This window comes from Mycena indigotica (assembly GCF_014461135.1).
Source record: "Mycena indigotica strain 171206Taipei chromosome Unknown Mind.scaff0006, whole genome shotgun sequence".
Classification (NCBI taxonomy): Eukaryota; Fungi; Basidiomycota; class Agaricomycetes; order Agaricales; family Mycenaceae; genus Mycena; species Mycena indigotica.
Window position 1 is genome coordinate 123,659 of NW_023503005.1, and position 112,892 is coordinate 236,550.

Below are 112,892 nucleotides of genomic sequence, written 5' to 3' on the forward strand. Positions count from 1 at the left end.
CGCTTATGCCATAGAAACTGACATCTCTCCATTCCAGAGAATGTCAGTCAGCATTTCGCAGCCGCGATAACAACGCGGGCGGTGTTCGCTAAGCGAGCTCCACGGCCCGGTTGTGAGTATATAAGGCCACGGTCTTCCCATCATCGCGCACGTCTCTCTTCCTTTCCCCCATCCTCTCCCTTTACCACTTCCCGATTGGGTTGAAAGTCAACCTCACGTGCATCTTGCGTCTGCGGGCCAATGTGGGTGGCTAGAGTTGAATGGTATGGTTCGCTGCCTCTCTTCTTCTTCTCCCTTAGTACGTTGTTGGCTTCATTCTGATCACTGTCGCTGTTTACTTCATCTTTCATCCCCTCGCTCTTCACATACCCATCGTATATCATTACTTGGAGGTTGTTATACACGTAGATATAACAGTTCTCGCACTTACGCTTCTCCTCGCCTCGTGTTCTCTGCTGCTAACTCCCATTCCAGCTCATGACAAGCACGACCTGTAATCATGTGAGTACATCTTTGCTCCCCAGTCCTCCTCACTGACATTTCTTAGTTCACGACTTCCTCCGCGTCCGGCGTCTCCGCAGGTCGCTCGCGCTTACCATTCGCTAGAATGACTGGGCCCAACGGTTGCGACAAGTTGAAACAGAGCTGACCTTGCATCGGTTGGCGTTCTCGCTGTTGTTGACTAGTTTTGGGGCGATTCGCGGTCGAGTGTGGTGTTAAGTAATCTTGCGCGAGAGGTTTGTGCCGGTCGGCTCTGGTGTTAAGGATGCTAACTAAACTGCAGAGTCAGTGTCGGACTCGGCACCAAAGTCGACCTACTTGATGGAGGGCCTTCGGTGCGGGGGGAGACGGTGCTGTTGCCGCAAACAGCCCGGGCAGCAAGGTATGTTTCCCGTTGTCTTGCCATCTTTGACAACACTAAATCCTTGGTCAGTCTTACCGCTTGCAACGGGATTTGGGTTGGTCTTACGCTTCTCCTCGCCTCGCGTTCTCTGCCGCTAACTCCCATTCCAGCTCACGACAAGCATGCCCTGTAATCATGTGAGTATCTTTCTTTACTTCCCAATCCTCCTCACTGACCTTTGCTAGCTTCACGACTTCCTCCGAGTCCACATCCCGCTTCCCCGCCGTGACCTCTCTGAATTTGGTCAGTCCGTTGTCCCGGCTGCGTACGCTCGCGCTTACCTCTTGCTAGAATGACCACGCCCGGCGCAATCTGACATCACTTCGGTTGGCGCTGGCGCTATTGTTGCCCAGTTCGTCCTTGCTGACGCGTTTTAGGGCGATTGGCGGTCGAGTGTGGTGTTAGCACTTGCGCGAGCGGGCTGTCGCAGCAGACATTCGTGTCGGTGTGTATTCGTGTCGTCTTGCCGTGTTTGACACCAAATTCATGTCAGTCGCACCTTCCCGCGCGCGTTCGGCGGCTGTTGCAGAAGGCGGGAGCGGGAGCGGGAAACGTGGTTCGAGCAGCGCTGGCGGGAGTAGTCGGCATTGCAGCACCCTTTTTAGATAGACTGAGCTCGGCGCTGACAAGCTGGTGATTTGTAGGGTTGTTTGGCGGCAGGCAAAGGCGGCACGAGCGGGGGGAGGCGGCTTGGGGGTAGTTGTAGACAGCACCGGCTTGGTCTTGAGGAAGGACATGGTGGGCGAGCGGGAGAGGGTGAAGCGGGAGAATGACACGTGCCGTCGGGTCACGGACCCGACCGGCCGGGAGACCTCTGCGGTCATCGTAAGCTTCACATCCTTGCTGCTATGTCGAATGCTCACCGTGTTATAGTGCCGTTGTTGTTGTTCAACCGTTCTGGAGGAGAAGGTAAGTCCAATCTGTTCATTCAATGACACGCCTGCTTACTTGGCATAGCCCGTCTTTTCCACGCTTAAAATCGATGTCGCTCACAAACTTTCAAGGTAAGTCCTGACTCGTGCTTGTCCTTTGACGTGCATTGACTTGCCGACAGAGCTCCTTCCCAGCGGACTTGAATCCTCGTCTATGCCCTCTCCTGCAGGCTTCAATGTCGACCAAACGGAAACAGCGCTACTAACCTCGAAGATTGGTGTGTTCGGGTTTGGTCTTGCGGAGCTCGCGCTGGCGAATCCAGAAGTAGTTGTTGCAGTCTTGCGCAAGGTTCGTGGCGATTCGTGTCTGGTATTGGGGATACTAACCAGACAACAGAGTTAGCAGTGTCGATACCGCGGAACGACGACTTACTCGATCTTGTTGTCGTCACAAAGGTGTGTATTTGCGTTGTCTTGCCGCGCTTGACCCTGAATCCATGTCAGTCGCCGGCGGACACTCCCGCGCTCGTTCGACGACCCACCTCTCCCCTTCCCTCCACATTCGCCTAGCCCTGTGTCCCGTTACCGCTAGCGAGTGCGTGCTGCTCGTTCTTGAGATCAGCGCTGACAAACTTGCTGTTTGTAGTGTCCTTTTGGCACGAGTTGAAGGCGGCGGGGGTGGTTTGAGCAGCGTTGGCGGCCACTAGTGCGTGTTTTGCTCGTTCTCGAGATCGGCGCTGACAGCTTCGTTCTGTCTAGCTGCGATTTTGGCGGTCTTTGAAGGCGGAGGGGCCAGGAAACGAGGCTCGGGAGGTGTCGGAGCGGGCCAGCAAGCGGTTGGAGTCTGGGGCGGGGGTTGTTAGCGCCGTAAACAGGCGCGGGAGGTGTTGGAGCTGGTCGGCAAGCGGCTGGAATCTGGCGGGGGTAGTTAGCGCTGTAGACAGATTTGGGGCTTGCCGTTAGGTTGGTAGGCCCAACACCGTTCGCGGCGTCTTGAGGCGAGATGCGATCATGTGTCCCAGGGCAGCGAGCGAGCGGGTTGCCCGGTTAGTGAAGTGGGGCGGGAGTGAGCTGGTAAGCAACACGTGCCGTCGGGGAACGGACCCGAGAGGCCGGTCGTCGACCAGAGTCGTTGCCCGTTGTGTCATCGACGAGGAGGTCGCGCGGGCTAGGGTTAGGGTTGGCCTTTTGCTGTTGGCTATGTTGCTCATTGCGAAGTCAGTTCAGGCGTCGTTTCCAACGCAGGCGCGTGTCGTTACCGTCTCGTTCCAAGGGACTTTTTCGTCAAGCTATTGCCGACAGCCCACCGATGCTGTCGCTCTTCCGCTATAATGATCCGCACATCGAGAACCTTTTTATGCAATATGCGGGCTTTGCGTAAGTCTCAAAAAACTGCTGTTGCTTGTCTTTGGCTCAATACATACTACTCAGAGGCTGTTCGGGGAGCGGTAACGGACCAGCCATCATGGCCTGTCTTCGTGCAGCATCGACAAAAACGATCGCGACTGCGGGAAGCAAACTTTTGGCCAACTTGACGTCGGCTTTATTTCCCATCGGCCCAATCTTCGACGGTTCTTTCCTGCGCGAACGACCTGTCGAAGCATTTCAAAACGGCCACTTCGTCCGCGTCCCCGGAATCTTTGGGTGCGGGGTTGGCAAGCCCTTGTAAATACGACTCTGACTGTCTTCTTAGCTCCAACACCAACGAGGGTGATCATTGGTCCGCCGAACTGGACAATCCCCTCGCAAACACTTCGATGCCCAATGCGACACAAACGACGGTCTACAACTTCCTTGCCGGGCAATACCTCGACTTGTCCCGCTCGTCTTTTGACACAGCGGTCGCACAATTCTATCCCTTGACCGACTACAATGGCTCGTTCAGCCTCCAAGGACAGCAGATGTATGGCGAGATGCGCTACATATGCAGTGCCCTCTCTGTTGGCGGGGCCTTGAACGTGTCTGGTGTGCCCTCCTGGCAGTTCCAGTCAGCGACAGAGCCTGCTTCTATCGCTAATGACTGACATGCGTGCGTAGCTGGGACAACCCCACCCTCGGCTCTTCCCACGGCGACGAGCTCAACGCCTTCTTCGAAGACGACGCGGGCAACGATAACGCCAACGAAGCGGTAGTCGTCGCGATGCGCGAGTTCTGGAACTCGTTCGCCGTGTCAGGCTCCCCGCTTTCGCCGTCTGCCTCTGTTTTGTGGACGGCAAGTAATTCGTGGGACAGTTGCTGCAATGTCGGCTGAAGGCTACCCACAGGAAAACGGTGTCGATGGAGGCCCGCGAATACTGTTCCATCCCTCGCAGGTCGCTATGGAGCCGGTCGACCCAAAGTTGGCTGCGCGCTGTGCGTTTTGGCACTCGCTGAGCACAGAACTTGCAATCTGAATCACTCAATTTACGTCTTAAAGACTTGTATGTAACAAAGCGCAATGCGCGCAGATTGATTGATTAAATCTGCTTATATAACATGTTACCCCTCCCCGCACGGCTCGCTCCAACGCCAAGTCGCGCTCGCTCGCCAAGTCGCGCGAGCGAGAGCGTACTCTAATATACCTTTTTTTTCAGCGCACGGACCTCTAGAAAGTCATGTGCTTAAGGATTGCGGGGAGAAAAAATGGATTCTGAGGGCTATTTGGACGTGTCTAACGGCGGTCTCGGGCATGGTTTGGGCAGACAAGGCAGTGGGTCACTCTCGGGCTTTCCGGGCAGGGTTTGGTAGTGCAAAAACAATGGAATTCTATTTTAAGAGGTACATCCAGGCGCGCTACTTAAGACGCGTCGCGACGCGTTCGATGCCATCAAAACCAGCCCAAGTCCATCTCCGCATCCACATTGTGTAGACAACACACAGTCGCAAACTGTGCAAGTCCAGCGTTCGTTGGCTCGGACCTAGAAAAAAATGAGCTTGTTAAACCGCATAAGGGAAGCAAATACACACCCGCGATGTGAAGCGGCAGCGCGCTCCCAACGCAACTTTCAAGTCCACCCGTTCATTGGCCTCCGGCGGCCCGGACCTTCGAAAAAATAAGCCTTGTAGACCGAAAAATGGGGTCAAAAATGCACCATGAAATCGCGCGATGGCAACGGCAAGTCGGCGCAAAGAAGGAGGACGCGGGGGAGGCGCCGCCCGAGAAGAAGTCGGCGGGAGGGAAGCTGGACCGGCAGCGCTTCCGGAGCGCAAAGGGCAAGGGATGCGGGGAAGGCACCGCCCGGGAGAAGGAGGAAAGCCGGTCACAAGGCTTCCGAGGCAAAGTCAGTGATGATTGCGCAGGGATTGACAGAGAGTACTCACAAGCATGTCACAGGGGAGGCACCGCATGACCACAAGTCGGTCCGGCCCGGGGCAGGGACTGTGGCCGGTGACTCGGAGCAGGGATGGGAGAAAGACGATAACGCGGGGAAGGTGCCGCCCGAGAAGAAGTCGGTGACCAAGGACAAGGAGGAAAGAAAACCGGAACAACCGCACGTCCCGAGCGCAACTCAAGGCCTACATGACAAAGTCAGCTGCGATTCCATGAGTATTGGCTTCAAAACTTACCGACAACGGCAACCAAAGGCTGAGATGATATGACCAAGACTTGAAGGCCGAGTCGGCGGCCAAACTCGGACCCTCGATACCCGAATAGGACAGAACTGTGATATCCAGGGCGCGATGCAGGCCTCCGGCGGCCCAGACCTGCGAAAAAATGAGCTTTGAATCGTGTAAAAACAGAATGCTCACCAAAATACCTTCAAAATAGAAGTAAGAGGACGCGGGGGAAGCGCCGCCCGAACCCCGAGCACAAACATCAAGGGCGAGCAGGAAGACGAGGGGAAGGCGCCGCCTGATAAGAAGTCGGCCCCATGTACCCGTTGACCCGCAGGAAAATGGCAGCGCATTCCCTATATAACAAAGTCAGCTATGACTAGATGAGGATTGGCTTCAAAACTGACCCTAATGATAAGATGATATGAAGACAAGCCCATCGAGCCGATGGGCCATACAGCGTTGCTAGGCCACCCGTTACTCACGCCTCCGGCGGCCCGGACCTGTGAAAAAATGAGCTTTGAATCACGCAAAAGCAGCGCCAGAATGCTCACCAAAATACCATCAAAATGTGATGATGGCATCAGATGGCCGTATGCCGGTGGCGGCGCCGCGTCCGGCCGGCTGATGATGGATGATCCTGAGGCCGGCCAGGCCACAGTGGCAGGGCACTGTGGCAGACGAGTGCGGTTGAGAGTCCGGGCAGCTATTTTGTGCCTCCGGCGGCAAAAATCTGGGGAAAAATGAGCTTTTTTGCGTCAAAATGTCGGCCAAAATCGGCTTACGTAATCATCGTTTGCATGTCGAAATCAGCCAAGTATCGCCTCGAAATCCCGCGCTGAGGCAGCGAAATGGAGCCTTGGGATATAAGATCAATAACATGTGCCGCAGCAAAGCAAAATGAGAACATACCAGCATAGGTTCCCCCGCACCGGCAAAGGTTGCCCCTGCAGGCAAGCATCACAGGCAACAACAAATCTAAGCTTGGCGTCAGCACAATAGAATAGACAAGGAGAAGCAATGACTTACAAGCGCGAGCAGAGGTTCCCCCTCCGTGCAGTGTCACGCTCGACAACAGCTAAGCCAAACTTCAGTACTGCATCACATTCCGACGACAGAAACAACTTACAACAAGAAAAGCGGCGTGGATCAGTCCCGAGTTGTGAATAGTGGCAGAGCACTATGCCGGACGAAAGTGGTTGACAGTCCTGGCGGCTGTCTTGGCCTCCGGCCGCAAACGATCTGAAAAACATAAGCATTTTGTGCCTCAGAATGTCCGCCAAATCTGCTTACGTAAGCGTCGCTGACACATCAAAATCAATCGGTCGTGCGCGCGAGCAGAGGTTCCCCCTCCGTGCAGAATTGTCCGCGCACCATCACGCTCGACAACAGCTAAGCCAAACATCAGTACTGCATCACATCACAATGGCACAAAGAACTTACCAGAAAAATCCCGGTCCGAGCAGAGGTTCACCCTCTTATCAGGGTTCCGAGGTCAGAAGACAACAACAGCTGAAGGAGTAGGTTAATACTTTGTCGCATGCCATTGAGGGACGACATACCAGTAGTGCGCGAGCAGAGGTTCACCCTCTGACTTGCGAGAATGGAAGCGGCAACGAATCTAAATCCGTCATCAGCATCGACCATGAAGAAAGGTGACGACTCACTACTGCCCGCGCCGGGACAATGAAGATACCAAGGCTGAGCCGGACAGGACCTCCGAGCAGAGGTACACCCTCTGGGAAGAGTTCGCAAGCCGGCGTTGTTGTTGGTGGGGCTCGTCCACGAGCAAGGACAGTGACACACAAGGAGAGGTTGCTCCAATGTGCAAGGTTACGGTCCACAAAGAGAGCAGCGAAGCTATGTATGCGGTTAGCATCGTATCATATACCAACGAACAAAAATGACTTACAAGTAACAATGCCGCGTCCGAGCAGAGGTTCCCCCTCTCAGTCCGATGAAATCCACGAATCTGAGTTTGAAAATCAATGCGCTGTCAGATATGACCAAAAGAAACGGCATACCAGCAGTGGTTCCGCGTCGGGGCACAGGTTTGGCCGCTCTTGCAACATCAGGATGGGAGGAGACGGCGGGGGGGTGAACACAAGAAGTTTGGTGGCCAAACGGATAACAACAGCGTTGCCGCCAAGCCAATGGCTGGCGAGAGCATGTCGCCACACGGAAGGGAGTAGAAAGTTGATGGCGCGGGAAGTCGGGGGCCACCGTTGGGAAACTAAAGAAAGGGTAAGCGCAAGTCCAAGGCAACACAACAGCAGAAGCTTGCCTTCGACTAATGCAGTCGCGTTGAGGAGGGGCAGACCAAAAGCCGCGCGTTCAAAGTCTAAGCCAGAGTCAACGCAATGAGCTGCGCAACATGACAGTACACACCGGAGAGGAGAGGCTTCATTGTCGACAGCCCCAAATGACGTCCAATTTGAAGTCAGCATCGAGTGGTTTGGAAGGGGGGAAAGACTGAGGAGAGGAGTGAGTAAAAGGAGCAGGCATATGCAGAGCAACATACCGAGATAGACGACGGACGCGACGAGGGATGGTGGAGGAGTGAAGACAAGAAGGAAGGTGCGTGACCTTGTTGATGATTTGATGTTTTCACGGCAGTCAGTCGCGTGCATCACGTCAAGCCGGGGCCGATTGTCGGGGGCGGCGAACCGCCTTAGGTGATGATGGCCTGAGAATTTCTCAGGATGCCATAATGCCCGCCGACCATGATGGCGGGGAGCGCGTCAGTGGGCGCCGCATGCGACGCGTTGGGAATGTCGATAGCGCTGAAGGGCGCAAATACAAGCGGAGAATAGTAGTACTAGTTTAGTATAATGAGAATACTTACCGGGGGCCGCGGCCTAGACCGCGCGGCATCTCGCCTATGAGCGTCGGGGAAGGAAATGGAAGCGCGGGCAGTGTGCTCAGGGTCCAATGTCGTGAGCATCAGGGATGCCGGTATTATTACAGAAGCAGCCGACATTAGCCGAGGCCGCCCGAGGCCGACCTGATGTAACCCTGCCTGGGTCTCTCCTCTGTAGTCTCTTGCTCAGGTTGGCTTTGCTGCTGGCGCTTTTGGTCCTTTATTGGTTCCAAGGCTTTTATTTTCCTCCCTACTTGACACTGCCCTTTTTTTTCAGAACTCAACCATAAATACACGCGAAATCACGCGTTTCTCGCGTGCTAAACCCGCGATTTTTCTCGCCTTGAGTTGTCGCTGCGCGCTCGACTTTTTGGAGCCATCACCACTCACGCTGGAATCCAAATCCGGCAATTGTACCGGTCCGTCTCGGACTCGCGCCCATCCACACCTGCGCATCAACTTAATTGGAAGAAGTTTTAGGCCGGAGCCTACCGCATCTTCCGAGGAGCCCCCGAGGTCTATCGCGGTACGCGATGCTCTGGAATTCCAGGAAAAACAGAAAGCCCCATTTCGTGCAGTAAGTGGGTGGGAAATGGCCACGAGGCCAGATTAATTTGATAGAATGATACGAATAGATGCCCTTACCCTAACTCCGTTGCCCGAGACGCCCAGCATGGTCAGAATGGTACAATCTTTGCAGATCAATTCTGGTGCCCACACTGATTTCCGTTTAATGCAACCGCTGTTGCGCTGTAACCCTCCGCGGCATTACCACTTGACAGATGGGGCCTGTCGCTTAGTCTGGGCGCGGTTAGTTCCGTCTCATGGAGTTCAACTTGGGCAATTTTCGATGCACTTCATCCTCTTGGAATTTCATGGTTCAACCTATACACACAATGCATTAGGGCCAAAGTTGCCCTCAGATGTACTCGCACACACTCGCCGTCGCTTAAAATGGCTCGCTTATGCCATAGAAACTGACATCTCTCCATTCCAGAGAATGTCAGTCAGCATTTCGCAGCCGCGATAACAACGCGGGCGGTGTTCGCTAAGCGAGCTCCACGGCCCGGTTGCGAGTATATAAGGCCACGGTCTTCCCATCATCGCGCACGTCTCTCTTCCTTTCCCCCCATCCTCTCCCTTTACCACTTCCCGATTGGGTTGAAAGTCAACCTCACGTGCATCTTGCGTCTGCGGGCCAATGTGGGTGGCTAGAGTTGAATGGTATGGTTCGCTGCCTCTCTTCTTCTTCTCCCTTAGTACGTTGTTGGCTTCATTCTGATCACTGTCGCTGTTTACTTCATCTTTCATCCCCTCGCTCTTCACATACCCATCGTATATCATTACTTGGAGGTTGTTATACACGTAGATATAACAGTTCTCGCACTTACGCTTCTCCTCGCCTCGTGTTCTCTGCTGCTAACTCCCATTCCAGCTCATGACAAGCACGACCTGTAATCATGTGAGTACATCTTTGCTCCCCAGTCCTCCTCACTGACATTTCTTAGTTCACGACTTCCTCCGCGTCCGGCGTCTCCGCAGGTCGCTCGCGCTTACCATTCGCTAGAATGACTGGGCCCAACGGTTGCGACAAGTTGAAACAGAGCTGACCTTGCATCGGTTGGCGTTCTCGCTGTTGTTGACTAGTTTTGGGGCGATTCGCGGTCGAGTGTGGTGTTAAGTAATCTTGCGCGAGAGGTTTGTGCCGGTCGGCTCTGGTGTTAAGGATGCTAACTAAACTGCAGAGTCAGTGTCGGACTCGGCACCAAAGTCGACCTACTTGATGGAGGGCCTTCGGTGCGAGCGGGGAGACGGTGCTGTTGCCGCAAACAGCCCGGGCAGCAAGGTATGTTTCCCGTTGTCTTGCCATCTTTGACAACACTAAATCCTTGGTCAGTCTTACCGCTTGCAACGGGATTTGGGTTGGTCTTACGCTTCTCCTCGCCTCGCGTTCTCTGCCGCTAACTCCCATTCCAGCTCACGACAAGCATGCCCTGTAATCATGTGAGTATCTTTCTTTACTTCCCAATCCTCCTCACTGACCTTTGCTAGCTTCACGACTTCCTCCGAGTCCACATCCCGCTTCCCCGCCGTGACCTCTCTGAATTTGGTCAGTCCGTTGTCCCGGCTGCGTACGCTCGCGCTTACCTCTTGCTAGAATGACCACGCCCGGCGCAATCTGACATCACTTCGGTTGGCGCTGGCGCTATTGTTGCCCAGTTCGTCCTTGCTGACGCGTTTTAGGGCGATTGGCGGTCGAGTGTGGTGTTAGCACTTGCGCGAGCGGGCTGTCGCAGCAGACATTCGTGTCGGTGTGTATTCGTGTCGTCTTGCCGTGTTTGACACCAAATTCATGTCAGTCGCACCTTCCCGCGCGCGTTCGGCGGCTGTTGCAGAAGGCGGGAGCGGGAGCGGGAAACGTGGTTCGAGCAGCGCTGGCGGGAGTAGTCGGCATTGCAGCACCCTTTTTAGATAGACTGAGCTCGGCGCTGACAAGCTGGTGATTTGTAGGGTTGTTTGGCGGCAGGCAAAGGCGGCACGAGCGGGGGAGGCGGCTTGGGGGTAGTTGTAGACAGCACCGGCTTGGTCTTGAGGAAGGACATGGTGGGCGAGCGGGAGAGGGTGAAGCGGGAGAATGACACGTGCCGTCGGGTCACGGACCCGACCGGCCGGGAGACCTCTGCGGTCATCGTAAGCTTCACATCCTTGCTGCTATGTCGAATGCTCACCGTGTTATAGTGCCGTTGTTGTTGTTCAACCGTTCTGGAGGAGAAGGTAAGTCCAATCTGTTCATTCAATGACACGCCTGCTTACTTGGCATAGCCCATCTTTTCCACGCTTAAAATCGATGTCGCTCACAAACTTTCAAGGTAAGTCCTGACTCGTGCTTGTCCTTTGACGTGCATTGACTTGCCGACAGAGCTCCTTCCCAGCGGACTTGAATCCTCGTCTATGCCCTCTCCTGCAGGCTTCAATGTCGACCAAACGGAAACAGCGCTACTAACCTCGAAGATTGGTGTGTTCGGGTTTGGTCTTGCGGAGCTCGCGCTGGCGAATCCAGAAGTAGTTGTTGCAGTCTTGCGCAAGGTTCGTGGCGATTCGTGTCTGGTATTGGGGATACTAACCAGACAACAGAGTTAGCAGTGTCGATACCGCGGAACGACGACTTACTCGATCTTGTTGTCGTCACAAAGGTGTGTATTTGCGTTGTCTTGCCGCGCTTGACCCTGAATCCATGTCAGTCGCCGGCGGACACTCCCGCGCTCGTTCGACGACCCACCTCTCCCCTTCCCTCCACATTCGCCTAGCCCTGTGTCCCGTTACCGCTAGCGAGTGCGTGCTGCTCGTTCTTGAGATCAGCGCTGACAAACTTGCTGTTTGTAGTGTCCTTTTGGCACGAGTTGAAGGCGGCGGGGGTGGTTTGAGCAGCGTTGGCGGCCACTAGTGCGTGTTTTGCTCGTTCTCGAGATCGGCGCTGACAGCTTCGTTCTGTCTAGCTGCGATTTTGGCGGTCTTTGAAGGCGGAGGGGCCAGGAAACGAGGCTCGGGAGGTGTCGGAGCGGGCCAGCAAGCGGTTGGAGTCTGGGGCGGGGTTGTTAGCGCCGTAAACAGGCGCGGGAGGTGTTGGAGCTGGTCGGCAAGCGGCTGGAATCTGGCGGGGGTAGTTAGCGCTGTAGACAGATTTGGGGCTTGCCGTTAGGTTGGTAGGCCCAACACCGTTCGCGGCGTCTTGAGGCGAGATGCGATCATGTGTCCCAGGGCAGCGAGCGAGCGGGTTGCCCGGTTAGTGAAGTGGGGCGGGAGTGAGCTGGTAAGCAACACGTGCCGTCGGGGAACGGACCCGAGAGGCCGGTCGTCGACCAGAGTCGTTGCCCGTTGTGTCATCGACGAGGAGGTCGCGCGGGCTAGGGTTAGGGTTGGCCTTTTGCTGTTGGCTATGTTGCTCATTGCGAAGTCAGTTCAGGCGTCGTTTCCAACGCAGGCGCGTGTCGTTACCGTCTCGTTCCAAGGGACTTTTTCGTCAAGCTATTGCCGACAGCCCACCGATGCTGTCGCTCTTCCGCTATAATGATCCGCACATCGAGAACCTTTTTATGCAATATGCGGGCTTTGCGTAAGTCTCAAAAAACTGCTGTTGCTTGTCTTTGGCTCAATACATACTACTCAGAGGCTGTTCGGGGAGCGGTAACGGACCAGCCATCATGGCCTGTCTTCGTGCAGCATCGACAAAAACGATCGCGACTGCGGGAAGCAAACTTTTGGCCAACTTGACGTCGGCTTTATTTCCCATCGGCCCAATCTTCGACGGTTCTTTCCTGCGCGAAAGACCTGTCGAAGCATTTCAAAACGGCCACTTCGTCCGCGTCCCCGGAATCTTTGGGTGCGGGGTTGGCAAGCCCTTGCAAACTCGCCTCTGACTATGTATCTCTAGCTCCAACACTAACGAGGGTGATCATTGGTCCGCTGAACTGGACAATCCCCTCGCAAACACTTCGATGCCCAATGCGACACAAACGACGGTCTACAACTTCCTTGCCGGGCAATACCTCGACTTGTCCCGCTCGTCTTTTGACACAGCGGTCGCACAATTCTATCCCTTGACCGACTACAATGGCTCGTTCAGCCTCCAAGGACAGCAGATGTATGGCGAGATGCGCTACATATGCAGTGCCCTCTCTGTCGGCGGGGCCTTGAACGTGTCTGGTGTGCCCTCCTGGCAGTTCCAGTAAGCGACAGAACCTGCTTCTATCGCTAATGACTGACATGCGTGCGTAGCTGGGACAACCCCACCCTCGGCTCTTCCCACGGCGACGAGCTCAACGCCTTCTTCGAAGACGACGCGGGCAACGATAACGCCAACGAAGCGGTAGTCGTAGCGATACGCGAGTTCTGGAACTCGTTTGCCGTGTCAGGCTCCCCGCTTTCGCCGTCTGCCTCTGTTTTGTGGACGGCAAGTAATTCGCGGGACAGTTGCTGCAATGTCGGCTGAAGGCTATCCACAGGAAAACGGTCTCGAGGGAGGCCCGCGAATACTGTTCCATCCCTCGCAGGTCGCTATGGAGCCGGTCGACCCAAAGTTGGGTGCGCGATGTGCGTTTTGGCACTCGCTGAGCACAGAACTTGCAATCTGAACCATAAGGAGGAACTGAATTTACGTCTTAAAGACTTGTATGTAACAACTGTTTTGCTGCGATTTTAACAAGTCAGTGATTCAAGACCAATTCATGCGGCAGAGATAAATCGCCGCCCAGTGGTTGGGCGGCAGTGGGGCGGCGGTCTGGCGGCATACCAGGTCTGACCGCCGCGCTTGCTACGAGTTATATTGTGGTTATCTTGTTAAAACCAACATATCTGGGAAGGAGTCATACCCAAGTGAAATCCCCCACCCAGTGTACCGCGTACCAAGTCTCGTGTATTGTTGTCAGTAGATCAGCAAACGGACTAAAATTGATGGGCGGCATCTGGGCGTCACGCGGGCGGCAGCTGAGGCTCGAAAAATTTGGCTGGAACATACCTGTTGGTCTCTTGAAACTTTGGGGCGGCAGAGTGGTGGCGTCACAAAACTTGGGCGGCAGTCACACACTGTGGGCGGCACTGGGGGTGGCAATCCCAAACTTCTGGGCGGCACCTGCCCAATGCCAGCGGTCAAGTAGGTCGTCGTGGACAACTTCAAGTCCTGAATCATGTCTGCATCGTGAGGTGAGAGACACACAGCACTGAGGCAGTCATGACTTGGAGCACAATATGAGCAGCGGGTGACAATGAGCTCAAGGTGGTGTGGGAGCAGGCCGCCACACTTTAGTAGTTGGCGGTAGTGAGGCGGTAGTCGGCGGCAGTGGGGCGGTAGTCAGGCGGTAGTCAGGCGGTAGTCGGCGGCGGCAGGGCGGTAGTCGGCGGGCGGCAGTGGGCGGCGGGCGGCAGTATGAGTAAGCATCAGCTCTGAGACATGTCAACGACGATCCAAGTGACGCTCAACGTCGCTCTCATTATTGTGCTTCTCTGGACACAGCGTGCTTGGATGACAACACAACTGACTTTCTTCTGGTACTCCTGGCTGGTCGACAACAAACTGAATACTGTCTATGGGCTTATTCTGCGTACACACTTCGTGGGTCCCAACGGATATCAGCCAAGGATCTACACCCGTCGACTTCGATCCGATAGCTATCCTGCTCCTCCAATCCCACTAACCGTCAATATCACCCGCGAAGTTCCTGCTTCCGCCGAGCAAAACATCGAGCAGAGCCCTGAAGTTGCCGCCGAGCGACCAGACTCAGAGTTGCATGCAAGCAGCTTGAAGCGTGTTCGCACCCCATCGCCCGTGTCAGAGGACCTTGAAGCACCAGAGGAATTGGTGAGGAGGGTGTTGAAGCAACGCAAAGTCAAGGGGAAGCGTCATCGTGGGCAAAACTCAAGTCGAAAAAGTAGTCAATAAAGCTGTTACCTTAAGTAGTATGGATGGGCGGCGTACCTTGCTTTGGGCGGCAGTGTGGTGGAGCACTCAATACCTGAGGCGGCAGTCGATGAAATACTTGAGGCGGCAGTCGACGACACGCGGGCGGCAGCCTGTCACGCTTGGGCGGCTGTACCTGAGGGGCGGCGGCACTGGGGCGGCAGCCAGGCGGCGTGGGCGGCGATTTATCCCATACCCAATTCATGACTGTCCATGATGAGCTGATTCTTTCTGCGAATCGAAGCTGTCGCACTCATGTCGCACCAAATACAGCAACTTCATCGACTAACCTTCAATCCATCCGAACGAAAGCTCGGACTTATCAGTCACGGACTCATGGTACCTACTCCGAAAGAAAGCTATGGACTAAAGCGGTTGTACTCAGGGTCAGAGCATCCAGGAATGATGTGAAAGCAACGTGAACCAGGAAACTGACTGCATGGATTACTCTGTTCTACGAGATATTAGTTGCTGTCCTACACTATGCGCTCCGCAAAACAAATTTTCGGGCCGCAGCCCACATCTGTTGGATTCCCGAATACATCGGGGCACAGAATGCCCACAATCGGTCCGAGCGAGCGCTGCCGCTGCCGCTGACGCTCGGGGCAGACGAGTCGGGTGTGGTCTCGATGCACTTCTTGAAAACATCCAGCGCATGCTGGGGGTCTTCCCAGACCAACTAAGCGAGAGTTCAGAATCGAGACCATGGTCTATGGAGCGACTCACGAAGTGGTTGACGCCTGGGAGAAGCTCAAAGTTCAGTGCGAGGTCGGGGTGTTTGCTCGATTCTTCTTCCAACAGCCACGGTGCCTGGACGACATTCCAGGGCTCTGCCGTCCCGCTGATGACCCACAGTCCCCGCTTCTCGTACATCCTTTCCCATGCCTCTCGCACCGTAGTGCTCCATAAAGCCCGTTGTGTTTGATTGTGAAGGAGCTGACGGTACTGCGGTGCGCCAAAGATATCGTCGTAGCGTTTTCCGGGTGCGAAGTCGACCATGGTCATGAGCTCTCCTGGCTGGATGCGCGCCAAGGTCGGGGTCTTCTTGGGGTTGGCGGGTGCAGGGTAGACAAGTTCAGAGATGGCGCGCTTCGAAAGGTCGCCATGCTCGAAAAACGCGCTGACCCAGTTGGCGAATGCGGCGGCCTTGTCGGCCACAGCAATGGCTGGATCGGTGTGGGGCATTAAGAGGCCATCCGGAATCGGCATTCCTAAGGAGAGAGTAGGAGCTTCTGTACCAGCGCAGTCAGGATTGAGGAAGAAAGGGAGGAGGAAAACAACACACGAAAGATGATGGCGGTATGGACCCATTCGGAAAGCCTCTCCCTTGTCGGCTCGGGAAGAGCGTCGATACTCGCCAGCAAGCTGCAGAGAAATGATACTCCTAGTGACCAGCCACAAAGCGCAACCCCGCCCGCCTTGGGAAGGGAAAGAGTCTGGACGATGCCGTCGACACACAAAGCCAAGTCTCGGCCTTGTGCAGCAACAAGTTCGACCCTCTCTTGCTCACTGCCGGTCGTGAACACCGCAAGCTCGTCTTCACGATAGAGGCTGGACCCCCCGTACTCGCGTCGGTTGATACAAACAACGCGAAGGCCGTTGGCAGATGCGAGTGGGTGCAATCGTTGGAAAGTCCCTGAGAACGAAAAATGAATAGAAACAATGGCAGGCGAAATTGTCGCCGCGATAAGAGACTGACCGGCGTGGAAGGTATGCCCATGGATGATAACCAGAGTGGGGTAGTCGTCGCCATTGGTGACGGGCCCGCTGTCGGTGTAGGTGAAGGTGACGCCATTCTCGAGAGTGAAAGAAAGCATTGGGAGTTCTGGAATCATGTTGCGTGTAGATGGTGGTTTAAGAGAGAGTTTGAAGCGTTACGAGAGCGAGGCGCCCACAGCCCTGAGCCCACAGGCATCTCGCGCTTGCGCGAGAAGAGAATAGACAGGGCCGGAACGGCGGAATCAATCAGTGGAAACTGCACCTGATAGCCACGGTAGCAAAAAAAGCCGCCTTCTTTCGACATATATGGCAAGCTTACGAAAGGAACGCACGGACTTTCCCGCCAGTCATCGTATTGTCCGTGGACAGGCGGCAATTGGGTGGTCAGAAATAACACCCGTTCCCAGTGTCGGACGATTACTAGCGTAATGAGTTCATCGGCGCCGTAAGTGGAGGAGCCGTTGTTGAGAATCTTCTCGATAACTTCGTTTGAAACATCAGCGAACCTTCAGGGTTGTGCAACGGAAAGAGTAAGCAAAATGTCACTTTAGCTATGACGTGTTGCCCGACGGTACCGAATGGATCTGCGCGCGTGTGGCCCTGAAATCCCGTGATGGATGAGCCCGAGCTCTTTACGAGTACGGAATGGAGGCAGTCTTGCTTTGCAATTGGTTGCACAGACTGAGAAAGGTTGCAGAAAAGTGAGAGTTGTCGTGACTCGTCATCACAAATCGTGATGCAGCATCAGCAGCCAGCTGACACAGCCTCGAGTAGCATGGTCAGATATAATACTTATTATAAGAAGCTGGTTACAAAGCCCGGTGCAACTAAATAATAAAGTTGACACAGGTATCTCCAGAACGTGAGGTACTAGTATGATAAGAGTTAAGGAATATAGTAGTATGAGAGATCAGTTTGCAACAGGGAAGAGGAGCAGTAGCTTTGAGGGTCTTATCCTTTGAGTTTGCCTCCAGCTCAGTCATCTTGATCACATACTGATATGTAGCACCTTGCTGCAAAGAGCTTGAAACCCTACTTAGTATGGAGGCTTGCTTTTGAAGTAACATTAAGCTGATTCTAATGGATGAATTTTCTGTCAGCCAATTCTATTATATATCAAGATTTAAGTATATTATAGATAGATTACTATACTATTTTATTCAGTTTTTCACCCCAAGGTGCATGACATACACAATAAACCTAATCTTTTCTTTCCCATGAGGGAATTTCATGCCACAAATCACAAAAAATCCTTTTTGGACAGATTTCAGGCCCAAATTTTGGTGGGACAGTATGACTGACAAAAGATTTTTGTCAGGCCAAGGCCAGTATGACACATAACCGATGGACTGAATAAAATGATATAGTTAGTCTCGATTCCAGATGTTCATGAGCAGCGGGCGAGCGAAGCTTGCCGGAACAGACACTTGACGTTGCCAGGGTAGTTTTTGATGGGAGGATAGGATAGGATAGGATAGAATTACCGCAGTGGTCCCAAATCGGAAAGCGTAGCGGGGTCCGTCTACATACTTACAGGCGTCTTGTAGTATGCTACGTATGTAAATAATCTCCACTGTTGTGATCAGTTGACACTTATCTGTTTCTCCCTCTGGTCGTGATGTATTGGGTACCTCCCACGACGGGATGAGCAACGCCAACCTCAATGTAACGCAGTGAGGAGTCGGAAGATGGTTCTCCATTTTCCCACATAAATCGTTGACATCCAAAGGATCCACCGATAAGAGCAGACTGTCTCGCAGCTTCAATTTAGATACATGAATGCAACCGGGTTTTTAGATATTAGCCTCTCTCATGTCTGTATGTTTCTTACTACCATTTAATAGAGCAGTAGAAAGTACAGCAATGCTCCTCTACAATGCTTTTATTTGAACTACTATGAAGTTCATGATAAGATTGCATGTGTAGGAAGCATGAGAGTCTAATAATGTGTCGGTCCAACATGGTGCAATTTGTGTACAGGTCATTGTTTCAGTCTTCAAAGAATTCAGACATAGGTAAGACCATTTACTCCTCATGTTGAACTACCCACCCAGCTGTGATTTAAGGGCCTGCGGACAATACACACATAGGGACTAACAGGCGAGAATTATGTTGACAGAAGTTACAATCTCGCATCACATAATATCAACGGTTGAAAGTGTTGTGGTGACTGCAACAACTCTCTGCCGTTGAAGTATTGAGATAGTAGGCCCAAGGTGATGTCGTTGCAAGGAATTATGATGCCAAGGAATATAGCATAAGCAATGAGGTCATCACACTCATCGCGGAGATAGACTGAGACAAACAAGGGCATGCATACTGGTACTCTACTCGCGTTGGTGAGATGGTCATAGAGGGACACCGAGTATTACACTTCAGTTCCTTAGACTAAATTTGACAGCAACAGTTCATAACAGCAGTGAGAGCATCTGGTTTGTTGACTTGCAATCTACTACTTAAAAAGTGCCTCGCTGACCCAACATTTTGCTGAGTAGCAGTAGTCGAACCCTTTGCATGTGGCAGAGGACATGCACAGGAAGGGGACAGGGCATTGGTGTGTGCACCAACCACAACACAAGGTCCACTGTAACCACATCTTCGAATAGTGTGCACAACACATGTCTAATGATGACGCAATATATGCCAGGACCAGTCTTTCACATCACAACCACAGACTATAGTCTGTATATATCATCCCCGAGCTTTGCCGGGCACCTCATCTGCTACATTTGAGCTGGATGCAAGGAGATCATTGTGATGATGATGGTAGGAGGGAGACAGATGAGGGGTGATGGAAAAGGTTGCTCACAAACATCTGGTGCAAATTGATCAGAGATGTTGCGTGTGCTGATATCTGATGATGTACATTTACTAGTAGCCACCTTGGAATAGCTCAGTAGTGGCCCATAAGCCTCAGGGTGCCAATAATTTATAGTGTATACTCAAGGCAAGGGTCCTTCAAGCAGCCCTGCAAATTTTTAGCAGCCAATTCATATGTCATGAACCTTACATGGGCTAATGATGTCAAATAACATAGTTATGAAAAATCAGTCAAAGATGTTAAAGATACCATTTTTTCTTGGGGAAATAGGTGTAAGTATAGGTTGACTAAGTAAATCTGCCCTTAATGGGGTCAGTAAAGCCCCAACAGCAAGAAAACAAGGAATTTTGGTCAGTTTGATAAGCAACTGGTAAGCATGTGCAACCCACCTGGCTAAATTGCACCAGATCTTCAAGGGCTGATTTCTCTGGTATGATGGGTGATGGCACATCCCCGCATCATATCCGGCATGTCCCCACCGAGAACAATCTGGGACCGAGATTATAATATAGTATGTGATTGTAGTTGTCCCAAAATGGTAAGTTTTTGTGATGGAGGCAAGAAAACAGTTTATTCACTTTTGAGGTTTATGTCACAGATAAAACCCGGCCTGTTTGCTCCGCTACTGTGGGCCTGCAACATGCAGCACGTAATGACAGGGAATAGGCGCCTCAGTAGGAGGAACACATACGTGGGAAGCACGTGACCAAGAATGATGTGTCAAGCCATTGCCGAGCCCAACTCAACACTAGAGGACTGGGGAGGAGTACTAGGAGGTTAGGAGTAGCACCTGGCCCACAAGGGATGTACGATCGTCCCCTCTGCAGCCAGGAATGGGAGTGAGGGGGAGCAGGAGAGGCCAAGGGTGTCTGATCACCCTCAGTGGGCCCACATATATAAGGCCCAACAGTGTACACTGTACTTTATTGCTTAGATCGTCTATTGTACCACTTCTCTCTGTGCAAGGAGGTACTGCCAACTCATCGGGCCCGAAACAACCCAATTCGACCCCGACCCTGACTTCAATAAGGGACCGTGTTAACAGGCCCTTTTGGTTCGATTCTACTCAGCTCGCTTCACCTGTAGGCCCGATGATCCGTCTGTTCGGTTCCAGGCATGCAATCTTAGGAGAAGTCTTGCATGGCCTGACCCAAAGCTTGACAGTTTATTATAGCCCCAATGGGGATTTTAGTCTGATGGAACTACTGACATCTTGGCAAAGGGTTTATTCTGTCAGGGGAACCTCCCTTTCGGCCCGGATACGCACCCGATTCCGGTCCGATTCCGGTTCCGACTCCGGTCCGGCCCTCCATCTCGCCCGCACAATCACCGATCTGTCAATGCCCTCCCGACGGTCGCCCTGGGACCTCGCCTGCGACGCCGCCCAAGCCTTCTGTGCCCGACAGCGGCAGCTACGGACAAGGAGTATATAGTCAGCTACCTAGCAGGTGGACCCTCAGAGTTTCTTCTCTTTGGATCCTCCCCTGCTAGGTCAGCTTCATTTGTATTCGCTTACCAATGTTCACGCTTTGGATCCTCCCCTGCTAGGACCTTGATCTCAGGCCTCCGGGGTTGCCCTTACAGCAGAAGAAACTCTCTACGGGATCAACCGGACAAGATTGCCAGGTTCGGCGCTGACTCAGGCTCGGAGTACGAGTCCGTTCCGCCCTCGTCACCGCCCCTGCCACTTGTCCCCTCCTCCTCTACTCCTGTGGTCCCCGCACCCGTCATGCCGTCCGGAGTCACTCCTACCGCAGACGCCCGGCTGGACTCACTCGAGGCGAAAATTGATAGCCTAACTGAGGCCCTTGCTTTACTCACCAACCAGGCTTCCGCTGCCGCTGCCGCCGCTAATAATGCTGGCGGACCCCAAACACCTTCGCCGGAGACGTCGATTCCGACTCCGACTCCGGTCCAGGGCGACTCGAAGCCCTTTTTGGCGACATCAACCTCGCCTCAAAATTGGTCTTGCGACCAAACCCCCCGTTCACCTTCAACGGCGACCGGAAACGCGGCCGCCGTTCCTCACGCGGTCCGCACCTACGCCCGCCTTGCCCCTGAGGCCCTCGTGGTCAACGGAGAGGCGAGCGAGGAAAAGGCCCTCCGCTATGCCATGTCGTTCATGGCAGAAGGACCCGCTCAGCAATGGGCGGAGCGCCACGGAAGCAAAGCCCCGTTTCCGTTTCCGTCCTGGGGGCTCGTTCGTTCCGAGTTTCGACTCCGGTTCGTCGAGGAGAACAAGCAAGATCACGCTCTCTCCAAGCTGGAGACTTCCGCCTATCACATGGGCACAAAGGATGTCTACCAGTACACTGACGACTTCGAGGACCTGATGGACCTCGCCAGATTCGAAGACGCGTTGATAAGCCGCAGTCTGGGACAGACCAGGAAACGACTATTTTTGTCGATTTTGTTGCTCAGCGCACGTCTCAGAGTTGACATGAGTCCCGAATGGTCAACTAGGGAATTACCTGCACAAGAACCAGTCAAACTCCAGTCAAAATCTATCAAATCACTCTCAGTGATTCCAAAATCTTGACTAGGAAAAGTTCGCAGAGCCCGTTCCTCGCTAGAATCTATCCAATTCTATGCAAAATACCCAAAGGGAGTGTATTCTAAAAGGCATATTCGGTTTGGCGCTCAGTGGAGACTCGAGATCGACTTCTCCTAGATAAGGGACACCCCTATCTCTGTTGGTATCAACGACTGACATTATTGGAACGTGGTTTCGGATCATGCTGGAGGATCGAGAGTGCCAAGGGACGGTTAAACGGCGAAAACCTACTCAATTGATTGGGGCCTGGACCTGTGATCAACGGCGACTCTAAAACACTGTCGAGGAACTGATCGTCTGAACATTGGAAATGCGCCAGGAGAGTTGGGACAACCACCGCTGAGGCCATATGCACAAGATACGAGTTATGGGTATCAATCGAAAGCTGGGAAGCAGAGCTATCCACTTATCCTACTCAAGATCGAGGGATTCTTCACAAGACAAACTAGATGGTCGCGAACACGGAAGATTTACACAGGTCATTGACTCCAATACACGCGATACCAGTCATCTGGACCTGGATTTTCGACTCTGGGCCGTATGGCGAAACAATACCTATACAATTATGCACATGGACTACTTTTCTTACTCGAGATTTTCCCTGATTCTATCAATTTCTGTTTAGTATTTATATCTCTGTTTTGTATTTGGCAGGTCCACGGATTGCCCCGCTCTACTAGGTGCATCTGGGGATCTAGCTCGTCAATCTACTGTAGTATTTTACTCATTTCGAATGTCACGCGTCACACTGCCGCTATTATACGAATTTTTTTCGCATGTCACACGAATTTCAGCAAAATCACGTCCTAAAATGGTAATTATTGACATTTCCGGGCGCCTCCGGCGCCAAGAGTTGCCTAATTAGGCAGTTATACGAATTTAAATTTTCGTATGCGATGTCACACGTAAAATGTCATTCGAATCGAGTAAAATACTACAGTATCTTGCTAGCTCTTTCGAAATAGTATCATCGCGTCGGAAGGATTATTGGTTGAGGGTTTCGGTTGCTGAATACAAGAGTTCCGGTTGCTGTTTATTGGGTTTCGGTTGCTGGTCGAGAGTTTAAGGCAGTTAGTTCCTGACTCGAGACAACTCAGAGGGTTTAAGGCAGTTAGTCCTGATCCAACGAGTATAAACTCTCCGGGCATCGTATTGGCGCTTCTCTATTGCTGAGTTTCGTCAATAGTACGCTTTGGGGCACGACAAATCAACGTTTTTCGCAAGAAACTCGTATCTACCCTACAACCTTACACATCTGTGCCAAGGCTCTGTTCACAGGGGCCTGTACTCGCACAAGGAGTTGCGATTTTTTTGGGTTTTGTGACTTTTCCTACTCGACATTATACATCTTTCTCTCTACGAAAAGTGGAGTTTTGGTTGTTTTTGTTGGTTTGGTTAGTTAGAGAGCTCATTTGCTGTCCCCACTCCGCACTCATCAGCGTTGGTCAAGGTGACCAAGTTCCGCCATGGACTTGATCCCTTGATCATCAACAACGGAATCACGTCCTCGAACGACCTCCCGGACCTCCGGGACTACCTTAGCTGGCGTACCCGGTGGAAACCTGGTGGCCCAACCAGGAAACACTGAAGCAAACCAGACAATACAACAGAACCTTGCTGTATTTGAGGACTATGACAGGGTACAGAGGTGAGTGACTAAAGAACATGTGATCTACAGATGAGTATGTAAGCCAGGCTTACACCCTCCCCCAATTTAAAACACCAGACCATGCAGTAAAAAAAGGATGAAGTACCATAAAGTGCAACGAACGGCGGACACAACCAAGACAGCAAACAGGACACCAGGCCAGCCAGGCACAGAGCCCACGAGGACCAGATGCCAGGGAGCTTATCCCAATCGACGGGCGGAAGCGAAGCTGAACCCCTAACCCGGGAAGAGCCAGGCCGTGACCCAGGGCGGCGCGCAGCCGACGCGACCGGTCCTCGTCGCTCGCGGGACGTGGTTGACAGTGGGGGCGTGTGTGGCGAGGCCGATGGGGACGCTGGAGCCTCCAGCGAGAGAGTTGGCGAGTTTGGTGAGGTGGTGGGAGTGGACAAAAAAGCGTGGCGCCATGTCACTAACGGCGTTCCCACGTCGAACGGCTCGGTGGGTTCTTCGGTGATGTCGGCGACCGCGGGCTCGGCCGAGCGGACCCGTCAGCGACGCGGAGTTGGGAGCTCGGGAAGCAGCGCGCCCGGCGCTTGTGCGGCGAGTGAAGCGCGGAGTTGTGGGTGCTGATGCCATGAAGGAAGGGGGAAAAAATGAGGAATAGAGCTAGTGTGTTGTAAAAAAAGTGGAAACCTGGTGGCCCAACCAGGAAACACTGAAGCAAACCAGACAATACAACAGAACCTTGCTGTATTTGAGGACTATGACAGGGTACAGAGGTGAGTGACTAAAGAACATGTGATCTACAGATGAGTTTGTAAGCCAGGCTTACACCCGGGCCTTCCGTCAATACGAGGCCCTGGTCCGGGCCAACTGATCAAGTCAGCCGCCCCCAAGACGCCTGGCGGTTTGATTCGGACTCCGTTTCCGGTCAACCGCATCCCGGCTCCGGCCCCCTTCCGCCCGGTGGCTCCAGTCGTGCCACCCGCGGCCCACGCCCCCGCTCCGGCGCCTCCAGCTCCTGTCCCTATGGAGTTGGATCGCACCAGGGCTTGGGGTGCCCCTCGTCGCGCCTGCTTCAGGTGCGGCGACCCAAGCCATCCCGGGATTGCCCCCTCCCCGCCGATGTCCGCTCGATGGACATCCTCGATGAGGTGATCCAACAACTCAGTGACGAGATGTTAGCGGAGTTGATCGCCCGCTACACGGACACAGCTGCCCTGCCGGAAACGGCAGCGGAGTCGATGGCCGGAGAGGATTTTGTCCCCCGCGACGAGTGACTGGTGTGCCCTCGTTCGCGTCTATAAATCATTTTGCCTCTTTGTATGATGAATGCAGTTCCTTGCCCTACAATGAGCCCGAAACAAAAGACACACCCTCTCCTGCCCCCGCCTCGACTCCGTCTCCGACTCCGCCCGCGACTCCGGTCATCGTCCTTCGCTGCCTCACTGCCTGGGAAAAGAAACTGCCCAAGCAGTATACTGTTGCCGCTGCCCCTGGGGCGAACTCCCTCCACCTCCCGTTGGAGCTAGAGTCCACCACCAGCGCGCTGAAGCTCTCACTCTCTGGGCTTGTCGACTGTGGTGCCACCTCTGACTTCATTGACACGAACTATGTCGCTCGGAATGGCATTCCGGTCCGCACTCTTGATCAGCCGATTCCGGTCTTCAATGTCGACGGCACCCCTAATGACGCTGGCTCCATCAAACAGATCGCGGACTTGGTCCTGCGCTACAGAGGCCATGCCGAACGAGTCCAACTGGCCGTCACTCATCTTGGCAAGCAAGACCTCATCCTGGGGTACTCCTGGTTGCGGAAACACAACCCAGAGATCAATTGGGAAACCAAGAATGACACGGTGTCCCCGCAATTGCTCGACCTGCCGCGAGGAGGAGCGTGTCGAACGGACCGAGTTGCGGCGACTCCAGTCGCTCCAGAAACGTCTCCGCTCCGGCCCGTTCCCCTCGGTTTGCACTATGGACCTCTCCGGCCCTGAGGACGGAGACGATTCCGACTCCGGTCTCGATTCCGACCTGCCTGATCTGACACCGGACTCGGACTCGGATGACGAAGATGACCAGCTCGAAGATGGTGACCGCATCTTCTACACCTCGTTTCGTCCCTCGGAGGAGATACGCGCAGGTAGCACCGTCTCGCAGCGCCTGGCCGAAGCCTTTGCCAGGAACTCTGCCCCTCCGAGATCCCGGACTGGGCTAAGGAGTTCCAGGACGTCTTCAACAAGGAGTCCTTCGATACGCTACCGGAACGGAGAGCCTGGGACCACGCCATTGAACTTGTCCCGACGCTAAGCCCACCAACTGCAAGGTGTACCCCATCTCGCCCCTCGAGCAACGCGAGCTCGACGCGTTCATCGAGGAAGGGCTTTCGACGGGCCGGATTCGCCCCTCCAAGTCTCCGATGGCGTCTCCAGTCTTCTTCGTCAAGAAGAAGGACGGCGGACTCCGCTTCGTCCAGGACTACCGTGCTCTCAATGCGATGACTGTCAAAAACCGGTACCCCCTTCCGCTGATCAACGACCTCATCAACCGGCTCAAAGGCGCTTGTTACTTCACCAAACTCGACGTCCGTTGGGGCTTCAACAACGTCCGGATCAAGGAAGGTGACGAGTGGAAAGCGGCTTTCCGGACTAACCGAGGCCTATTCGAGCCCTTGGTGATGTATTTCGGCCTGACAAACTCTCCCGCGACGTTCCAAACGATGATGAATGACATTTTCCAGGACCTCATCCTCTCCAGAGACGTCATGATCTACCTTGACGACATCCTGATTGCCCACTCCGACCTCCGGAAACACCGGCAGATCGTTCAGGAGGTCTTGCGGCGACTCTGAGAGCACAAGTTGTACCTCCGAGCGGAGAAGTGCGACTTTGAAAAATCGTCAATCGAGTACCTTGGAGTCATCATCTCCCACAACCATGTCGAAATGGATCCCGTCAAGGTCGCAGGCGTCTCCGCTTGGCCGACTCCGGAAAACAAGAAGGACATTCAGCAGTTCCTTGGGTTCGCTAACTTCTACCGCAGGTTCATTCGGGACTTCTCGACCCTTGCGCGCCCTCTGTTCGTGCTCACCAAGATGGACCAGCAGTGGACTTGGGGCGACGCGGAGGCCTCCGCGTTCCAAGCGATCAAGGACGCGGTCACCTCGGAACCGGTCCTGGCGATTCCGGACGACGCACGGCCTTTCCGACTCGAGGCGGACAGCTCTGATTATGCGACGGGGGCGGTTCTTTCACAATCTGCCCCGGACGGGAAGTGGCACCCTGTAGCATTCTATTCCAAAAGCTTAAATGATGTCCAGCGCAACTACGAAATCCACGACAAGGAGATGCTTGTGATCATCCGCGCACTCGAGGAGTATAGACACTTCCTCGAGGGCGCCGCGCACCCTGTCGAGATTTGGACTGACCATAAGAATTTGGAGTACTTCAGGAAGACGCAGCACCTCAACCGGAGACAGGCCCGGTGGTCCCTGTACCTCTCCCAGTTCGATTTCACGCTGCACCACAAGCCCGGCCGCGACATGGGTCGACCTGACGCCCTCTCCCGGAGACCCGACCACGGAGTCGATTCCGACAACTCTGATGTCGTCCTTCTGCGGCCTGAACTCTTCCACGTCCGCGCACTCAAGGGCATTTCCGTTTCCGGTCCCGGCTCTGAACTCCTCTGCGACATCCATGATGCCCTCTCCGGTGAGCCTGACCTGGAGGAGCCCGTCGCACTAGCGGCCCGGCAACTTCTTAAGGTTCAAGGTCAAGCTCGAGGCCCCCCCTCCTCACGGTCTGACGAGTGGGCCGTCTCCGGCGGTCTTCTCCATTTCCGAGGGAAGATCATTGTACCAAGGGACAGGGACCTCCGGAGACGCATCATCGAGCTCTGCCATGACACCCGAGTCGCCGGACATGCAGGTCGTTTCAAGACCCTGGAGTTGGTCTCCCAGAACTACTGGTGGCCTCAGATGTCTCGCCATATCGGCCGGTATGTTGCGACCTGTGACTTGTGCTGTCGCACCAAGGCACTCCGGAGACTGCCCCACGGAGAGCTGCACCCTACGGAGACGCCTCCGGAACGCTGGCATACCATCTCCGTCGACTTCATCGTAGAGCTTCCCGAAGCCCACGGGTACGACACGCGATCATGGTCGTCGTTGACACCCTCGGAAAGTGCGCCCACTTCTCGGAGTGTCATACGACGGTCGATGCAGTAGGGGCAGCCCGCCTCTACTACCGGAACGTCTGGCGGCACCATGGGACTCCGGAGAAGTACGTCTCCGACCGCGGCTCGCAGTTCATCGCAGACTTCACCCGAGAACTCTGGCGCCTAATCGGCATCAAGCCTGCCACGTCCACCGCGTACCACCCGCAGACAGACGGTCAGACAGAGCGCGTCAACCAGGAGTTGGAGCAATACTTGCGGATCTTCACCAACTATCAGCAGGACGACTGGGGACGAGCTGATTCCGGCCGCGGAGTTTGCCTACAACTTGCGGATCTTCACCAACTATCAGCAGGACGACTGGGGACGAGCTGATTCCGGCCGCGGAGTTTGCCTACAACAACCACGTTCACTCCTCCACGCAACAAGTCCCGTTCATGACGTACTCGGGCCAGCTCCCGCGCATGGGCTTTGAACCCGGAGTCTGCTCCGCTATGGAGTCTGTGAACGAGTTCCGCGACCGGATCGCCACTGGTGTTGCTGAAGCCAAGGTAATGCATATGGCGAATTATTTTTTTGATTTAATTGCCATTTAGCCATGGTTTTGCCATTTCGCCAGGTTTGATTGCCAGGTGGCAATAATCATGTGACTTGCAAATAAAAATATAATTTTTACATAAAAAGTTACAATAAATCAGCAACTTTCCAGCCTCCCTGACCTCCATGCCGCACTACGTTGACCTTTTGGACCTCTTCGCGAGGAATAACGCTATCCAACGCATCTTTGATCAAGTCAAAAGAATATACATCGCCTTCCATCAGTGACAGCGAGGCTGCGTGCTTCTTTTTCTTCTTTGCTGGCACCGGCAGTCGTTCAGGCAACTCGTCGTCCGAGTTCTCACCACTGCTATCCACAGTACCCACTCCATCCACTTCCTCCTCCTCCGCGAGTCTCTCCTCAAGATCCCTGTAAACAGCATCAACACCTGTCGTCCCATCCTCCGGTTCTGAATCCGCGTCATTCAAGGCATGCAGGGGTGCCTGCCATTTGTCAAGACTCGTGTCGCGCTCCAACGGTGTGGAGTTCTCCGCGGTTAAGCGTGTTGCTGGCTGCTGTGTGGCTTGGGCCGCTTGGGTGGAGGTGGTGGGCGGTGAGGCAGCGCTGGCCTCGGCTCCTGGTTTTTTTGACTTGACCGGCGGCGCACGCTGTCTGGCTTCTTCAACGAGAACACTGCGAATCTTGGCCAACTTGGAGAAGGTATCAACACCCAAACTGTTCCGTTTCGCAGATTGAATCCCATTGCACGCTGAAAACAACCGTTCAATCTCGGCAGAGTGTGGCACAAGGGATAGCAACGCCATCGCAAGTCCTTTGAGCGGGTGGGCCTTGATCGAGATGGCCAACCCCTTCCACCAAGCGCTAGCATCTCGTTGGCCTCCAATAAACGGCTCCTTGCAGGTGAAGTACCTGCCCATATCCTCGGTGAGTTGTCTTGCTTCGTTCTCCTCCCATCCCCACTGCTCAGCAATTTCAAGCGCTGTTTGTTTCAAATCGCGGAGGGTATAGCCGGGGGCATCGTCGATGACAGCAAGCTTGCGGCAGAGAGGATGGAGAAACAAGGCGAGACGATGGACGGGTGTCGCCATCTTTCGGAAGCGTTTATCGACTACGCCGCACGCATATGTTCTGAAGGCTTTGAACTCGGGGGTGGGGTCCTCTTTTTCGTCTACAAGCGACAGCTGACGGGCTGCACCTAGCAGATTTAGCATACAGTCCGCGAGGTTTACCGCCCTTCCTTCCGACGCCGCAATAGCATCAACGAATGGCCGGGCGAAACGGACGATACGAGTTGCCCAAGACCAGAAGTCGTCATCGTGATCTTGCACGATCCGTATGACATCCACGTTCACTGGTGAGTAGCCATCTGGGGGCCATCGCGCATCTGGATGTGCGACGAGAACGCTGAGTGGTGCACGATGTGCTAGGATGCTCATAACGAGCAGAATCAGCGCATACCAGCGGGATTCGCAATTTTTCTTCAGCCCGCGATTGACTTTTTGTGCTGATGCCGCTTCTTTCAGCTGTCCACCCCAGAAGTGTGAACTATTGAAGAAGGTGACTACGCGGTTGGCGCGTTGGACAGCTGACTTGACGGCTGGGTAGCGACACATTTCGCCAACCAGTGTATTCAATCCATGTGCCCAGCAAGCTAGCGGCTATTCACAAGTGAGTTTAGACTTTGAGATAGTTATTATTCACGCACAATTATCCACTTATAGCGCGTTTTGAAGAGTTTACGAAAGCATTGCATGACGGTTGGATTGTCGGTAACAAGTCCCAGTAAGCAGCTTGCGTTTTCGACGCCCATCTCAGTCAGCGCTGTTTCAGCAGCGTCAAGGATAGCGTGGGCATTTCCGCGTTTGCCCGTCAAATCTTCGAGGCCCAAGATAATCGTTGGCTCGCCAGCGACTGCAACCGCTGTACCATAGAGCGAGCGCCGAAGCTCGTCTTCCCAGCCGTCGATGATCAGGGTCCCGCTCCGCTGCATTGCGTGGAGTCGGTCCACGGTTGCCAAGTGGACTTCGCTGTGCTCGGCATCGAGCAATAGTGTTGACATAACATTGCGGGGACGCAACGTGGAAAGACGGTCGGATGGCATTGGTGAAATCGGCAAGGAAGATGTTGTCCGCATTAAGGAAAGCAGTGTTGGAATGGACGAAGTATCGCAACAATTTACGATTGGCCCCATCCTCTTGTCCCTGTGTCATGGGATAGTCAACGACGCCGAGTAGATTGCCTTGTGTTTTGGGTTTCTTCTTCGGCGGCTCACCAGTGACAGGATCGCGAACAACGCTTGCGTTGCTACCAGCGGAAGCCGCTGTCGCGATAGCAGGTGAACTTTCGTCGGGACTTTCGGGAACCTTCTTGTTTTTCATAACAATATGTGCTGCTGTCCGTGCATGAGCCGGGGCAGTGGGACATTTCTTCGCCGAGATGGTATGGTTTGCGAGACGGTTTTCGCGATGTTCAAGCTCTGCGGAGCAGTAGTTGCATGAGAAGACTTTTCGCTTGGAGCTGTTCTTGACAAGCCGTAGATAGGTAAAGTGTGCGACATAGAATGCGTTGAGCTCCCGACCAACCATGGTGTGTGTGTGTGTGCATAGATGTGTAGAATAAGCCTATATAAATAAGCTATGCGCATCAAAACTTCAAAGCAGCGGTGCTTTGTGCAACTGTTGCTTGGTCCAGCAATACAATTATGATTAAATGACCAGGTCTCGTGATTTTTTCCAAACCAAATCGCCACCTTGGAATTTCCCACCCCTCATTTTGCCAGGTTGTGCCACCCTGGCGATTGGTTGAATGGCGAATTAATTCGCCAAAGCCAGCAGCTTTAAGCCAAGGCCGCGCTCACTAAGGCCAAAGAGGAGTACAAGCGCTACTACAACCGGAGACGCACTCCGTCTCCCGGAATTTAAGGTTGGCGACCGTGTTTGGCTGGATGCCTCAGACATCAGGACGACTCGCCCCTCGGAAAAGTTCTCCCATCGCCGCCACGGACCGTTGATGAGTGCGGAGTGGGGACAAAGCAAATGAGCCTCTAACTAACCAAACTAACAAAAACAACCAAAACTCCACTTGAGATAGAGAGAAAGTTGTATAATGTCGAGTAGGGAAAGTCACAAAACCCCAAAATATCGTCGACTCCTTGTGCGAGAACAGACCCCTGTGAACAGAGCCTTGGCACAAATGTGTAAGGTTGTAGGGTTGATACGAGTTTCTTGCGAAAAACGTTGATTTGTTGTGCCCCAAAGCGTACTATCGACGAAACTCAGCAATAGAGAAGCGCCAATACGATGCCCGGAGAGTTTATACTTGTTGGATCAGGACTAACTGCCTTAAACCCTCTGAGTTGTCTCGAGTCAGGAACTAACTGCCTTAAACTCTCGACCAGCAACCGAAACCCAATAAACAGCAACCGGAACTCTCTTTTAAACGGCAACCGAAACCCTCAACCAATAATCCTTCGACGCGATGATACTATTTGAAAGAGCTAGCAAGATAAATTGACGAGCTAGATCCCCAGATGCACCTAGTAGAGCGGGGCAATCCGTGAACCTGCCAAATACAAAACAGAGGTATAAATACTAAACAGAAATTGATAGAATCAGGGAAAATCTCGAGTAAGAAAAGTCGTCCATGTGCATAATTGTATAGGTATCGTTTCGCCATACGACCCGGAGTCGAAAATCCAGGTCCAGATGACTGGTATCGCGTGTGTTGGAGTCAATGACCTGTGTAAATCTTCCGTGTTCGCGACCATCTAGTTTTGCTTGTGAAGAATCCCTCGATCTTGAGTAGGATAAGTGGATAGCTCTGCTTCCCAGCTTTCGATTGACACCCATAACTCGTATCTTGTGCGTATGGCCTCAGCGGTAGTTGTCCCAACTCTCCTGGCGCATTTCCAATGTTCAGACGATCAGTTCCTCGACAGTGTTTTAGAGTCGCCGTTGATCACAGGTCCAGGCCCCAATCAATTGAGTAGGTTTTTCACCGTTTAACCGTCCCTTGGCACTCCCGATCCTCCAGCATGATCCGAAACCACGTTCCAATGATGTCAGTCGTCGATACCAACAGAGATAGGGGTGGCCCTAGTCTAGGAGTTGTCGATTTCGAGTCTCCACTGAGCGCCAAACCGAATATGCCTTTTAGAATACACTCCCTTTGGGTATTTTGCATAGAATTGGATGGATTCTAGCGAGAAGCGGGCTCTGCGAACTTTTCCTAGTCAAGACTTTGGAATCACTATGAGCGATTTGATAGGATTTGACTGGATTTTGATATGTTCTTGTGCAGGTAACTCCCTAGTTGACCATTCGGGACTCATGTCAACTCTGAGACGTGCGCTGAGCAACAAAATCGACAAAAATAGTCGTTTCCTGGTCTGTCCCAGACTGCGGCTTATCACCGTTCAAGATAGTCATGGAGATCAGCAAAGGTGCCTACAAGCTCGACCTCCCTCCGCGCTACTCGAAGCTCCACCCGGTCTTCCCTGTCGTCAAGCTCGAGCTCGCCCAGGACGACCCCTTCGACGGACGCCCCGGCTATGACCAGCCCCCTCCGGACCTCGAGGACGGAGTCCCGGAGTGGGAAGTAGAGGAAATCTTGGACGCAAGGGTGAGGTATAAACGGCTGAACTACTTCGTCAGATGGAAAGGCTACGACGCATCGCACGACCAGTGGGTCTGCTTCGACCGTGTCTTCGCCCTGGAGAAAATTGCGGAGTTCTATCGTAAGTACCCTGGCAAGCCACGACACATCGCCTCCGCGACCTTCGACTCGATTCTGTTCCGGTCTATGCGTCGAGACGCCGCATTCAGGGGGGTGATGTCAGGGGAACCTCCCTTTCGGCCCGGAGACGCGCCCGATTCCGGTCCGATTCCGGTTCCGACTCTGGTCCGGCCCTCCATCTCGCCCGCATAATCACCGATCCGTCAACGTCCTCCCGACGGTCGCCCTGGGACCTCACCTGCGACGCCGCCCAAGCCTTCTGTGCCCGACAGCGGCAGCTACGGACAAGCAGTATATAGTCAGCTACCTAGCAGGTGGACCCTCAGAGTTTCTTCTCTTTGGATCCTCCCCTGCTAGGTCAGCTTCATTTGTATTCGCTTACCAATGTTCATGCTTTGGATCCTCCCCTGCTAGGACCTTGATCTCAGGCCTCCGGGGTTGCCCTTACATATTCATGCAAAAACTGTTAGTACATGATGATACACATATGACAAGTAACAAGTGAGCATATGGGGCAGTTATTGTCATATGATATGTATATATAGACAATATATAAAGGCCTGGTGGAGAATACATTCCCTACCAGTTGTACCCTATCTACGGTATCCTGCAGAATTGCTGGCGCCCTAGCAGGCAGATTCTTAGAGTTTCTTCTCTTTGGATCCCTTGCTAGGACTCTCATTGGAGCCTCTAGGGTTGCCCTCACAGTTTTAAACCAAACTGAACTTGGCTAACACTACTCTAGCCTCTACACAATTGTATATAACATACTGCCCAATGTACATCCAATCTGCACTGGGACCTAGTGCTCATCCAATCTCATTCCTAGAACCACTACTGCTATAAGACCTATACCTATACTGTAATAGTACTGTCCACAATTATATTATGCTAGAATATATTTTGAATATATTTGAATAAATATGATTATAATATGCCTCCTACATATTCACTGCAAAAATTATTGATATGGAAAAATTTGAATATGATTATATTATACTAAGGTCATATTCATTATATATTCACAGATATATAGTATCACCCATTCAAAACCTTGTTTATTAGAAACATACTCTAAAAGCTCTGTTTCACAGTGTTGTTGATCAGGGGGTTAATAAGGGTACCCTCACAAGCTAAGGGGTTAATAACAGAATGGGGGTTATTAAGGGATGTGAAATTAAGGGTCTTAATAAGGGTATTTCCTTTTTGAGAAGTAGTTGATATGAGTGTTTTAAGTGCTATATAACAGTATTAAACCAATGCTAGGGCTATATAATCCTCTTATCATAAGACCTATAAGCATTGGTGAGTATTTCCCCTATGATTGTATATCTATCTCAGGCTGGAAGTTAATCATAACCCCTATTGCTAGGACAGGAGCAATTGTCAGTTCTCTAATAGGAGTAATTGTCAGTTCTCTAATAGGACTAAAAATATCAATAAGATAAGTATAGTAGAAATTTAATAAATCTTCTAATCAAAGGCAGCTATCTTTAGAGATGATCGATAATTTTGATGGCATCATTAAGGTTATTAAGGGTCTTATCATCATTCACCTTCATAATAAGGGCTTATCATTATCATATTGCAAAGGGTTAATATCAATAACCCTTAACACTTATCAACAATACTGCTGTTTCAAGACTAGTTGCATGATAATTGTATATGGATATATGACTTTCCCCTTACAAACCAATGGCCCTTCATTTCAGACAGTTCACTAACTACTGTCCTATTTCGATCAGGTGTCCAGCACTTTTTTCAAAATTTGGGAGGAAAAAAATTTTCTTTTGATTTAAGCTGATTTTTGGCGAGGACTTTTTTGGTCAATGTTACGCGTAACACGAACACTTGATCAAAATGGGTGGCTTTCCATAAGAATAAAAACATTGTTTTCGAATAGAATCTATATTTTGCTGCGATGCTGGGCCTTCCATCAGGACCCCGAATCGGAGATCTCTCGCTTAAGCCTTGTAGAGGCCTCGAATAGACTGGAATCTGAACGAGGGCTAACCCCCCCCTCGTTCAGATTCCCCATCACACGAATAGACCGTTTCGGGCGAGATTTGGTCACTGTGACGGCGTTACATGTCAGCCGCATTCACTCACCCACTCTGCTCGCTCACGACGGCCACGGCCCTGCCACGCCCAAACCCAAGTCCCGTAGTCACCAGCAATATGTGGTGACCTTGATGGTCGCTCACTGTGCTCCTGATGGTCAGCCTACGCGAAGCCTTGAAACTGGCATCGACAAATTCAAGTCGCGTCGGTGGCCAATTGGGCTTATTTTATGGCTATCGGGAGCATGCCTTCCACATGGGATCGATGCTGTTCGTTTCAAAGGAGGATTTGTGGTGTTTCAGAGGAGGATTTTGGCCATTTTAGGTGAGCTGTTCCATGCTATTCCATCGCGTATCAACAACGCAGAGTTTAGGAGCCTCAAAACGAAAATTTCAGCTCTTCAGCATACTTGGCACTGCTCCGACAGGTCGCGGAGGAAAGGATGGGGGAGGGCATATATAAGGTGCTCAGATAACATGGTGCGTTGTCTATTTCCGCTGTATCTCCTCGTCTCAAAATGTCTAGTACACTGGCAGACCTTTTCGAGTTCACGAAAGTGAATGACACGGTATACTATCGTCAGAAAGGCAGTGATGCGTGGAAAGAGTATCCGACTGGCTATCCACCGCCACCTGTGCGTCTTATCTATTACATTCTTCAATTTACATCTGACATCCATTGTAGAATGTTATTACTTCGACAACCCTTGGGGGAATCCAAAAACAAAATCAAGATTATGCTCGTCATTACCCAGGTGGACCACAAGGACCAATCGAACCCGAATTTCAGGTATATTCATGTTCTCGTCCAGCCGGCGATGCTAATCTCAACTTGAGTTTGAACTCCGCCCTGTCAATCCAAATCCAGATGATATTCCAATCGACCCAGTGCTTCTCGAGCCCCAACATCGTCTTGCTGGCAACAATCCTATCCATTCCTCCCCTCGTCGCCCTCTTGACCCTGCCACTATAACAGCACTCAGCGGCCGACCGAAAACGGAGAAAGTCGGAGGTCGACGTGTTGTGGACAAAGGGAAAAAACGTGCGCGTTCCCCAGGCTCTGATGTAGAGGATGGTTGTCGTGCTCCGGACAAAGGTAAAAAACGCGCCCGTTCGCCAGGCTCTGATGGAGCGGATGCTCCAAAAACGAAGCGTGGGCGCAAAACCGGGTCGACAAACTTCAGCACTCGTGAAACCACCAAACTACTGTCAATATTGGAGGAGGTGCTGCCTGTAGGCGGAAAAGGTTGGCAGAAGGTTACGGTGACATATAACAGTTGGGCAAAGCCAAAGGGCTTTTTCGGAGCGTGATCAACGCTCGCTCGAGACCAAGTTCAAGGGGGTATGTTGTAATTCTCATTACCTACCTTATCTAATGCCGAGCAGATCCTCAAAACCAAACAGCCAACTGGCAATGCCACTCGCTCGCCCATCGTTACCAAGGCTCTCGGAATCGAAGACCTTATTAATCAGAAGGTCGGCGCTCGTGATCTCAGCGATGGCGAAGACGAAGACGACGATGTTATCGAAATCGAGTCTGACACCTCCATGTCTGATGTCGACAGTGACGATGCTCAGCTAACCGCTGTTGCACGTCGTGCTCCATCGCCATTGTTGCCCCCTCGCAAATCACGTACAAGCGCACCAGAGCTTGTGCATACTATTGCTCATGCTCTTGGCCCCACATCAACCCGGGCTCGCGAGGAGTCACGCAATCGGCGCTCGAATGAGAATGCGCATATCCTTTCCCTTACACAACAAGTCGGCCTTCTCCAAACCGAGAACAACAATCTCCGAACCCAAGTCTTTGAATTACAGCGTCAACTTGATCGTGCTGAGCTGCGCCTCGAGTTCCAGCAGTTTGCTCCAGCAGATAACAACCCTCGACATAAATCTTATCGGAAGTCTTATTCGGAGCGGCCTCATGGGGAAGACCTTAAGAAGTCTTACTATGGCTACCAACGTGTTCGGGGCCGTCTTCGGGTGGAGGAGAAGTACCGGGATGGAGGGAGAAGGACAACCTGGGTTACCGATGCGTCTTCGGATGCAACTGACTTTGACCTTCGTGATCTCAGTCGTCCGCCATCATCTCATCGACACCGCCGTAGCCCTTCCCCTGTTGCTGGCCCTTCCAACCTCTCACATGACGACAAGGCCGCACTGCCTACAGTTGATGGACAGGCAGCTGAGCTTGTCATTACCCCCCGTCGTGGCAAAGCAATGACATTCGTAGTCAGTCCTTCAAAACAGTAGATATATAGTATCTACTTACCTTAAGCCTAGTCTCTCTTCTATTCCTGTTCTTACTTCGTAGATAAAAGCATTTTAATTGTAGTAGCTACTTTCTTCCCATTTACAAAGTACTACTCGTAAACAGCAAAGTTGTGGAAGCGAGCTACTCTGTCATTACGACGCTGATCAGCAAATAACATTCTCTCAAAGTTACACCAGACTTCTTCGTCTTCCTTTGTTGTCTGCCAGATTGGTGCATAAACGGTACGGATTTGGTTATGGCCAACACGAACAGCACGAAGATTATGCAGTCGGATGCATATCTCGAGTAGATCGCCCCGACCTTGCTCATCGCTGATATCGAGTGGCATTCGGAGCCTTCCAAATGCACCCTGCAAGCTCCGCATTCCCCATTCTGCTGTCTGTCGGTAAGATAAAAGCTCCCGCCCAAATGCAATACGCTCTTCGATTTCTGTCCTTGTCCCAACGAGCTTCTGACCTGTCTTGATTGGCGCTTTAATTTTCCCTTCGATCTGGGAACCACGAGGAAAGGCAGTGTCAGCGCAAAGCCAGTAGCCATCTGGCGTCCGTGTACGGAGCTTCTCGTAAATGCCTTTGGCGACACGAGAGTCATGCCAGCTGCCTGGCGCATTGAGCCGTGCCGCAATGACAGTTCCTGGATATCTTAAGTTTGGAATGAAAAGAATCAAAGAGAGAAATATACCTTCAGGTGAGAAGCAAAGAACAGAGCTCACAAAATGCTCAGAGAGCCATCCATTGTAGGTTGCATTTTCAATTTCCATGTCAGCAGAGGTTTGGACAGGTAGATTGAGCCCGTCGATTGACGCAAATGCACCGACAAGGCGGGGATGACACTCGAGTATTAGCTGATTGTAGTGCTTGAATTGAGTGTGGGTTTTCGGCCAGCAAATCTGGGCTTCGGGAAGACGGAGAAGCAACGGTAGGAGGATTTTGAGACCAAATGTGATGTATCGTGAGACGGTGGATGGAATAAGAGCAAAAACTTGCTGGAGTGTGATTTCGCGCATCGTTGAGTTGAGAAAATGGAGTACAAGTCCAAGGGCACCTGCAGCATCGAGAGAACGACCTCCAGGACGAGGGTTTCCTGTTGCAGAGGTGTCGGTACGAGGGATGGCCGTGGAGTCCCATGCATGAGCAAAGCCAGAGTCTAAGATGTAGTCAAATGTTGCAACGTCAAAACCCATCGTAGTGATGAATGCACGGTCATTTTTGCTGTTGTACAAGACAATCCAAGGTGTCCCAGACCGAGGCTGTGGCAGAAGTTGAGGTCTGCACAGGTATAGCCTACTCTTTCTCCTCCTCTCCACTCGCAAACGCCCGTGCCTCCAATGCACCACCCAAAACCAACGCCCCAGCCACTCGAATAAGCTCTAATTCCTCGTCTTCAAGTTCCTCCTCCTCCTCCTCCATGAAATGCAGCATGAGCTGTGTGGTGAGGTCCATTAGGAATGACGCAAGAGGCAGAAACGGTCGTTTATCTCAGCGGCTGATGGATGCCTAATCGGATCACGAGACCATTTCGTCGCATCTCAAAATATCACTACGGAAGGTCCGCACTAAGAATTTCTCTCAATTTCCCATTTAGCCGACATCACTGGCACCCTCTAAGCGCTGTAGAAATATTTTATTCTTTGCGGAAAGTCATCCAATAGGACAGTAATGTCCCATTTCAAGTCACATGATGATACAATGAGTTAACCTGTTTTGACATATTCTGGCACCACAAAATCCTACTAAAAACATTTCTCAAGTCAAAAGAATGTAATAGCTAGTCTCAACAGTACTTCTGGAAACACTCTGATAGTTTGACCATATATTCTGAATATAATTGGCTATATATTCAAGATTAGTATGAATACAATTACATGCTGTCTGTAGTATGACTATATTATGTGAAATATATATTCATAATTATGACTAGACACATTTTTTTTTTTGTCTTTGAACAACATATCAGTCCATAAGAGAACATAAGGCGCATTTTAAACAATATCTCAAGTTATTTGTTCATGTTCATACCCACGAGTAATCTGAAAACTTGAACAGCTTTTTCAATGAAGCATGCGAGGTCTCCACCTGAGAGCTTACAATTCTCATCTACTTACACAACACAGAAATACAGTACCCACAATAACCCAGTGTGAAAAAAAGTCCGTTTGAACCATGAAATACGTCGGATAACTTATCTCACCAACCACCGGTAGTTTTCGCGACGCCTCATTGCGCATAGTTTCCCCGGCCATGATGTTGGCTGATAGGGTCTTCGACGCGCTCGACAACCTTGGTCATATGGACGCCATATTCCAAGTCCCGTGGTCGTTGCTCGAACGTGAGAGTAGGCTGGGGAGAGAAGATCAGCAACGCTGGCGAGCGCTACACAGATGGTACTCACTCCTGGTGCTGTGTCGATGAAACTCTCCTTGGCCAGCCGTGAGTACGGAGGCAGACCCATTAACAGAGACATACCTGCTTGCCGTTCGAGCCACTGCGGATGGGCGACATGACAAAGTTGCGCTGGTGCTGGTAGGTTGATGCGTGTGATGCGCTGTTGAGCTTGTGTCTTGCGTTGAGGGTCGAGAGCAGGCAGTTGGTGTACCTGTATACTGGCTCAGTTACCACCATGACTTGAAAGGAAAGACTGACAGTTTCGATAGCGCGAGATCCCAGACGAAGTTGCTGTAGAAGTATATCAGCTTGGAGTATGGCAACGAGGGTGGACAAGACCCACATCGCGTAATGAGGGAAGACCATGAAGCAAATAACATCCATGATACTGAATACGGCGCTGCAAAGAAGTCAGCTTCAAAGCACCGGAAGCGAAAGAATATTAACGTGATCAAGCCAGTCTGGATGGTTGCTGTGGTGGAATGTCAGCCCTACCAGGGATCGCGAGCGAAAAGCGGACAGACCTCGGATGATTTTATCGACTACGGAATCAGTTGCAGAGAAACCCGTCTTCTTCTTGGACTGCCAGCAGGTGATAAGAAGTTGAAGGTAATCAGAGAACCGGCTTACCAAGGTGAGAACGAGCGAAATAGTGATGAGCACATCCGCCACGCAGCTGGTAAGGAACCAGAGCAATGCCGGCGCATGTAGCAAGGGCTTCTTGGCGAACTTGCGGAGAACACGAATCATAACCTGGCGGGCAGTTGAGCATTGAAATTCCACGGGAACCGGAAAGCGGTAATCACGGTGGTCCAGACACCTCCCGCTACGAGGCGAATGTCAATCAGCGTTGGTCGACCGATAGGTAGAAAGACACGCACCGAAACTAGCTAAGCCTAAAAGTACGATCAGGATGGGAACCCAGACGCTCTTGGTGAGCTGGTAGATACGCCAGGCGAAGAAAAGTTGGATTGGCATTGACACCAGGACCTGCGATTGTCAGCTTCGACCTGCCTGAGGCGATTGGTTTTACTTACAATGATCAAGGGCTCTGGAGTCAAAAAGGTAATGAGACAACGATCTCGTCAGTCCCAGGTAAAAAGCCTACCGGTCATGAAAGCTACCGAGCGCCGTCAACGAAGAGCGGGAGATAGAACGATGCTAACCCACCATCGGGGAAGAAGACCGGTTTCTGTCCGTATTCCAAGATGAGCGGTTGGTACATCATGTACATGTCGAGCGCAGTGTTTGCCGTCTCCACGAAGAAAAGGAATCCAACCTGGCGACGGATTGAGTGGTTAGCAAGTACAAAGTTACTGTTGAGCCTGAGTACTGACAAAAACCCGCATCCATAACGCGTCCCTGTGAGGCCGGGTTCAGATGTTTAATTTGACCAAGAATAGACCCTAGCGTACGCTTTGTAGACGGTGTAATAAGTCAATATTTGGGTGAGAAGCACGCCGTAAAGGATCATATTGACGAAGACGCCAATGAGCATCGGCCCATATCTTTAGACTCTCAGTCAGTAAACTGACGGTCATGGAAAACGATGTCCACATACGAAAGGGTAACATTGGGCAGGGCGACAGGAGGGGCGGCCATTTTTATCGAAAGATGCTCCAACAATGGAAGATAGTGTCCTCAGCTCGTTGAAAGAGCGGCAAGTGGAGGGGGATGGATGGATGGCGTCAAAAGGCGAAAAGTCAGCAACGCAGTGTGAGCTTTTTAAAGCGTCGATGGCCTAGCTAGGGTCTTGCTACACATGGCACGCCAAGGACGGAGATGACGCGGAAGTTAGCGAGAACAGCAGCCGAGAAAGCAGATGGATATTGGACGGGGAATCGACATCCCGTGTTCCCCCGCGCCCCGGTTGACCAAATGATCGAGCGGTCCCCCCCTAAGTAATCACACGATCGCCCGACATCTCGCGTGGTAACGCCGCAACTCTTCTGTGGGGTTTAAATTTGCTAAAGAGCAGCACAAAGTACAGTTTCTCCATGAACAATACTATCGCCCATATGCAGAGGTCGATAGCAACGCTATCTAGACAAAAAAGCATCAGAAAACGACTTGCAGTGGCGGCTTCGTGACTTACTGATTGTGCGGTCGGTGACCGTTACCACCAGTCAACGATTGAATGGTTTTGAATTGAAGAAGCAGCCCCTGTAAAAGATTGGAAGAGTTCAAGAAGAGCCAAATTTGACATCCGTGAACGACTGACGGAGTGTTAGACAACATGCGACAGGACAGAGCGAAAACTTAGAGAAGGCTTGTAAATGGCAGGGCCCTTGAATGATCCAGACAGTGCTTCATCTGTAGACAGACTGAATGCACAGTGTACGATGGAGGAAGTCAGCAAAACGAAACAGGCAAGAAGATGGCCAGGAGCCCGCGAAAAAGTCGGATGCGGTCTGCAATAAAACGCGTGCATTCGCTAGTCTGATGTTGTCGGCAAACGAAGATAGCCGTATGAGTCGCGGGAAGCCATAATACAATTTCGCCACTGGCAAAAGAGAAGGTAATTGAGGCAAACGGTTGAGAAGGACTTCCTTGCTAATGCGAATGATGTCGGCCAAGATGTGTCGGATGCTTCCACAATGCTTCATTGTTGCTCATTGCTGGCGGGTCCTCGAACGCAAATCGTATGCAGTCTCAAAGGAGTTGAGCGCTTGTGATGAACTTTAGGGACCTTCTTTCTTCTTCGCCGTTCAGCAGTCATTTGGCTCGGTATCATTCAAAGAGTTAGCAACCACCAACTCATGACATCGACCCAGTCCTGGCGGTTACTCGCCTCGGTTACTGTACTTGGTGGCGCAGAAGTCGCACCCTGCATTACTGGCTGTGACTGTTGCCTCTTGCGTCTCAAGCGCTGAACTGGCAGTCGTCAAAGCTCAATTCGCATTCGAGGTGAGGAAAAGCGGAGTATTACCGGTGGTCACACTGTCACACCAGATTGATCTCCGACCAGATTGGTCTCTCCCAAAACGCATTACAGACAAACAAACAAACGCGGATGATGCTCCATTGTCGATGAGGCTTGAGCAAACCAACGATAAGCAAGGCGATATCGAAGCCTTTCATCATGTTTTCATGATCAATAGGCTTGGTCTCACTCAAGTTTCAACGTGACTTCGACGTGGCTCAGAGAACGGGATGTCATTTGTCGCTGTGAGTAACCACCAGTGACAGAATCAAAGATTGCCCAGGACTTACATTGAATTGTCCTCATCAGCACGCTCATTATCATTTCACTGGAGCATCATCTCGGCCCGTATCGTAATATCAACTTTCTCGCTCAAACTTTCACCAATCCATGGCGGAAGCCGAACCCAAGTCAAGGAAACCCAGGACTAAACGCGCGTGCGATGTGTGTCGGGCAAAAAAGCGTACTCTTGCCGTTATGCACTGTGTTGTGGAGCTAACCGTTCGTAGGGGCCTGTAAGTGTTAACGCGGCGGGCTCGCTCAAATAATGTCTTTCGACTTCAGGCGATGGACTACGCGCACCATTCAAACGATGCAGTCATTGCGCGGTAGAGAATGGCGCCTGTGTTTTCAGTCCCGACGCGCCGAAGAATCGACCCAGGTAAGCAGACTAGATCCTTGTTTCAGTGCTGATTCCTACCACCAACTTGAATAGCTACCTTGGAGTGCTTGAACAACGACTAGAGCGGAACCGAAACTACCTGAAAACGGTTCAGCCTTCCCTCTCTTTCCCGCTAGTCAGGTTGACCTTCGTTGCAGATTGGTAGCAATGATGAACTGGCGCCATTCCACCTGCCAATGCAGCAAGCGTCAAGACTTCAAACACAGCCAACCTCCGCATCAGCAAGTACCGCAAGTGCACGGCGGTTGCCTGGCCCCGGCGTTGAACTCGCTGCATTAACCATTCGATCTATGAACACAAAAGCGCCATTACCTAGTCAAGAAGATTTGGGCCACGTCGATTTGATAGAGTACATGGACGGGCTTCCTCAGGGAACGGACTACAAGCAGCGGCTGCATGGAAAATCAAGCACCGTTCGGATTCTCAAAGTCGCCGCACAGCTTAGGCAAGAGTATGAGGAAAGAAAACTACCCTGGGCAGCCTGTCGAGAGCGATACTGGCGCCACAACCCTGTGGGTTTCTCCCGGTACTAGTCCTATGGGCCGTAACTTATACTCCAACTTCAGCTTGCGACCTGTCCTGGCCGTGTAGACCGTTTCACGTTCCCCCCACCCGATCTACTTGCAGAACTGATTGACCTCTATTTTCACCACAAAAATATTTACCTTCCTGTCTTACACCGCCCCACATTCGAGCGATCTGTCACCCTCGGCGCTCATCTCGTAGACGATGGCTTTGCGCCAGTCGTGCTGCTTGTCTGCGCTATTGCCGCTCGATATTCGACCGACCCACGAGTGTCTCCTCCTGGGTCAGAGTCGCTGGATTGTGGATATGAGTTCTTCCGCCAAGTGCCAATGACTACACAGCACATATTCGAAAAACCGAGACTGTACCACCTTCAGTCGTACTGCGTATGTGCCTACTCTTGTGTCATTAAACTTGAATCACCAAGTTCAAATAGCTTGCCGCCGTATTTTTGGAATGTTCGGCTCACAGTGTTTGGTCTCTGGTTGGCATGGGTATACGAATGGCGCAAGACGTAGGCGCCCATCGAAAGATAGACGTGAACTCCAAAAGCCGGCAGCCAAGGCTGACGGTGGAGTCGGAGCTTTGGAAGAGATGCTTCTGGGCTCTGATTTGTTTGGAGCGAGTGGTTTGCACTGGTCTTGGGAGGCCGGCAAGCACACAATTCGAAGCGTGCGTGCTCTCTCCATTCACGGGCTAAGCGAAATGAAGAAACCCAGATTCGATGCTGACATGCCCATTGAATGCGACGACGAATATTGGGAAAGCGAGAACCCGGCTCTGGCGTTCACGCAGCCCGCTGGTCGGCCTTCGCTCACCGCCTATTTCACGTCATATATCCTTCTCAGTAACATCTGGGGATTTGGACTCAATATGCTCGTGAGCGACACTTCTGGTCGATCAAATTCGCTCGCTAACAGATATCCAAGTATGCTCTGAAGAAGGGCAAAGTTTTATTATCCTATCGGGACTATGCATGGGAGCAAAAAATCCTGAGTGAGTTGGACTACGCTCTAGCGCGATGGGTCGCCTCAATTCCTGCTCATCGTAAGTCTTTCCTTACCCGTCATGCATTTTTTGAATCACGGCCAGTACGATGGAGCCCAAACATCCGAGACGAAAAGTTCTTCTACCAGTCCGCCACCTTACATGCGTATTACCATACGGTGCAAGTCACGATCCATCGGCCATTCATACCGACGTTTCTGAAAGACCCTGGCGCGAAGGTGTGCGACTACGGTTCTGTGCCTGTTGGACTCAAAACCGGTAGCTATCGAGCGATATTCCGTCCCTTGCCATTTGCACAAACGCCGGGCGCTCGTTCAGCCACGTTGCACAAGTAATAACCCAAAGACAAAACCCATCCCCAATGCCTTCACTTGTAGTGGGTGCCTCTTCTGCTCTATGAAGTACTTTACCGAGCGGAGCTTTTAGTCCCTCACTTTCATATGCGGGCTTGTTCTCGTCCTGAATGTCTGGAGCGGCAAGCGGACCGGTCTTCCGCCTTACATGAATACCACGACCGAAGAAGTCGCCAAATGCATGAAGCTTCTGCTTCACTGCGAAGAGAGGTGTGCCACCGTCCTTATCGCTTCGCATCGCCTCTCACCGGAGCTTAGATGGCAGTCCGCTGGCCTTTTTTGGTCTGTTCTGCCGACCCAGCGTTGTCTACCAAAGTTGACCCTGTTCAGGGATCTGCTGCACGAGCTGGTGGTACTTAGCGACTCTGTAGCTCCGCTCACACCCACGAAATCTTTCCCAGCCGAGTCGAGCAAGAAACGCAGCTATGTCGCTAAACGCGATCACGTGACCGACGCGCCTGGCCACATCGTATTCAGTCCTTTCGAGCGGAACGCTCAAAATTATGAGCCACAGGAGCTAACAGAGACATCGAATATACCAAGTCATGAGTCGACTGTTGGTAATACTAGCACATGGTCAACTCAAACCTCCCGACCGGGAGCTCCGGAATTCCAAGTTGGACGAACAGCGGATGTCGAAGAGATGAAAGAATACCCAAGAACCTCTCTACAAGATCTGGCTCAAGTATGGGCTGATACGCCAATGACTTTGGAGTGAGTGACACCGCCAGTAACCAAAGTGAAATGGCTAAAAAGAACAAAACAGAATGGGGGACTGGAGCGCTTATTTTAACACGATGACCCAGCGAGTGGGCTGAACGCAAAAGCATTTGATCGGTTCATTCGGAATGTGTGTGTGTGTGTGTGTTGATGAGTATTACTTGTGCCCAGAGTCCCAAAATAGAGCGGTATACTGCATTGTTTTGTCCCATCAACTCCCTCATGCCACTGTGAAGCTTGACGACGTGCCCGTGAAGGCGGATATCGAGCCGATGAACGGCTTAGAGTCGCCAAAGTACTTGAGGCGATAGGTACCAGCTACCTTTCCGTCAGTTTTGCGTTGCGGAAACAACAAGAACACTCACCCGGCGTCCCAGCCTCGATGGTCCAGTTGAGAGTAACGGTGCTGGTAGCGAGAATCGTGTTGATGCGAAGCCATTGGAAGGTCGTCGAGGGATGCGAGTCAGAACGGACCGCTTTCCAGCTACCGCCCGTCTGTTGCTCGACGCTCATGAAAGTCTCCTCCAAACGAAGGTTGTTTCGTGGGTTGGCACCGACGAACTGGGCAGAGACGGTTTGTCCAGCAGTGTAGGACCTGTTGGTTGCGACATCGACCAAAACCTGCCCGAAACTCTGTCCGATAGGGGCGGCATCGAAAACGACGCCGGTTTGGAGAGAGATGGCAGAGGATTGTAGTTCTGGTGGGGCAGCGTCCGAGGCAGGCTTCCCTGTCGGGGAGTCGGCAAGGAAAGGAACAAGGGAGGTATATTTGTCAATATATGCATCAAGAGTGTTTGGCCCATAGATCGTTGAGGCACCCTCGTAGCGTTGGATAGCATACTCTTCACGGGTTGTGATATAGTGTCCGTAAGTATTGGCAGGACCCGCAACGACAACATAAGCGCTGTTGTCGATAATCTTGTTGGAAATGAGGGCGGAGCGAACAGCGTTCCTCAGACGACGACCAGCCATAGTCGTAAGCTCACCTAAAAGACAATTAGCAAGTGCATTCAAAGGATTTCAACGACTTGCCAGGGACAATGACCATGACGAAGTTACCGACCTTCAGTAACTGGATATCCACGGTGCTGGGGGACCAAGTGTAAGGGAAAGTGGCGTAGCCCTGGAAGGTGAATAAGCACATTAATTGACGAAGCAGAACATGATTCCCTACAGTGTTGAGCAAGATTGGTTTTGGTGCATGGCATGCTCTCTGAGCAGCGTTAGGAAGCGGGGTGACAAAGCCCTTGACAATTTCCCATAAAGGATTTTGCGTTGTCGCGTTGTCGCCTTGAATGAAATCCAGAGCTCCAGGACCATCACTAGCTCTAGCATAAGCAATACTGCCCAAAATCGAAAAAAAGGTCCATACGTGGTTCCTCCTGCAAACGAGTAACCCATAGCGGGAGGGCAAGTTGAAGCTTTGCTGCCATTGGGAAGAGTGAACGTGTGATTGGCCATGTTAAGGTGAATGTGAACGCTGCGGACAGTCCCCGCAACAGACGAGAGTTGCTTGTTCATGATGACCTTGGCCGCGTCTGCTTGGGTCTGCGCAATCATCATGTTGGAGTGGAATCCATACGAGTCAAGATTAAATCCAGGACCACGGCCGTGACATTGCTCAGCGGTACCGCCACAAGTAGAAGAGTTGGCTTGACAAGGCTGGCCATCGTAAGGTTTACCAGGCGACTCGCAGAAAGCGCCGAGGCTAATATAAATCAGAGTCGGAAACGAAGAACAACATGAACGGACGTGTTTGGACTAGTGTCTCCAACATTAGCCTGAGCGAATCCAGCGACGAATGTTTGCTGTCCAGGCATTGCGTTCGGCTCGACAGAGGCTGAAACGAGAGTGAATGTAAGAAGATGGTAATGCTAGTGACTGACCTTCGTATAAATAAGCTGCCATGCCCTTGTTGTCTGTACTAACGAGCGTGTTGTTCTCGTAAATGCTGGTCCCATGTACTGGGAAGAAAGAGAGGAAGCCCCGGTCAGCTCCAAAGCTGAGCAGACTCATTGACGTGTCTTGGTCGCCGCCTTCGTTGACGTATGAGTCTCGTTCGGCCTGAGGGTTGGCCAGATATGCGGTCGGACTGCGGTTGCGATTTCCACCGACGACGGTCGTGTTCCCAACGCCCAGTGTGCCGGGCTTAAGGGAAGCATGGGCACGGTCAACAGCAAGCACAACACCCTGAACAATCGCGTCGTAGCTTTGCTTCACGAAGCCCAGAGCGGTAAGTTGGGGGAGTAAATTCTCGAGGTAACCCCCAACGCCACTGTGTTGATGTGTGCTCGAAAGCGCGAAGTTTGTGGCGGTATATAATGACCCATATTTGGAGGCAAGTTTGGCCAGTATAGCTCGTCGAATGCCCGTGTCACCCATCGCAATATCAGCATTAATGAACACCACTCGGTTAGTCGTGTTTCCGGTCTCTCCGATGATGAAAGCGCGAGCCCGTTGCCGCTGGTGAAGTCCGCTGTCGGTTTGAGGTAGACTAGCGTAGCCCATCTATAAGAGAAGAATGAGAACATAAGCGGAAAAACCAAGAGGATAGCGCACCATGTTCGTCTCCACAACTTTTTTCCGTTTCAATCAGTAAAGGGGTCGCCAGAAATAGACAGTAAACATACCAGGGCCCGTGATGTCAGCGATTCCCAACCCAAGAAGATACTGCGATTGAGCGACAGCATTGTGGACTGCGGCAGCGAGGACTAGGAAGGAGGGAAGGAGGCGGACCATGACGGAGGAGGAAAGGAATGGTACCGCGACTCACCTGCACTGACCTAAAATGAGACCAACTTTGATGGAAGGTAGCCGATCCCGTTGAGACACATGGTGACCTCAAGCAAGAGGTGTCAAATTCGGGCGTCCAGCCTATGCGAGATCAAACGTAAAGTTGATGGCGGCCGGGACCGGCAGGCTTGATTTGGGGCCACCGGAGGCGGTCCGGAGCTCAACCAGAAATGACATTGTTTGAATAACCTATTGGAGGAGACAAAAGCCCAGCACTAGTGGTTGAACAGTCAAAATGTCCATAATTTGGACTAACTCACATATTTTTGGTTGCTTCAATAGGTAACTGGTGTGGTGAGCCGGCGATGGATGGCGGTGCGCCGGAGCTGCCAATCAAATTTACGTTTGATCTCGCATAGGCTGGACGCCCGAATTTGACACCTCTTGACCTCAAGGGTGAGACGTACAACTGTATTACGGTTGTTCATGTGCTTTGCTGTTGGTCTACTCATTTACTTATCCAAGTCCAGGAAAAGAGATTCACCGTTGAGCGCGCATAGCGAAAGAGGTACACAAAACCCTGCCATTTCCCAGCCATTTCTATAAAAGACTGTAAGCTTAGTTCATGAGCAAAGGGTTCGGAGCAGCTTACGAGCCCGATAACACGTCATGGTGTCACATGAACAACGCGAATATGGCTCGTCTTGCATTCGACTTTATAATCGGGCTTGAAACACTGCAATTTTCCGGCATTGAGAGTTGTGAATCTCGAGGCACCGCCGAAAAAGTCGTGTAAGGTGGTGTATCGAACTCCAACCCTAACTTGAGACTGAAAATGTAAGGATAACACGCCAAGAAATATGGTAACCACACGATCTATTCCACATGGTGGGGTTGATGCGGGGCCCCAGATTCTCAATCCTCAGCGCGACACACTTGCTAGCTAGTATGTATCGTCAATGCGACTGGATTCCCGAGAAATAAAACAGGCCATTTCGCCACTTCTCGTCGCCAACACAGAGGACTGAAGACAAGAAGGGTGACGACTGATGATCACGTGAAGCGTGACTCACTTAGATTCCTACTTGACTCCTGCTTGACTCCTGCTTGACTCCTGCTGTTATTCGGCACCGTCACTTCTATAAAGGAGCACCTCTGCAGGGCTAGCGCTCTTACAATGGCGTCTTTCAAGCTTTCAGCCACCGAACATCGTAGGACTTATTCGTTCTTGCTGTCGACTCGCTCATCTCTTCCCAGCAATCAAAGCGGTGACAGTCTACAAATCGTCTCGAGCTGAAGTCGTGCGTGTATTCCCTCTCAAGCTCCAGGTAGCTATAGCTTTACTATGCATCATTGTTATTAAACATCAATACCATTTTCTTCTCTCCGTCACAAGTCCGGAAACACCAAAATCGACATTACTGAGTTGCCGAGTTGCATTGACACTCATTCTGTCCGAGTTTCCGGTCTTGGGGAAGCTAGGTTATTCGACGTCGTGTGTACGACGCGCAACAAAACACCAGGCACCAAACCCACAGAAGCTATTCAACAACTTCGCGTTCAGAAGACAGCGTTGCAGGGCGAGAAACGGGTCTACGACTACGAGTCAGATTTGCTCGTTTCCTACGCGAAAACCCTCAAGGGCGAGCATGTCTCTCCATCTCAGATGGGGGTATTCCTGCAAAGCTTTGTTGAGTCGGGCAAGCGGAATCTGGTGGCAGTTGCAGAGATCGACGAGAAGATTGCCGACATTGACCGTCAACTAGAGCAAGAGCTGGAGAAACAGGCGGTCAAAAAGGGGGATGCGACGGGTTTAGTGACCGTGGTGGTTGGGACTGATGTTCCTGTGAGTGTCGAGCTCAAGTTGACCTACAGTGCGTGTGCGTTTTCTGTCCTTGTCCCTCTACTAAATTCTGGTAGTCGTCAGCAGCGCATCCTGGTCCAGCACCTACGAACTTCACGCCTCCACCGACAACGGAAAACCTTCGTCAGCCGTCACGCTGCATTATCGCGCTCGAATTACCCAAAGCACCGGCGAAGATTGGAGCGATACCGCCCTGACATTGAGCACCGTCGATGCCTCCACCATGGTCCGCAACATCCCCTACCTCAGTCCAATCAAGATTCGCCCTCAGAATCGGGGGTTATTCTTCACCCAGAAGAACAACAACGCCGGCCCCATTTTCGGTGCTCCAAACCAACCACCTCAAGTCCCAGGCATCAGCAACGTCCATAAAACTCCCGCAGGTCTTATTCCTGCGGCCTTCAACGGAAATAGGGGCAGCAATGCTCTGTTTGGAACCCCTTCGCAAAGGTCCGCTGCAATCAATCCCACATTCCGCTATTGACACAAAACATCATAGTCTTTTTGGAAGCGGCACAAGTACTGCATCCGCTCAGCAAACCACTGGAGGGTCCTCTGATCAGGGACAAAGGTCAGTTTTTGCAGCGTCTATGCAACTCGTAAATGAAGAAGATCTTTTAGTTTTGGCATCACACAAACCACGCAGCCAGCAAGTGGGCTGTTTGGTAGCGCACCGACAGGTGGGCTTTTCGGAAGCACACAATCGGCCACGACTGGCGGTCTTTTCGGAAGCACACAATCGGCCACGACTGGCGGTCTTTTCGGCAGCACACAGCCGGCTACGACTGGCGGTCTGTTTGGAAGCACCCAACCAGCAAACGCTGGTGGTCTTTTTGGAGGGGCAGCCCCCGCTGCACCAGCAGTACTTGCATCACAACTCGCATCCACCAGTCTCCACGACTCCGAGATAACCGAGGAGTTTGAGGAAATCGCTATTCCTGGTGCTCAAGCGGGTCCAACGACGATCGTCACTGAAACTCCTCTCGCTGTTTCTTATGCTGTTGAAGGAACTACCACCGTTCCGAGCGATGGAACGGCCCATCAAGTCGCTGTTGCCGTCCTCCCATTCGAAGCCAAAATCAAGCACATTTGTACCCCCAGAATTGATGCTCGTGTCTATCTGCAATGCAACGTGAAAAATACGAGCGAGTATCGTCTGCTGCCTGGCCCAGTTACTGTGGTTCTCAATGATAGCTTCGTTTCCAAGACCTCCATCAATGTAGGCGAAAATATTTTGTCGGACATCATCCACTTACATTTCTTCGCAGGAAATCGCTACTGGAGACACCTTTGCATGCACGCTCGGGGACGATGCTGCCGCCAAAGTCACATATTCGCGCAGCTCCAAGACCAAAAAGCTCGATTCTGGCTCGTTCGCGGAATCGCTCAACAGCACGACGTATACTACGAAAATCACCATCCATAACAAGCACCCTTTCGCCCTGACCGATCTTGTCGTTCGGGATATCGTGCCTACCAGCGACGACACCAGAGCCAAGGTCTTGCTGCACAAGCCTGCTGGTCTGGCAGATGCGAAGGATGGGCAAGTTGTCAAGGTCGATAGTGCGAGCCTGAGTGGCTTGACGGTTCGCTGGGGGGCTGGCGCTGACGGGAAGCCAGGCGAGAAGGAGGGCCGTATTGAATGGGGCTGGAATGTCGAACCAGGCAACAAGGCGGTTTTGGAGGCGGAATGGGAGCTCAAGGCGCCAGCAGATGTCACCTGGGTTGAGTATATGCCGTTGTTCGGTGCTCAGTGGCAGTGAATTTGACATTCCAATGGCTTGTACTTACCTACCAGTAATCTGCGTGTAACAAATGACAATTGAAAGAGCCTCTGTCGATGTCTCACTTTTTCACAGTCAACGGAAACAATATGTCGTGCTAACAAGCTATCAGTAGGTGCAAACGCGTGCGGGACTTGATTAGTGGTAATGCTCCTCCTCTTCTACCTATCAGGAAGCCACGTAGTCGAAGCATTTTACATAAATTGGTGTCGAGCCAGATCATTTCTTCAAGCCAGTTTTACATTGGAATACCACGTATGTACATCTTTGAGCTCAATGCAGCTCAACTACAGCCTTCTTTTCTTCCAAGATACGCTCTACAAATCGCTGCTTTATGATTTTAACGTCTTCCGGATCTAGATCTTCACCCAACTCGATTTGAGAGCCTCCAAAACTACCAAGAATGTCGTCAAATGCTGCGCGAAAAGCCGATGTCCCTCGGTCATTCCCTCGCAACGGAACGACGGTCAGTCTATTCGACCAGCCTGAAACACCGCCGCCGCGCAACAAATAGGGCAGGTGGACCTGATGAAGCTGAAAAGACGTATTCGATGCTTCAGCACGCTCTGCACGACGGTTGAGATGTTCACATGCAGAAGAAGTCCACTCGTCGACCTGTGTGTTTTCCAAGCCGCGCTCTTTGACCGTCACTTCTACGCTGTCATCACTTCGAATAGAATTGAAATTAAAGTGCACAACGACTCGCGCCAGATTGATTCGTGGATTCTTCAGCATCAAGTCAAAGTACTTCTCGTAGATGATAGACTTGTGGTGCTGATATTCGCGGTCAAGCAGGTCTCGCATGTAGCAACGTTGACGGAAGCCATGTGTCGCTAGTGCTTGTCCGTGAGAAGCACATACATAAGTAGACTTCAAAGAAAATATACCAAGCCCAAGCGATCGTCCTCCACCGTGACGGCAAAGTTTCTTGTGCAGTTTCCAGTCTTCACGTTGGCAGTCGGTAGAGCAATACCAGGCGTCTTTGCATTCTTGACACCGTCTAAACTGCGTCCGATTAGCCACCAAATGACACTTTTTGACAGTCAGCTTCAAGGTCCAGATAACGAAAAGACAAGCACCAAAAGATTCCCGCATATCTTTGAGGTTGCCGATAGATCGAATAGTTGCATGGCAGACAACCGGTCCTCCGCGACGTCAAAAAACCTCTTCCACAGCTCGCTGTCATTACTCGCCAGCTCAGCTTCTGCGACAAGTTGCTTCGCGTGAGCCAGTTCTTCTGGCAGATGTTGGATGGCATAAACGTCAAGCAGCATGGGCAACATGAAAGTGCGAAGAATGCGGGCCACGGAGGCTTGCAGCTCGTCAATGTCGCTCAGATGGCGCGCACAAAGGGCTAGAATGCGAAGGAGACGAGACCCAAGAGTCTTTTGCGACGCCCCATAGAGCCCAGGACTAAGCATACTGACTCTAACGATTAACCAAAAAGCCCGAGATGTGATTTCAACGAGTCTTGGATGCTCTACGTGAGCCTCTGACTGTATCCCAGACGTGATGAAGAGGCAGAGAGTATCAACAACATGATCGATCAGCCCTTCTTGGACGGCGACGAGAGTGATAGAACTGGGAGAACTAATCATCGGTTTTGGCTCCAGTTCGCCGATGTTGTCTGTCCAGTCTAGAAACATCAGAAGGCTTTCGGTGTGTTGAGGGTGGATAGCTAGTTTATCGACGCTTGCGACAGTCTTCATATATTCGGAAAGCATTGACCCGAGGGAGTGAACTGTGCCCCCCGTGCCTTCTATTATTTCCTGCAAGGCGTTCGGCGCGGGGAAAGCGCTTTCCGAGAGGAAATGCACGAAAATGATACTGAACACGCGAGCCAACCGGCCCTTCTCGCCCTCATCGTCTCTTGGCGTTGGCCCGCCAGTTAACATGGTGTTACACCATGCTGCCGCGATAATCGTTCGAAAGCCTGGTGTCATTAGCATCAGACTGTGGCTCTCCAATGTGAGGCTCAGGTGAGAGCTGAAGATGATGAAGTTCTGGAGGAGGCTCGCTTTGAAAAAGGAACGACACTCAGGTCGAAGGTCGAATTGATCTTGGAAGAAACAGACCCATGGCCATACACAGACCCACAGTGCCGCGTAAAGGTCGTGGGAGTCTGGAAGCTCGGTCATTTCCACCAGGAAGCACACCGCGTAGAGAGCATGCCAAGCGTGTTCAATGCCGCTTATCCATTCAGCAGCCAGTTCGTCAACAGAGGGAATACGGATGGAGCGGAGAATGGTATAGAAGACGGGGATGAATGGCGCACGGTCGGCCTCGTTGATGTTTTTGAGGACATTGGCGGCCGCCTCGACACCTGCGGTTGTCCGCTCTGGAACAAGTGCCCTCTTTGCGTGGAGCTATCGACAACTCTGTCAGAAGCGGTAGACCGGTCTGTCACGCATACCCGGAGCCGGAAGGGCAGCTTTTCAACATTTTCAACACGGAGCAATGGGTGAAGCCGTGCCATGAGAAAAAAGACAACAAAACGATGATGACGATCGGCCTGAGAGTCTCGTCACGTGCTATGGTCACAAAAAAAGCCTGTCCGGGTCCTTGCTCTTCAGAAGTGTGCCGGTCCAGGAAGATCGTATCGTTTACCACTGGAAAATGATGGACCGGTACACTTCCTCACAAACCAGACTCGCATTGCCCTAGCCGAAGGACTCCGAGTACGACTGATGATTTCGATGTGACGGCGCCGTGACAGGGCCAGCTTCTGCCAGAAACTATGAGCATTTCTCCAGTTCCAGATCTTCTGCGCACCAATTCGATTCCATCCCCGGCTCAAATTGAGCTTATCAACGCCTTCATTTCCCTCTCAGAGCCGGAACTTGGAACATTGGAGACGGAGTTTATTCGCATCCAGACTTCGCTTGCGGCGGCCAAGACGCGACTTGAGAAACAAAAGCAGCTTGTGGAAGACCATCGGGTGCTCCTTTCGCCAATGCGGAGAGTCCCGGATGATGTCCTCCGCGCTATCTTCCTTGCGACGCTTCCCGCGCATCGAGATACTGCAATTGTGCCTGAGGAAGGGCCGCTTTTGCTTGCCCAAGTTTGTCGACTGTGGCGGGACATTGCTCTTACAACACCCCGTCTTTGGGCATCCATTCATCTTGCAATTCCGAGAGACGAGTCGCGGGCAGAGGACCTCGTTGGAATTCTGACTACTTGGCTTCAACGGTCCGCTGCTGCCCCACTATCACTCACAGTGACCTTGGCACACGCTTCCATGTCTCCGCCTCATCTGGGGCCTGGATGGAGGCATACGACACATGGGGATGAACTTCTTCGCGTCCTCAGTTCTGAGGCTCACCGCTGGGAATCCCTGCGCTTGTTAGACAAAATTGACCTCTCAAAAGTGCCCTTTATTTCGTCCCTCACGGCAGAGAGTGTGCCAAAGCTGCGCCATATTTCCTTCTCAGAGGGAAATCGCACCTGGTCGCACGTGGGAGATGTTGAGGCATCAACATCCAACCCTCTTCTGCTTCTCGGGACAGAAAGTCTTCTTACTCTCTCTTTGGATGGATATACGCACCTTCTACCCCCATTCATTCCTTGGGCCAAGCTCCGCCATGTGTCGCTTGATACCCCGTACACATATGGCATAGCGTCGTCTGTCACCTTTCCGCTGGCCATTCTCGAGATGTGCTCGGCGCTGGAGGCCTTTGCGTTTTCGTCCGGACATGCCGAAACGGTGATTTTGCCGCCAATCCCAACGACACTTTCCTTTCCTCGGCTGATAGCCCTCGCCATCGAAAGTTTCACCCCCGCGAATTGGACAGATCTCCTACAGCGTGCCCATTTCCCCCGCCTCCATGCGCTGGGAGTCTTGGGCCTTGCCAACGATCTCACCTGGCTCGAGCCTAGAGCTATAACCGCTCTTCACCTCACCGAGAACACACTGAAGACGGACGACCTGGTCAAGGCACTCGCAGCGCTTCCCACACTCGAGGAGCTGTCCATTGGGGGCGAGCCTTACGACGCAAACCAGAACCAAGAATCAGACGCAGACTTCATTGGGCCCAAGCGCGACGCAAAGTTCCTCCATCAGTTCATGCTGCCAATACCCCTCTGCCCGCGCCTCCAACGCTTCCGTCTCTACGTGATTTCCGCCTGCTCCGACCACACCCTCGTAGACTTCCTCCGCTATCGCTGCAACCCCACAGACAGCTCAATGACCGCGCTTGTCTGTGCCGACTTCACCATCGTACGAAGCAACATGTACAGCAAAGACTTCTCTGCGCAACTTGCAGCCGAGGTCGCCAACGGCTTGCGACTTTCGGTCACACTGATCCAGCGAAACATGCCCACTCCACAGTACAATCCCAAATCAGGGCTTCATAATGAAAGACCAGAGACAGGGTTTGTCTTCGAAAGAAATGGTACTGCTATCCACATCTGATCTCTGATACGACTTGAAAGGGTACATAGATTGTGTCCGATAAGGATATGACGTGTAGCTGGTGCGTAAAATAAACAACGAAACGGCGTCCAGGCCCGATTATAAAGAGTAAAAAAAGTTCGCGTTCCTCATTCCTCACCGACCCGACATCCCGCCCTTGGCGTTGGCTGAAGCTTGGCCTTGATGGCCGCATTTGACACTGAGCTCGATGGAGACAGTGGACTGGGCATCTCTGAAGAAAAAGAGGAAGACGGCGTTGTTGGAGGACTTGATTCAGGCTCAGTACTTGTCATGATATCCTCCGAAACTTGCGACATCCTTTTTGTCACAAACGAGAACGACGAAGACGCAGATGAAGAGCAAGAAACATTGTAGGCGGTGAACGCCATGACTGGGGCGCTTTCCATGACTGCAGTTTGGGTGGCGCGTGGAGTTGCTTGTTCGTCGACAGTGGTAGCTGACGGAAGTTCATCGTTGACCGAGAAGCGTGGTATTTCGTCCACTGAAGATCTCATTTGAGCAATTGTCGGCCTGCGTCTCGGGTCCTCTTCGAAACAGCGCTTGAGGAGTGCATTTGCTTCACGGGTGAGCTTCAATACTCGAAAGAGATGATTGTTGTTGCCACGGAACTTGGCGTAGTTTGGGTCCACCATTTGCGCGCAAGACCACGGATGGCGGCCAGAAATGAGGTTGGTGAAGATGACGCTGAGGGCCCACAAGTCGCTTGATCGTGCAGAATAACATCCTTTGGGGTTCGTGCGGTCCAACGACTCTGAAGAAGAAGATATTAAAGATGGAGAAACTTGTAACGCCAACAACGCACCAGGACTCATGTAAAACCTCGAGCCACACCCAAACTCATTCGAAAAGTCTATTTGTGTGGCGAGCCCGAAGTCGGCGAGTCGAATATTGAGTCCCGATTCGTCGCAGAGAATGTTTTCAGGCTTGAGGTCACGGTGGTAGATACTATTGCGGTGAAGGAAATCAACAGCATCGAGGATTTCGTGGAAGACTTGTTTGATGAGAAGAGGCTTGTAGCGGAAGATTTCGCGGTCGACAAGTGCAGTGAAAAAGTCGCCACCAGGAATATAGTCCAAAACGGCGAAGGTAAGCTCCTCGCTGGCGAAGACACGATGAAGGGCGATGACTTTTGCTCCGCTACTGGCCATCTTGTGCAGTCTCAGCTCGTTGCGCTGGATGCGGTCTGCCCGCGACTTGTGTTCGTGTCGACGCATACATTTGACGGCATAAAATCGAGGTTGGTCCGGTGGCGAGGAGGTATCGAGTGCTTTGTAGACCTGGCCATAAGCTCCAGTGCCCAGAATGGAGAGCATTTCGAGTGAGCCACTGTCGACGAGCTCGCCGGTGAGATCAGGAAGGGATTGCGAACGGTCCATGGGGAAGCTTGAGTTTGTGCGCAGCACGAAAAGGCGAATTGGAAGTGTTTAGGATGTGAAGTGAACTTTGAATTCAAGGACGATGGAAACTTCTGAGAAGGAAATGGGACATGTCACACTCTGACCGTGGTGACATGTCCTGATTTGTCGGTTCAACGACCCCGACGGTCCAAGATACAGGACGGCCTTGATACGACTGGTGGCATTACTGCTCGGGAAACAGAAGCCTTGTAGAACCCCAGTCCCCGGAAGCCTGACCAATTTCAGTGTTAGGTGGGTTTCAGGGTCTTCTTGGCGTTGTGCTAATCTCGCTAACTATCCCGACTCAGGCCGACTGTCATTCAAGGATCTTATCATTGAAATGAACAGCCAAGACGATTGCAGGACGAGCTGACCAGTCAACACTCTCGGTTGAAGCAGTCCTCCTCCTCTCACAACCTTGAATCGACTCGAATAAGCCATGATTTCCCATCTTGAAACGTTGATCAGGCCGGAGCACCATTGGAGCCTAGGCTTCAACTCGCCACAAGCCGAGGTCGATCCTAACCGTGACAGCGCCTCTATCATTGGCTCGATGTATGGTCCGATGAGGCGGGCACCGTTGGCCGGCAAGGGTGTTGGCGTCTTCGTATAAAAAAGGCACTACACCTCTAACCATTTTCCAGGCCCTTCAAGGATCTCTTCAGCATGCGTTCCTCTCTGACGATTCTCTTGACTCTCGCGGCGTTTGCCCTGGCTTCACCTTCTGGCCTCCATACCGATGGATTTGAGAAGCGCGCTGCTGACGACAACATCGTCTATGTTACTGACGCAAACTTGCATTGGTGCGTGAACTGGCAGTCATGCGCCATTCTCCCTCAACGCTATCACAGCATGATCATGCCTCGGGACCCCCACACCAACATTGGCGACAGTGAGCACCCTGGGGGCATGAAAACATATTGCTCTCCGGCGGGGAAGTACTCTTCCTTGCAAGGCACACTTCCCTCCAACTTCTGGAGCAATGTCGAATTCAAGACTGGATACGGAAGGAATGGTGGTCGCTTTGCACAGCGTGTGTTATACGATTTCATCCCGCCTTCCAAGAGGACTAATGGCTGGCTCAGTAACTGGATGTATCCGACCTGAAACTCTCGATCGTCTGAACCCTAACGATGGTGGAGGTCAATACGATTCTAGTGGAGGTGACGGTGGACAAGGAAACCCGCGAGGATCCGTCTGCCTAGGGTAATATCTCGCTCTTCCATATTTGCCCATTTCCTCACTCGAATGCGGCAGATATAAACATTACGTCGAGCTTGTTGAGCCTGATGTTCGACGAGCTTGCATTAAATGCTGCGACGACCCGTCTGAATGTCCACTCGACCGAGGTGACGAGAATACTTCCACGCAACGCTATCGCTCACAGTTCTTTTAGATCAATCCGGCTGCCCAGCAGTCATTCAAGGCAACTACTTTAACTGCAATTGAACTTGGACACATTAGCAAGGACTATCATGATTTTCGGACTTGGGTTAATGCCAAACATCTTATGCACCCTTACGTTTCCTTGCTGATACAAATGCTTAATGAACTGTTGTACAACTTACTGCTAATATCCAAGCTGCTATCGTACTGAAGCTTATTTGTTTGCAATACCAAGCATCTCTTGCACATCTGAATCTCCGCGTGCACGTGACAGTAAAAATCTCTCTCTTGCTTCTCTCCGGTTTAAAATTCTCAAGTCCTCAATCAACCAGCGTTATCTTTGGTCCAAAACCAAAAATACTCTCCCTGCGGAACCTCCGAAGGACTTCCTCCCAAACAACGAAGACCATGAATTGTGAGATATGATTGGTTACTCCGGTCGTCGCCTGAGGTCAAAGTCAACAGAGCGGGTCATGCGGAGATCCTTCTATGCTGTCATTGTGGCCTCGTGGACAACGACCGACTATTCATAAGAGCGGGGAGCGTGTCGTCACCAGAGATATCATGCTTCGCAGTTCATGGGGACTGTTGTTGGCGCTGCCGCCAGCTCTACATGCTGCTTTGACGACCGTCACACTCGATTGTGGGTCTCTTGTTCATATATCACCTTCTCGACTCTCATTATCCTTCCTAGACGGTATTTTCAACGGCCTTGCGGGCGATACTCAAGGAATTGTGTATTTCAGAGGCGTTCGTTATGCGGACCCACCTGTTGGAGAGTTACGTTGGAGGGCGCCTGTAACGCCACCCACAAGTCATATTGGCACAGTCGACGCGAGTCAAGTAGGTATTCTACTCCACTCCCAAGGTCAAGCGTTGACTGGGGCTAGTTTGGTAGCACGTGCATCGCAAACACACAGACCTCAACGACACCAACTACGTCGGAGGACTGTCTTTTTGCGAATGTGCGTAATCGTTATCTATCCAGGGTTTGCACTGAAACCGTTGTGTAGGTTTATATCCCCATCAACACCACTGAAAAGAGTGCTCTCCCCGTCCTTGTTTACTTCCACGGGGGCGGGTTTGAGGTAGGCAGCAGTCGGGACGCTCCACCAGAAAACATCATTCAAGGCTCTGCGACGCCGTTGATCTTTGTGACCTTCGAATATCGGCTGGGGCAGTTTGGATTCTTGGGTGGGGAGGCGGTGAAAATGAATGGTGACTTGAATGTGGGGTTGTTGGACCAGGTGAGCTTCTCGGCAGCATTGCTCGGAATGCGTGTCAATATTGCCAAGAAAGCCGGTCTCGAATGGCTTCAACGGTACATCCACAAGTTTGGTGGTGATCCAAAGTCCGTTTTATCTACCTGCCCCGCGTTACACTAAGCGTGCTATCAGACGGGTCACGATTTGGGGCGAATCGGTATGTTGCCCATTGTCTTTGAGGAGATACTTCAATATCTATGACTGCTTCTTAGGCAGGTGCGGGATCGACAATGTTCCAACTAATAGGAAATGGAGGCAAGAACGCCAACCTCTTCCGTGCCGCGATGGGAGACAGTCCTTCTCTGAACTTTGCTCCGGACTACAACTCGGATTTCGTCCAGGGACTTTTTTCGCAATTTGTTGGTTTTGCGTGGGCTCTGCGTTCTTCACTCCCACCCGCAGCTAACGACAACTAAGCGGATGCTCCGATTTGAATAGTGCACAAACCATGTCGTGCCTCCGAGCCCTGCCTGTCAACACAATTGCGCTGGCAGGAAGCAGAGTCAACGCTAACCGAACCGCAACTCTCTATCCCTTCGCCCCATATTTCGATGGTGTTTTCGTTCAGCAACGCCCAGTGGAGGCCTTCAAGAGTGGTCGCTTTGCGCGAGTGCCCATTCTCTTCGGGTGAGTTGAAGAAGCAGCATTCAAGTTGTTTTTTTACTAAAAGCATCGCAGCTCTAATACTAACGAGGGTGCCCATTGGTCTTCGGAACTTCCTGACCCGAACGCCAACACATCTAACCCGAACGCCAACCAAAAGACTGTCTTCAACTTTCTCAAAGGGCAATATACGACCTTGTCGGAGACCTCGTTTGAGAAAGCTCTTTCGCAATTCTACCCACTGTCGGACTATGGAGGCTCGTTCAGCTTGCAAGGACAACAGATGTATGGGGAAATGCGCTACATCTGTACCGCAGTCATGATTGCGGGGGCAGCGCATGATTTTGGACTTGAAGCTTACCAGTACCAGTATGTCGAATCTTTTGCTGTGGTTCTCAGTCTCATATTCGTTAGCTGGGATAATCCTACGTTGAGCTCAGACCACGGAGCGGACCTAAATGCATTTTTCAAAGGCACTCAAGTGTTTGACCCTGATGACCAGGCGCTTGTCATTGCCATGCGACAATGGTTTACTTCGTTTGCCGTCTTGCAGAAACCCGTAGCAAACGATGCCATCAAATGGGTTGTGAGTGGTCCAGCAGTACCTCTTCTATAATCTCACTGGCTATAGCGTGCCACTGACGCGACCGGGAGCCCGCGAATTCTTCTTCATCCTGGCGCTGTTGCGCTTGAAAACGTAACAAGCACATTACGTTCGCGTTGCGACTTCTGGCATAGCCTACACAAGGAGATTAGCACGTAGTTGGAAATAAATAAGGAATTTTGTAACTGTACCCGCCTTTCCCTCAATGGCGGTGTCACGTGCCACTGATCAAGATTTGAGGGTCTTGCCACCATCCTCGAGTTCTCCAATCTCTTCAACACCCATGGAGGACAACCCACGACCACATAAGCGCGTGAGGTTAACGCCTCCGGCAGAAGCAGAACAGCTTCGTAGTCCCCAACTCCTTCTGGCTCTTCCGTCCCTCCTACTTCATCCACCAACACATGCAAACCATAAGCACTCTCTATGGCTATCTCTTATGGCCCTCCGTCGATGTCTAGGCCTTCCAAATCCTGGCCAACAGATTGGAAGGGTCAAAAGGGTCCCTTGGGACATTTCGAGTACTCCCCTTGACGAATGTCGAGCCTGGTGTGCCCTTGCGGAAATCGGGGTCAATATACTTGAGGGTGGGTTTGGTGACGAGGACTGGACGGAAGGAATCGAGGGAGAGGTACAGAAGGCGCTAGGCAAAGCTGTGAGTAAGTTTCCACGCGACCATTCGCGTTCTTATCTCTTTATAGTTGGTCATCGCCCAAAAGCATCCAACACTAGCACTGTACCCTCATTATATCACACGGCTCTCCGCTCGAGCGACTCCGCAGCGCGCCAAGCAACTTTTGAAGCCACTCAACAGCAGCGGTCCAGCGGAGGGTACTCCTGCCTATTACTATGCTCATCTCGCATGGGCCGACCACCTTCTCAACGCGCTCTTATACCCCCATGCCTCTGCGAAGCCTACCGCCAGACTGAGCACGCCAATGTCGACTCCCGTGAAACCTGTCGCTCCCGACAAGAACCTGGCCCGAGAATTAACCACTTTACGGGCAGCGATGGGCCCTCTGTTCGGCGCAAAACATCCTAATGTGGTATTGCTGGCGCAAATAATTGAGTTGAGAGCGCTGGTTGCGCTGGGCCGTTGGACGGACGTTCCGGGTGCTTTACAACGTGCCGAGGCTGCTCTGAAGATCTCATTTCCGATCGTGAAACCTCCAGACAATGCCCCTCAGCCCTTGTATGCGACCTCACCCTTCCACGCTGCCGCCGTTGTTCACGTTCTGATTCTCGGTGTTGTTTGGTTTACCTACTCCGCTGCTCAAGCACCGGGTCCAGCAACCCCAGAAGGAGGGTCAACAAATATCAACACTACCCCCGCTGGCGCACGCCTGACACTCCTTTATACGGTTCTCGATGCTGGCGTTTATAACGGGAAATGCCGCGACAACTCTCCTGAAGTAGTGCTGGAAAGCGAAGGTGTCCTCCAGGTATTTACCTCAGAAATGGGCTTAGCAATCGATTTCTGATGAATATAGATTCCTCTTGACAACCAAAACTTACCGCTTTACATCCGAACAACACACCCCCGCGTGTTATATGCGCTTGGCTATCTTATTAGCGCAATTGCTCGACGGGACTTGGTTGGCCGCAAGCCCAAGCGGAAGACGTTCATTTTGGAGGGATTGGGGGTAGTAGAACGGGAGGCAGCGCGAGAATTGAAGATTCATAGATGGGCGAGTGCTGGCGATGTCCGAGCGATTGACCTTCAAATGGCGAAAATCCAGGCAGACCTCAAGTGCGAGCTGATTGCGGTACATATTATTAGCTCACTCTCATTTCGTTATTCTCACGCATCGACAGGTCAACATCATGCGAAGCGAATTCGGGGAAGCGGAGAGGAATCTTAATGAAGTTATTGCTCACGCGCGGACTTTCGGCTTGTTTGAAGGGACGCTTGCCCCGCGTATAACCCTTCTTCATGCACAACTAGCCCACGCTCGGGGTCAAGCTGCTCGTGCTCGCAATTGCTATCGAGTTGCAGGCCAACTAGCGAAGGCGGCAGGAGACGAAGGAGGTTGGGTATCCGCACGAGTGGGAGAGGTTGTTCTGTTGATTGGACTCCAAGCGAGGGCGAAGTTGGACCCCGCGATGCAATTTCCCATGGCGGAGGACGGTCTAGACATTGGAGAGAAAGAGTTGGAAAAGATGGGGCATGATGTTGCCGGCGCTTGTCGCGGGCTGGGCGGCGCCATGCGGGCAGTAGGAGAGGTTATCGAAGGCGTGTTGACGCCCGAAATTCTGACTGCCAAGTACGTCTCTTTTTCCCCTGCTGAAGATATTGGCTCATTGAGGAATAGGCAACACCTGAAGCACGCTTTGGCGTACGCAACGGAACACCAAGACAACCACCTCCGCGCACTCATTCTCGCGTTGATCTCAGCGCATTATCTACACACAGCAGGGGACCAGGCCGGCAAGATGTTGGCGACATGCGAGCAACTCGCGGCCGGACTTGGTGCCCCTCTGAAGAAGGAGGACAACCGGCTGGACACCGCTGGCAATGTGCCTTTGCGGCTCTGGGTGGGCGAGCGATTCTTGGAGCTGCATAAACGGACTGGGAACGCGGAACTTATTGAGAAGCGGCTTGAAGCAAACAACATCCTTCACCAAGCGGCTATCTCACTTTCTCGTCGTTGAAACGGGAATTTTCCTCGCGAACGACATTCTCCTCGTTCATTATCTGGAGTCGAGTCCAAATCGGCTGGGATAGCAACTTGAGTCTAGTTAGCCATCGAAAGCCAAATTCGAAGGAGGTGGATGGAAAACGCGGAGATGTCGCGCTGTGTGTTTTCGAGGAGTGAGAGATATGCTTGTCAATCTGTTAGAATAGGACGTTTGTGAGGATAAACGGTAGTTTTACCTATTTTACCTTGTTCGTAATAATCACGCTGCCAAGCCGCTATACGCAGCAACTATTGAAACACAGGGGACCCTCTTTTCTCTCTCCTCCACCTCTACTCTAACTGTCGCTTCGCCCTACAAAACGCGTTCAGAGATGACGCCAGCTCCCAGGGAAAGCCTGAATCTGAGCCTAGTTAGTTCTTTTCCCCTTTCCGATCAATGACGTTCTGAAGCTGACCTCCACTCGCAGCATAACCACAGGTGTGTGCAACGATTCTGCGACTCTTTAAAGTGAAAAATCCTTGTCCAGGGCGTCAGATAACCTCTCGACAATATCCACTTCCGCTGCTTCGACTGCCCATATGCTCGCCCAACCCCTTGAACCACCAAGACGGCCCTTTCTCGACTCTGGAGGGTCCAATTCAAGTCGGAGCAGCTCTCCGGGGGGTGCATTTGGCGGAAGCACGGTCTCGCTTCATGTAAACTACGTTCCAAGCAAGTTTGCTGCCCCCGCAGTCCGGAACAGGAGGAGCGGTATTTTCAAGCGTGGAGGGGGCATAGACGCGTTTCGAGCGGGCGAGTCGCGTATACCGGGAGCAAACGACGACAGCTATGACGGGGTCGAACTGGGCAGGAAGGGAAAGAAGGGCGCCAAGTGGAATCGGTTCAAGTGGGTGCTTGTGTTCTCCAACTCTGTGGTATGTGACTTCGCGACAACAACATGGGAGCTATCTGATACCCAAAAATAGTACACTTGCCTCGCTTTGGCGTCGCTAATCTTCATGATTACGGCCTGGCTGAATGTGTGGGACAACGCCGATGTTGTTCGCGTTGGAAACCGGCCAGAGCTTATCCTCACCACACTGGCTGCTGCTGTGGCGGTCCTCACCGCAGTCATTGGCTGGGCTGGCATCGTGCTGAACAACCGGGTCAGTCCGCTGTCTCTCTCACGCTCGTTTCGGTCTCACACAAGTTGAAGGGCTTTCTGGCGGTCTACACATTCATGCTGTGGATCGCTTTCGCATTCCTCGTCCTCCCCGGCTATCTCACGTTCAAAAAGCACACCTTCAACCTCGAGGGCAAGGTCAACAAGCAATGGTCAACGGGGCTCGGGGCCGTCGGTCGTCTGCGCATCCAAAACCAGCTAAAATGCTGTGGTTATTTCAGCCCCTACGTCGAAGCGACCCTCAGCCAGACGTGTTACTCCCGCAGCATTCTCCCTGGCTGCAAGAAGAAGTACTGGTTCTTTGAGAAAGACCTCCTCCATCGCTGGTTCGTCGTCATATTCTCATTCGTCCCAGTCAACATCGGCGCCATCCTCGCCGGCCTCCTTTGCTCTAACCACATCACGTACCGCTTCGGGAAAGGTACGCTTGTCCTTAGACTGTCTCTTGTTGTCGTGCTGAAGTTCTTTGTAGGGATGATGCCCAAGGCGTATCGACTGTCGGAAAGGAGTATGGCGGTGATAGCAGGAGCCTATGCACAGTAAGTCGTGTCCTTTACGCGTCTACTCTACTCTCTCAACCTTCTGTCAAGGCAACTCGCAGATCAGTACGGGCCAGACATGGCTGAAGAGGTCATGGCGCGCTCGTATACCAACTTGAATGTGTCGCCTTCCGGGTCAGACAACGGTAAATGAAGTAGAAACGCACTTGTACATTAGGTATCATAGACTTACCACGGACCAATTCATCTTCCATTTTCGCGATACGATTGACAAGCGATTTCAGGGTCTTTTTTGACTTTGCCTTTCCAGTGCGTGTCACTTACGGTTCGCGACAGTCATGCGTAACCAGAATAGCGCTCGAAGAAAGGTCCCGAGGCCCCATATCAGGCAATCATGGACGTACGTGAACGACCCTTAAATTCTAACCCCACCTTCATTCGCCTCTAGTATGTCCATCCGAGTTGTTGTCGACCTCTACTCGACCTATGGGCCTTGGTTCATCTCTCTCCTCCTCGAAACAGTGTGAGCACCACTGGCACTCTGAAGGCTGACCCGTGCCATTCAAGTTCACCAAGTTGCTCAATGCTGACCGTGACTACAGGCTCTATGGGATCGGGCTGCTGCAAACATGGCTGTACTTCCAGTGGTGGAACGACGGCTGGGAGATTCGCGGCGCTGTGCGTCCCTGCTGCCACTTTTCCTTTGTCGTTTGCCGCTAACACGGGTTTTGCAGGTGCTACTTGTGTTGTGCGTTCCACCGCTCCATTCGGGGCCCACAACGCTGAAGCAGCGCCGCCTACAGCTTTTTCGAGACTGTCCAGGTCATATTCTTCTGGGCGTCGAGCTTCGAGCGCTACGTGATGCGCTTTGGGCGGGTTCAACCGGATTTGATGTGGTGAGGCGCTTTCCCCCCATTTGTAGCCAACAGTGGATTGAGTTTGGGGTTCTCCAGGACGGATTCGGTGCGCAGACGTCCTCGTCTACCGTGACGGTCTACGACGCTGATCTGAACCGCGTGTCAGGTCCAACTGTTGGCGAACGTGAGCGACCATGCCGCGTCAGAGAGTATCAGCATCATCTGATCGGATTATTTTCGCAGTATCTCTCCGCCTTTACGGTCCAATTGTTCGTCCACTGGCATCCCTGTGGTATAAACCCTTGCTAACTGCTCATGCAGGTACTTCGCAAGTCGAATCTGGCATCGTTCGTCATCTTCCGGTGTCAACCCAGCAATTGAACTAAATGAACTTGACAGTTACACGTGACGGTGTTCGGTTTCATAGCGTTTCTCGGTGGGGAATCTACTTCATAGTGAGCCACATCGAATCACCCCCATCTTCACCTCATTCGTTGCCAGATATTCCTCGCTTTCACTCAAATGGGTATGGCTTACCTCCGATACAAGCCGTTTGCTGAACTCGGCAGCTGCCGGCACTGTGCAAACCGCCTGGACGTGAGCATCGCCGTCCACCCCCCACGCTCTCTGACCTCGCCGAAGCTACATCATCCGTCACTTCGCTGAACTCGACCGGACAAAAGTGCGCTCGCCGATTCAGCCTCCACTCTGACAACTGGGACTAACCCCACAGGCTACCACCACCCTGCAGACCGCCGCCTCCCTGGTGTGCGACATGTCCATCACGGTCTACCTGTGCATCTTCCTGCGCCGACATCAAAGCGGCATGCCTCGGTGACACCCGGATCACCCGCGCATCATAAATCCTTGATTGATCGTGTCTCTAGCACTCGCCGGCTCCTCAAGGCCGTCATGATCAACGCGGTCAATCGCGGGATGCTCACCTCCCTCACCTCTGCCGGCACGATGATTCTGGTAAGTCTCAGTTGAGCCATGCCTGATTCTATTCTAATTTCTGACACAGTTCGTTGCGTTCCCTAACACCTTCTGGTTCTTCTTGACGTTGGCCCCAAACAGCAAACGTACGTGGCTTCCGCGTCTACTTATCTTTCCAGACCTACGCTTCTCACTGCCGTCAGTCTATATGAATAGCATGCTCGCGACGTCAGTGCTACTATTATCATCATTGATTAGCTAACCGCCATCGTCTCATCAGCCTCAACATGCGTGACCACTTCCGCAAGAAGCTCTTTGGGCCGGCGGGGCATGACCCCGACACAGTCAACCTCCACGACTTCCCGTTTTCTCCTGGCAGTCGCCGCATCTCAGTGACTGTCTCTGCCGTCGAGTTTGTCCATCCACCTCCTGGTTGCGCCATCACTAGTACTGCAACCGTGAGAGCTCTTGCAACAGAGGCTCTTCCACTGACCTCGCAAGCAGGGGCCGACGCTATCAGTGCCGAACAAAACCCAGACGATGTCTTGCCATTCAAGCAGCTCTACGTCTGATAGTGCTATGGAAGTTGCTGTCTAATTGTGCATGTGTGTGTGGATTGATAAGTACGTGCTTGCCGCTGAATCTGTAGCTATAATACTAGTATGAGTACCTCTGAACCCCTGTAACAATACTGCTTGTCCTTCTTGTCCATGTTGGTTAGTCTAATTCAACTCTTGTCTATCCGAATTCGCTTAGTGTCCCGCTCTTCGTCTTCTATCGTCTCGAGTGGAATTCCGAACCCAAACAACAAACTGCCTGTTCCTATATGGATACTAGTGCTGGAATGCGACCGCTTGAGCTCTCTTGACCGACTAGGTGTGGACGGGACGTAATTCATCGGGACAGTAGTGAACTCGTTCGGAGTAAGCGACGCAAGGCTCGCCGTCCGCGAGCGAGGCAGCGAGTTTGATTTCTCTCGTGGGGGTGTCAACGGACCGACGGACTCCAGTGGCCGAGCCGAGACTGGCGGAGTTGCGGGGAGATCTTCCGGAATGGATTGCAAGACAGCACGATAACCCGCTTGAACAAACGCTAGATATCTGTCGATTCATTAGAGTAGTTCGTAAGAGGTTCCAATTCGTACTCGGGTCGTTTGGTGTAGACTGTGAGCTTGACTTCGGCAAATATGGGCGGCATCAGCATGGAGTAGTCGCACTTCTGTGCTGGAGCACATTCTACACCGAGTCAGCGTACAGATCAGCGGAACAAAGACGACTCGACTCTTTGGATGACGCTTGGAGTAGAACCTGACTGAGTCGAGCGGGTTATCCGTCTTCATTCCATAATGCATCACGCAATGATCCACAATGACCGTGTCAGGAGTGAGCAGAGACAAGTCGACGGGATCAGCTTCGCCCGCTTCAATCGCCACCTTAGCCAGCCTCCGTGCTTCCAACGCGACTCTCTCTTGGGTGATGTAGGCCTTGAAGAGCTCCCTTCGCTCCCATTCTACCACCCGCTGGTCGACAAATTTGTAAAGGTCGCGAAGTCGGATTCGACGAAAAATCTGTCGGGCCTCCTCGAGTTCCTGATGATGGCGGTCAGCGGAGAGCTGACCACCAGATATGAGCATTTACTGGGTCGTCGCTGGCCTCAATTCGCGTCATGATGTCGTCCGTCAAATATAAGAACTTTTGGGGGATCTCGATTTGCTCTGCAATCCTCAGAAACGGGTTGGCGGACTTGAGCGCGTCAACGATCATGAATTCGATTGCCCTGGCGGTCTTGTGCGTGTAGACTTGCTTGTGCAGCTTGAAGCGAGTGTGGCAGAGCTCAAAGAGCTCGTTCACGTCTTTGATGTCATAACAAATTTCGTTCTCGATGACCCGAGCGCTCTTGATGAGACGAGATGTGGATATTTTGGTCGGTTCACCAATCATGTAGGTGTCTCGAGCGATGTAGTCAAACCTGTGATCGTTAGAGAACTCTCTCTCACGGAAGACAAACGCACTTGTCAACGTCGAGGCCGTTGCGAGTGTTTGCGACGATGTCAAACAAGAATTGCTTCTCTCGGGGGCTGGTGGGAATGTCAGTGGACTGTGACTGAAGGAGAGTAGTCGCCCAAATACCTGCACTGGGAACGGTCGCCAACAATTAAGGCAAGAATGAATTCAATGTCTTCTCGAGGTAGCTGAATGCTGTTGTTTGCGACCAAAGCTTCAAACATCATCTTGCTCGCGTCTTCGTGCTTCCACGACTTGCCCGGCCTGGCGGAATATAAGCATAAAGCGCAAAATGGAGGAGGCCGGGACTCACAATACTGCCGGAATGAACAAATTGTCAAAGACGTGGCTCCAAGGACCATGGCCAAGATCGTGGCAGAGGCCCGCTATTTCCACGCAATTCACATCCCTCGTGTCGATTCCGAGTGACGACTGCTGTCTCTGGAGGTGTTCGACCATCGAACGCGCTAAATGAGCGACACCTTCAACAAAAGTCAATCTCTGAGCTGACTCGAAGCGCGTTGTTGCACACCCAAGCAGTGCTCAAATCTGTTGTGGGAGGCCCCAGACCAGACATAGTAGGACGTGCCCAGCTGCTTGACGTTTCGCAGCCGCTGGAATTCTGGGCTAGGGCGATGGTCAACGCTTGAAAAAGCTTCATGGTCGAGGCGTACGTGTCAATTATGGAACTGATTAATGGGGATATAGCAACTAGGCGATTGATTGAGAGGATTTGCGGTCAAGAACTCGACAGAACCCAACTATAGTCATGGATCTGATCCTTGATTTGGCGACCAGGCTCAGGCTCCTCTTCGTATTCCATGGCTGGCTGGAGGATCCTCGTGGTTTGAGATGAAAGGAGAGAAAGCGGTGCAGCGATTACATCAGCCGACCGATTAGATAGACCCAAACTGATTACCTACCAACGTTACTTTACAACTATATTACAACAGTGGCTACCATATACGATACTACCAGGCGATACAAGCCAACGACGACTTGGGGTGTTTCCTATTCCACCATTTGCGCGTTTCATCCAAGAACAGCAGCACAACGCCATATCTGCGTCAAATCAGCCAGCGCGTAGAAGAAGACAGGCAAAGGAGACGTACGCCATTGGCAGGAAGAAGTATTGGGCGGCGATGCCGCGAGTCAGAAACACTCTTTGGAACCAGGGAACATATGAGAAGAAACTAGACAGGTTACTGTCAGGCTTCGCGAGGGAAGAATGGACTCGAGTCACCAAGCTAGCAGGAGTGCGGCCAGCATGGCAGGAAAGAGGAGTAAGTTTCGAGTGGCGGGCGAGCCCATTGGGTTCTGTTGGAAAATCGACAAGCGACGCGTCCGGGTTGAAAGCAAATTGAACCACTGCATGATGACCAGGTTGAAAAAGTCTATAAATACTCATGAGAAGAGACAACTCTGGACATCAAAGTGTCCTTACACAAGGACTGCGCTTGAGCAGTTTGTTCGGAGATGAGGTCAGGGTCAACATTGTAGCCACCATACTTCCGAAACATCGCAGAGAATGGCACACCGTTCTGCTGGAAGCCGAAATAGAACGCACTGTCAAGCATTTTCAGTCGATGATCATCAAACAGTATGAACCACTGACGCGGTCATTGAAGTGAGTGATTCAAGAACCCCGATAAACAAGTACGCATGCAGAAGCAGCCTGAGAAAAGTTTAGGTGAAAGACATTTGACAAGGGTAGGAATAAACTTGATATCGGCCAAACGGTCCTTTTTTCGATCGCGAGGCTTACGAAGAAGAAGGTCCGCCTCAGGCTGCTCGTAAACCAGCGAAAGTGCGGGGAGAACGTCGGTGACAACGCAAATCTGTGCCAATATCAATCGTGTGCTCAGAGAAAATGACAAAGTATGGCGGTTACAATGATCATCTGGATGCTGCTCAGAGCCTGGGGCACTCCCGCGAGAACATTGAGCAACACAGGCATCAGTTCCGAGAAGCTTCCAGCCGGAAGAAGATATAGGATCGACTTGCGCAAGTTCTCAAAGCAAAGGCGGCCGTATTTGATTCCCGTCAACATTGTGGAGAAACTGTCGGACAATAGGATGAGATCGGCAGCTTCCTGGCCAATTTTTTATTATTAAGCACAGTTCAAAAACAGTTAATCTCGCTCACCATTGCAACTTCTGAGCCGGTGGCCATCGCCACACCAACATCAGCCTGTTTGAGAGCCGGGGCATCATTCACTAACGGAACGTCTGAGTAAAAGACACAAGACACTGGAGCAACGGTACCTCCATCTCCTGTGACAGCGACTGTACATCCTCCTGCCTGGAAAGTACGGACAATTTGGAGTTTCTGTTGCGGCGTCGTTCTCGCAAAGACAATCTCATCGAACTAAAAGGTCGTCAGTTCAGTGATATCGCTCTCAGGGAGAACCCCACCGTCAACACCTGTTTCCACTGTGATTCGGTCATTGTCATCATTTCTGCACCACTGAGAACGATGCTAGAGAGAACGGCATCTTCAGCCTTGTCATCATCAAAGTCGGGGATGGTGGCGAGCGGAACATCGCGATCAAGGTCTGAAAGCCCTTTGATGTCGGCTTCCGGAGTCGTAATAATGCCAACTTGACGTGCAATCGCAGCAGCAGTAAGAGAAAAGTCGCCTATTCTCGAGTTAATGCCATGAGGTATTACTGAACAATACATACCGGTGACCATAGCGAATCGAATACCAGCCCGTCTACAAACCCGGACGGTCTCGGCTGTGTCAGGCCGGGGAGGGTCCACTAACGCCACCAAGCCAACAATTGTTAAGTCGACATTGGCGGCCATCAGAAGGTTTTCGAGATCGCTGTTGCTCTCCTGCAACGTTTCGTAGGCCAACGACTTCTTGGCGAGCATGAGTACTCGTTGACCTTGAGCGGCAAATGATTCTTGAATAGTGGAAATCTTGGCGATAGCGTTGTCGTCCAAAGGGAAAGTAAGACCATCGGAATTGACATATGCATTGCAGCGACGGATGAGCACGTCAGGAGCCTATCATATCCTAGTCAGAAGAATGAGAGGGCAGCGAGAAAGAAAAACGCACTCCTTTGACTGCAAGCATATGATGACCAGGAAGAATTGACCGAAAGTGTGCATCTGGGGCTGCACTTCGAGAGAAGAGTTTCAAAGCAAACTTGTTCTCTGAAGTCGACTTAAGCCGACAGCCACGCAGAAGATTTTCAGTGACTCACTGGAATTAAACGCAATCTTTCCGACCTCTTTCCAGCTCGCACGCGAGTCCTCAGTTGAAGAAATACTCTCCGAGAAGCGTAATAATCCCGCGTCTGCCACAAGCACGGAGTCAGCCAAGTCGGATGGAATAAGTGAAAAACTAACCTGTGGCGTCACCGTTGACCTTACGATCCTGCAGGGCTTCTTCAATTTTTGATAGTGCGAAGACAGCATCATTACAGAGGCTCGCAAGAGCCACAAGTTCCCGCAAAGCCACCGCTGGCGCGTCGTCATTCGCTTCAGGGTGCGATAACTTGACTCTGACGTCCGCAACTTTATATGTTGCTTCGCCAACAGCGACATTAACCACTGTCATCCTATTCTGCGTAAGAGTGCCGGTTTTATCGGAGGCAATGAAGTTGACAGAGCCGAGAGACTCGACAGTGGCGAGGGATTTGCAAAGAATGGAGCTGGACCGCATAGCGCCAGCGCTGGATTTAAACAATTAGAAGACCGAAATCGCGAAAGGTCAAGACATACATGACAGTCAATGAAAGTGTAACGCAAACAGGAAGTCCCTCTGGAGACCAATAAGCATTTGTCAAGGAGTTCATAGAATCACTTGCCAGGAATAAACGCAACGGCTACGGAAACACAGTCGATAAGGAGAGTGGGCACATTGATGAAGCCAGGGTAATCACGACGGAGCCAGGCGGCCCATAAAACTAAGAGCGAACTTGCGTCAGCAGTAAAATATTGGGGTCGAGGGACCGCACTCACTAACAATAATGATAGCCACCGTCAATGCCAAAGACGCGATGATAAGAACAAAACGAATGATCTCCGCTTCGAGAGTCGTCCTAACAGGGCGTTCGCTTCCTGCTTGTTTGGTGATGCGACCGAAGACCGTATTGTCACCGAGAGCGACAGCAACACCTATTCCACTTCCACTAGTGCAGAGGGTACCTTGCAGCGCAATGTTACGAGACTCGAGGACTGATCCGACGTTTAGCGAAAGGGAAAGAACGGAGAACGAGAGCAACTGACAATTGTGATCGGTGCAGTCAACAGAGCCAGCGATTTCATTACTCTCGCCCGTGAGGATGGATCGATCAAAGCGAAGGTCAGGAGAGACTTGGACAAGGCGAAGGTCAGCAGGAACCTTGGAGCCGAGAGTAATCGTGACAATATCTCCAGAAACGAGGTCAGCCGCTGGTAACCTGAGTTGGTGTTATGTGGGGCAAAACATGAAGTAAACAGCACCAACTTGAATTTTTCTCCGTTACGCATAACCAGTATTTCAGTTGGTAGCAGTCCTGCGATTGAGGCCATCACATTGCTCGTAGACCAATCTGAAGGGAAAATATGGTTTAATCATGGAGTTCCCAACAAGAAGAAGATAGACACCTTGCCATGCATTAAAAACTGCCTGGATGACGATCACAATGAGTAGCACGACCGCAAGGGCCAAGTTTGGTGCAAAGGGGTGGGGATCTCCCAGTGGTCGCCTAACAGCAAGATGAGTTTGTGTTACGATTACTGCCAAGAAAACAAACCATGCGATGAAGCAGATGATGCTTGCAAGGAAAAGCAGACTACCGAAGCCTACACAAGTCGTGAGTACGTGGGTGAATGTCTATCTATGCACTTGCCTCCGAAAATGTAGAAGAAGATTTTGCGAGCAAGGTTTCTTGGTGGGCGCGATATGACATTCTTTCCGTTCGTAGCAAGTCGACGAGCAGCAATAGGTGCATCAAGGCCAACGGCAACCGAAACCCCAAGACGGTTGCAAACATCTTGGGTCGATAATGTGTGCCAGGTAACCTCAGCAAGCTCTAAAACAGGTGGGGGGATTGAGGAACTGTGGTGTCTAGAACAGCGAGAACACACCTTTTACCGCGCCTTGTCTGGCACCTTCTTTGGCTTCTTGGGTTTCCGTTACATGGATGCTGGGAGAAATTTGAGCAAGCTAAGTCGTCAGATTTGCTGCGTGTATTCACCTGAGAGTGCGGAAGTCAACAGGGATTCTCGTGCGGGGATCACCCGAGGTCGAGCCAAATGTTGGCGCTCGATGGAACTCGCGGGCAAGCGATAGGGCTGGGTCTGGCGTGTCGAGTGAGGGTGACACTGTCAACGCTGATATGGACGCCTCTATATCCTTGGGCTCCATGAGTTCTGGGTGGACGAAAAAAAGACAAGGAGACCGTACTTAAATTCAGCGCGTCATACCTGATCGTGCGGGATTTCTGCCGTCTGACTCTGGGTCAAGGAGGCGAGGAGATAACGCGGTTGGCTGGCAGAACTTGCTCAGTCTGCTGATGGAGATGGACAGAAAGCGAGTCGAGTGGTTACTCTCGTCAGATGCGGAAAGCAAGACGCGACAATTTCAGCTTGGGTCTCCAACTGGATGACTACAAGGAATAGTTTGAGGATGTTCTTTAACACGTTATTGGAAAGCCACACCTTGAAGATGAAAATTGCTGGTGTCCTCGATGTCCTGTACGCTTCATGGTCTTGGAAAAGACTGAAAAAGAATGATGATGTAGTGTCACAGCGTGACGGATGACATGAAACATCACTTGTCCCAAAAGTCCTTGACGCCAGCTCATTATAAAAGTAACAAGAGTGAGACGCCTATATGTGCGTTGTACCATTTTCCCTATAAGAATCCTACATAGCCAGAATATTCTTCCAAAAGACAAATCCTGCTTCCGGTTTCTCATTGTCAACACCTGATCTGGGATTATATTCTGAGGTTGGCATAGGTCTGCGTATACGTGTTAATGATAATTGCAGTCCGTTTTCCAGCTCTACCGCTAGTTCGGCAGAGAAGTCTATGCTCTCGTCCCGCACAATGGTGAAGTTGGCATGAACAAGAGCGGTCATCGAGCTGTCTTGTGCCGGGTTACACCGGTGACGAAGGAAATCCACGATGGTGCGATCGGGGCATGCAGAGATCGGATAGAAACGGAAGCGTTGAAGCTGTGGGCAGAGAGGTGTTGACAGCATAAAGTGGCGCAGGAACTCTCCATCGCGTCGTGGTCCGATGAAATCTGTTTGTGGGTTGTAACTTGCATCGTATGGCTCTCCACCAATGGATAGTTCTTCAAGGCTCGGAAGTGCTACAAGGCCTCGAACCAGATCATCTGACTTCATTGCATTCTCCTTAAGATGCAGGGCTGTGATTGTTCTAAGGTGAAGCCACGTGAGATCGGTGGTGTGACCCAAAACCCCGACAGCATAGAGCTGAGGGAAGTACTGTACTATTTAGACCTTAAGTTCAGCCGGTCTTACGCATTACGCGCTGAACTTACAGGGTTAGAAGTTCAGAGGGTCATCTTACACATTACGGATTTGCAGAAGTTCAGTTCAGTCCTCGGGCCAAGTTTGCCGAAGGTTGCGAGGGGGGGAACTAAGCATTTAATGGGGGTATTCTGGAGATTTTCACTACTAGCATCTTTGATTGCAGATCTAGTAGCCATACGCGAATCAATGAATAAAATTTTCTGCAGTCCCTACCTTGCCCCCACCTCCACGCCGACCATGTCTGACTTGTCTGACTCCGAAGGCGAATCCAGCCAGCATGACATCGAAACCTTTCGTGGATGTGGCAAGACCATGAAGGAAGTGCTGCGACGCGTCCGTCGCGCTGCCAAGGAAGCCTTCTCCATCCCCCTACCCACTGCCACCAATATACTTCCCGCACCTACTCTTCCCATTCCCGAATTCCCTACGGTTCCCACTCCCACTAATCACCCCCATCGCCACGGAAAAGAAGCCTACCGACTTCTTCAGCCAGTACGAGCCGGACACTTTGGACAGCGGCACACTCCTGCGAATGCGTCATCTGCCAGTGCCCAACGAGAAGCTAGCTCGGCAGATCTTGGAATACAGTCGAGAGGCGTGGCTCGATGGGAATCGTTCTATGGTTTATGCCCATTTGGACGGGACTGCAAAACGCTTTCCGATGTGGGTTATAACATTCTGGATAGAAGTCATTGAGGCGAGGAAGGTGCGGGCTCGTTGGCTAAAGTCGTCCGACTTTATCAAAAGCGAGCGAGAACGGGCAGAACGGAGTGCCCGTGCAGACAGATCTTCTCGAGTCGAGCTTCTCGAGGAGGCAAAACAGTTGATTTCGATGATTCCGTGGTCAGCTGCGAAGCCAGCAGGCTTGTCGGATACGGAGCCTTTTCACAAGCTCTCTCGTCTTGTGGGACCCGCTTGGCTGTCCGATTCGCAGATCAACGATCTGTTGGAGTTGCTGCGGCAGAAGATTGAGGATGAGGTCGACGGAGATGTTGGCGCTCGGTTTCGGGTGAAGAGTACGGCATTCATGGAGACGCTGTTGAGAGCGTACGAGAAGGGCAGCGACAAATACAACTCAGACAGTGGATTTCGTTGGCTAAGGGAGATTGGAGACGAGTTGGCAGAGGACAACGGGACGCTGCTCACGATTGCACATCTGGGCAAAATCGAAAACAATCCGCACTGGATATCGCTCGCCATCGAGTTCTCCAACGAGCGAGTGCGAGTCTTATATGGGGACTCGTTCAAGCAACCTATACCGGCAAAGCTGCGAGAGATTTGTGAGTGGTGGGTGCTGCTGCATTCGGGACGGGACGTACAAGTCGAGAGCTTACCCATTGGCCATCAAGACGATGGATTCTCTTGCGGGCCGCTAGCTATCAACGCCCTACAGCATTATGTTGACCCAGCGGTGTCGTTGACGAAGGTTGGAGAGAAGTGGATCGTAGCGAGGCTGCAGGCTTTCAATGCAGTCGCAAGGTGGACTTTGGAAAGGGTGAGAGGATTTGAATGTCGTTTTTGCCATGCTAACAAGTCCTTTAGCTTCAAGCAGACCAGTTCGAGGCGGAGATGGATGCAGAAGAAGAGCGTGAGAGTCACTCGGGTCACGGTCCGGCTCTTGACGACGACGATGACGATGGCCACTTACCCAGCTTTGGCCGACGTGAGGACGGCTCTTCCCATGCCTTCACCTTTTCCCTCGACAACCAGATCTCGCCTGAGCCCATCCGTTCGAGTTTGAAACGCCCCAAATGGCATGACAATGCACCCACACCAAACGCGACACCTGAACGGCGTCGAATCTACAAAGACGACAGGGACCAGCTTGACGACAAGGAGGACATACCGGCGCCTCAACTCCTCTTTACGCAGGACTCGCCTTCGTCTACCAACAAGACGGCGGACGTTTTTGGGAGTACGTCACTCTCCGATGTCGATTTGCTCTCCCTTCCATCTTCCCCAAACTCTCTCTCTTTCGACCCCATGCCTCGACCCATTGCTCCCCTTCCTCGACGATCATCCCCAGTACCAACGACCAACGCTGAACTGCCGAAGCAGAAGACGAATTCCATCTTGTCCTATTTCAGCAAGGAAACACCAGCGGAGAAGGAAGTTCGTCTTGAGCGCGAGCATCGTGAATATGCGGAGAAGTCAGAACGAAAGAAAGGGGAGATACAAAATCGAGAGCGGGTTGTGCTTGAGGAAAAGCGGGCAAAGAATGCAGCGTACATGAAGGCTTATCGTGCTAAGCTTCGAAACGAGCGAATTGCAAGGGGAGATATACCAAAACGTGGACGGAAACGGGTATGTGCTGGTGATTTCAACGTGCTTTCGTTCTCACTTCAGAACAGAAGTCAACTGAGGCCGATCTTGAGGACAACGGGGTAGACGAGCCCAACAAACGATTGGCCGAACACTCTCGACCCTTCCGCCAATTGGCTCGGGCAACACTGCTTTCCGTTGCTCTGAAAGCTTTGTTCGCCGTTACCTTCGAGAGGAGCTGGGATGGAGCGAGCGACGAGCGACGAAAGCAGCGCAAAAGCTACCCGACAACCACGAAGCGATTCTCGAGCAAGCCTTTCTGCGAGAGGCTTGGCTCATTCGACAATACAACATTCCAGCTGCGTTGCGAGTCAACACCGACCAAACCCAGGTCATCTACGCCCAGGGAAATGCGTCAACATGGAATACCCGTGGAGCAAAGCAGGTTGCTGCTGTAGGGCTCGAAGAGAAGCGTGCTTTCACGCTTGTTCCATCCGTCGCTGCAAATGGGAACGTTCTCGCGGCCCAGGTTATCTACGGTGGGAAGACCAAGCTATCAGCACCATCGGTCTTCTCCCGTGGGTATGCAGAAGCGACCCGTGCTGGTCATGTTTTCACCAATTCCGGCAACGACTCGTATTGGTCCAACCATGAGACCATGCACGCCCTCGTCGATAATATCATCGCTCCGTACTTCGAGCGCCAAAAGGCCGAGCACAATCTCCCTTCTTCCCAAGTCTCAATCTGGAAGATTGACTGCTGGTCAGTGCATCGCTCAGCGGATTTCATCAGCTGGATGCGCTCCAACCACCCGACGATTGCGCTTGTTTTCGTGCCTGGTGGATGTACAGGCATCTGGCAGCCACTCGACGTTGGGATTCAGCGCCCATTGAAGCTGAGCATTAAGCGCTCAGCCCATCGGGATGTGGTTGATGAGGCTCTTCGCCAGCTCGCGTCTAATGCTTCTCCTGCGAAGGTCAAGCTTGACACCACAGTTGGAAACCTGCGGAATCGGTCGGTTCAGTGGGTTCTTCAGGCCGTGAAGGATATCTCGCAGGTGGAACTCGTCAAGAAGGTGTGAATTCCATCCACTTGTTCTTTACATCTTTGTAAGGGCAACCCCGGAGGCCTGAGATCAAGGTCCTAGCAGGGGAGGATCCAAAGCGTGAACATTGGTAAGCGAATACAAATGAAGCTGACCTAGCAGGGGAGGATCCAAAGAGAAGAAACTCTAAGGGTCCGCCTGCTAGGTAGCTGACTATATACTGCTTGTCCGTAGCTGCCGCTGTCGGGCACAGAAGGCTTGGGCGGCGTCGCAGGCGAGGTCCCAGGGCGACCGTCGGGGGGCGTTGACGGATCGGTGATTGTGCGGGCGAGATGGAGGGCCGGACCGGAGACGGAACCGGAGTCGGACCGGAATCGGAGGCGTCTCCGAGGGGCCGAAAGGGGAGGTTCCCCTGACATCACCCCCCTTTGAATGCGGCGTCCCGACGCATAGACCGGAACGGAATCGAGTCGAAGGTCGCGGAGGCGATGTGTCGTGGCTTGCCAGGGTACTTACGATAGAACTCCGCAATTTTCTCCGGGGCGAAGACGCGGTCGAAGCGGACCCATTGGTCGTGCGATGCGTCGTAGCCTTTCCATCTGACGAAGTAGTTCAGCCGCTTATACCTCACCCTTGCGTCCAGGATTTCCTCTACTTCCCACTCCGGGACTCCGTCCTCGAGGTCCGGAGGGGCTGGTCGTAGCCGGGGGCGTCCGTCGAAGGGGTCGTCCTGAGCGAGCTCGAGCTTGACGACGGGGAAGACCGGGTGGAGCTTCGAGTAGCGCGGAGGGAGGTCGAGCTTGTAGGCACCTTTGCTGATCTCCGCGACTATCTTGAACGGTCCAAGGCGGCGATGGGAGAACTTTTCCGAGGGGCGAGTCGTCCTGATGTCAGAGGCATCCAGCCAAACACGGTCGCCAACCTTAAACTCCGGAGACGGAGTCCGTCTCCGGTCGTAGTAGCGCTTGTACTCCTCTTTGGCCTTAGTGAGCGGCCTTGGCTTCAGCAACACCAGTGGCGATCCGGTCGCGGAACTCGTTCACTGACTCCATGGCGGAACGGACTCCGGGTTCGAAGCCCATGCGGGAGCCGTCCCGTGTCCGTCATGAAGGGGACCTGCTGTGTGGAGGAGTGAACGTGGTTGTTGTAGGCGAACTCCGCGGCCGGAATCAGCTCATCCCAGTCGTCCTGCTGGTAGTTGGTGAAGATCCGCAAGTACTGCTCCAGCTCCTGGTTGACGCGCTCTGTCTGACCGTCTGTCTGCGGGTGGTACGCGGTGGACGTGGCGGGCTTGATGCCGATTAGACGCCAAAGTTCTCGGGTGAAGTCCGCGATGAACTGCGAGCCGCGGTCGGAGACGTACTTCTCCGGAGTCCCATGGTGCCGCCAGACATTCCGGTAGTAGAGGCGGGCTGCCCCTACTGCATCGACCGTCGTATGACACTCTGAGAAGTGGGGCGCTTCCGAGGGTGTCAACGACGACCATGATCGCGTCGTACCCATGGGCTTCGGGAAGCTCTACGATGAAGTCGACGGAGACGGTATGCCAGCGTCCGGAGGCGTTTCCGTGGGGTGCAGTTCTCCGTGGGGCAGTCTCCGGAGTGCCTTGGTGCGACAGCACAAGTCACAGGTCGCAACATACCGGCCGATATGGCGAGACATCTGAGGCCACCAGTAGTTCCGGGAGACCAACTCCAGGGTCTTGAAACGACCTGCGTGTCCGGCGACTCGGGTGTCATGGCAGAGCCTCGATGATGCGTCTCCGGAGGTCCTTGTCTTTTGGTACGACGATCTTTCCTCGGAAATGGAGAAGACCGCCGGAGACGGCCCACTCGTCAGAACGTGAGAAGCGGGGGCCTCGAGCTTGACCTTGAACCTTAAGAAGTTGCCGGGCCGCTAGTGCGACGGGCTCCTCCAGGTCAGGCTCACCGGAGAGGGCATCACGGATGTCACGGAGGAGTTCAGAGCCGGGACCGGAAACGGAAACGCCCTCGAGTGCGCGGACGTGGAAGAGTTCAGGCCGCAGAAGGACGACGTCGGAGTTGTCGGAATCGACTCCGTGGTCGGGTCTCCGGGGAGAGGGCGTCAGGCCGACCCATATCGCGGCCAGGTTTGTGGTGCAGCGTGAAGTCGAACCGGGAGAGGTACAGAGACCACCGGGCCTGTCTCCGGTTGAGGTGTTGCGTCTTCCTGAAGTACTCCAAATTCTTATGGTCAGTCCAAATCTCGACAGGGTGCGGCGCCCTCGAGGAAGTGTCTATACTCCTCAAGTGCGCGGATGATCGCGAGCATCTCCTTGTCGTGGATTTCGTAGTTGCGCTGGACATCATTTAAGCTTTTGGAATAGAATGCTACAGGGTGCCACTTCCCGTCCGGGGCGGATTGTGAAAGAACCGCCCCCGTCGCATAATCAGAGCTGTCCGCCTCGAGTCGGAAAGGCCGTGTGTCGTCCGGAATCGCCAGGACCGGTTCCGAGGTGACCGCGTCCTTGATCGCTTGGAACGCGGAGGCCTCCGCGTCGCCCCAAGTCCATTGCTGGTCCTTCTTGGTGAGCACGAAAAGAGGGCGCGCAAGGGTCGAGAAGTCCCGAATGAACCTGCGGTAGAAGTTAGCGAACCCGAGGAACTGCTGAATGTCCTTCTTGTTTTCCGGAGTCGGCCAAGCGGAGACGCCTGCGACCTTGACGGGGTCCATTTCGACGTGGTTGTGGGAGATGATGACTCCGAGGTACTCGATTGACGATTTTTCAAAGTCGCACTTCTCCGCTCGGAGGTACAACTTGTGCTCTCGGAGTCGCCGCAAGACCTCCTGAACAATCTGCCGGTGTTTCCGGAGGTCGGAATGGGCGATCAAGATGTCGTCAAGGTAGATCATGACGTCCCCGGAGAGGATGAGGTCCTGAAAAATGTCATTCATCATCGTTTGGAACGTCGCGGGAGAGTTTGTCAGGCCGAAATACATCACCAAGGGCTCGAACAGGCCTCGGTTAGTCCGGAAAGCCGCTTTCCACTCGTCACCTTCCTTGATCCGGACGTTGTTGAAGCCCCAACGGACGTCGAGTTTGGTGAAGTAACGAGCGCCTTTGAGCCGGTTGATGAGGTCGTTGATCAGCGGAAGGGGGTACCGGTTTTTGACAGTCATCGCGTTGAGAGCACGGTAGTCCTGGACGAAGCGGAGTCCGCCGTCCTTCTTCTTGACGAAGAAGACCGGAGACGCCATCGGAGACTTGGAGGGGCGAATCCGGCCCGTCGAAAGCCCTTCCTCGATGAACACGTCGAGCTCGCGTTGCTCGAGGGGCGAGATGGGGTACACCTTGCAGTTGGTGGGCTTAGCGTCGGGGACGAGTTCAATGGCGTGGTCCCAGGCTCTCCGCTCCGGTAGCGTGTCGAAGGACTCCTTGTTGAAGACGTCCTGGAACTCCTTAGCCCAGTCCGGGATCTCGGAGGGCGGAGGGGCGGAGTTCCTGGCGAAGGCTTCGGCCAGGCGTTGCGAGACAGTACTGCCAGCGCGTATCTCCTCCGAGGGGCGGAACGAGGTGTAGAAGATGCGGTCACCATCTTCAAGCTGACCATCGTCATCGTCGTCGTCGAAGTCCGGCGTCAGATCAGGCAGGCCGGAGTCGTCACCGGAGACGGAGTCGTCTCCGTCATCAGACCCAGAAAGGTCCATGGCGCAGACCGAGGGGAACGGGCCGGAGCGGAGACGCTTCTGAAGCGACCGGAGTCGCCGCAACTCGGTCCGTTCGACCCGCTCTTCCTCACGGCAGGTCGAGCAATTGCAGGGGGCACCGTGTCATCTTGACCTCCTTGGTTTCCCAATTGATCTCTGGGTTATGTTTCTGCAACCAGGAATACCCCAGGATGAGGTCTTGCTTGCCAAGATGGGTGACGGCCAGCTGAACTCGTTCGGCATGGCCCTTGTAGCGCAGGACCAAGTCCGCGATCTGTTTGATGGAGCCAGCGTCATTGGGGGTGCCATCGACATTGAAAACCGGAATCGGCTGATCGAGGGTGCAGACCGGAATGCCATTCCGAGCAACATAGTTCGTGTCAATGAAGTCGGAGGTGGCACCACAGTCGACAAGCCCAGAGAGTGAGAGCTTCAGCGCGCTGGTGGTGGACTCGAGCTCTAACGGGAGGTGGAGGGAGTTCGCCCCAGGGGCAGCGGCAACGGTGTACTGCTTGGGCAGTTTCTTTTCCCAGGCAGTGAGGCGGCGGAGGACGATGACCGGAGTCGCGGGCGGAGTCGGAGACGGAGTCGAGGCGGAGGCAGGAGAGGGTGTGTCTTTCGTTTCGGGCTCATTGTAGGGCAAGGAACTGCATTCATCATACAAAGAGGCAAAACGATTTATAGACGCGAACGAGGGCACACCAGTCACTCGTCGCGGGGACAAAATCCTCTCCGGCCATCGACTCCGCTGCCGTCTCCGGCAGGGCAGCTGTGTCCGTGTAGCGGGCGATCAACTCCGCTAACATCTCGTCACCGAGTTGTTGGATCACCTCGTCGAGGATGTCCATTGAGCGGACATCGGCGGGGAGGGGCAATCCCGGGCGAGATGGTTTGGGTCGCCGCACCTGAAGCAGGCGCGACGAGGGGCCACCCGAGCCCTGGTGCGATCCAACTCCCTAGGGGACGGGAGCTGGAGGCGCCGGAGCGGGGCGCGGGCCGCGGGTGGCACGACCGGAGCCACCGGGCGGAAAGGGGCCGGAGCCGGGATGCGGTTGACCGGAAACGGAGTCCGAATCAAACCGCCAGGTGTCTTGGGGGCGGCTGACTTGATCAGCTTGGCCCGGACCAGGGCCTCGTATTGACGGAAGGCCCGGGTGCGCCAGCTAAGGTAATCCCGGAGGTCCGGGGGTCGTTCGAGGACGTGATTCCGTTATTGATCAGGGGGGTCAAGTCCGTGGCGGAACTTGGTCACCTTGACCAGCGCGTCTTGAATCCGGCGAGGTCCATCAGGTCCTCGAAGTCGTCGGTGTACTGGTAGACATCCTTTGTACCCATGTGATAGGCGGAAGTCTCCAGCTTGGAGAGAGCGTGATCTTGCTCATTCTCCTCGACGAACCGGAGTCGAAACTCGGAAACGAACGAGCCCCAGGACGGAAACGGAAACGGGGCTTTGCTTCCGTGGCGCTCCGCCCATTGCTGAGCGGGTCCTTCTGCCATAAACGACATGGCGTAGCGGACAGCCTTTTCCTCGCTCGCCTCTCCGTTGACCACGAAGGCCTCAGGGGCAAGGCGGGCGTAGGTGCGGACCGCGTAGAGGAACGCGCGGCCGCGTTTCCGGTCGCCGTTGAAGGTGAAGGGGGGTTTGGTCGCAAGACCAATTTTGAGGCGAGGTTGATGTCGCCAAAAAGGGCTTCGGAGTCGCCCTGGACCGGAGTCGGAGTCGGAGTCGACGTCTCCGGCGATGGTGTTTGGGGTCCGCCAGCATTATTAGCGGCGGCAGCGGCAGCGGAAGCCTGGTTGGTGAGTAAAGCAAGGGCCTCAGTTAGGCTGTCAATTTTCGCCTCGAGTGAGTCCAGCCGGGCGTCTGCGGTAGGAGTGACTCCGGACGGCATGACGGGTGCGGAGACCACAGGAGTAGAGGAGGAGGGGACAAGTGGCAGGGGCGGTGACGAGGGCGGAACGGACTCGTACTCCGAGCCTGAGTCAGCGCCCGAACCTGGCAATCTTGTCCGGTTGATCCCGTAGAGAGTTTCTTCTGCTGTAAGGGCAACCCCGGAGGCCTGAGATCAAGGTCCTAGCAGGGGAGGATCCAAAGCGTGAACATTGGTAAGCGAATACAAATGAAGCTGACCTAGCAGGGGAGGATCCAAAGAGAAGAAACTCTAAGGGTCCGCCTGCTAGGTAGCTGACTATATACTGCTTGTCCGTAGCTGCCGCTGTCGGGCACAGAAGGCTTGGGCGGCGCGTCGCAGGCGAGGTCCCAGGGCGACCGTCGGGAGGGCGTTGACGGATCGGTGATTGTGCGGGCGAGATGGAGGGCCGGACCGGAGACGGAACCGGAGTCGGACCGGAATCGGAGGCGTCTCCGAGGGGCCGAAAGGGAGGTTCCCCTGACAATCTTGTCTGATTGTACACCAATATAGGCCTTCGAAATGTGTGCTGTCGGAGATCTCAACTGCTCACAGGAGTGTCTAACATCGCCTACAACCCTCGCCAAACTCCGCCGTCTCTCGAAAGACCATCCCGACCTCCATGCAGAGCTTACGCAAGTGACGGAGGACGAAACACCAGAAATCATGTCCCCATCACCAACCGGTGTCGAGGAGGAGATCTATTCGCCCGAGACGGTCTACGACGATAGCGACACACCAATCAATGTCGCATTCGCAGCTGTTCAAGGCAACACATCTTCGGCATCATTTTTACTGGGTGACGACGGTGGAATTCAGCGGGACGGGGAAGCGGAGTCACTGGACTTGAATGTGGATGAACTTGTTGCTGGGGCACCAGAGGAAATGGGCCGTGGAAAGCGCCATAAGACATCAAATAAGTTGTACTCTTCACGCCTTTGGGAGGAAGGCGAAATTTAGTTTAGAAAAATTTTGATTTTTTTGCACAAAAATTTCCTTTTTTGGAACAAATATGTAAGAGGTTCAGCCGCACTTTTTACGCATTACGCATTTGGGGGAGTTCAGTTCAGATGGTGCTCTTACGCATTACCTGAACTTAGGGTCTAAATAGTACAGTAACAACTCCCCGCCTTTGGGCATCCATTCATATCGCCATACCAAGGGTTGAGTCACTGGCAGAGGACTTGATCGGAGTGTTGACAACCTGGCTTCGACGGTCCGCTGCTGCTCCGTTGTCACTCACCGTCACCTTAGCACATGGTCCCATGTCTCCACCTCATCTGGGGCCTGCATGGAGGCATAGTGCACATGGGGATGAACTCCTCCACGTTCTCTGTTCCGAGGCCCACCGCTGGGAGTCTCTTCGCCTGTTAGACAAAATTGATCTCTCACAAGTGCCCTCTATCTCTTTACTCACGGCAGAGAAGGTTCCAATGCTGCGCTACATCTCTTTTTCGGAAGGAAAACCGCGCCTGGTCGAACATGACAAATGTTCAACTTGCAAACCCAAGCCCAACTAACCCTCTTCTGCTTTTGGGCACACAAAGCCTTGACGCGCTTTCTTTCGACGGATATACCGACTTGCTTCCGCAATTTGTTCCTTGGGCTAAACTTCGTCGTTTATCAATCTGCACGCCCGTACAACTATGGCTTAGCAGCAACCGTCACATTCCCCTTGGCTATTCTCGAGATATGTGCGTCACTAGAAGCTTTCACCTTCTCTTCTGGGCACGCCGAAACGGTTCTTTTCCTGCCATTCGCTACCACCCTCTCCCTTCCTCGCCTAACGACCCTTGCAATTGATGGCTTCACACCCGACAACTGGACAGACCTGCTTCAATGTGCCTACTGTACTATTTAGACCCTAAGTTCAGGTAATGCGTAAGAGCACCATCTGAACTGAACTCCCCCAAATGCGTAATGCGTAAAAAGTGCGGCTGAACCTCTTACATATTTGTTCCAAAAAAGGAAATTTTTGTGCAAAAAAATCAAAATTTTTCTAAACTAAATTTCGCCTTCCTCCCAAAGGCGTGAAGAGTACAACTTATTTGATGTCTTATGGCGCTTTCCACGGCCCATTTCCTCTGGTGCCCCAGCAACAAGTTCATCCACATTCAAGTCCAGTGACTCCGCTTCCCCGTCCCGCTGAATTCCACCGTCGTCACCCAGTAAAAATGATGCCGAAGATGTGTTGCCTTGAACAGCTGCGAATGCGACATTGATTGGTGTGTCGCTATCGTCGTAGACCGTCTCGGGCGAATAGATCTCCTCCTCGACACCGGTTGGTGATGGGGACATGATTTCTGGTGTTTCGTCCTCCGTCACTTGCGTAAGCTCTGCATGGAGGTCGGGATGGTCTTTCGAGAGACGGCGGAGTTTGGCGAGGGTTGTAGGCGATGTTAGACACTCCTGTGAGCAGTTGAGATCTCCGACAGCACACATTTCGAAGGCCTATATTGGTGTACAATCAGACAAGATGTAAAGAACAAGTGGATGGAATTCACACCTTCTTGACGAGTTCCACCTGCGAGATATCCTTCACGGCCTGAAGAACCCACTGAACCGACCGATTCCGCAGGTTTCCAACTGTGGTGTCAAGCTTGACCTTCGCAGGAGAAGCATTAGACGCGAGCTGGCGAAGAGCCTCATCAACCACATCCCGATGGGCTGAGCGCTTAATGCTCAGCTTCAATGGGCGCTGAATCCCAACGTCGAGTGGCTGCCAGATGCCTGTACATCCACCAGGCACGAAAACAAGCGCAATCGTCGGGTGGTTGGAGCGCATCCAGCTGATGAAATCCGCTGAGCGATGCACTGACCAGCAGTCAATCTTCCAGATTGAGACTTGGGAAGAAGGGAGATTGTGCTCGGCCTTTTGGCGCTCGAAGTACGGAGCGATGATATTATCGACGAGGGCGTGCATGGTCTCATGGTTGGACCAATACGAGTCGTTGCCGGAATTGGTGAAAACATGACCAGCACGGGTCGCTTCTGCATACCCACGGGAGAAGACCGATGGTGCTGATAGCTTGGTCTTCCCACCGTAGATAACCTGGGCGAGAACGTTCCCATTTGCAGCGACGGATGGAACAAGCGTGAAAGCACGCTTCTCTTCGAGCCCTACAGCAGCAACCTGCTTTGCTCCACGGGTATTCCATGTTGACGCATTTCCCTGGGCGTAGATGACCTGGGTTTGGTCGGTGTTGACTCGCAACGCAGCTGGAATGTTGTATTGTCGAATGAGCCAAGCCTCTCGCAGAAAGGCTTGCTCGAGAATCGCTTCGTGGTTGTCGGGTAGCTTTTGCGCTGCTTTTCGTCGCTCGTCGCTCGCTCCATCCCAGCTCCTCTCGAAGGTAACGGCGAACAAAGCTTTCAGAGCAACGGAAAGCAGTGTTGCCCGAGCCAATTGGCGGAAGGGTCGAGAGTGTTCGGCCAATCGTTTGTTGGGCTCGTCTACCCCGTTGTCCTCAAGATCGGCCTCAGTTGACTTCTGTTCTGAAGTGAGAACGAAAGCACGTTGAAATCACCAGCACATACCCGTTTCCGTCCACGTTTTGGTATATCTCCCCTTGCAATTCGCTCGTTTCGAAGCTTAGCACGATAAGCCTTCATGTACGCTGCATTCTTTGCCCGCTTTTCCTCAAGCACAACCCGCTCTCGATTTTGTATCTCCCCTTTCTTTCGTTCTGACTTCTCCGCATATTCACGATGCTGCGCTCAAGACGAACTTCCTTCTCCGCTGGTGTTTCCTTGCTGAAATAGGACAAGATGGAATTCGTCTTCTGCTTCGGCAGTTCAGCGTTGGTCGTTGGTACTGGGGATGATCGTCGAGGAAGGGGAGCAATGGGTCGAGGCATGGGGTCGAAAGAGAGAGAGTTTGGGGAAGATGGAAGGGAGAGCAAATCGACATCGGAGAGTGACGTACTCCCAAAAACGTCCGCCCGTCTTGTTGGTAGACGAAGGCGAGTCCTGCGTAAGAAAGAGGAGTTGGCGCCGGTATGTCCTCCTTGTCGTCAAGCTGGTCCCTGTCGTCTTTGTAGATTCGACGCCCGTTCAGGTGTCGCGTTTGGTGTGGGTGCATTGTCATGCCATTTGGGGCGTTTCAAACTCGAACGGATGGGCTCAGGCGAGATCTGGTTGTCGAGGGAAAAGGTGAAGGCATGGGAAGAGCCGTCCTCACGTCGGCCAAAGCTGGGTAAGTGGCCATCGTCATCGTCGTCGTCAAGAGCCGGACCGTGACCCGAGTGACTCTCACGCTCTTCTTCTGCATCCATCTCCGCCTCGAACTGGTCTGCTTGAAGCTAAAGGACTTGTTAGCATGGCAAAAACGACATTCAAATCCTCTCACCCTTTCCAAAGTCCACCTTGCGACTGCATTGAAAGCCTGCAGCCTCGCTACGATCCACTTCTCTCCAACCTTCGTCAACGACACCGCTGGGTCAACATAATGCTGTAGGGCGTTGATAGCTAGCGGCCCGCAAGAGAATCCATCGTCTTGATGGCCAATGGGTAAGCTCTCGACTTGTACGTCCCGTCCCGAATGCAGCAGCACCCACCACTCACAAATCTCTCGCAGCTTTGCCGGTATAGGTTGCTTGAACGAGTCCCCATATAAGACTCGCACTCGCTCGTTGGAGACTTCGATGGCGGCGATATCCAGTCGGTGATTGTTTTCGATTTTGCCCAGATGTGCAATCGTGAGCAGCGTCCCGTTGTCCTCTGCCAACTCGTCTCCAATCTCCCTTAGCCAACGAAATCCACTGTCTGAGTTGTATTTGTGCTGCTGCCCTTCGTACGCTCTCAACAGCGTCTCCATGAATGCCGTACTCTTCACCCGAAACCGGCGCCAACATCTCCGTCGACCTCATCCTCAATCTTCTGCCGCAGCAACTCCAACAGATCGTTGATCTGCGAATCGGACAGCCAAGCGGGTCCCACAAGACGAGAGAGCTTGTGAAAAGGCTCCGTATCCGACAAGCCTGCTGGCTTCGCAGCTGACCACGGAATCATCGAAATCAACTGTTTTGCCTCCTCGAGAAGCTCGACTCGAGAAGATCTGTCTGCACGGGCACTCCGTTCTGCCCGTTCTCGCTCGCTTTTGATAAAGTCGGACGACTTTAGCCAACGAGCCCGCACCTTCCTCGCCTCAATGACTTCTATCCAGAATGTCATAACCCACATCGGGAAAGCGTTTTGCAGTCCCGTCCAAATGGGCATAAACCATAGAACGATTCCCATCGAGCCACGCCTCTCGACTGTATTCCAAGATCTGCCGAGCTAGCTTCTCGTTGGGCACTGGCAGATGACGCATTCGCAGGAGTGTGCCGCTGTCCAAAGTGTCCGGCTCGTACTGGCTGAAGAAGTCGGTAGGCTTCTTTTCCGTGGCGATGGGGGTGATTAGTGGGAGTGGGAACCGTAGGAATTCGGGAATGGGAAGAGTAGGTGCGGGAAGTATATTGGTGGCAGTGGGTAGGGGGATGGAGAAGGCTTCCTTGGCAGCGCGACGGACGCGTCGCGGCACTTCCTTCATGGTCTTGCCACATCCACGAAAGGTTTCGATGTCATGCTGGCTGGATTCGCCTTCGGAGTCAGACGAGTCAGACATGGTCGGCGTGGAGGTGGGGGCAAGGTAGGGACTGCAGAAAATTTTATTCATTGATTCGCGTATGGCTACTAGATCTGCAATCAAAGATGCTAGTAGTGAAAATCTCCAGAATACCCCCATTAAATGCTTAGTTCCCCCCTCGCAACCTTCGGCAAACTTGGCCCGAGGACTGAACTGAACTTCTGCAAATCCGTAATGTGTAAGATGACCCTCTGAACTTCTAACCCTGTAAGTTCAGCGCGTAATGCGTAAGACCGGCTGAACTTAAGGTCTAAATAGTACAGTAAGGCAATGTCCCGCCAGAGTCGACAAACTTGGGCCAGGAGAAGCGGTCCTTCCTCAGGGACGATTGCGGAGTCTCGATGAAGTGGAAGTGTTGCAAGGAATATTCAAGTTGCGCGAAGTACATCGTCTGGTACCCTCCTCATCGGAGAAAGCAGGACCCGATGGTCTTCAATAAGCTGTTTGTGCTTTTCAAGTTGCGCCTTCGCCGCCACAAGTGAATCCTGGATGCGAATAACCTCCTTCTCCAATCTTATGAGTTCCGGCTCTGATAGGGCAATAAAGTCACGTATGAGCTCAATCTGGCCTGGAGATGGAATAGAATTGGTGTGGAGTAGATCGGCAACCTGAAGAATGCGCATGGTTTCTGGCAAGACGTTCACGTGTTCCGTGGCAATGGTTTTTTATCCCGCCGGATCTGATCATCGAAACTAAAGTATGAGCTACAACTAAATTTATCGCTCATGGAATGGACTGAGAAACCAGTATTTCTCCCAGCTTCTAATCAAACCCATCGCACAACACGCACAACTCATCGCAGCATGAATAAATGAGCGATTTCCTCAACCCGCTCACTTACACTTGATCCCATCAGCGACTCCGAGTCTCCTTTCTCAGAAACGCAACATCGATAGTCCCCTCCCCCAATCCTCGCGCCATGATGACCTGTGTGTCTCCTGGCATGACATCAATAGCATTATCCGACCAACGAACGTCTTCGACCGAGCTCAAAACGAGCCCTTTGATGGGTCGCTCAGCCCGAACGGTGACCGTGGCCTCTTCTCCGCGTAGAACGTCAAGCACCAGCCCGGGTTCCCGCAACACTCGGGGCTCAATGAAACGGAATGGTTGCGGCCAGTCAGCGAATCGCGCCAGAACTTCCCCCGTTTCAGGGTCCCGCAGGCGAGCAGCGACAACGACCGAATATGTGGTCGTGAATAGGTCATCTCCAGTTGGATTGGGTGCAGCAAGGTGGTTTGGCGGGCCAGGACAGGGTATCGAGAGTAACTCGGTTGCTTGGTTGGGGAGGAGTGTGATGGGATGGGTCTCGGTGTGTGTCCATGCAGTTAGGAGATCAACGCAGTGGATTTCAAGTGTCGCAGAGTGCGCAATCAGGGAGGCGCTGGTCCCCCAGACATCCAGCGTCGCGCCATAAGAGCGGAAGGTGCTGAAGTCATAATACTGCTTTGGAGTCAGTCAAAGAATCGTTCGGAACAGCCCGGTACCTGAGCTGGACGGTCATTGTCGCGGCTTTTGTGCACTGTCCTCATAATGCCGACAGTGATCGGCGCCAGCTGTCTTGCGATGACGTAGTATACGGGTTTGGGGCGAAGCTGAGAACGATGAGCAAGTCAGTTATAGGTGGCCGAGGACATACGAAATAATCCGCAATCGCCCATGACGTTACTGGCCAACAGTCGTTCATTTGCCAGACAAGAACGCCAGCAGTCTTCCCGCAAGTCAGAACGGAAGCATAGCTGATGACACCCCACTCACGTATTCTTTTCCCCTCCCTGCCCATTTTCGTCGCCATACTTGATAAGCATAGCCAACAGCCTCGGCCTGGAGAAGCTGGGTGTTGTAGACATACCTAACAATGGGTCAGCTCGTAATGGGTGGGACAAATGGAGATGGCATACGTCTCCAAATCCTCTGTTACGCGGAAAGCTTCGTTCATCAAGATGGCGAAACGCCGCTCGAAGCTCCCAGCGCGGCAATGCTGCGCCATCAAAGCACTTTGTGGATGCCATTGCTCTTTCGGGGCGTCATCCATCCAGTATTCGATGGTCTTCATATCAGGGTGGCCAGGAATACCAAACTCGCTGGCGATGTGAAAAAAGGCTGAGCAGGAGGACAAGGACATACGAAACAAACCGTCCGCCGAGCTGAGCGTAATCTTGATATGGTCGTTCACGACCTCCCCAGATGTCCCAAACATGGACATCACCGATCGTAGGGTCAGCAGTATCCCAACCCTTTCCACCGTAAGGAGAACCACGATGGTATGGAATCGGTTGAGGACCAGTTAAATCCTCAACAACTTTAGGAAGCACCTCCTCGTAAATTTTGATGGCAGGGAAATCTTTCACGTCTGAAAGTCTCGTCAGAATCACGAGTCCAAGTAATAATAATTAACATACCGCCCCACTGAAGGACCATCTGATAGTCTTCGTTGTTTCCGCAAAAGAGTGCGATTGAAGGGTGATGTCGAAGTCGTTTGATGTTGTCTTCCGCCTCTTTACGAACACTAGCGACGAACGAGTCGTGCGCAGGGTATACACCACAAGCGAACTGAAAGTCTTGCCAGACTAGAATACCAAGTTCTAGCCACTGGTGAGGAAAGTCGTGAGAACAGCACTGACAACGGACCATCACAAGTCTCGTAGAACACGTCTGGCTCGTAGACACCGCCGCCCCAGAGGCGCACCATGTTCTGGTTCCCGTCGCGAAGTAGCGTTAGCCACGATCTATAGCGCTCGGGGGTGATCGTTGTGAGCAAATTGTCAGCGGGAACCCAATTCGATCCGCCCATAAACATCCTGACGCCGTTCACTTCAAACAGGAAGGTTGTCCCCGTTCCATGTTGGTCGGCCTCCTCTAAAGGCTCTTGGATCAGGGCAACACGACGGAAACCGATACGCCTCGAATGTGAATCCAACGTATGACCGGCCGCATCGAGCAGCAAGATGGTCACAGTATAGAGGTTCGGAGCGCCATAGCCAACTGGCCACCAGGGCTCCACAAGGTTAGCAAGATTCCATGATATAACGTCGTGCAGGACAGCAATCTCGGCGGGGACAACCTGTTCTTTGAGAAGGGTGTTATTGGAGTCGAGGAGTGATATGTGCAGAGAGGAGACGACGGGGTTACCAGAGAGTGTGACGTCAATGGAGAGGGAGGGGAGGTCTTCCTTGGAAAGGATTGCATGTGTATTGACCTGCTCTATACGAGCGGCAAATGCCTTGAGGGTGATTGGTCGGTAAGGTCCACAAGTCATGAGCTCGGGGCCCCAGTCCCATCTGAAAACAAGGAAGTCGACGATGATAGAGTAGAAAGCCAATTGCTGACCTCCAATCATACTGTGCTTTCCGGACATAAACTCTACTTGGATCACCCAGGTTAGTCGAACCGGCACGAACTTTTCCCATCTCTTTCTCGAGCTTCTTGGCCAAGAGTTGAGCCGATTTGAAATGGAGAAGAAGAGTGTTTTGGGCTTTGAGTGATGGGATGTCCAAAGGGACGATGTGGGTTTGGAACATGTTGTCCGTTACAAGGATTTTCTTGCCATTCTGCGCGTTGAATCAGTGGAATCACGGAAGGAAAACATGGAGACGCACTAGATAGACATCGCAGAGCGTATCGAGTCCGAGAAACTCAAGTAAAGCATGCGCTTCGTTCTCTTGACGGACAAACTCGAAGCTACACTGGTACAGCCATTCTACCTTCCCGATCCCTTCAAGCGGCGTCAGAAAACAGGAGAAACTCGAATGACACGCACATTGAACTTTATGCTCGTTAAATCCGACGTAGGGATCCGGTATAAGCCCAGCCTTGAGCAGTTCCACGTGGATTTCGGAAGGGGAGGTCTGTGCCGTTTTCCAACCGTCATTGTCGTCGAAGACGGAGTTAACCGTCTCGTCGCGTTGTTTCCAGGTCCAATTTGCATCGAGAACTATGTTTCGGGACATGGGAGTCAGACGTTGAGCAGGCAAGGCTTCTACTTCGATGAGATGGAGTTGGACGGCATCGTCCGGCCCGCAAAAAACGAATTCAAAACGATCTTCGCTCCATTGGTACAGTATCTACCGGGCCGTCCTTTGATGACGGAGGGCCAAGGAGTTAGCCGGGGCAAAGAGTCTTAAAAAGAGTGCAAAGATAGGGAAATCGAAGGTTGATCAAAGGTCACATGATGCTGAATTTGTCGCACACCAACAACTTTTATATGTGTTCTTATACTGCCCATTTTTTGTCATTAACAACGTTTCCGAAGTACAGCGAACTCAACGTCGCGATTGCCAGCGTACTTCTGTTATTTCTCGAAGCCACCGTATGTGACGTGACGGTGGTCATCTGCTCAATCTTCTTCAGACACATCGAAACCGTTGGGCTATAAGATGCGCTGTCGGCCATCGCGCCCGCCACGACATGCTTTAAGGCAGCTTCAACTATGCGCCTCTCAACAGTTATTGGGCTGTTCTTTGGAGCACCTTTATGCCTTGCCCAGTTTGGGTTCACCAAGTACAACTTTGACGATGGTGTCACTCACTACCTGCACGACGAAAAGAGAGAAGCCAAGGATGCCTTTGTAGACACCCTACTGAACAAAATGACGACTCAAGAACTAAGTGAGTGCTATTCCTCTCCCTATATACTCTCCCAAATGTTTCTTTAGTCATGCAGCTTCATCTCATGTTTGCGGACAATATGGTTGGCCCACACTCCGACAATAGTCTCTATGGTGTGTGCTAGCTGTCTCGCTCTATCGCTGTTGACTGTTCAATAAACTAGACTTTGCGACTCGCTTTGCGCCTGGTGCCGGCGTTGGTGTTGTCCACGACTGGTATCCGACAAACGCGTCCCAATATAACACCCTTCAGAAGATAAATATCGGAAAATCGCGTCTCAAAATTCCTTTCCTACAAATAGGCGAATGTCTTCATGGCGTCGGCTCTTTCAAACAGAGCATGTTCCCTCAATCCATCGGTATCGCCGCATCTTTTGACCAGGGACTTGCCTACGCAGTCGGTCGCGCTATCGGAGCTGAAGCTCGAAGCATTGGTATCCGTGCCTGTCTGTCGCCAGTTCTGGACTTGGCCAAGGAGCCTCGATGGGGTCGTGTGCAGGAAAACTTTGGAGAAGATTTCGTGCTTACGTCGCACATCGGTGTTGCATACGCAAAGGGCCTATCGAAAAACGGTTCCTTGTCTGATCCTGACGCCGTCGCTCCGGTTGTCAAGGTATTTTCCCATCTGACCTCTTCTTCAAATGTTTAAGGCGTCAACAGCATTTTGCTGCACATGGAAGCCCTCGCGGTGGCTTAAACGCGGCGCCGTTCGTTGGACGAGGTTACCGTCAGGTCATGCAAGAGTTACTGGTGCCCTTCAAAGCAGTGCTTGATTTGGGAGGAGCGAGAGGCGTTATGATGTCTTACAACGAGTTAGACGAGGTAAACCTCCCTCCTCTTTCTTTTCGCCGCTCATAAACCACAAGATTCCTGCTGTCGTACATCCTGGACTTTATCAAGCTCTCGATGACTGGAATTACGAAGGATTCATCATGGCAGACGACAATGGCATGAAGGTAGGTAGCTTTACATTCAACCCTGCGCAGTGCTAACTAATGACTTGAAAAGTATTTACTCACTCGGCATACCGTAGCTGATTCTCCTGCGGACTCAATCCAACAATGGTTCAATGCTGGTGGTGGGTTGCAATTCTATGACTTCTCCCTTGATGTTTTCATGAACGTGGGTGAAACTACACAACCAATGACTCTAACTTTGCTAACGTGTCCAAGGCCACGCTTGACCTCGTTTCTAATCATACGGTGTCCAAGAACACCCTCAAAGCAGCCGCTCGTCGTATTCTAAGCACGAAATACGATCTCGGCCTCTTTGATGATCCATATATTCCTGACTCCATCGACTCCGCCGCTCTCACTGCTTCCCATGTCCCTTTGACACTTGACGCTGCCCATCGAAGTATTGTTTTACTCGAAAATCGCGACAAAACACTGCCCATCAAACCTTCGGAACAGGGCATCAAAACCATCGCGCTGGTCGGGCCTTACGCTGACATCCTCAACTATGGTGATTATTCGGGTCCATGGGGCATGTACCCTACCGCGAACTCGACCACTATTCGACAGGCCATGCTCGATTACCTCTCTGTGAATGCCCCAAATGTGAAGCTGGTCTCAAGTTGGGGTGCAAACACTTGGCTCTACAATGCGCAGTATAACATTCCTGGATACCTTCTATCCACGCCTAAGGGCGCTTCTGGCGGGCTCCTTGCGACCTACTATTCCGATACCAACTTCACCAACGCAGTTTTCACAACGCAGGAAACCCCGAATCGTGACTGGGGTCTTTATCCGCCTCTCGGTCTTCCGTCTAATAATTTCAGTGCTGTTTGGGAGGGACAACTCACCATACCTGTCGACCACGACGTGAGCGGATGGATCGGTGTAGGGGTCTACGCCAATACGACTGCCAAACTCTTCATTGATGGGTCCATCGTCGCCGAATCCCCCGCGACGTTGTCAGGCAATGTAATGGGCAACATCCAACAACTTGCATATGATGTTCTTAATGGAACTGGCCCACCTCCCGGTGCCAGCCCATTCACGTTTGTCAGAGGCGCGACCCACAAGATTCGGGTGGAATACCAGGCCTATAACTATGTGCAGAAGTTCGAGAATGTCAACTCGTTAAATGCTCAGATCGAGTTATTCTGGAACCTGGTGGATAGGAAGGATCCCATTGGGCAAGCTGTCGATATTGCGAAGTCAGCAGACCTTGTTGTGCTTGCAGTCGGGGCAAACTGGAATAGTGATGCGGAGAGTAGCGATAGAGCGACGTTGGGGCTCTCAGTCAACCAGAGTATGTTATCGGCTTTCATTATCTACTTCTCACCTCATGGCAACTGTAGCTGAACTCGCTGACGCGTTGTTTGCTTTGGGGAAGCCCATCGTTATGGTACTTCAAGGGGGTCGACCTTTCGCATTGCCTACCTATTACGCCAAGTCTGCTGCTGTCATCAACGCATTCTTCCCCGGACAGTCCGGCGGCAAGGCCATCGCAGATGTGCTCTTTGGGCTTTTCAATCCAGGTGGCCGTGTACCAATTAGTGTCCCTTATGACACTGGTACATTACCAGCGTACTACAAGTGGGTCCCAACTTACTCTCTTCTAGGATATATTGATTGACTTGAACTTCCAGCTACAAGTTTACTGCCCACGCCAAAAACTATACCGACATTTTCTCTTATCCGACCTATTCATTCGGCTATGGCAAATCCTATTCGAGTTTCACTGTCACTGGCTTCAGCGCCAGCACCAAGTCCTTTTCCGCTGGCGACACCATCACCTTTCGCGCGACCGTAAAGAATGAAGGCCCATATCCCGGCAGTTATGTCACTCAAGTGTACCAACTCGTCCGCGTTTCCACCGTCACCCGACCCCTCCAGCAACTGGTTGCATTCGAAAGAGTATATCTAGATGTGGGCGAGAGCGCGACGGTAGTGATGCCATTGGAAGTGAGTCGCTACCTGCCGATTGTCAATCGGAAGTATCAGTTCGAGTTGGAGAAGGGCGACTATGTGTTTGCGCTGATGGATGGTTCTGGGATTTTTGCTGATAAGAGCATGAACTTGACCGTTACTTGCCGATAACAACGTCGAGTTTTATATTTCTTACTTGATCATGTCTATCCCCGACTCTATTGGGCTCGAGTTAAGCATGCATCTGTACCCTTGCCTAGGTCCCCGTGTTTTGTGGGGTGAAACCAGGGGGCTTACCGTAGCATGGTCACATCGTGACGTCACCGTTTTCCCCCTCAACCTCGATGGTTTTGACCGATTCCGGGCATTTGTGTAGGGATGACCGGGTAACTGAAGCTGGAAATGTATGTGGGCGTATCTCTTTGTCAGCATTTGAAGCTCATTTGCCAAGCTATCGTGGAGTACGACCGGCCCGGCCCACATCTTCTTTTTCAAAACAATCAGCCGCCCTTTAGATAAAGACGGCCATGGTCAGCTGAGCAGCCGCCCCAGGCTTCTGCTTCTCGCCGCCTGCCATGTCCCAACCCGACGAGAAAAAGTCTTTCGACGACGATGTCAAGTCCGGTTCTGACATCCCTCAAGCTGCACTCGTAACAGAGGTTTACAATTCAGACTTGAAGGCGGCCATGGCGAAAAGCCAGTTGAAGGGGTTCAGCCGTCGGAGCTTAATGGTGTGTCTTTTTTCCAGTTTTTTTGGCATGACTTGAAACAGTCCTGAAGCTCTACTTCATCGTCATGGTTGGGTTTCTCAACGCTGTTTCGAGCGGTTTCGACGGAAGCCTTATGAGTGGGATCAACGCGATGCCCCAATACCTCGACCATGTGCGTGTTTTTCTTTACTTCATGCGTGTCGTCTGACGCGCATTCAGTTTCACTATGAATCTGTCGGAAAGTCAACGGGAATCGTCTTCATGATATAGTATGTCCGTTATTCAAGAGGCCAATCACATTCTCAACTCTTTCAGCGTTACGGGAAACTGCGCTGGTGCACTTGTTGCTGGGCCAGCCACTGAAATAGTTCGTTCGTCCACCTCTCTATCACGCAGCACATTTACTTGAGACAGTGGGGTCGTCGAGGGGGCATGTTCATCGGTGGCTTCTTTATCCTAGTTGGCTCGGTGGTCAGCGTAACAGCGCAAACAAGAGAAGCCTTCATTGGTGGCCGGGTGCGTAAACCGTTTCTTACCGTGGGTTTCGGACTCATTGTTCTCTAGTTTGTCCTTGGGTTTGGTATCGCGATTTCTACAACTGCAGCGCCAACATGGGTTACCGAACTTGCACCACCTCAATGGCGCGGTCGACTGGGTGCCCTCTACAACTCATGCTTCTTCATCGGAAGTATGCCCGCAACGGGCTCGATGGTGGGCACTCAAATGATTGGGAGTACCTGGGCATGGCGCCTGCCCCTTCTTCTGCAAATCGGCCCGCCTCTTATCGTCATGTCCTGTGTCTGGTTCTGTCCAGAGTCGCCACGTTGGCTCATTTCACGTGGTCGCACTGAAGAAGCCCGCCAAATTCTCATCGACTACCATTCCAACGACGGCAAGATGAACGCGATAATTGAGCTCGAGATGGCCGAATTTCAACGCCAGATTGCCGTCCAACGCGAGGCTCCATTCTGGGACTACAGTGCTCTTTATAACACCCGCAACCATCGATGGCGGATGGTCTGTCTTTCGTTGATGTGTGTGAACGGACAACTTGCGGGCAACGGTGTAAGTCGTTTTTTCGATCTTTCTGGCCGGTTGCTCATCGACACCCTTAGCTCATCACCTACTTCCTAACCGTTATGATGAAGAATGCAGGGGTTACTTCACCACATACACAACTGGTCTAGTAGGCCCTCTTCCGAAGAAACAATGAAGTATGCTAAACTATTTGTAGCAACTTCGCCAACTCGATCTTGTCGGCCTTCGGTGCATTTTTGGTCAGTGTTCTCCCTCTTGCATGGTTCGATGATCTTAACATCGCATAGGGTGCAGCTCTTACTGACAAGATTGGTCGGCGGCGGCGTCTCTATTGTGGCTCTTTCGTGTTGGCTTGCCTCCTGGCTACTGTTGCAGCCTTATCATCGAAATGTGTGTCCTGTTCTTCCCCAGTCTTCTATGTCTTACATGTCCAGACGGCAAGCCTGGAAATAAGGACGTCAACGGCGCCAACGCCTCGATTGCGTTCATCTTCCTCTTTGGGATCGTCTATGCCTTCACCTACACACCTTTACAGGCGTTATATTGCGCGGAGTGCGTATCTTACCGCTGTGTCTATCCTCGCCGCTGACTGCAGCAGAGTTATGAGCCAGGAAATGCGGGCCAAGGGTATGGCAATCCATATTCTCATCTCTAACATTGCTGGGTACGTCATTTAGCCTTTTGCATGCTTTGACTTATAGTATCCTGAGCTTCATCAACACCTTCGGCAACTCTGTCGGCCTCCAGAAGCTTGGCTGGAAGTACTACTTCGTGTAAGCGCTTCGCTGTTGCTGCCCTTCCCGTCATTGAACCACTACTCAGATTTGTTGGCTGGGACATTGTCGCCTCTGGCCTGTGGTACCTCTTTGGTGTGGAGACTAACGGCCGAACCCTTGAACAACTGGACGAAATCTTCGATGCACCATGGCCCGCACGGGCAAGCACGAGGAAGGTCGCCGTTAAACTGAATGAGAATGGGACTGTGGATGTCGTTGGGAACGAAAAGTGAATGAAAGTCCTGATAACATGTCTCTCTTCTTTGTACTATAATGACAACGGTCGTCTTTCTTCAATCTTTCTTGCTCATTTCAAGTTGTTGGTCACACCAGTAACACCGTTTCTTCTTGCTCTTTCGTTGATGCTTTCAGCTTTCGAATCCCTCCCGCCTGAGCTCCTCGCTATCATCTTAGACGAGCTTCTTCTCGTTCATGCTCATTCGGCTACTCGTGGCCGCTCCTGTGGCGTTGCATTGTCCACTACTTCACGGCTACTCCGCGCAAAATCTTTCGCTTGGTTGTTCTCTGAAGTCAACAACTCTGAATGCGTGTGGCCGCGGACCCTTTGGCCACACATTGTGTTCGTGATTCAGTTCCCTTTGTAGCCACTGCTTGAGCGTTTTCAGAAAGGTACACATCCGTGGTTTATCAGCCACAAACGTCCCGCTGGCTGCCACATCCCCAGCGCTGTACCATGCTTTAGCGTCTATGCCGGCGCTCACGCATGTCTCCATTGACATCGACGTCGTATTGCCACCCGAAATGATGTCCACATTGGCCACCCTAAACAGTTTATATCAACTGGCAATTGAGCGAGTGCGCCTGGATGGCCCAGCAACACCACTACATCTTCCTTTCCCCTCGCTCTCTCGGCTTCTTCTGCGTGTCAGAGCACCATATCGCGAGCCTAACATCGACACCGAACGAGAGAACGCAAACGTTTTGGCTTTACTCTGCGCAGTTTCTGATAAGCTGGTCGAGCTCACCATATCTGGCGATCTTCTGACTCCGCCTTTCACCCAACTGGAGTGGGAACGTTTGAAATGCTTCACGGTGACGGACCACCCACCCTTCCAAAGTATTCCTATCCACTCGCTGGTTGGCCACATGCACAGGCTGTCCACACTCGAGCTTCTCTTCACGGCAGATTTCCGTGTCGCGAACCGGCGGCTTCCCCCCTTTACTCTCGACTACGCTGACAATTCACTGTCTCATTTGCCAGAGCTCTCAACATTTGCGTGCTCAAACCTCGATTCCGGCAATGCCATTTTCCAACACCTTCCTCAAAACCTCCAGACACTCCGCTTGCTCGCTCTTTGGGATTACCACGACCGCATACCTGTGCGATACGATCCTCTTCCCATCGGGTCTTTCGGGGAGCACGTGATGCCGACCACCGACGTCGCCAGATTACTCTCTGGTATCACCTCCGCGAACTTAACGTCCCTCTGCATCACGCTGCTCAGCGACTTGAGAGCGCGTAAGCCTATCATTGGCGCTTTACCCGCTGTCATTGAAAGAGTGCCGGCTCTGCGCTCCTTGGAGCTCCGCTATCGCCCATACGACTACACCGACATGTACTTTGTCGATTTTGTGGGGGTAAGCGTGACCATTCCAAATACACATTTGCAGATTCAAAATTTCCCCCAGATGCAATTCTTCTCGCTGCTCCAGCCCCTCCGCCATCTTGCCCACTTGACGCTATTCCTGATCTACTATATTGTTGAGGAAAATCCGGGTCCGCCAGGGCATGGCGCGCACAGCCTGCTCAAATATGTCTCGCCGCTGCAAACAGTGACGTACAAGTTTGCGGGCTATCGGGATGCCACGCTTGGGTCTCCCCTTGTGTACTGTTGGGACAAGTCCATGCTGCGGGATCCTCGCCCGCCACGAGTCATCCGTGAGCCACCGCTAATTGTCCTCGAGTGTTACAGCGATGATGACGAGTGAATTTGTGCACATGCGTATATCACGGGTAGTCTACATAGTAGACTACTAGTAGTTTTTCTGTTGATCAATGATCAGCCTGATCAGATCAGGTGTTGGCGGCCACTGCTGCAAGGCCTTGTCAGACAGTAGAAAGAGTGAACAACAGCTTTTTTGCTTCTAATTCACCATCCTTCGCCCACAGCCAATGATTGCATACCATGAGGCCAAGAGTAATTTGTAAACGGAGAGGGCCCACTGTGCACAACCCACTGGCACGACAGACTATGGCTTTTCGAATCAGATCTAGGTGTATTTTCCCCTAGGGCTTGGTTTTATAAAAATTTTGGCCTTAACAAACGGTTTGTAAAAAAATCTCCCCAAAACCCTGTTTATAAACCGGTTTTTAGGTTTTATAAACACTTCAGGCTAAGCAGCCTCGCGCCATGTAATTTTCATATGTTTGTCAAGGTGAAATACTACTAATAGTGGTGCCAGGTGAGGCTGAGAAGTTTCCCTTCAATATCTACTATCTCAGCTAAATTTTATAGTGTAGGATACTTTTGATGGCAGAGATGTCACACTTTGGCTGACTGTCACACTAGTGTCACATTGTTTACAAACACCCTCTTCCCAGAATGCCTGTTTATAAACAAATAAAACAGGGGTGTTTATAAACCGGTTTACAAACATCCCTATATAAACCAAGCCCTATTTTCCCCTTTGCAAGTGCCACGGCAACAAGTCTTTTCAGTGAGTGAACCAAGTTCAACACAAGAGTTTAATGGACTCTGCCGAATTCAAGTTTGTCGAGAGAATCCAGTCAATTTGTTTATCACCAGATGTGGTTATGTAGAATCAATAGAGCAATTCAGCTGCGCTTGAAATTTGAAAGACATGAATACAAGTGGATTATTCGCGAGAAACCTCGCTCCAGCTATATAAAAATACAGCGACTCTAAAGTACATTATTTTTTTAGTACGGGTCGGGGCCCGTTTTTAGGCGCGGGAAGATCAGACTGTTGCGAACAAATGGCGCATCAGCATCCTCCTCCTCATCCAGACCGCCCTCTGCCTTAGCCAGTGCCTTTAACTGCCGCTGCCGCCGCCGCGAGTAATAGTTGTCGTTCTTCCCTGCCCACTGCCCGATCTTGTCCACCTCTGGTTGCAGGCGAGCCAAGCTGTTCTGGACAGAGGCTTGCACGTCGAGCAGATGCACCAGAAGCCGCTGGCCGCTGAAGGTGTCCATGGAATTGCGGATGACCTCGAATACCTCGCTCGAGTTGGCACGTTCGATTGCCGGCTCAGCCAACGTGGGTGTGACAACACGTGCCTTGGTCGCGACCAACTGCTTTTCCATGTACTCCACAAAGCCGGTCAGGCTGCTGTGGGTGGGTGACTGACTTTCCAGTGCGCCAGTCGTCGCAAGCAAATCGAGCGTCGAACGCAGTCTTGGCAATGCAGACTCCAACCAAGGGATCACGATGCGAGGCGGGTTATCCACCGGTCCGCCGAGCTCCCCAATTCGTCCCGCACGCTGTTGCAGCTGTGCTTTCTGGGAAATAATATTCTGCAGTCCCGCCATCTCCAAAGGCGTCTCTCCAACCCCGTTTTCCATATAAAGACCCTCAGGAGCGGCGTTGATGAGCAACTGGGCTATCTTGGGGTACCCTGGACGAATGGCAAGATGGAGCGGAATCGACCCAGCGACGTTTCGGACAAGGACGGTTGCGGTCGAGAAGTTGAGCAGCTGTTTGACGACCTCGAGATTGCCGTTTTGAACAGCGACATGAAGGGGCTGGGTGGACATGATCAGTATGATTGTTTGAATAAAACACGCGTCTCACAGTGTTTTGCCGTCCGTAAGACTGTTGGGCCAACAACGCTTCGACGACATCACGGGGCAGCTCTTTCAAGAGGTGTTCAAGCAGTTGATGACGCGGTGATTGGGTTGCCGTTGCGAGTACGTCCGTTGCGAGCACGCCAAAGTGGCTTGCATTGTGATTCGTATACGAATTGTCGGCCATGTAGTGGAATATATTCCATCTGGAGCTGGTCAATCAATGAAAGAGCATGTAAAAAGAGCATACCCTCGGTTCTGATCCCTCTCTGCAGGTGAAATGTCTTGAGCGAGAAGGAAGTCCACGATTTCCTTGTCGCAACCTAGCTGAACTGCAACAGAAACTGTGTTGACACCGAGGAATTTAATTCTGAAGCAAGCAATTAATGAGTCATTTTAAGCTAGATGGAAAGACAACTCACCGCTCATCGACAGCAGTGCTCATAAGTTTGGGCAGCTTGCTGAAAAGGTAGGTGATGATGTCCATCTTCTTGCTGATCAGAGCCGCAGTCAACGGTGATTCGCCAACAGGCGTAATTGTGAGACCAAGCCATTCTGGGAGCACTTTATCGAGGTCGGGTGTTTGCTTGAGCAGCCTAGAGGTGTCGGTATTGTTCGTCGCTGCGTAATAACGGTATGCCTCCAATGGTCGCTCGCTCAACAAGTAGTCGAGGACCTTCTTGGCGTTGGAAGATATCGCTCGCCATACAAGCGGAGCTTCGAACTTGTCCGTCTCGTTGCTTGCATTCGGGTCGTTGCGCTTCGCAAGATCCATGCGCTTCTTCCCGTGAACATTCAAGCCAAGATACAACTTGTTCTGGTCGTTAACAACCGGGGCCAACTCGTCAGACTTGGGAGTCTCGATTTTGATACCCTGACCAGTGCGACGGATAAACTCGTCTAACATTTCGGGGCGGTCCCACGAGAGAATATTGCTGAGGAGGTAGTTGGGAAGCTCGGCATGTATCGGCGAGTGCTTGTAAAGCCTGAAGGCGTTTATGAATAGGTCAAAGTCGTCTTTGAAGGTGGCTGTCGAGAAAGGCTCGACTCCATTGTTGCCCGCTTGAAGTAGATCTTGCGGAGAAGCATTGCACTGAACCGAGGATGGGCGCTTCGCTATGTCCACGAAGTCGATGTCTGCTTGTTCAACGGTACCATCAGAGTCGTATCCCTCTGAGTCACCGTCGGAATCTTCATCTGTTACAAATCGTTAGCCGAAAGACTCGATAAGTCGATATAGCGAGGGGACAAGGGAACTCACCAGAATCGACATCAACAGTGAACTTCCTCTTATCTTCTGGGGCTTTATACTGTGCAGCAGCAATCGTCACAATCAAACGCGCGGTGTCCCAGTGTTTCCCGGAAATGGCAGCAAACAAGGGAGTGAATCCTTTTTGGATTGTTCAATCAGTTCAAAAACGGCGGTTAAGAGGAAAACTGTACCTGTTCGCATATACTGGTTTCCACTCTCGTCAGCAACGCAGACTGCAATTTGTAACGGACCCGAGTCACTTGTGACGACTTTGGGTGGCAAGCAGAGTTCCTGTATACGATCGTTCTTGCCGGCATAACAAGCCTCAAAAAGCTCGTCATAAAGACGCTCCGAGAAGCTTGGAACGGATTGTTGATTCCAGCCACCGGTCATCGCACAGTACTTGGGGCCTTTCGGGGCTTGGGCAGCCATCGTGGCCGAAAGTAGTGCTTGAGCTGCACGTGCTGCATGCCGGCGGTTGCCAAAGGTTTGAAGAGATTCTTCCTCAGAAGCGGTGGTGACTTGATCAGGGAAGACTTCCTGCCACGTCTTGGCGCCTTTCTCCACCAAAAACTTCTCTGTATCGACCAGGTAACCTTTGACATCCAGCCACTTGTCACGTGACTGCTCTTCGTAGGACGGTCCATTCGCCTGGCTCTTCGCTTGAGACGTCTTGCGCTTCGTTTCAGCAATGTGATCCGCCAAGAATTTTGCCCATCCCGACAAGGTCTCATCTGGCGAAGCAACCGGTGCTGCTGGTGGATTGATTTGAGCTTCGAACTCGGAAATACGGTCTTCGGCATAAGCAACAGCATGGCGGACCCAGTCTAGATAGGTTCTCCGACTCTCTGGACGACTATATTGTTGCATCGCCTGCTTAACGCCCGCGTTGATCTCTCCCCCAAGCTCAGTGAGCAAACGGACCATGTCGTCATGACGGACCAAAGCGGCTTCAATTCCCGAGTTATTCCGCTTGTCGGAAACATAGCTGTACTGCTTGCTGGAGAAGAGATGAGCGGAAACGAACTGGAGGAAACGAATATCAACCTTTCGGCGAAGGCCCGCTCAACGTCTTCTTGTGGAAGATCTATCTTGACACCATATGCCACAAGAGTAGCAACAGTCGAGTAATAACCCAGAGACACAGCCGCAACCAGCGGAGTAAGAGCACCACTCCATCCAACTTGAGGATAGTTGAGTGCTGCTTTCGCATTGGGATCGCATCGCAAAAATGTGGCAACAAGTTTGGCCTTGTCGGCTTCGACAGCTCGGCAGAAGATTGTTCGAGCTTCATGACCCGTGTCCAACGCCGAACAAGATGCCCCTGCTGCAATTAGACGTTCGGCAATCTTACAACTCCGGTCTTCGTCGTGGCCGACAATTGTTAGGGTTAACGGCAAGACTGCAGAGTTGGTGTTTTTCGATTGCAGGGGGGCTTTGGCATCGGCACCGGCGGCGAGGAGAGTTTCGACAATGGGAAGAGAGCCAAAGACGATAGCATATGCAAGTGGAGAATACGTGAGATCCCAGTCGGGAAGGTTGATGTCAAACACGTCAGGGGTATCGAACTCCTCTTCAGGAAGGTCTCCAGCGTTTGCAGGTTGATCAGCTGGGGCATCTGCTTTGGCCGCCGCGGTCTTATTCGGTTTCGCATCTTCACTACCCTCGGAATCAGCATCCTCGTCAGACATAGCCATATCGTCCTCATCGGAGCTCCAGTCATCTTCTGACGACATGCGAACTCTATCGGGGTCAACAACCTCTGCATCTTGCTTCTCGTCGTCGATATCGGTCTCGCCGAGCTGTTGCTTGTTCTGTGTACTTTTCTTCAGCAATTTTTCGACCACTTGAAGTAGATCCATTTGGGCCGCAAGATGCAGAGAGGTCCGTCCATCCACCAAACGAGAAGTCATTCTTGCCCCAGCATCGATCAAATCGCACGCGATTTCGACTTGACGACAGAGAATAGCGACATGAATAGGCATTCGACCAACATGGTCGCGGCGGTTGACGTCTTGACCCTTCTTCAGCAGTTTGGCAACAGCATGACGATCGCCAGATGCAATAGCAGTGAAGAACTTTTCGGTTGGACCAATGTAGACTTGGGCACTCCATTCGCCGACATCAATAGGGTTGAAGCTTCCAGAGATGGATTGACGACCAGGGTCTTCTTGAATGAAGGAGATACGCCCTTGGATGTACATATCGGACTCGTCAGCTTGAAGTTTGCGTTCATCCTCGTCAATTGGTTGGGGACAGTTCTGTCCAAATAAATGAGCACAAAATAGGACAATCTGAACTCGACAAACCTCGCAACAGTCCTCAATGCATTCTTGAATTGTCCCAAAGAAAGCTGGATGACGATGCAGCCGACGGCCCTTGTTCTTGGGATTGAAAGTAGCTAATAGGCGTAAATCAAGAGGAAGTAAATAAGAAACTGAGACCTACAGTTCATCCCAAGGTCCTGGCCGGGGTTAGAAATGGACATGTTGATGGAGAAGCAAACTCACAGTTTGATATACGAGTTTATCGATTCGACGAGCATCCCAACCAGGACCATAAGGAATGTGAAGCGAAGCAACGTCATAGTCATTCATCTCCATGCCCATCAAGGAGGAATCTGCTTTGAGATCGCCTTTAAACTTGCGCTTGTTGCGTCGATTGTATTGATTGAGTGGGTTGGAGCGACCACGAAGTGTGCGACGCGACTCTAGGAAGTTGAAACGCGTGTCCGTGTCAGTGAGCTTCTCCAGAACTAATAGTCGGGCGAGGCCGGTAATACGAGCAATTGAGCGCTCATAGATCTAGAAAAGAAATATTAGTCCTGACAATGAGTAAAGGCAAATGATTTTACAGTTGGGTCAATGTCCGAGCGCGAGAGTGTCGGAACATAGACTTCATATGCCCTGCCACTATATTTCGCGAGTCGAACCTCATAGGAAGGAGACCGGCGGGTCATGTCAACGGTGTTGCATTGGCGCATCATGGCGACAATGGCACGAGGGTTGGCGTAGACGCGGCTGCCATTAAACAGGACGCATGGCGCATCAATGTCAAAGCCAGCGAGAATCTCCGCAGGACTTGAGTATAGACGAAGAACGATTTGAACAGACCGATAAGGATATTGGGCTATGAACAAGGTAAAAGCGAAGCTTAGTCGCAGTAGAATAAACTCACAGTGGATCGATATAGTATGCTTAGTCCGCACACAAGTTACATCCCACGGGACAGAGTCGCGAACCGCTTCGTAGATCTGGACGATTTTGGCCTCTGCCTGCTCGGGCGTCAAACCCCATAGGAAAAGGTCAACATCCGAGGTTGGGTACGCGGCACTGTGGTAGTACTTGCGAATGGCCCGTTTCGAGGCCTTGGCTTCTGGCGAAAGAGGGGTCAAACACGCTAGAACCGACCCTCCTGCAGCGACGACATTATTCCAGTCCAACAACTGGCTCAATGAACCCTCAGAAAACACGCCCCAGTTCTTCTTGAACTCGTCAATATCAGTAACCATGGAGGGCTCGCCGTCGCTCCTACGATTCTGGTCGGAAAGCGGCATAACATATTTCGTGTTGAGGTCAGTGTTGACAACACGTGCCCGAGTGGTGCGAATGTCGACGGGGGCGGCGAAAACATCCACGAGGCCCACATATGGGTCGCTCAGACGCGGGTTGGCCTTGTCTGTCGCGAAAAGGCGGCGTAAGTCGGTCTCATCGTCGAGTGATGGTTGGAGGAGAGGGTCGAGAGAGGCCCCTGGTTGGTGGGGAGTGGAAAGAACACGCTGGATGAACGCCTCTGCTTCTGGAGTCTGTGCCATGGTGGTGTACCAATGGCGACAGGGGATGGACGTTGGCTTTAAAAGGCCAAGCGGCACGTGAGAAGCCCGCCCCGACGTGATGCCAAGCCCGCCATGAGTCGGCCTCGAGTCAGACATCATCCATCTTCTGGATGACTCGTGGGCGGAGTTCCGGAAGAAGTGACTCTGCAGCAACTTTTTCATGGCATCGTGGCCGTCGAGAGCAACACCTGGGAATGATCTGCTCGTATCGTAACGTAGCAACTCTATTGGCTGTGAGCTGTGTGTTTGGTCGTTAATCACTTAAGGCTTTCTAAAGTATATAGTCCAGGGTGTGACGGAAGTTCTCAACATGAGGTTTCGAAACGTGTCTTCAATCTCTCTTATCGTATGCTGGTTTCAGGGCTACTGATAACCTCATCACCGAATTCGCACTTTCGAACGACCATCATGACTGCTGTTCCCCCAGAGCCTCCTTTGACTCTCACTTGCGGCCGCGCAACAGGCTCTCCAACCGCCTCAACTGGGGTTCGTGGACCGCGTGGTAACGCAAACGTATACCGCCGAACGAGAGTGAAGAAAGCTTCTCAAGGCTGTTCTCAATTTCTGAAAATTCTGATCGGTGTAGGCAGAGACTACTCTTCTTTTCGGCGCTCGCATTACAAAAGTCTCACCATCACGGTGTTACAGTCGTTCAAAACCTATCTTGGCAGCCAAGTCAGACCGTTCACGCTTTGTGGGTGCATGAGAAAGTTCCAACTTGACTCAAGTTGTCTGAATAGATTCCGTTTTCGAACAGTGCCGATGACTGAATTGCCTTATTATTCCAAAACTGCGAAGCCTTCAAGAATCTTGTCCAAAGATATCGATTCTACCTGACTCGAGTGGAGGACCGCGATAACAATATACTGTATACGAAAAAAAAGGTTATTAGTCTGAGTGCTCAATATTTGAGTAAATGGGGCGGGGCGGGTCACGAATCATGATGACGCGGGGAGGTGCAGGTCGGGCGAGCATTTCCCTACCCCACACGCAAGTCATTTGTGATTGCGGCGGCGAAACGTAGCCGGAAAACTTGTACACCACGGTCTGCAGCGTTGGAACCTCGACGAACAACCGATAGGCAGCGTGTCCTGGTGGGCCCGGATTCATGTGGATCCTGAGGTAATCGATGAAGATGCAGAAACGATCGAGTTGGTGAAATTTCCGCAGTGCGGTGAAGAAACCCGGCTGAATGTAGAGTGAGCGGATCGTCAGCGACCATATATGGCTTCGTGCTCACGTCTATAAAATCGATGGTCAAGAGGCGATCGTCAGAATTGTCATAAATCGTGTGCCGGAATTCGAGGTCGAGTACATTTGGTGCCGCAGACGCAATTGCCTCGATGAGTACAGCAGCTGGCGACGGGGGCCCAATCGTCATCGAGAGAGCAGTGAGATTCGGGAAGGAAGCTTGACTGAGCAATGACGTCCATTGCGGATATGACACCCGGTACTCACCCATCCAGCCCATAGGTGGAGAGTCAAGGGTGGTGGCGCCAGCCTTTGATAGTCAAGCACATCCCACGCCGCGAAGAGGTTGAGCTTCTTGAGGTTTTGCGGAAGAGCTTGAAGAATGGGGTCATCGATATGCACATTCGAGAGCGACAAGACAGAGAGCCGCTGGAGGACTTGGGAAGGGACTGTTTCACCTGGTCGAATGACCCTGAAAGGCGAATATTGTTTCCTGGCAAGATCCGGTGTATAACGAAGCTCAAGCTTCTCGAGAGATGGCATCTGTCCAACAAGAGCGGACAACGGAATGTGTGTGGGGGGCAGGTGCTCCGTAATTGCAAGGGAAATCAGTCGTGGCCAGTGAATTTCGCTGAAAGCCGGGGGTAAAATGTCGCCAGATATCGTGAGGAAATGGAGCTTTTGTGCGACAGTCCACAAGAAGCGCATGATATTCTGTGCTTCCTGCGCCAAGTCCACATTTGCAGGGCGGGAAACGCCGAAAAAGCCCCCAATTCGAAGCGACAAAGCTTCCAAGGCGGGGAGGGTCATCCGGGCAAAATTCACCTCGCTATCGAGCCTGATTTGGTAAATTTCAAGTGAGGATAACAGCGGTAGTTGGCTTAAAGCAAAAAAACAAAGGTTGGGGACGACGGAGTTCAGTCTTATCGTGATTTTCGTTAGGTGGGACATTTCAGGAAGGGCCATGAGCAGCGCGTCTGGGACAACGATGGCCGCCTTCCGTGAAGCGGAGACATCCCGGATGTGTAGAGTCCTGTATTGACCTTAGCAACAGCAAAACTAGTTGGGTCCTTCGTCTGTCACCTAAAATGGGACCATAGAGCGCGAGGCGGCAGACTTTCGTGTCGGTTGTGGATTGTGGCAAACATCCAGGGTAGAACTGTGGCTCTCAAGCGGCGCGAGACGGTGGCCAGAGAAACCGCGCAGTCTCGATTGAAGTCTTCCTGTACATTTTTTTCTGAGTAAAGGATTCGACTTAGTGCATCCAATATGAGATGAACCAGCTCTGGAGCAAGTAGCTCGAGACAAGACGACATGCTTGGTGGTGATGTGACCATTGAACTTAGTTTAATACTCACAGCCGCGTTTCAAAAATGTTGAGGGCGGAAACGTTAGTGGGAAGAGGCAAAGTTTTTTAACCCACGTTTTTATCATACAAACTGGACCAAAAAGGCAAAGTTTTCGGGGGAGAAGAATTTATTGGACAAAGTAAAATTTACAAATAGGTATTTTGGCGCTACAAATGGCAAGTATTACTACAAATGTTCTTTAGCTACAAAGTCATCTAAAAACATGAGGCTTTTCTACGAGTTTTGAGAACGAGGGAAAATGTATTCTAAAAGGGGAAGTATTCGAATGAGTTTTTCTGCTCGAAAAAGCTCAAGTGTTTTGACTCGTTTTTTGACCCGATTAATGGAAAAAAAAACATCTAAGATTTAGATGCGTTTTTTTGACCCGGAGAATGTCGAGTATTTTAATGTGTTTTCCGAACCGGAAAACTTCAGGTATTTCAATCCATTTTTTGAACCGGAGGACAATAAGTTTTTTGACGCAAAATAGATAATAGAAAAACTTGAAGTTTTTTTGAGAGGTGAACGATTTCGCCCGAGATCGCGCGAAAAGCGCTTGATTACATTCATTCATACATAAACGCGGCGGACTGGGG

At 52.1% G+C, this 112,892-nt stretch overlaps 23 protein-coding genes across 23 annotated transcripts; 11 read left to right on the forward strand and 12 right to left on the reverse strand.

Moving 5' to 3' along the window:
- Positions 1 to 3,085: 3,085 nt before the first annotated feature.
- MIND_00657200 (Carboxylic ester hydrolase) lies at positions 3,086 to 4,027 on the forward strand (the record flags this gene model as incomplete). The annotated part of the gene is made up of 4 exons (XM_037363299.1): positions 3,086 to 3,153; positions 3,208 to 3,420; positions 3,470 to 3,763; positions 3,814 to 4,027. The coding sequence occupies 4 exons, from the start codon at positions 3,086 to 3,088 to the stop codon at positions 4,025 to 4,027; spliced, it is 789 nt and encodes a 262-aa protein (XP_037218943.1).
- Positions 4,028 to 6,119: 2,092 nt separating this feature from the next.
- Positions 6,120 to 7,717, reverse strand: MIND_00657300 (uncharacterized protein; the record flags this gene model as incomplete). Its single annotated transcript, XM_037363300.1, has 6 exons — positions 6,120 to 6,552; positions 6,873 to 6,931; positions 6,978 to 7,170; positions 7,230 to 7,282; positions 7,335 to 7,651; positions 7,699 to 7,717. Coding segments are annotated over 6 exons (642 nt in total). The 3' UTR covers positions 6,120 to 6,551.
- Positions 7,718 to 10,131: 2,414 nt separating this feature from the next.
- MIND_00657400 (uncharacterized protein) lies at positions 10,132 to 10,991 on the reverse strand (the record flags this gene model as incomplete). Its single annotated transcript, XM_037363301.1, has 6 exons — positions 10,132 to 10,164; positions 10,214 to 10,271; positions 10,319 to 10,349; positions 10,537 to 10,850; positions 10,900 to 10,933; positions 10,985 to 10,991. The coding sequence occupies 6 exons, from the start codon at positions 10,989 to 10,991 to the stop codon at positions 10,132 to 10,134; spliced, it is 477 nt and encodes a 158-aa protein (XP_037218945.1).
- A 1,225-nt stretch (positions 10,992 to 12,216) lies between these two features.
- MIND_00657500 (Carboxylic ester hydrolase) lies at positions 12,217 to 13,302 on the forward strand (the record flags this gene model as incomplete). The annotated part of the gene is made up of 5 exons (XM_037363302.1): positions 12,217 to 12,284; positions 12,339 to 12,551; positions 12,603 to 12,896; positions 12,947 to 13,121; positions 13,174 to 13,302. 5 exons carry the CDS (start codon positions 12,217 to 12,219, stop codon positions 13,300 to 13,302), a joined length of 879 nt encoding a protein of 292 aa, XP_037218946.1.
- A 1,803-nt stretch (positions 13,303 to 15,105) lies between these two features.
- MIND_00657600 (AB hydrolase-1 domain-containing protein) lies at positions 15,106 to 16,459 on the reverse strand (the record flags this gene model as incomplete). Its single annotated transcript, XM_037363303.1, has 4 exons — positions 15,106 to 15,303; positions 15,351 to 15,856; positions 15,910 to 16,260; positions 16,324 to 16,459. 4 exons carry the CDS (start codon positions 16,457 to 16,459, stop codon positions 15,106 to 15,108), a joined length of 1,191 nt encoding a protein of 396 aa, XP_037218947.1.
- Positions 16,460 to 39,343: 22,884 nt separating this feature from the next.
- MIND_00657800 (uncharacterized protein) lies at positions 39,344 to 41,113 on the reverse strand (the record flags this gene model as incomplete). Its single annotated transcript, XM_037363304.1, has 16 exons — positions 39,344 to 39,466; positions 39,519 to 39,545; positions 39,593 to 39,722; positions 39,770 to 39,802; positions 39,855 to 39,911; positions 39,959 to 39,983; positions 40,036 to 40,093; positions 40,142 to 40,264; positions 40,318 to 40,337; positions 40,393 to 40,501; positions 40,549 to 40,562; positions 40,620 to 40,631; positions 40,682 to 40,790; positions 40,849 to 40,873; positions 40,927 to 41,019; positions 41,073 to 41,113. The coding sequence occupies 16 exons, from the start codon at positions 41,111 to 41,113 to the stop codon at positions 39,344 to 39,346; spliced, it is 999 nt and encodes a 332-aa protein (XP_037218948.1).
- A 1,711-nt stretch (positions 41,114 to 42,824) lies between these two features.
- Positions 42,825 to 45,820, forward strand: MIND_00657900 (Zn(2)-C6 fungal-type domain-containing protein; the record flags this gene model as incomplete). Its single annotated transcript, XM_037363305.1, has 14 exons — positions 42,825 to 42,939; positions 42,999 to 43,095; positions 43,150 to 43,204; positions 43,254 to 43,628; positions 43,683 to 44,027; positions 44,078 to 44,313; positions 44,361 to 44,520; positions 44,571 to 44,688; positions 44,734 to 44,867; positions 44,912 to 45,025; positions 45,076 to 45,212; positions 45,261 to 45,284; positions 45,333 to 45,716; positions 45,769 to 45,820. The coding sequence occupies 14 exons, from the start codon at positions 42,825 to 42,827 to the stop codon at positions 45,818 to 45,820; spliced, it is 2,346 nt and encodes a 781-aa protein (XP_037218949.1).
- A 122-nt stretch (positions 45,821 to 45,942) lies between these two features.
- Positions 45,943 to 48,461, reverse strand: MIND_00658000 (Neutral ceramidase; the record flags this gene model as incomplete). The annotated part of the gene is made up of 9 exons (XM_037363306.1): positions 45,943 to 46,040; positions 46,088 to 46,708; positions 46,782 to 46,845; positions 46,897 to 47,044; positions 47,095 to 47,430; positions 47,475 to 47,562; positions 47,609 to 48,230; positions 48,282 to 48,298; positions 48,353 to 48,461. 9 exons carry the CDS (start codon positions 48,459 to 48,461, stop codon positions 45,943 to 45,945), a joined length of 2,103 nt encoding a protein of 700 aa, XP_037218950.1.
- A 1,171-nt stretch (positions 48,462 to 49,632) lies between these two features.
- MIND_00658100 (uncharacterized protein) lies at positions 49,633 to 52,082 on the forward strand (the record flags this gene model as incomplete). The annotated part of the gene is made up of 7 exons (XM_037363307.1): positions 49,633 to 49,666; positions 49,713 to 49,783; positions 49,852 to 50,329; positions 50,376 to 50,769; positions 50,819 to 50,890; positions 50,941 to 51,538; positions 51,588 to 52,082. 7 exons carry the CDS (start codon positions 49,633 to 49,635, stop codon positions 52,080 to 52,082), a joined length of 2,142 nt encoding a protein of 713 aa, XP_037218951.1.
- A 294-nt stretch (positions 52,083 to 52,376) lies between these two features.
- Positions 52,377 to 54,579, reverse strand: MIND_00658200 (MYND-type domain-containing protein; the record flags this gene model as incomplete). The annotated part of the gene is made up of 4 exons (XM_037363308.1): positions 52,377 to 52,936; positions 52,991 to 53,135; positions 53,183 to 54,469; positions 54,517 to 54,579. The coding sequence occupies 4 exons, from the start codon at positions 54,577 to 54,579 to the stop codon at positions 52,377 to 52,379; spliced, it is 2,055 nt and encodes a 684-aa protein (XP_037218952.1).
- Positions 54,580 to 54,840: 261 nt separating this feature from the next.
- Positions 54,841 to 56,514, forward strand: MIND_00658300 (F-box domain-containing protein; the record flags this gene model as incomplete). Its single annotated transcript, XM_037363309.1, has 1 exon — positions 54,841 to 56,514. One exon carries the CDS (start codon positions 54,841 to 54,843, stop codon positions 56,512 to 56,514), a length of 1,674 nt encoding a protein of 557 aa, XP_037218953.1.
- A 128-nt stretch (positions 56,515 to 56,642) lies between these two features.
- Positions 56,643 to 57,911, reverse strand: MIND_00658400 (Protein kinase domain-containing protein; the record flags this gene model as incomplete). The annotated part of the gene is made up of 2 exons (XM_037363310.1): positions 56,643 to 57,286; positions 57,338 to 57,911. 2 exons carry the CDS (start codon positions 57,909 to 57,911, stop codon positions 56,643 to 56,645), a joined length of 1,218 nt encoding a protein of 405 aa, XP_037218954.1.
- Positions 57,912 to 58,598: 687 nt separating this feature from the next.
- On the forward strand, positions 58,599 to 59,381 carry MIND_00658500 (Allergen protein; the record flags this gene model as incomplete). Its single annotated transcript, XM_037363311.1, has 5 exons — positions 58,599 to 58,735; positions 58,784 to 58,965; positions 59,018 to 59,138; positions 59,190 to 59,281; positions 59,329 to 59,381. The coding sequence occupies 5 exons, from the start codon at positions 58,599 to 58,601 to the stop codon at positions 59,379 to 59,381; spliced, it is 585 nt and encodes a 194-aa protein (XP_037218955.1).
- A 426-nt stretch (positions 59,382 to 59,807) lies between these two features.
- On the forward strand, positions 59,808 to 61,949 carry MIND_00658600 (Carboxylic ester hydrolase; the record flags this gene model as incomplete). The annotated part of the gene is made up of 10 exons (XM_037363312.1): positions 59,808 to 59,961; positions 60,013 to 60,161; positions 60,209 to 60,283; positions 60,332 to 60,669; positions 60,716 to 60,740; positions 60,796 to 60,953; positions 61,001 to 61,210; positions 61,262 to 61,555; positions 61,601 to 61,772; positions 61,818 to 61,949. 10 exons carry the CDS (start codon positions 59,808 to 59,810, stop codon positions 61,947 to 61,949), a joined length of 1,707 nt encoding a protein of 568 aa, XP_037218956.1.
- Positions 61,950 to 62,073: 124 nt separating this feature from the next.
- On the forward strand, positions 62,074 to 64,442 carry MIND_00658700 (uncharacterized protein; the record flags this gene model as incomplete). The annotated part of the gene is made up of 5 exons (XM_037363313.1): positions 62,074 to 62,445; positions 62,492 to 63,232; positions 63,281 to 63,556; positions 63,606 to 64,054; positions 64,103 to 64,442. 5 exons carry the CDS (start codon positions 62,074 to 62,076, stop codon positions 64,440 to 64,442), a joined length of 2,178 nt encoding a protein of 725 aa, XP_037218957.1.
- A 4,170-nt stretch (positions 64,443 to 68,612) lies between these two features.
- On the reverse strand, positions 68,613 to 70,711 carry MIND_00658900 (HD-domain/PDEase-like protein; the record flags this gene model as incomplete). Its single annotated transcript, XM_037363314.1, has 10 exons — positions 68,613 to 68,985; positions 69,030 to 69,120; positions 69,167 to 69,473; positions 69,523 to 69,853; positions 69,897 to 69,962; positions 70,015 to 70,152; positions 70,202 to 70,370; positions 70,421 to 70,515; positions 70,563 to 70,599; positions 70,651 to 70,711. The coding sequence occupies 10 exons, from the start codon at positions 70,709 to 70,711 to the stop codon at positions 68,613 to 68,615; spliced, it is 1,668 nt and encodes a 555-aa protein (XP_037218958.1).
- Positions 70,712 to 70,859: 148 nt separating this feature from the next.
- On the reverse strand, positions 70,860 to 75,249 carry MIND_00659000 (Calcium ATPase; the record flags this gene model as incomplete). The annotated part of the gene is made up of 24 exons (XM_037363315.1): positions 70,860 to 70,950; positions 71,001 to 71,081; positions 71,132 to 71,282; positions 71,333 to 71,454; positions 71,504 to 71,563; positions 71,611 to 71,726; positions 71,780 to 71,980; positions 72,034 to 72,104; positions 72,153 to 72,255; positions 72,303 to 72,526; positions 72,572 to 72,899; positions 72,952 to 73,049; positions 73,100 to 73,192; positions 73,245 to 73,570; positions 73,620 to 73,659; positions 73,706 to 73,804; positions 73,860 to 74,075; positions 74,127 to 74,299; positions 74,347 to 74,431; positions 74,487 to 74,587; positions 74,636 to 74,684; positions 74,732 to 74,914; positions 74,970 to 75,028; positions 75,080 to 75,249. 24 exons carry the CDS (start codon positions 75,247 to 75,249, stop codon positions 70,860 to 70,862), a joined length of 3,240 nt encoding a protein of 1,079 aa, XP_037218959.1.
- A 16,500-nt stretch (positions 75,250 to 91,749) lies between these two features.
- On the reverse strand, positions 91,750 to 94,847 carry MIND_00659100 (uncharacterized protein; the record flags this gene model as incomplete). Its single annotated transcript, XM_037363316.1, has 11 exons — positions 91,750 to 92,340; positions 92,385 to 92,492; positions 92,537 to 92,608; positions 92,656 to 92,749; positions 92,799 to 92,981; positions 93,025 to 93,250; positions 93,300 to 93,482; positions 93,529 to 94,178; positions 94,228 to 94,448; positions 94,497 to 94,612; positions 94,658 to 94,847. The coding sequence occupies 11 exons, from the start codon at positions 94,845 to 94,847 to the stop codon at positions 91,750 to 91,752; spliced, it is 2,634 nt and encodes an 877-aa protein (XP_037218960.1).
- A 479-nt stretch (positions 94,848 to 95,326) lies between these two features.
- MIND_00659200 (Glycoside hydrolase family 3 protein) lies at positions 95,327 to 98,550 on the forward strand (the record flags this gene model as incomplete). Its single annotated transcript, XM_037363317.1, has 9 exons — positions 95,327 to 95,504; positions 95,552 to 95,617; positions 95,668 to 96,116; positions 96,164 to 96,325; positions 96,370 to 96,459; positions 96,512 to 96,625; positions 96,676 to 97,759; positions 97,809 to 98,046; positions 98,100 to 98,550. The coding sequence occupies 9 exons, from the start codon at positions 95,327 to 95,329 to the stop codon at positions 98,548 to 98,550; spliced, it is 2,832 nt and encodes a 943-aa protein (XP_037218961.1).
- A 404-nt stretch (positions 98,551 to 98,954) lies between these two features.
- Positions 98,955 to 101,136, forward strand: MIND_00659300 (General substrate transporter; the record flags this gene model as incomplete). Its single annotated transcript, XM_037363318.1, has 13 exons — positions 98,955 to 99,110; positions 99,160 to 99,261; positions 99,309 to 99,358; positions 99,405 to 99,456; positions 99,504 to 99,605; positions 99,654 to 100,154; positions 100,205 to 100,275; positions 100,324 to 100,366; positions 100,415 to 100,517; positions 100,562 to 100,679; positions 100,726 to 100,791; positions 100,838 to 100,900; positions 100,950 to 101,136. The coding sequence occupies 13 exons, from the start codon at positions 98,955 to 98,957 to the stop codon at positions 101,134 to 101,136; spliced, it is 1,614 nt and encodes a 537-aa protein (XP_037218962.1).
- Positions 101,137 to 101,241: 105 nt separating this feature from the next.
- MIND_00659400 (uncharacterized protein) lies at positions 101,242 to 102,853 on the forward strand (the record flags this gene model as incomplete). The annotated part of the gene is made up of 3 exons (XM_037363319.1): positions 101,242 to 101,483; positions 101,530 to 102,502; positions 102,554 to 102,853. The coding sequence occupies exons 1-3, from the start codon at positions 101,266 to 101,268 to the stop codon at positions 102,851 to 102,853; spliced, it is 1,491 nt and encodes a 496-aa protein (XP_037218963.1). The 5' UTR covers positions 101,242 to 101,265.
- Positions 102,854 to 103,805: 952 nt separating this feature from the next.
- MIND_00659500 (Ankyrin repeat protein) lies at positions 103,806 to 109,735 on the reverse strand (the record flags this gene model as incomplete). Its single annotated transcript, XM_037363320.1, has 12 exons — positions 103,806 to 104,627; positions 104,677 to 104,875; positions 104,920 to 105,039; positions 105,092 to 105,866; positions 105,931 to 106,059; positions 106,113 to 106,921; positions 106,969 to 108,182; positions 108,231 to 108,322; positions 108,370 to 108,385; positions 108,432 to 108,725; positions 108,776 to 109,050; positions 109,099 to 109,735. The coding sequence occupies 12 exons, from the start codon at positions 109,733 to 109,735 to the stop codon at positions 103,806 to 103,808; spliced, it is 5,382 nt and encodes a 1,793-aa protein (XP_037218964.1).
- A 909-nt stretch (positions 109,736 to 110,644) lies between these two features.
- MIND_00659600 (uncharacterized protein) lies at positions 110,645 to 112,095 on the reverse strand (the record flags this gene model as incomplete). Its single annotated transcript, XM_037363321.1, has 4 exons — positions 110,645 to 110,944; positions 110,997 to 111,166; positions 111,211 to 111,980; positions 112,031 to 112,095. The coding sequence occupies 4 exons, from the start codon at positions 112,093 to 112,095 to the stop codon at positions 110,645 to 110,647; spliced, it is 1,305 nt and encodes a 434-aa protein (XP_037218965.1).
- Between the last annotated feature and the right edge of the window lie 797 nt (positions 112,096 to 112,892).